A 120,103-nucleotide genomic window follows, 5' to 3' on the forward strand; every position below is an offset into this window, starting at 1 on the left:
TTTCCTCCCACATTCCAAAGACATGCATTTCAGGTGAATTGGCCGGTTCAAATTGTCCATAGGTGTGACTGAGAGAGTGAGTTGTCTGTCCCCGTGTGCCCTGCGATTGGCTGGCAACCAGTTCAGGGTGTCCCCTGCCCACTGCCCGATGATTGCTGGGATGGGCTCCAGCACCCCCGCGACCCTACTGAGGATAAGCGGTGCAGCTGATGAGATGAGATGAGATGAGATGTCTAGTGGTGATATAACACACACTGTCCTTTGATATGTAAAATGGTTATTGGGTCACTTGTCATTATAACATAGAAATATTCAGATGTCATGGCATTGTGTGTTAGATTTAAATACCATGGATATATTCAAATATATTTAAAAATAAAAAATGTCACCTGGTTTTGTACTTGAAATGATTAAACTTAAGTTTATTTTTTAGATTTAAAAAAATTCATTTTGTCTACAATTTTTTAAGACAGTCCAATACAATCAAATATTATTTCGGTTGGGATTTTTTTCCCCCAACAATTATGACGGATCAATTAGACAATATCATTTGATCTCAAATATTATTTTAGATGGTAGTTACTCGAGGATTCATTGTCTCCTCGAAAGAAAAGCAGTTATTGTTGTTTACATTCACTCATACCCGAAATTAAAATTTTTAGATGATAGATGGCTTTTTAATGTTTGACGATCCTTGAAAGCTAGTTGCTAAGGTAGTTGATATATTTCATAGTATATTGTTCAGTCATGTTAAATACAGCGGCAACCTACAATTTCCCTTTGTGTACAAACTCAGTTATGAAAGAATCTAACTAGTTATAGTGAACTTTTTCTATACTTTTACAATGTGAGCAGGTTACAGACTGAAAGTCTGTTGTGTGGTCTTATGCAGATGACACCAACCGTTGACACATTTCCAATTTTATTTCCATTCAAATCCCTGACTTGGGAACAAAAAAAATATGTATATTATTACAGAGCGGCAAGGCTAAATATGTGACAATTTTAATGAGGAAAAATTTGCCACTTGTGAACATTTTTTTGGACAGTCGATTTTATACAAGACGGCAAGTTGTTGTGCACAGAATAACATCGCCACATTGGAATGTCAACTTTAAACAGGTTTCTCTGCAATTTCGAAAGGACCCAGCGTGACAACACCTCTCCATTCATATACTGAGAAAAGAAAAATACAACAGGTGTATCACCCATCCACATCATACATCTATTAGCGCGATTTGAATGCATACGTACCTTGTTTTTGATTAACCGATCGTCCCTTTCTTCCAGTCCAAGTAGTGGTTGAGGTGGAGGTCCAGCTAGTGCCTGTGGTTCCCCTCGCTTCAGAGGCGGTTGGATTCCACGAAACGGTTTGTTTGCCTGTTTGGCCGCCACCTGTATGGCCGCCGCCTGTATGGCCGCCGCCTGTATGGCCACCACCTGTGTGGCCGCCACCTGTGTGGCCGCCACCTGTGTGGCCGCCACCTGTGTGGCCGCCACCTGTGTGGCCGCCACCTGTGTGGCCGCCACCTGTGTGGCCACCACCTGTGTGGCCGCCACCTGTGTGGCCGCCACTGGTACTGCTATGCCAGGTGCTGCCTCCAGTATTGCTCCAGGAAGCCCCTGAACTGCCACTTCCGCCAGTGCCACTGGGGGTCCAAGAAACACCAGTTGTCTTGCCGACACCACCAGCAGCCCCTGAACTACCACTTCCGGTTGGATTCCACGAAACGGTTTGTTTGCCTGTTTGGCCGCCACCTGTATGACCTCCACCTGTATGACCTCCACCTGTATGGCCGCCACCTATATGGCCACCACCTGTATGGCCGCCACCTGTATGACCTCCACCTGTATGGCCGCCACCTGTATGGCCGCCACCTGTATGGCCGCCACCTGTATGGCCGCCACCTGTTACGCCACCGCTGGTACTGCTATGCCAGGTGCTGCCTCCAGTACTGCTCCAGGAAGCCCCTGAACTGCCACTTCCGCCAGTGCCACTGGGGCTCCAAGAAACACTAGTTGTCTTGCCGACACCACCACCAGTGCCTCCACCACCAGTTCCTCCACCACCAGTTACTCCACCACCAGTTCCTCCACCACCAGTTACTCCACCACCAGTTCCTCCACCACTAGTGCCTCCACCACCAGTACCTCCACCGCCGCCCCATTTGACACCCCCTGTTTGAGATCCACCTCCACCACCACCACCACCGGGGTTGTTCCAGCTACCGCCACCTGTGTGAGAGCCTCCTCCACCACCGGTGTTCCAGGTGCCGCCTCCGGTTTGAGAACCACCTCCGCCAACAGAGCTCCATTTGCCACCTCCTCCAACACCACCACCTCCAGGGTTGTTCCAGCTACCTCCTCCGGTTTGAGAACTGCCTCCGCCACCAGTGTTCCAGGTGCCGCCTCCGGTTTGAGAACCGCCTCCAGTTTGTGAACCACCTCCGGTTTGTGAACCACCTCCGCCAGCAGAGCTCCATTTTCCACCTCCTGTTTGAGATCCTCCTCCACCACCAGTGTTCCAGCTACCGCCTCCTGTTTGAGAGCTTCCTCCCCCACCAGTGTTCCAGCTACCGCCACCTGTTTGAGAGTCTCCTCCACCAACGGTGTTCCAGCTGCCGCCTCCGGTTTGAGAAGCAGTTCCACCACCAGTGTGCCATAGGCCGCCTCCTGTTTGAGAGCCACCTCCGCCTCCACCAACACTCCCGCCACCACCACCGGTGTTCCAGCTACCACCTCCTGTTTGAGAGCCACCTCCGCCTCCACCAACACTCCCGCCACCACCACTCCCGCCACCACCACCGGTGTTCCAGCTACCACCTCCTGTTTGAGAGCCACCTCCGCCTCCACCAACACTCCCGCCACCACCACCGGTGTTCCAGCTACCACCTCCTGTTGTAGAGCCACCTCCTGTTGTGGAGCCACCTCCAGGACCGGGACTCCAGACACTGCCTCCACCTGTATACTGTCCTCCGAGGGAATCACAGGTACCGCATGCAGAGTCCACGCCACTGGCTTCCCTCCAGCTGTGGAGGTACATAGGCAGTCAGTAGTGATCCTTGTGCAAGTATATCTAAAAAAGATTAAAACTGTATCATCAAATCATGAAACATCACACAGTCTAATGAAATGGGCCTGAGGATTTAGCTTTTGTCTGGAAGGCTGATTTGGCAGTTTCGTTAAAATTTATCTTAAATATATGGTGTGGCTCTTAGAAATATATATTTTGCTTTCAAGACACTGTGAGTCAAAAAGGTTCCTGAATCCTGTAGTAGTAGAACTCTGATATTATTCACTCTGAAAATAAAACTCTAAAATGAGATGGGCTTTTCTATTGTATCAGAGTTTTTGACAGTGTCATCTTGCTGATGACTCACCCATTCATAGCGTAGGAACAGGCTCTGTGGTCATTATCAATGTCATGGCCAGTCGATGTGGCTCTCAAGTTGCAGGTAATGTAAAGCTGTAGGAAGATGAAATGCCATTTTGAATGAATGGATGAAACTTTTTTCCAACATGAGAAAAAAAATGAACAAAACAACAAGTCAAAAAACAAAAATAATGTTAACGTAACATGTCCGAAAAGGACTAGGAAGAAGCATCCATCCATCCATCCATCAGTTATCTGCACCGTTTATCCTCAGTAGGGTCGCGGGGGTGCTGGAGCCCATCTGATCTATCTTCGGAACTGCTTGCCAGCCAATCTCAGAGACAGACCACTCACTTGCTAATTCACACCTAGGGATAATTTGGACCGGCCAATTAACCTGCATGCATGTTTTTGGAATGTGGGAGGAAACCGGAGGGCCCGGAGGAAACCCACGCAAGCACGGGGAGAACATGCAAACTCCACACAAGAAGGTTTGATCTCTTGACCTCAGAACTGTCCCGCACACGTGCTAACCACTGCGCTGCCTTGCTGCCCAGGAAGAAGCATATGCTTATTTAATCCTACCCCTTCGACTTCCTTAATAATTGTGTGTTATAGCTGGAGCTCATGTTTATATATACATATTTACATTAGTGTTCATTTTACCTGTGAAAAGTGATGGGTCTCGGGACTCGCATGCTCAAAAATCTATGGGTCCCAACAGAGATCTATGGGTCCCCAAAATTTTGTCTAATCGAGGTTGAAATTGTAAATCTGTGACAAATATATAATATAAGTCTATATATTCATTCACTTTTAATCATCAAATTATTAATTCATTTTCTGCATCAAATTATTGTTGGTAATATACCGATTAAAGGGATAACCACAAACCTGTCTTTTTTTGTTTTCTCCTTTTATACTTCCTTTTTTTCTTAACTTTTTAATACAACATAATTCGTAATATCAATCATTAAAGCAAGTGAGCCATTTGAGAGCCGGCTCTTTTTAATGAGTTGAGCCAAAAAAGCCGGTTCTCTAAAAAAAGACGGACTTCCTTTCACTACACAACTCGAACTCGTTTGACTTGATTGATTTGCCGTTTCGTGATAGTCGGTGTATACCCGTACCCATCATTGACAAATTTGCATTTTTCCGTACAGATTTTCTCGTACGTCGTACACGTCTTAAAATGCATAATAAACGTACTTTGTACGGCAAAAACGTACAGGTTGACAGGTATGAATTTCTCCGCCGTTTTCTGTGCCGGAATTATTATTGTTATCATTTTCTGCATTATGTTTCGACGAATTACTGACACTGATAAAATTACCAATTTTGTGTTGATTTTCACCGAATGCTAACTTTTTTTTCAGAGGCATACTTAACCTTCGCTCGACGACAAGCACCACAACATTGACGTAATCTCGAAGCAACAACATCTCGTTGGCCGAGATTGGCGTGCAGACGAAAACTCGAACCGCGAGACCAGAACAACAATGATGGATCTGCCCGACGAAAAGTTTGGAACGCAGTAAATCTTTGTTAAAAAAAAAGTAATCGAGTAATAATGACAATTTTGTGGCAAAAAGGTTGCGTCCCGGGGACGTACGTTGATTTGAGATTATGCATCCTCAGCAAAAATGATGCGTCTAGGACGCAGGGACGCGGGCAAACGAGAACACTGTTTACATAGGTTGATGTTACAAGACAATAGGGAAATAATATTGCTAATAATAATAAATCCTTTTTTTTCTTTTACACTTTGAGATATACAAAAAGGGGAATAAAAAAAACATACAAAAGAAAGTAACAAAAGATAGCACCGAAGGGGGAGTGAGTAGAAGACACACTCATTTGGTCCCACCATCTCTATAGTTACTTCTTCTTTATCATCATTAAAATCACCATCACTATTTTCACTGTCAACATCATCATCATCATTGCTGTGTCCATACATTTTCAGCAAACTATATATTAAGAGTATTTATTATAATAACAACAACTGTCATTGGTGCTCATGGTGACAACTGACAGTTTTATGGTTTGTGTTGACCATCATAAAAAGTATCTTTGAACCTGCTGCTACAGGCGCCCAAGGCAGCAGAACTATCCATTGCTAAGTGTCCTGATCTGTGCATTAAAGACAAAACATGGGAGCTTGAGCCAAAGGGGATGAGCGTCCAGCATTAAGCCCCCCACTTGTCTGCCCTAACTATGAGTTGTGCAGTTATGACTGATTTTGTGTTCTGAATAAGTTATTTCTATGTTAACATATCTCCATCTATTTACTTTTTGTTTAGTTTTCACAATCATCACTGACGTATTTATTTACCTCATTGTTTTGTTTATAAATATATATCTAGATTGCAATAAATTTGCATTATATAATGGTGACAGCAATATAATAACAAAAACAATGTTCAACAATAAGAATTGTCTTATAGTTGATAATTATAATAATCATTACAACAATAACACAAATAATACGCATGACAATACTTATATTAATAATAACAAGATAACAAGCTTAATTATTAGCTTGACCCATCTGTTCATCGTATAAGGCTTCTGCTCATGCATTATTTGGATACCGATGATAGTAATAATAATAACAATAATAGTGACAATAACAGTAATAATAATAATAATAATAATAATAATAATAATAATAATCACCATAATAATTCTATATACCACAGCCATATCCCCCTAGTGGGAGGTGTCAAGAGTCATTTCTGACTCTTTTTGGGAGATTGATTCAGAGGAGGGCATTCCCAGCCCCCTCGCTCAACCCAACTGAGGTGTTGGGAGTCATTAGGTGACCAAACCCCCCAATTCCAACCCCTAATGCTGAACGCCAAGCAGGGAGGCAATGAGTACCAATGTTGTAAGTCTTAGGTATGACTTGGTCGAGGCTTGAACCAGCAACCACCCAGTCTCGGAGCGGGCGCCCTACCATCTAGGCTACCGAGCATAATAATACAAATAATAAATAATACCAGAATAATTATTACTTTTACCCATCTATTAGCTCTGTAATCACTAAATAGCTTTTAGACACCAATCGTACTGACAATAATAGCAATAATAACAGTTAATAACAGTTAGGATGATAATAATAACCACAGTAGTATTAATAACAATAACAGGGTTAATTATTGGCTTAAACCATTTATCTACGGGGCGGCAGTAGCTCAGGAGGTAGAGCGCTCGTCTTGGGATCAAGGGATCCCAGTTCGAATCCCGGCTCGTCCGTGTTACATGTTGAAGTGTCCTTGGGTAAGACACTGAACCCCTGACACCCCCTAATAAGCAGGTTAGCGCCTTACATGGCTGTAAGGCCGCTATTGGGAAATGTGAAGCACAATGTAAAGCGCTTTGGGAAGTCATTGACTTGAATAGCGCTATATAAATGCAGATCATTTCATTTTTTCATTTCATTTCATTTCATTTACTATATAATGGTTCTAATCTCTAAATATCATTCAGACCCCATTTTCCTCCTCTCCGTACTTTGACTATATTGGGGTTTTTTTTGTATCTGGATTTTAACAGGTGGATATTTGGACATTGCTTTACTGATTTATTGTTCGTATTAATTTGTCTCATTGGACATTTTCTATTGTAGTCTGCACTGAATATTTCCAAAAATATATCAAAAGCAAAATCCACATCATCTGTACCATACAGTATAAAATATTCCAGCTTTATTTTACAGCATAGGCGAAGTGTCTTTGGGCAAGCCACTGAATCCCTAATGCCCCTTGCATGGCTGACGCTGCTATCAGTATGTTAGTGTGTGTGAATGGGTAAGTGTGAAGCACATTGTAAAGCGCTTTGGGAGGTCTTCATTGACTTGAAAAGCGCTATATAAATTTTGACCATTTACATTTTTTAAGTCTGCATTAAGTGATTTAATTGTCTCTTCAGTTTTTGTTTTTTTTAATTTTTGGTCTCCTCATAAATGTTTGCCTCTAAAAAAAATCCAGCCGGGCTCATATTTGGACATGCTCACCATCCCATTGTCGGCGCCCTGGAACCTGAAGGCTTCAAACTGGAACTGGAGCATGTTCTCTGCCGTGCGTGACATGAACCTAGAGTCTGCGCCTGTAACTCTTGCGTCGATTAAACATCTGCATGATGAAGAAATATAGTGACAAATATGTAAATATTAGTGAGTTCATGACTTGATTGATGGCAATACACACCAATGGGACTGTATGAATTACGTTTTATTTTTTCATTAAGAAAGTATTCTTCGAACTGGATTCCCATTCACTAAAACAAAATGCTATGGAGTAGTTTTTGTGACAAGAACTTATTCTGTTTCAATATGTTCAGTTGTGAAATTGTCAAATGTTCCTAAAATTACAAGTGCATATCTCCTGGACCACACTCCTAAACACTAGGAGGCAGTAAATAATACACACTGTTCCTTTAAATTTAACAATTTTATGACATTTGAGTGTTTAAAAATTTGAATAATTGCAGTGGGGGATGAGGGATCTAATTCTGTGAATGTGTATTTTTAAAATGAGAACAAAAACAGAAGCCATATTGTTAAAATGCATCGAGATTATTTTTGAGATTATCATATGAAAAGCAGTACTACCATGCTTAGATTTTTAATTCACATTTCATTGTGACAAAACATGTAAAATCTAGGAAGGGAAGGTTTTTCAGTGTGTTTGATTAATATTTAAAAAATATATCATTTTTTTCTCAGTTGAAAAGAAGCTTTTGTAAATAAATGCAAAAATAGTGATTTTAACACTTTACACTCTGCTGCGAGTTTCAAAAATTTGATTATTTTCAGGACATGACAACGGAAAAAAAATATTGTGATGAATTGTTTCCGTGTCAAGCAGCACTTTGGCAGGGATTATTTTACAATTTGAGCAGTCCCATTAGATGATTACTTCTTAAAAAATAGCATTGTACAGTAAACAAAACAAACACAATACAGCAGTTTGAGTGATTAGTTTCTTATTAAAAAGAAATAAAAAATAGATTTTTTTATAGGGTACATTGAGAGCCTTATTGGTTTATATAATATTTTTAGTAAAACTTATTTTATCTTGTTTTTTCATTCAAACAGATTGTTTTCGCTCCTGTTGTTGCGCTTGTGTCTAGATATAAAAGCGGAATGTAGTCTCTCACCCTTGATCAAGGAAGGTATATCTGGGACTGGAATTCATATCTGGCGAGAGAGTGGCGGTGCAGCTTTCCACAAATACTCGCAGGGGTACATGGTGGTATTGCCTGACGGAGGCTTCGATACGGACCATGTCTCCCAGGTAGTATTGGTAACGGGGTCTCTCGTGCATCCAGTCGTCTTGGAGGAGAGGTTAAATTTAACAGACATAGTTGTAGATAAGAAAAACAGAAGTTCTTACCGGTCCTCAGAGATAGAGAGAAGTACAAGAACTCCTCTGCAACTCTGACCGCAGAAAAGGGAATCCATTTTGGGTCCAGTGGGAGGCTGCTCACGTTGTGATGCCTAAAAGATTTAAACAGCGGTTGGCCAGTGCTGGGAATGTACTACATGTTATATTTTTTAGGACCAACAAAAATGTTTTTCCTTTTTATTTGTTCTTGATTCTGTATGAAAATATATATATATATATATATATATATATATATATATATATATATATATATATTTTTTATAGAATAGAATAGAATAGAATAGAATATACCTTTATTGTCATTGTTACAAAATGGGTTAACATATTGTGACAACGAAATTGGGCATGACACTCCAGTTTTACACATTCACAGTGAGGTATGAGCCAAGAAGATAAAGGAACAAAGGAAGATAAGGTTATAAAACAAGGGGGATAAGGCTATAGTTATAATTTACATGGTATTTACACAAGAAATGTCGGCATGTGGGATGTTACATACAGTGTTGTCGTGATACCATTGGTATCGTAAGGGTTGTGCAATATTGCATTTGGTGCAAAGTCATCATAGTGCAAAAAATAGTCAGCATATGCATTGGTGCACACATAGACATCATAGTGCAATTGTTATCATATGTTTTCTCACACGTAACTTGAACAGTAGTTCCAGATCAAAGACCGTACCTTGTGCCAGTGACTGGTAGGTTTTTTTTTTCTAACTCACTTACTAAAAGTCAGATATGATAGACTCAAGATAGCCTGTTGCTACAAACAAGATTAAGTTGCAGAAGGCTAAAGGCCAGTGGCGAATATCCTCCTGCCAACCTTTTTTCAGCAGCCACCAAAATGGCCTAGATCTGTTTTTTTGTTGTCGTGTGGCTTTCATATGTTTGTTGAAATACATTTTTGTGGCACATTATAGGCTCCTTGTTTTGTACATCGGCGCAGTGGTTGTTGCGTGAGCGGCACAGTTCTTTGGTCATGAGATTGAACCTCCTGTGTGGAGTTTGCATGTTCTCCCTGTGCTTGCGTGGTTTTCCTCCAGGTACTCCGGTTTCCTCCCACATTCCAAAAACATGCATGTTAGGTTAATTGGCTGGTCCAAATTGTCCCTAAGTGTGAATGAGCGAGTGAGTTGTCTGTCCCTGTGTGCCCTGGCTGGCAACCAGTTCAGGGTGTCCCCTGCCCACTGCCCGAGGATGGCTAGGATGGGCTCCGGCACCCAGATAATGGATGGATGGATGTTTTTATGTTTGTTTTTTTGAATAGTGTGTATTGCCATCTATATATATATATATATATATATATATATATATATATATATATATATATATATATATAGTGTTCATTTTACCTCTGAAAAGTGATGGGTGACTCGCATGCTCAAAAATCTATGGGTCCCAACAGAGTTCTATGGGTCCCCAAAATTTAGTGTTATCGAGCTTAAAATTGTTAATCGGCGACAAATATATAATATACAGGGAGTGCAGAATTATTAGGCAAATGAGTATTTTGACCACATCACCCTCTTTATGCATGTTGTCTTACTCCAAGCTGTATAGGCTCGAAAGCCTACTACCAATTAAGCATATCAGGTGATGTGCATCTCTGTAATGAGAAGGGGTGTGGTCTAATGACATCAACACCCTATATCAGGTGTGCATAATTATTAGGCAACTTCCTTTCCTTTGGCAAAATGGGTCAGAAGAGGGACTTGACAGGCTCTGAAAAGTCAAAAATAGTGAGATATCTTGCAGAGGGATGCAGCACTCTTAAAATTGCCAAGCTTCTGAAGCGTGATCATCGAACAATCAAGCGTTACATTCAAAATAGTCAACAGGGTCGCAAGAAGCGTGTAGAAAAACCAAGGCGCAAAATAACTGCCTGTGAACTGAGAAAAGTCAAGCGTACAACTGCCAAGATGCCACTTGCCACCAGTTTTGCCATATTTCAGAGCTGCAACATCACTGGAGTGCCCAAAAGCACAAGGTGTGCAATACTCAGAGACATGGCCAAGGTAAGAAAGGCTGAAAAACGACCACCACTGAACAAGACACACAAGCTGAAACGTCAAGACTGGGCCAAGAAAAATCTCAAGACGTATTTTTCTAAGGTTTTATGGACTGATGAAATGAGAGTGAGTCTTGATGGGCCAGATGGATGGGCCCGTGGCTGGATCGGTAAAGGGCATAGAGCTCCAGTCCGCCTCAGACGCCAGCAAGGTGGAGGTGGGGTACTGGTATGGGCTGGTATCATCAAAGATGAGCTTGTGGGGCCTTTTCGGGTTGAGGATGGACTCAAGCTCAACTCCCAGTCCTACTGCCAGTTTCTGGAAGACACCTTCTTCAAGCAGTGGTACAGGAAGAAGTCCGCATCCTTCAAGAAAAACATGATTTTCATGCAGGACAACGCTCCATCACACGCATCCAAGTACTCCACAGCGTGGCTGGCAAGAAAGGGTCTAAAAGAAGAAAAACTAATGACATGGCCTCCTTGTTCACCTGATCTGAACCCCATAGAGAACCTGTGGTCCCTCATCAAATGTGAGATTTACAAGGAGGGAAAACGGTACACCTCTCTGAACAGTGTCTGGGAGGCTGTGGTTGCTGCTGAAAGCAATGTTGAACGTGAACAGATCAAAGCACTGACAGAATCCATGGATGGCAGGCTTTTGAGTGTCCTTGCAAAGAAAGGTGGCTATATTGGTCACTGATTTGTTTTTGTTTTGTTTTTGAATGTCAGAAATGTATATATGTGAATGTTGAGCTGTTATATTGGTTTCCCTGATGAAAATAAATAATTGAAATGGGTATACATTTGTTTTTTGTTAAGTTGCCTAATAATTATGCACAGTAATAGTCACCTGCACACACAGATATCCTCCTAAAATAGCTAAAACTAAAAAAGCCCCACTCCAACTTCCAAAATATTCAGCTTTGATATTAATGAGACTTTTGGGTTCATTAAGAACATGGTTGTTGTTCAATAATAAAATTAATCCTCAAAAATACAACTTGCCTAATAATTCTGCACTCCCTGTAGATAGATAGATAGATAGATAGATACTTTACTGTAAATCTATATTTTCAGTCAGTTTTAATCATCACACTTAAGTGGTAATACAAAGCAGTTTTCACTTCAAGATTTTTCAGTTCACAAAAATATTGTACATTATGCAAAAAAATATTGCTGAAATATTAGTCTCTGTATTCATGCAGTTTTAATCATCACAGTTAATTGGTAATACAAAGCAGTTATCACTTCAGATTTTTCAGCTCATATATTCTTCGTAGTTTGCTGTCCCGCCACAATTGTAATGCGTTCTCAAGGTCGAATTGTTTTGTAAGAAGCACCTTCATAAGCTGGTGTTGTGTTGCGATATTGAGGCGGTTTCGCTTTTTTGGGAGGATGTCGTTTTGGACGCTGAAACCCCTCTCACAACCTGCAGTATGTTCGGCTGATGTCTTTGCAAGCTACGCCAACAGAATGAGATTTGGAAAATCATGTAGCCTCCATTATCATCCTCCTCATAGCGTAACCAGGGATATAATTTAGTCCATTTTGACAGAAAAGTCCTTTTCTTGCTAGGAGTATTCTTTTGTTTATTTTCTTTCGTCGAATCGTTCGCTTCAACGCACGGGTTTTTCCTGCCCCTGCTATCTTCTGAAGAATTTCTCCGCCGTTTTTTCGTGCCGCAATTATTGCCGTTGTTATCACTCTCTGCATTGTGTTTCGACTTATTACTGACACTGAAGAAATTACCAATTTTGCGTTGATTTGCCCTTGATACTAACTGTTTTTTCGGAGGCATACTTCTCTTTCACTCGACGACAAGCACCACAACAATGACGTAATCTCGAAGCAACAAGATCTCGTTTGCCGAGATCGGCAAAAATTCGAACCGCGAGACCGAAATAACAATGGCGGATCTGCCTGACGAAAGGTCTGGAGTGCGGTAAATCTTTGTTTAAAAAAAGGAATCGGGTAATAATGACAATTTTGTGTCAAAAAAGTTGCATATCGGGGACGAACGATGATTTGACACTATTCGTCCCCAGCAAAAATGATGCGTCTAGGACCCAGGCACGCGGGCAAAAGAGAACACTATATATATATATATATATATATATATATATATATATATATATATATATATATATATATATATATATATATATATATATATATATATATATATATATATATACAGATACAGGGTTGGGTAGGGTTACTTTAACTGGATTACTTTCAATTACTTTTGGATTACTCCAATACCAAATATGCTAATAAAAGACAAAAGAAACTAAATATGAATAAAATGATGACTCACAACACGTGGTAAGCTTTCTCTCCTGGGTTTGATCCCTTTGATCTCCGGCAAAACTAACATAAAATGCGACAGAAACAAAATGAAAATAAATCCAAACAGCTTGCCAACATCATTTTTGCCGTTCGGTGTATTCCGTTACTCCCCAAGCCTGCACAACATTTTGTAATTGTATTCATATTTAGTTTCTTTTGTCTTTTATTAGCATATTTGGTATTGGAGTAATCCAGAAGTAATTGAAAATAATCAAGTTAAAGTAACCCTACCCAACCCTGTATAAATATATATATATATATGCAAATTAGTAACTTTTTTTAAACTTGGGGGAAAAAAAAACGGGAAAAAAAACAACCTTTTGAAGATAAAACTATTCACTTTTGTAAAATTCTTAACAATCCTTAAAAAAGCTATGGAGGTTTCTTATTATGGGGAAAAAAAAATATTTTTCCCTACTGGCAGAAAATGTATTTTAGAACATTTCTTGGGAAAATCTAATGTTGGTAAAACATTAATAATCAAATGCTGAAATGAGCATCGATTATCTCATATGGCTTTTTTTTTTTTATTGGGAATATAAAAATATTAATCATATGGGAAGATATTTACCTGCTCTAATAGCAGATAACTTTGCTTAATCGAGGGTATCTTTTGTTTTTATTTCGGAATAATTTAAGATGGTTTATTTTAAGTTACTTCATGCCTTCTGGGTAGTGATTTTTGGGCAGCGCACAGACAAAAACCCAAAATAGCAAGCTTGGTAAATGAAAGTAAAAATAAGTCTTTTGTATTTTTCAGGGGTGTTCGGTAGCATATATTTTTCAGTCCTATACCAAGTACGGATACAGTTATCATACAATATTCCCTTTCAAATAAAAAAAGGTTGATATTTTTAAAGAATTGCCTTGAAATCCCAACATAATATTGCATTCAAATAATAGTGGTTTATTGTTCTTCTAATTTCCAGTTCCTGACTAAATTTCCAGTGGAGGGCAGCAAATACTGGGATCAGCACCAATACGCTTCCATTTTCTGTACGTTGACTGAAGATTAAAAAGTGTAGACATATCATAAAACAGACCAACAACTTTACAATATTTTTCAACGCGCGTAAAAGGTGTAGATTATATGTCTTACTTTAACCATTTTCATACAGTACAGACATCCATTATCTGTACCGCCTATTCTCAGTAGGGTCGCGGGGGTGCTGGAGCCCATCCCAGCTATCTTCGGACAGTGGGCAGGGGACACCCTGAACTGGTTGCCAGCCAGTCGCAAGGCACACAGGGACAGACAATTTGCTCACTCATTCACCCCTAGGGACAATTTAGACCGGCCAATTAACCTAACATGCATGTTTTTTGAATGTGGGAGGAAAGCGGAGTGCCCGGAGGAAACCCATGCAAGCACGGGGAGAACATGCAAACTCCACACGGGAGGTTCGATCTCATGACCCTAGAACAGTGCAGCACACGCGCTAACCACTGCGCCGCGGTGCTGCCCTACAGTACAGACATTTTTTTTTTTTTTTAAAACCTGCGTGGAAAAGTATGTCACCCACCAGCGCTCCCTCAAGCCCTTATTTCTCGAACCTGTTGTGTTCCACCCAAAACAACAGATGGAGGCAGTGGAAAATAAAGCATAAAAGGTTTTGTGAGCTCAGTTGGGCATTGTTAACACACACTTAATAGAGAAAACTTTCAACTTTTTAGGGACACTCTCAAACGACGCACCCCACACAATTCTTGAGTCATTTTTTATTTGAACCAGTTAAAATTCCCTTTAGGGCAGCACGGCGGCGCAGTGGTTAGCGCGTGTGCGGCACAGTTCTAAGGTCTTGGGAACCTCCTGTGTGGGTTCAATTCCAGCTACTGGACTTCCTGTGCGGAGTTTGCATGTTCTCCCCGTGCTTGCGTGGGTTTCCTCCGGGCACTCCGGTTTCCTCCCACATTCCAAAGACATGCATTTCAGGTGGATTGGCCGGTCCAAATTGTCCCTAGGTGTGAATGAACGAGCGAGTTGTCTGTCCCTGTGTGCCCTGCGATTGGCTGGCAACCAGTTCAGGGTGTCCCCTCCCCACTGCCCGATGATTGCTGGCATGGGCTCCAGCACCCCCGCGACCCTACTGAGGATAAGCGGTGCAGCTAATGAGATGAGATGAGAAAATTCCCTTTATGAATAATGCATCTGTTTTTATGAGGGGGAAAACAGGGTACCTTGAGTAATGACATTCCACAAAAACAGCAGCTTCGTTGGTCCTCATAACTGGGGTGCCGCCTAGCGTTGAAGGGTTATAGTTCAGACTGAAGGTGTAGACGAGGGATTGATCATTCGTCTGCAGAAGGGGGACAAATAAAACCGATCACGTGCAGGATGACGCTTCATTATGGGATATAAATCCAAGACGGTTTCTGTATAGTGCGCCCGTGGCTTACCCGTGACATGCTGTTGCACTCCTGCAGCTCAGACTCAAAAATCAGCACGTGAGCCTGAGTGTCTTCAGCCACAGGGGCACAAGTACCCAGTGTCATATCCCCGGGCTTGATGTACTGGCCTATTCCAAAGAAGTCCATCTGGACCTCCACGCGTGCTTGCCTCTCCCCGCATTCCACAGAGACAGTGGCAGCCGGGACTGGGTGTCTCAGCTCAAATTCGGTCACGGTCTCCAACTCAACTGTGGGCCCTTCGGGGTAGCTCCAAGTAAGCGGCCTCTCCAGTACATGTTTGGCCTGCTGCTGATCGTGAGGATTATGACCTGGTGTATGGAATCCGGAGCACAGGCCGCCAAACACGGCCAGTGCCACCAGGCACACAGCAGTGTGCTTCATCTTTGAGGACTCACAACAACCAGTGACCCCCACGGGATGCTGTAAGGACAAGATTCACGCTTGCCCTTTTTATAAGCAGGCCAGGTGTTTGCCCACCTTCTCCTAACATCACGTTGCACGGCTCCCATGACAGCTGATAAGGAAAAGTGTCAGCCAATCCAGTTTGAGTTGACCCCAGTTGTGTGGCGCTGTGTTTGGACTAGGATGCTGATCTTCACTCTGCTTTGAATTGAAATAGTGCCAACTCGTTGCATAACAAGATGAAAAGCTATACTGAGCCGATACAAGCCACACTCAATAGACAGTTGGGTAAAAATCAAGGTTTGGGTGTAACGGAATACATGTAACAGCATTACGTAATTAGGATACAAAAAAAAGTAATTTTATACCGTTACAGTTACAGAAAAAAAAGATGAAATCAAATCACAGGTACATTTAGTTAAATTTAGGATTATTGTTTTACTATATGTATAGAGTCAATATAAACCAATAGACAAATTGTGTCAGTCATAATAATTCGTTTGTCATAATTTCAATCACTGACACTTGAGAGACAGCTAGAGATGAGGTGCGCGCGTCATAGTAATGTGACTGTCTGTTGCACAGATTGTACAAACGACAAACACACACATTGTTTTGCAGGTAAAAGTACTTCTCTTTTTGTCTGTATTTTATTTTTCCTTCAATGTAGGACTTATTTTGTTGGAGTAACCATAACCTGCAGTTTTGTGAGGACAGCTCATTTGCTCCAAGTGATGCATTCAGTGATATAAAGTAAATATGATTGGTTGTCTTCTTTTGGTATTTTGCAGTTAATTTGTGTTCAAAATCACTACTCGATCGCTGAATTGTTTGATTGTGGGAATGTCTTACATAACCTAGTACTTCTGAATATTGTCAAAAGGTCTAGCATCCCCACTTCAAACAAGTAAAACTGGAACTTGGACACAAAACATCTCAGTGTGGGAAATTTAGAAAGTGAACATGTGTTTAAAACAATATTTGGTACTTAATGTGCTCTTAATGTGAACTAAAACATAGTATATCATGTCTGCCATGTAAGAACAAAGTTTTATTTTTTATACATTACTACGTGGGGCAGAACATCAGCACAGTGGTTAGCGCGTAAACGGCACAGTTCTGAGGTCCCGGGTTCAAACATTCCTGTGTGGAGTTTGCATGTTCTCCCCGTGCTTGCCTGGGTTTCCTCCGGGCATGCTCCAAAAACATGCATTTCAGGTTAATTGGCCGGTCCAAATTGTCCCTAGGTGTGAATGAGCAAGTGAGTTATCTGTCTCTGTGTGCCCTGCGACTGGCTGGCAACTGGTTAAGGGTGTCCCCTGCCCACTGCCCGAAGATAGCTGAGATGGGCTCCAGCGCCCTGCTACCCTATTGAGAATAAGCGGTGTAGATAATGGATGGATGGATGGATGGATGGACGTTACCACGTGGTAAAATATAAAGCACATCTTTGTAGGACTACAAGCAACTACCTGACCCTAATTTGTTTATTTATCTTCAACTAAATAGAGAACTTTTATCAAGATTATATTTATTTTGTCTTTTATTAGCATATTTGGTATTAAAGTAATCCAAAAGTAATCAAAAGCAATCAAGTTATATTACTGCAATATCATGGTATTTGGATTAATAATAATAATAATAATAATAATTTCCTTTGTATTGTCATTCTTTGTAACAATGTACACAGAACGAAATGTCGATACACCTGACCCGTTGTAGCGAGTCGATGCAGCCGCAGCCAGAGGGCGCCGCCATTATACCAATTATACTGATTACATTTTTCAACAGGTAACTAGTAACTTTATCTGATTCCATTTATTAAGTAACCCTCCCAATTCTAGTAATAATGCATCTAAGGAATTATTAAACGTGGGGTGGATCATTAAGGTGTCCTTAAAATGTTGAAGATTAAATATTTTCTCTATTTGGTATGTGTTAACAATGCTCAACAGAGTTCAAAGAGCCCATATGCTTTATTTTCCACTGCATCTATCACTTGTATCTTACTTTTATCAGAGCTGTTCGGGGCGGAACACATTAGATTTGCATAAAGGGGACTGAATGCTCGAGATTGACATCACGCTTGTCCCTGCGGGTTTTGTTTTATTTGAAAGTGTAACATTCCCTGGGTTGCCAGATTGTCTATGAAATTCACGTACTTGCACTTGCATCATGAATAAGCTAAGGCTGCAATTTTGACTATAATCCAAAGGATGGGGGTAGAGAGTAAAAAAGTTATTACCATTTTAGTACCAGGTTGTAATTATTGGAGAAATTATTGGAGAAATTCACAATGGCGCACCTTATGTTTTTAGAACGGGTCTGCGGGCTACTCAGGTGGTCTTGGGGGCTACCTGGTGCTCAGAGGCACTATGTTGGAGACCCCAGGTATACAGTAATCCCTCGCTATAATGCAGTGTACTTCTAACGGTTTCACTACTTTACCGATTTGCATTGTGAGTTCTGTATTCTGAATGGCTAGACAGTCTCCCCTCATATATTTATTTGATGGCACACCAGTTATTGACAAAAAAAAAAGTTGTATCCTGTACTTTAATTTGTTAAATGCTTGAGCCTGTAAAATCGTTTGTGCTTTGGTTCTAGGATATAAAAGAATATCTAAATGTATAAACAATTGTAAAAAAATAAAAGTTTCTACTTCATAGATTTTGCTCGTAAGAGGTGAATTAAATGAGGGGGGGAGATTGTTTATATATAAACGTGAGGATGACGACTGTGTGATACCTATCTTGTAATTGATCAATAAAGGTACAATTGTGTATGTAATCTTTTTTTTTCTTCATATAAACAAAATTGTACTGAGAATATAAACAAAATCATACTGAGAATGGCGGTCACCAAAAAGGTTATGTTGACAGTGGGTTAGGGCCACCTGCCCCATGCAGAGCATGTCAAACTCTGCCTTCTCTCTGCCAAAGTACATCTGTGCAATCGATGTTGGACCTCAGCACTATATCCGACCCATGAAAGTTGCAAAATAAGAACATACAAACAGCTTCCCTTGCCCTCAGTTTTGCAGAAAAACGGGAAGACTGTGGCAGCAACATGTCGGTACAGCTTATACTATTAGTTGTTTTTCAAAGTGATGCTCACCAAAAGAAAAAAAGAACTGTGCAACGGTGTGATAGAGACTGCATTTTATATTCTAAAGACAAGGTTGTCATAATGTACAATTTTGTAAAATGTGTTTATCCGTGCATGATAATAACACGTCAAATACTGACATAAGAAACTATTTTGGATGTTAGGTTCATTACAAACTAACCATTAAACACGAACTTAGTAGGTGCCCTTTAGATGACCGTCGTCCAATCGAAACCACCTGAAGTAATCTTGGATTGGCTCCAGTTATCTGAACTGTGTAACTACTGGATGATAGCTTTTGATAAAAAACAACACATTCCCAACCCATCTACGCCCAACGACACCATCTGATTTCAAGATGTGCCATAAAGGGCAGTGTTTGACAATTTTTTATAGGGACTTAATTCCCTGTGAAATATTTTTAAAGCAAATACCCTTTCAAATGCAAATGTTTTTTGAATTGGGAATCAAGAATTAAATATATGAATAAATAAATTCATACATTCTTGTTATGTTGTATATAGTATCCTTGATTTGTATTATTTAACTAGTTTTACATACATTAGTTTTGTAAACATTACATATGTCGGCCTGGAGGGGGATGGGCGCCACCAGGCTGTACTTACACCACGAGAAATGGTACCCCTACGACCTTAATTAATAAGGGATCCAACCAATTAACCAACCAAACATTACTTTAATAACATTCATTGATTGACTGATGTTTTTCCCCATCTGTTCATCAAAATAAAAGGTTACAATAAATTCAAAATCAACAACTCTATAAAACAATGAAACAGAAAGAATAAAAGGGCTGACGGGAAAAGGCCGGACGGGATTGTGGCCCCTTCCCCCTGACAATCTAAAACGTTTTCATAGTCATTCACTCAGTACAATAATTCATTCTTATGCTCCAGAAAAAAAAATATTCTGTTTATGTAAAAATGTTTTTTTTTCTCATTGTAAAAAGAAGTTAAATTCTGTATAAAAAAATTGTGGCTCATTATTTTTTCTTATTATACTTCAAAATAAAATGGAAAATGGGCACATTATCTTATTGTTAGTTTCCTTTATTTACCCAAACTAATCATGTAATTGTAAATATATGACTTTTAATTCATTCAAATATGAGCACTTCTTCTAGAATGTATTATAAAATTTTACATACCCCCTGAAGATCTTTCACTTATTCCCATTTGAGAATCACTGATCAAGTTATTCCAGGTAAATTGTCAAAATCCAATTGGTATTGACAAACCTTTGCTTTCCACTTCCATTAAGAAGATAAGAACATGTGTTTATTTTCTCAAAGCTTAGAAAACACAGCTAGGGTGACCAGAGTAGTCGTCGGTCATCCGGACCCGTCAAAGTTTTTATGATGTCACTCCTAAAATGAGTTGGCATTGTATTCATACAAAGCACTGTTGGCCAAAGATTGATGGCAGGTTGAAATTATTTCTCTCAATAACATTGGTGCCTTTTGAATGATCTGAACCAGAACTAAGTAGCTTTTGTCCCTTGTTTTTTTTCTATACAGCATCTCAAAGAAGCAAAGAGAAGAACTGTGGTGTCAGCATGACCCACAACTTATAAATTCCTCCAGTGTGTTTGTGCTGTGACACTTCACAATGAAGCTGACAGGTTTGCTCGCACTCGGCCTGCTGCTGAGCTGTGCGGCTCAAAGGTCCACCAAGCAGTGGTCACAGCATCCCTCCAACCCTATGGGAACAGACCAATCATGCGAGGTAGACACAAACCAAAAGATACGATGTGGCCCCGCCGGCATCTCCGCTTCCCAGTGTCAAGACATCAACTGCTGCTATGATGGCAACATGTGTTTCTATGGAAAGCATGGTAGGTCAAATAATTGTATCAAATTGCTTCCTATTTAGAAAAACATTTATTTGCCATTATTGTGTTTATTCATTAGAAAACTTGTCCTTGCTTACTGTTTTTGTGATTGGACCACAACAATAAAAGGTTAGATTTGGCGCTACCTAGTGGTAAAATTGTGACAAGGGAGCAGGTAATGTCAGCTGTGGGCTCTTCACACATGCATGTCTGCTATCGTCAGGGTTGGGTAGGGTACTTAACTTGATCACTTTCAATTACTTTTGGATTACTCAAATACCAAATATGCTAAAAAAAAGACAAAAGAACTAAATATGAATTAAATTACTAAATTTTGTGCAGGCTTGGGGAGTTACGGAATACATGGAACGGCAAAAATGATGTTGGCAAGCTGTTTGGATTTATTTTCATTTTGTTTCTGTCGCATTTCATGTTAATTTTGCCGGATATCAAAGAGATTAAAGCCAGGAGAGAAAGCTTACCACGTGTTGTGAGTCATAATTTTATTCATATTTAGTTTCTTTTGTCTTTTATTAACATATTTGCTATCGGAGTAATCCAAAAGTAATTAAAGTAATCAAGTTAAAGTAACCCTACCCAACCCTGGCTATCGTGTGGCAACTACACATGAGACATGAGATTTGAGAAACCAGACTGAAAAACTTTAACTATTGTTGGGACTATTATTTTGTTTCGCCTAGGGAACAGAAAATGGAAATGACTATTGTGGTGGAAGTCAGATTATAGAATGCATACTCGGCAACACTACAATTTTATGTGTATGTCTACCGTTTTTCTCTCTTTTAAGGTATACTGTGTAATAATTGACCACTAAATGTCACTCACTGTATTGTCTAATTAAAATAAAAAAACAGAGACAAATGACTGCAGCGTTGCAGCAAGTTGCCAAACAAGGCGACGACTACTAGGTATAGATCACGCTATGTAAAAGAAATCAAAAATTCTGTACCAATGACTATTTAAAAAAATAGCATTGGTATTACACTTCATGTATTTTTGCCTGTTATTCAAACTGAATAGTATTGTACCACTAGAAGTTACTAAATATTACACATTGCTCCTTTAAAATTGCCTACAGATTAAAAAAAAAAATCTGTAATGTTTTCAAATTAAACAAAAACCCGCAAAAATCTTGACCTGACACTAGTATCTTAGTGTACACCTGTTTTTTCTTGAAGAAAGGCTAAGTCTTTGCGCATTAATAAACAGCTTCACTGATCACGAGATTTCAGTTTTGGTAAAAGGTTTGCAACTTCCAGTTTTAACCATCCTGTTGTCCATGGGTCATAATGACTGGCCACTGTGTTGTTAGACTGGGGCAGAGATTTGTCTTCCAACAAGACAATGATTCAAAGCAAAAGCTACAATGGAATGGTTCATCAAAAAACATTTCAAGGTTTTAGAATTGCCAATTCAAAGTCCAGACTTCAATCCAATTAAGAATCTATGGAAAGAATTGAAAACCTCTGTTCACAAACGCTTTCCATCCAACCTTACTGAGCTCGAGCTGTTTTGCAAGGAGGAATGGGCAAAAATATCAGTTTCTCGATGTGTAAAACTGATAGAGACATACCCTAAGCGACTTACAGTTGTAATCGCAGCAAAAGGTGGGGCTACAAAGTATTAACTCAATGGGGCGGAATAATTTTGCACACCCACTTTTTTGTTTTTTATTTGTTAAAAAGTTTAAAATATCCAATAAAGTGTGTTCCACTTCATGATTTTGTCCCACTTGTTGTTTATTCTTCACAAGAAATTACAGTTTTATATATTTATGTTTGAAGTCTGAAATGTGGCAAAAGGTCACAAAGTTCAAGGGGGCCATATAGTTTCGCAAGCCACTGTGTATATGATATATACATATATATTTATTTTTAACATTAAATTTTCCTTGACTGGACCCAACATTAAAATAACGAAATTGTTGTTTTTATTCACATTCATATGTAAGCTGTATGAAAAAGTACGAAGATTGTCCTTTAAAATTAGGACAACAGGAAAGTTAAACAAGCACATGTTCTTTTTTATAATAATATTCTGGAAACTGATTGTGTTTCGAGCATGTGTGATAAAATCAATCTCATTTTTAATGTCAAAAGGTTGGCATGTATGACAATGTTTGTAAGATGTTCTATGAGTCTAGTCTAGGTGTCACCAAATGTTTTGAAGCTGAGAGCTAGTTACAATTTATGTTATTACTCCAGTATACTGATGTTGTTACTATGTTAATATTGTTTTATTACCAGGATTTACTCATTAGAAGTAGGGTCAACTACTAAAACATCAACCTTAGTTTTCAATATGTTATATTATGGGCTCAGAATTTTGAAAGAATTGATTACGTTTTTTAAATATTTATGATTATTTATGGTAGTTAAAAAATCTAAGAAAATCACAATGACAAATCAATTAGGAGGTTTTTTCAGACCCAGTCCATCAGATACTGAGCTGTTGCCAGCAAGCACCACGCTAATAATCCACTGAATTTTGATCAATATTGTGTCAGTAGAATATGAGTTAAGCCATTTTGAAAGTTGATGCTGAGGATTGTCGATATTAGCAGAGTTCATCAGACCAATGCTAGTTCAACTCGGAAATAACTCTGTCTCATCAGCCCTTGCCATCAACTCTAAAAATGTCCGCCTAATTTTCTACACACAACATAAAATGCCGTGTTTAGAGTGGTGAGGGGCCCATGCAACATAAGTTGCACATTTTTAGAGGTGGGGTGTATCGTATGAGGTGTCCTTAAAAAAAATGAAAGTTAAATATTTTCTCCATTAAGTATATGTAAATGGGCAGCACGGCGGTGCAGTAGTTAGCGCGTGTGCGGCACAGTTCTGAGGTCATGAGTTCGAACCTGTGTGGGGTTTGCATGTTCTTCCCGTGCTTGCGTCGGTTTCCTCCGGGCACTCCAATTTCCTCCCACATCCCAAAAACATGTATGTCAGGTTAATTGGCCGGTCCAAATTGTCCCTAGGTGTGAACTAGAGAGTGAGATGTCACTCTCCCTGTTGCCCTGTGACTGGATGGCAACCAGTTCAGGGTGTCCCCTGCCCACTGCCCGAAGATAGTTGGGATGGGCTGCAGCACCCCTGTGACCCTTCTGAGGATAAGCAGTGCAGATAATGGATGGATGGATGGATGATGATGAAGTATATGTAAACAATACCCAACTGAGTTCAAAGTGCCCTTATGCTTTTTTTCCTCTGTGCCTATCTGCTCTAATTTTTTGGGGAAAACACATTAAGTAGGAAGAATGGAGGTGGTGGGAATGCTGGAGAGTGACATGATGCGGCAGTAGATCAGGAGGTAGAGCGATCGTTTTAGGATAAAGGGATCCCAGTTCGAATCCCGGCTTGTCCGTGTTACATGTCGAAGTGTCCTTGGGTAAGACGCTGAACCCCCAATACGCAGGTTAGCGCCTTACATGGCTGCACAGATCACGGCCGCTATTGGGAAATGTGAAGCACAATGTAAAGCGCTTTGGGAAGTCATTGACTTGAAAAGCGCTATATAAATGCAGATTTCATTTCATTTCATGCTCATTCCCGCAGGTTTTTTTTTTGTCTGTTTCTATTTGTTGTGTAGCATGAAAATGGGTGAAAAGGACCCTTCTTCGAGTAAAGTCCAACCGCCTACCCAAAGCCCAAAAAAATAGAAAAAGGAGAGTTTATTTGAGTGTGTCTAAGAAATGCACTTACTGGCTTGTGCATCATGAGCATGCTGAGAGAGACTGCAATGATGACTGGAGCCAGGAGATGGCGGCAATGAGTAAAAAAGTTCAAAATTCTGTAGCTTCTTTAAAGGCAAATCCAACACTTTCTAATTTGGATTAGTTGGTTAGGTCAAATTGCATTTTTACTATGCTACGTGAGTGTAATGCATCAGCACAAGAGCTACAGACAATCAACACAATGAAAGTATGCATGCAAGAGCTGCTGTAAGCCTTCGCTCACAGGCCAAATCCCCCAAAATGGAAACTTTCATATGGGGTTTTGGGGTTTTTAAGGGTTATTGTTCTATCTTCGTTATTCATTATCCATTATCCGTTTTCGGGCAGTTCATAATACGCTACAAAGCCTAAGAGCCGGGACACTTACTCTCAGCCAAAAGGCCAAGCTAAGGTCCTAGCCCTAAAGCCTTGCTGCGATCATTGCGAATGCACCGTTCCCGGAGGTACTGCAATACCGGGCCGATGCGTGGAGTGGACAGAGCAAGCTCTTATTCCATCTCCGGAATGCAAAAATCAAAAGGCCAAGCGGCCAAGTTAAGGTCCTAGCAGGCAGTTAGGCTACGATACTGCCATGCACAAAGCATTGATCGGGACGGCTATTTCTAACAGCTATGTTACAGGTCAGTGTAGAACTTAAGGGTACATCTAAGTGTGTTGATAATATTTCTGCATTCTTATTTTGTGTTCAGTGACCCTCCAATGTACTAAAGATGGCCAGATAATTGTGGTGATCAGTCGATATTGCACCTTACCGCCTGTCGACTTGGAATCCCTGTCATTCAGCTTCAATGAACCAGGGTGCGGCCCAGTCGACAGCACATCGGCCTTTGCCATCTATCAGTTTCCCGTCTCTGCGTGTGGTACTTTCATCACGGTGAGACCATTCCCACTTAAATTAGAATTTAAGAGCAAAATCGAGTGTAATGCTTAAAACCTTTTGTAGGAGGAACCAGGTGCTATCCTCTATGAGAATACCATGTCTGCTGCCTATGAAGCCGCTGTTGGACCCTATGGAGCAATCCTCAGGGATGGCCGATTTGAGTATGTGCTTATCCATCTTATTTGGGCGAACTAAGTATCAGTAGACTGTAATGATTTAATTTGCAGGTCATTTACAGGGAGATTAACCATTTTTAAGGGGGAATAGTGTTGCCTGCAACCAAGTGTAAATTCACACTGTCCGAAACACCCTCACGTACAGCTATGACCAAGTTGTTTTGACATTTAGTGATTAAGGTTTTCAGAAAGTTTCATGGGCAACAAACTAGCAATTGCAGGATCATGACTTGTGCTTCTAGCCCTTGGTGCCATTGTTTTGAAATAAAGTGTCATACCAATTTCATCTACATAATCATTGACAACAAATTGATCATTTATTTTGTAAAAAAAAATGTAGAATACAAATAACTGAATTCTGACATGCTGTGTCTGTAAGATATGACAAGATGACATCGCTACTGCCCAAAATACATGCACACTATTATTGCAGAGCTCAGTTTTGCAGACGTGATGCTGTAGATAACAGTTCAGTTTGTGGACAGTTATCTTATTTGGATGCACAGGTTATGCCACTGATGCTGTCTGCTGTCCATCTCACAGCTGTATTTTCTGTGATGTCAATAGCGTGCTGTAGTTCTGAAGCCTTTAAATAGTCTGATGTTTTAGTAGACTAATCTTTTGTAATTTGTCTAATTATATTAACCACAGGGCTGTGAATACACTATCTGTTCCTGATAGATTGGTTATTTTCCATATTCCTAAAATGCATAAACTGCACTTAGATATCATGGTCACTCACTCATTTCCAGACTACTTAACTGGACAAATTAAGTTTGATGTCCAAAGCCCCCTATAGTGACTTATGTGTTCCAGTTGAATTGGGGAAAAAACAAAACAAAAACAGATTTTTACGGGTTATGTTGCAATGTGTAGATAATAACATACATAATTTGAAACCAAACTTTGTGTGCTTCTGAACCGATGTCTTACTGCAAAAGTGTGACAAAAGATGTTATAAATATAGAGGATTATATTTTTTCTGGGGCGCTTGTTTCAAGAACTCAAAAGTGGAAGAGCATAATAGTTCCAGAGGACAAACAGTGATGCTCCTCCTCAGGGGTAAAGTTCTCACACAGATCATTTGAACCTGAATTTATAGAGCCAGATTCCCTCCTAATAAAATAAAAGTGAAAATATGTTGAGTGCCACTGTCAATGACGATACACAGTTTTAGAATATGAAATACAGCAGATATTTTTTTGTTGTTTCTATTCAGTTCTCAATGTATTGAGAATTTAAATATAATTACCGAAATACATAAATTCAAAATGAGTTTCTGAAAGTACTTTTCAGCAAATACATTTATATATACGGTGAAGTACTTTGGCGCCAATCAGTTACAAGTTTTTGGAAATTCTTTATTACATTTTAGTTAATGGTGTCCGCGTTACCTCTTTCTGTATTTTTTCTCAGGCTAGCCGTACAGTGCAGATATGCCGGCACTTCCGTTGAAGCTACTGTTCTCACGGTTGAAAAGGTTCCTCCACCCCTTCCAGTAGCAGCTCCTGGACCCTTAAATGTGGATCTCAGGCTGGGTAACGGTAAACGAACAGTCAAAGGTCGACTGCATGGTGAGTTCAAGACTGCGTCATTCTTAACGGCTTCGGAATACATAATGAACTCACCATCCTTGCCTACACAGAGGAAGTGGTCTTCAACTACTTCTACGCCGACAGTGATTTCCCTGTCACAAAGGAGCTTATGCAGCCCGTGTACGTGGAAGTTCGGATGCTCGGGAGGACTGACCCGAACTTATTCTTGACTCTTGACCGATGCTGGGCCACAGTGGGTTCCTATCCTCACAGCATGCCTCAATGGGATTTGGTGGTTCATGGGTAAGAGTAAGTGCCACTCTGACTGTACTTGATATTTTTAAGTGTTGAAAATGGACATCTAATCTTACCCTCTGATCTCAGGTGCCCATACGCAGAAGACCCCTACAAGACGAAACTGGTGCAGATCGATGCCTCATCGGGGCTTCAGTTCCCCAGCCACCATCGGCGCTTTTTCTTCAGGATGTTCTCTTTTTTATCCACCTCAGCAATTGATACTAGCAAGGGAGCAGCTGGCAAGGGAGGAGTTCAACAAGAGGGCAAACCTCTTGCACAAAAGGTATGTCAACTATGTAGAATATGGACGCTTTTTCCTTGAACATTTGTATAATTTGTAGTTTTAACGTTATTACTAAAATTATTTCTTTGTGTATGACGCGCATTTTTTTTAACCTAAAAACAAGTACTTGAAACTTCCGTGCGTGTTATACACAAGGTTTTACAATAGTATATTACTGCATTAGAGCAATAATTGATCAGTCAAAAAATATTGCTGACCACAATCGCAAAACATTGGATGCAAAGGGAATCAAACCCGGGTCGTGGAGGTGAGAGCGCCCCATACTTACCACTAAACCACCAGTGATATCGATGAAATAAAAGGCATTCGATTTTATCTCATTATCACACTATTTTTAGTCACGGGACCAGAGACGAATGGTAGAGAATGGGGAAAACAGAAAGTCCTCCTAAAAGATATAAATAAACGCAAAAAAGCATTACAAGGGAAACAAATTTTTGGGCGTATGTGATGATGAATCAGACTTTGAAGGACAATAAATAAATACATCCAAAATAAAAAAAACTGTATATTTCTTCACCGGCCATTTACAATTTATTATTCCATGGTTGCCCAGGTATATATCCATTGTGACACCACAGTGTGCAAGCCCCATCAAGGAAACAACTGTGAGCCTCAGTGCAACAGGAGGAGTAAGTATCAGGCACACTTGGTTTTTAACTGCATTTAATTAAACCATTGACAATCTGCATCTTACTTTGTTGCAGAGCGAGACCTTGGTGGTACCCAAAAAACCACGGGGGATTCTGACAGAGCTTTGGTTAGCAGTTTGGAGATTCAATTTGTTGATCCAAACTTAAAATGATGATTTACCTCACGTTGGATTTACATGAAACAAATGCTGGTCATAAAATGAAATGTTAGCGTTGAGAATAAACTCAGAAGTTACTGAGGGTGTTGTGTGAGAGTTTGTTTATTTTCAAGTTACAGTACACACAGGGAGGTTTTTAAACCCTGGCACTACGCGTATAACTTTCCTGATAGATAACTTGGAAATAGTTATGTATTTTTTCCTGATATACAGGTATTGAAGTTGGCATATTAAAAAGGAGCATATTGAATCAAAATGCCATCATTAATTGCCCCCACAAAAAGCTATTATTCTAGAATAGTTCCAATAAAATTGTTTGACAGTGTTAATACATAACATATTAAAGGGCTGAAATCTATAGATGCGTGACATGGTGGCTGTCCAGGGAATTTTTCCAGATTTAGTGATCTGTCACTCGATAATCGTAGACAGGTGGTGAATACGGCCAAACTGACTACTTGCCTGTTTGACCTGCTTCTAGATTTCCTGATTAAAGGTCTTTTTGGGGTCCATGGACCTTCAGTTCTAAATATTATAAACATATCACTCTCCTCATGTGTAGGTCCAGCGGCTTTTGAGTCCGCTGCTATTAAACCTACACTGAAATGACCCAACCTTGATCCAGAAAGCTTATGTAATTATAGACTTGTGTCAAACCTACCGTTTCTTTCTTAAGTACTTGAAAAAGTTGTGGCACAGCAGCTGAATGATTTTATATCTGAGAACAATCTTTTTGAATCAATGCAATCAGGATTCAGGGCTAACCACTCTATTGAGACAGCCCTGATTAAGGTAACCAATGATCTTCTACCAGCAATGGACTCCAGTGCTTCAACACTCTTGCTGCTGCTGGACCTTAGTGCTGCCTTTGACACTGTGGACCATAATATCTTACTAGAACGGTTGGAAAAATGGATTGGTCTCTCAGGAACCGTCCTCCTATGGTTCAGATCCTACCCCTCAGATAGGACGCACTGTGTAAAATATGGTGAAATTACATCTTAGCCCTTTAGTGGTACCTGTGGTGTTCCGCAGGGTTCAGTACTTGGCCCCCTTCTTTTCAGCATTTACATGCTTCCATTAGGTGATATTATTCGCAAGTATAATATCAGTTTACATTGCAATGCAGATGACACTCAACTATATCTTCAGATGGAGGAATCTGCCACTCTAAACTGTGGAAATGTGGAGGCCTGCCTCACTGAGATAAAAGAATGGATGTCACTCAACTTCTTGCGCCTAACTCTGAAAAGACCGAAATGTTAGTTATTGGTCCATCTAAATGCCGTGACTTGTTCTCAAAAACTGCTCTGAACATTGACAAATGTAATATCACCAAGAGTGACTCAGTCAAAAATTTAGGGGTCATCTTTGACCTCGATCTGTCCCTTCAAACACACGTAGAGAATATTAGTAGAACAGGTTTCTTCCATCTTCGCAACATTGCTAAAATTCATCCTATGCTGTCTCAGTCAGTTGCGGAGATTATAATTCACGCGTTTGTTACTTCCCGTCTCGATTACTGTAATGCACTACTCTCCGGTCTCCCAAAGTCCAAAATCAAGAGCCTTCAGCCGGTACAAAATGCTGCAGCGAGGCTTTTAACTAAGACAAGAAAGTTTGATCACATTACTCGGATTTTAGCTAGCCTGCATTGGCTCCCTGTTAGCTTAAGCTTTAAGGTTCTGTTGGTATTATACAAAATCATGCATGGACTTGCTCCCTCATATCATTCAGATTTAATTTCCCCCTATGTTCCGATCCGGAGCCTTCGCTCTGAAAACGCTGGTCAACTAGAGATCCCAAGAGCCAAGAAGAGATCCGAAGGTTCGAGAGCGTTCTCCATCCGGGCCCCGGTGCTGTGGAATGCTCCTCCACCTGAGATTCGATCTTCAAACTCAGTGGAAATGTTTAAATCTAAGCTTAAAACACACTTCTACTGTACAGCATATGAATAACCTATATTTTATGTTGATAATATCTGTGTATTATTTGCCCTCATGTAGGTTTTAGATTAAGGGATGGTGTCATAATATTCTGTAGTTTGCAATAGGCTTTGATCTGTGCAGCCCTTTGATACTCTTTGTGATTAAGGGCTATACAAATAAACATGACTTGACTTGACATGACATCCTAATAAAGTTGAAATAGAAATTAATACCTCTATCATTGAGACTTTCTACTGCCTGGCTGCCCGCGTGTTACACAATGCATGCATTCTGAGTCAGAAGACCAGCACCCAGACCTGATGTATGCTGTAATTTGGAAGCCTACTCTATTGACCAGATAATTGAAATGGGAGGCTTTGGCAGCGCTGTCCTGGACTTTTTGCACAACTTCAGTTGTTACTTATGTTTAGTGTTCATGTTGGCTATGTTTTGACTATCGGCACCCAAGCAAAATCTGTTGCAATCTGGCCAGGAAGGAGGATTACCTCATGTGTGAGCCCTTCTAATGGTTTTCTTAATTTTTGTTCATGCTGGGTTTTTTATTAGCTTTTCCTTGCCCTCATGTAAGTTTTATATCAGCAGATGTTGTAATTGTAGCCTGTGCAGCCCTTTGAGACTCTCTGTGATCAAGATATATCCCAAATAAATTGACTTGACTTAAAATAGTGTTGTAACTGGGTGGAAACATTTGTTAGCCTGGAAAAAGATGGGTGCCATCACACTGTACTTGCCCAAGACACATCACAGGAAATGATGCCCCTACAACCCAAATGGTTAAGGGATCCAGGCAACCAACCAACCAATTAAGGGCTATACAAATAAACATGACTTGACTTCCTAAAAAAGTCAAAATGGAAATTAATACCTCTATCATTGAGAATTTTAGCCCTGCCTAATGATGTGGTTCTGTTTGTCGGGTGGGACAAGATATCTGTGGAAGATATTGAATTATTAGTGTAGTCAAGTACATAGATGGTCATTTCCAAAAGTTGAAGTTTTACATAGGACTGTCACAAGAAAAAAAAAATCTAGAATACTTTTATATTCAATTTTACATTTTTGAGTCTTGTCCCTTATGTACTAGGAAATAAAATAAAAAAATAAAAATATATCGATAGAGACAGATAGACAGAGATAGATAGATAGATAGATAGATAGATAGATAGATAGATAGATAGATAGATAGATAGATAGATAGATAGATAGATAGATAGATAGATAGATAGATAGATAGATAGATAGATGGATAGATAGATAGATGGATAGAGAAAGTTTATCATTATCGAACATGCATACATAACAAAAACATGTATACAGAAATAAATGTCTGTTTGACCTCACAGTTTTTTGTAATCATACACATTTGAATATGTAGTAATGAATTGGGTTCTTTCAAAAATGGATACAACACGAAAGTGCTAACGTGTAGAAGGAACAAGCCAGTAGGAGGATCATAGTACATCCGCTACTGTCCCTATTTCTGCGGATAAGCCTCCCTCGGGCCCCTTTACTCAATTGGTTAGTCTGTGCTTTGCCATAATAACATTTATTTATATTACTATTCATTTTGTTTTTATTGTGTTTTAACTACTGTTGTGTGTCTGTGCATTTGGTGGTTTGCGTTGTTTCATGGGGATAAAAGAGGGGATTTTATTCTTTCATTGTTTATTGAATGTTTTAATAAGGCACTTTGAATGGCAACTTATTGTCTGAAAAGTCCCTTAAAAATAAATTCGACTTGATTTTGAAAATATAAGGATCATATGCTGTAGAAAATAAAAATAGCACTTTATCGTATGGTGCAAAGAGAAACATCTAAAATAGGCGTGGGTAATACTGATGTTCACGATACAATACAATGTTTAGTACAATAGAGCAGTAGTGCAGATGAGAATAGATGTGCAAATGAGTTGCTAGTTATTACTACAAGTGAAGTGCAGATATAGTAGCTGGGTATTAATCACTGTAATCCCAAAATTAACTGCCTTAACTTATTGCCCTATATTATTAGTATAAATAGAAGTTCAATGTATGCTCATGCGTGTGTTTAAAATGCAGAAACGCACTTGACGACTATTCTACATTGGCTAATGACGTATGATTTGCAATGACAACATCAGAAGTGTTAGCTAAACGCCCAACGTAATTTCACCAGTTCAATTCCAGACTTCTTCTCCAAAGTTCCATAAGAAAGTCAGCAAAAGGACTTACCTTTTGCAACTTTTTCGTTGTTTTGACATTATTAAAAAAGCCGGCTAGTCGCGTCGAGTGACGTCAGTCATTTCGGATGATTAATGATGACGTCACATGTCGTCACACTCGTAGGGGGGTAAATTTTTCAAACATTCGGCCCTCGAATTTGCAGACAAGGGTGACGCGTTCAAACGAGAGCAAGGTGACAAAATGAGGAATTAGAATGGATTGTTTTGTCTTCGTTTAACGTTTGCATTCATGAAGCCAATCGGGGTGTCAAGATTTTTGCTGTAAATGTTTTTTTTTTTTTTTTTTCAATTTTTAAGCCAATATGTTTGAACCCCCGGAGACTCTCTTGAGATACGAAACACCAATTTTAATCAGTAAAACCACCGATAAAAAGTGTACAAAGGTGAGTTTGAATATTATATTTATGTGCAAATTTGTATATTAAAATAAAAAATGGCATATATATATAAATTATATTATATGCTTGAATATTAATGACTTGAATATTATAGACTTATTTGTGCAAGGAGATACTAGTTTCACATGCATTTTTAAACTAAAAACGTATCTTGTTATTAGTGTGTTATTATTATACTATTACCAGGTTAAAATCGTTAGAAGTAAGCCAGTCAACCACTAAAACATATGCCTTGTAAAAGGGTACTGACCAATTGACATATATATATATTTTTTTTTGGGCTATTTTTTAAAATAATTTGGGAATAAATGATTATGTAGATCAATCAATCAAAATGTATTAATATAGCACTCTTAAGGCAACGATTTGCAACTCAAAGCGCTAGCATTCCACACCTTACAACCAAGAATGCCAAATAGTTTAAAATACTATTTAAAAAGATAGTTAATAACATGAACTGAACAATGTTGGGTGGCACGGCAGCTGGGTGGCTTGCACTCAGACGCACGGTGCAGCGGTCCAGGGTTTAATTTAAGCTACCATAGCCTCCCTATGTGGAGTTTGCATGTTCTCCCCGTGTCTACGTGCGTGGAACTCCTCCGGGCAACACGGCTTCCTCTCACATTCCGAAAACATGCATGTGAGGTTGATTGGCTGGTCCAAATTGTCCCTAGGTGTGAATGACTGAGTTAATTGTATGTCTGTGTGTGCCCTGCGACTGGCTGGCAACCAGTTCAGGGTATCCCCTGCCCACTGCCCGAAAATGGCTGGGATGGGCTCCAGCACCCCCACGGCCCTACTAAGCGGCACAGAAAATGGATGGGTGAACAATGTTTTGTCATCTTTTGAAAGATTTTGTTTTGTCAAAAAGCTAACTTTTAAGTCTTGTTTTTTTTGGGTGTAAGCTAGCAGTTGATTGGTTTATCTTGGTCAAATGACACATTTATTCAGGGAGTGCTATGCTTGTTGGCCATCATTTTCTAAAAAGACTGCTCCTTTGTCTACTAAAACTAATAAGTTTTTCTATTTGATGTTTAAGCGCTGTAGAATGCTTTTTTGTGTGACCTTTTAAACTATTTTGTTTACTCAAAAAGGCGTACCTTAAAATATAATTGCTTTGTCTAAGCTAGTAGTTTGGAACCTGACACCCTCTGCTGCCTGCACAGTCCTTAAATACCAGTTTTTTGATTAGAGTCGTGTGCAAGTGATGAGAAAGGGTCACTTTTAAAGGTATGGTTGAAATAATTTTTTTTGAAAATTAGATTTTCGGTGGGGAATAATTTTTGTAAAAAATTAAACTTTGGAAAGACTTTTTTTCACATGATGACTGGTAAGCATGCCCGCCTCACAGTTGGGATGTCACAGGTTTGATTCCTAGGCCTTTATTAATTTTTCTTCAGGCGCTGTGGTTTCTTCCCAAATTCCAAAAAACATGCATGGCAGGTTGATTTGTGACTCCAAATCGCATCGTAGGTATGAATGTGTGTGAAAGTTTGAATCCCTGGGATTGGCTGGCAATCAGTCCAGAGTGTCCCCTGCCCACTACACGGAGTCAGCTGGGATGAGTTCCAGCAGCCCCGTTTCACTAAATGAATAAATGAATAAAACAACTCATGTTGTATGTTCTAAAATAATTTCGCAAATACTTTTAATGAATGCTCTTAACAGGGGGGGCGTCCTTTTAAAGTAAGCAACCAACCACATGCGGACTCCCCCGTCCCTCCTCCTCCTAAAGCCAAATCTTCTGCAGCCGAAGCCCCAAGGCAGCAAAATGATGACATACTCAACCTCATCTTTCCACCCAGGTACCGTGTATTTACGTGTATTCTGTGCCAGGTCACTCCACTTCTTAAAACCTCATTTCTGTTTCATTTTATCATGCCAGGGAATGGATGGAAGGAAACCAGTTGTGGGTCCAGCAGGTTTCCAGCGCTCCATGCACTCGAGCGGACGTGGTGAACCTCGAGGAGCAACTGGACAGGAAGCTGCAGCAAAGAAGGGCCATAGAGACTGGAATATGCCCGGTCCGAAGAGAGCTTTATACCCAGTGCTTTGGTATGGAAGCCATGCTGTAAAGTTTGCATGTCCATGCTTTGCATTGATGAATTCCTCGAAAGTTATGAAATAATTATATCAGTGTCCAATGTTCAATTCATACGCTTTACTTCATCTATAAAACGAAATGTCATAATTTTAGTTTCCCACTTTGTGTAGATGAACTGATTAGGCAGGTTACCATCAACTGTGCCGAGAGGGGTCACTTGCTGTTGCGGGTCCGAGATGAGATCCAAATGACCATCGCCGCTTACCAGACTTTCTACGAGAGCAGCGTAGTATTTGGCATGCGGAAAGCTCTTCAGGCCGAACAGGACAAAGTGGACATGGAGAAAAGAGTGAGTGGCATTTTGTCTTTGGCCTTCAAGTAATCCTGTCATCTTCATTGTGAATGGTGAAATAGTGCGATGATTAAAAAAAAAGGATTATGGTTATTCCTCTGGGTAATGGCACTACAAGGGGAACTTGAGAGTTCAAAATAAGTGACAGCGATGGAAGTCGATGGTTCTTTTCCACCCACGCTGCAAGAAAACATTTGTATGTCATTAGGAGATACAGTAAACACAGTCCCTTTCAAGGCAGTGCATCAATTGAAAAAGACCTGTAAAGACTTAAATCATGTTTAGCTCATCTGCCTCAATTGAGCACAACCACTTGTTGGGGTTGACTAAACCAGCTTATAATAGCAGATAAATAATATGTGTAACCGCGGTGTACCTGTCCCACTAAAGATCCACATTCACGCTGGACTGGATGATGAGGTTTTTATTACAGTTGCTGCAAATGAATGAGTCACAGTTTCCCTGCTGGCTTTGATCTCTTTGATCTCGTTGACAGCTCGCTGTTAGACTGCCAGCAAACCATATCAAAGAGCTTTCTTTTCAGTTTACATAAAATACATTTTAGAATATCAACCATCACAATACATGTTTACATCCATTTTAACAAGATACTTTTAACAAGAGATCGTATAGTGGCTTTTTAACGTTTACAATGAATTCAACATATTTTTCTTTAGTCTGAATTTCAACCAACATCATCCTTTTTATATATCAGATTCAGATTCAGATCTACTTTATTGTCATTCTAGTACACGTGTATACAGAACGAAATGTCGATACATCTGACCCGCACAGTTTCCTCGAATGTACAGATATAAGTAAAAGTTGTATTGTATTATGGCTACGTATAGTATTTTACCATAGTGCCGATAGTGCAAGAGGAGTAGCTAACCAGATGTGCAAAATGGGCAGTCAGGTTAACAAGTCAGGTAAACAGTAACATTAACACTGTAACAATAACGCTGTAAGTACAATATATATGAGAAAAGAGAAATAATAACAATAATGAGTATAAAAACGGGTACAATTTACCTGCAAATGAATGAGTCACAACACGTGGTAAGCTTCTCTGCTGGCTTTGATCTCTTTGACCTCTATAAGGGGAATTAGCATTTTAGCACAACATGCAACGTTAGGCAAAGCTAACATAAAAGGCGACAGAAACAAAACGAAAATAAATCCAAACAGCTTGCCAACATCAATCACATTACTGTGCATGTTGAGAGATTTGTCAGCTGTGGTTTTAATGTTTAAAATTAACTTTTTGCGGAGCACCAAAAGATCGTGTCTTACCTTTGACCGCTCGCTGTTAGACTGCCAACAAACCCCGTCACATGTCAAAAGCCAAACCAAACCTTACCCCATACCAGCAGGTGGCACTGTTGGACTCATCATTGCAGGACACTTACACATAAACTATACAACATATTTCAGCAGGAATTTCAATGAAACAAAAGTTATTATTACACCCGTTACATATGTAAGTTATTTCAACAGAACCCTGTTTTTGTACTTATTTTGTTTGGTAAAATGAAAACAATCTTGAAAATGAGCAAAATGTCCATCATATATTACCTATGAATGTATTTTTATGGGGTAACGGTAATATTTTTTTTTTTTTTTGAGAAAAATGATCTGTAAATGCCAGAGAGCATATACTTTCCTCCTTTTCTAAAATATGTTTTTATCAATACTGGAAAAATCAGATACACCACAACCTAAACAATATGTCCTGAAATACAAATATCCATTAAAAAAAATCAAATCATTGACAAGTTACTTAAAAATTTAAAGAATGCAAATGTTTATGTTTATTTTTCTTATTATACTAAGGGAAAGTAAACATTTTAAAATTGAAAAAAAAAAAAACGCTACGACTGGCTGGCAACTAGTTCCCCTGCCCACTACCCGAAGATAGCTGGGATGGGGTCCAGCACCTCCGCAAGGATAAGCGGCGTAGACAATGGATGGATGGATTACACTACTTCCCAGTTTGTTTGTTTGCAAAATATATGAGGTATTTTTTAAGATTAATTCCATTACCCTAATCTTTAGACGTCATCACTCCCTATACCACATACAGTGCCAATACTATTAGTATGTAAAATTCACTTCTGCAAAAAAACCGACTGATATTTCAGGAAAATTCCAGAACAGTGATTTCCATTATATTGCATTCATTTAATGGCAATTTTCCATTACTTAAATTTTGCAACCCTGCTTGTTAAATGGCAGCTGATCCAAATTTGTTTTTGTTTTTTTAAGGCAGGTATCATCACAATTGACAGATCCAGAACAAATGGTAGACCCAATCGCGTAATGTTTTTCACAAGTTTATTGAAATATAGAGGAAAGGCAACACCAGCGATCTGGTGCTCGCTGGGTGGGGAAGCAAGCTGCTCACAGGATCGGAGTGTGTTCCGAATGCAGAAGTGGATCTTCCGGAGCGAGAGATCGTAGCGTAGTGAGACGGAAAAACAGGTCGTTAGCCGGGACAGGAGATCAGAATGTGGTCGGGGTCAGAAATGGGTCGTTAGCCGGGACAGGAGATCAAAACATGGTCGGGGTCAAAAAACGGGTTGTAGCAGGAGACAAACGGGGAAATCAGGAACGGATGAGTGGTAAACGGGTGACAAAACGGGACCGACGGGAATCAGAGTCAAAAATGCTTGCCTTGTCAAAACAGAGGTTTGATGACGGACAACAGGCGAGTGAAAAGACAGAGCTTAAGTAGGACGGGGAACCAATCAGGAAGCCCGCAGCGGCTGGCGCCAAACGAGCGGGAACAGGTGAATGTAATGAGTAATCATGACAACATTACCTTGAAATGGTACTGACAGTCCACTATTCTTTTGCACAATATACATTGGACAAGGTCCATGGTAGATAATGGGTGAGGTGGTTATTCGAATGAAAAAAAGCTGTGGTCGACAGGGAGTAATGAAAATGAAATGAAAATGTCTGGAAACACTAAAATAGTTGGTGTTTCCTCCTTAATTTGAGCTCCAACCAAGTGTTGGGATTGATTTAAACAGCCTTCTGATAAAAAAAAAATGAAATTTCGATTTCTTCAATTTGATTCGATTTTTCATGTTGACGATTGTTCTAAGATTGCCGAACTGGAGCAGGAGAAAGAACATCTTCAAAAAGAGTTACGTGATGAAAAGGCCAAATGCGACGCGATTGAGAAGACGGAAGAGGAAAAGCACGAAGTTCAAGAAAAGAAGTACACTGAGCAGATTCAGTTCCTCAAGAGGACCAACCAGCAGCTCAAGGTGATGATGTGTCACAAGCGTTTTCAAATTGATGATGTGACAGTTAAGACGTATCGTAACCGGCATTGTTTTTATTTCTGTCCCTTTTAGGCTCAGCTGGAGGGAGTTGTGACGCCAAAGTAACTGTCTAGTAGCTATTTCACTATGGAGTATGTCAAGTTTTTGTTTGGTTTTAATTGAATGTAACTTGGGTTACGATTAAATATTCAGTGTCTTTTTTAAAGAACAAATTAGAAGTGGGCAATTATTTATGCCCTGATAATCATTATTTCAATAAGTTTTACGTAGGCCTCAATGGTGCCTTGAAAATCACAAATTTGTGCAAGTGTGTACCTGATGCTCACAAAACCTAGGCACATTAAACTTGTTGGACATTTTCAAAAAAGGAGACATGGAAAAAAATCTCAAGACTCATTCCTGAAATTGTGTAATAAGTCAGCGTTTTTTATTTAGGAACCTTTTGTTAAATGAGATTTTCCCTGGACCTTTGGAATGAGCCCCAATAAAAATGACATCAGGAAAATTGTATATTTTAAAGGTTTTTTTAGGATAGGGGATTTTGACAAACCCTGGTTTCAAAGTTTGAAGTCGATTTCAAAAGTCTTCCATGAAAAAAGAACCCAAAATGGTATGTCTCAAAGACTAGTTTGACAGATTCATGCTAAATATGGAAACTGGGTACGAAAATTCAAATTCAGGGACATGTACATTTACTCAGTTTCCCCAATAGATCCCTAATTACAAAAAGTGGTAAATTCCAAATGTCTAATGGTAATCTTCCTGAGTAAGGCTTCCAAACCTTTATTTTGAAAAGCTGCGTAAATCAAATAAAATGCCACTATGAGTTATTTTCCCAATGAACATTTCAAGGGCTCCTCGTCCCCTTTAAAACATACTTACAATATTACAGCCTCCTGAGCTGAAGTTGAAAATATATATCGTACCTTAATGTGTGTTGCCAATAATGTTATATTTTATGCAAAATTACAACTGTAAAACTCTGTAAAACAAGAGAATCATGTTTTAGCAACTTTTGAATCCAAGATTCCTTAGGCGTGTCCTGAAAACAAAGGGTAGAGCCTCACACACCCATTAAAATATTCATCTCTCTTTTTCTTTTCAAAAAAACTTTTGAGGATAGTTTGGGGTTTTATTTTCACTCCAAGAATGGCTGAATCTAGTGACTCTCCAATGCTTGCTTCTGACAACCTTGAGGTCCCAGCCTTAACCTGGTTGTGTATTACCAACGAAGCCGGTTCCATCTCAGAAAATGCAGGTGATTTGTCTGCTTTGTTCGTTAAAAATGTTACTCCTGGCAGTAAGTTTGAATTTATTCATTTTTTCCCAAAAGTAAAAGAAGGCAAGAACATTTTTAGAGTGCGAAGAAATTTACACTTCCGATTATAAATGATTGTTATTAGCTGAAGTGATTAAAGGGACAGCATGTATAATTTGGCGCTTCTTAGTGGTGACAAAAAACGCCTAATTCATTATATATATATATATAGAGAGAGAGAGAGAGAGAGAGAGAGAGAGAGAGAGAGAGAGAGAGAGAGAGAGAGAGAGAGAGAGAGAGAGAGAGAGAGAGAGAGAGAGAGAGAGAGAGAGAGAGAGAGAGAGAGAGAGAGAGAGAGAGAGAGAGAGAGAGAGAGAGAGATCTTTTTTTTGAACACACTGCTATTTTGCTATTTCTCCCCCTTAGAAATCATGGAGGGGTCTGAAATTTTCATCGTAGGTGAATGTCCACTGTGAGAGAGATAAACTAAAAACAAAAATCCAGAAGAAATCACAATGCATGGTATTTTAATAATTTATTTGTGTGCTACAGCTGCAAATAAGTATTTGAAAACTTTAGATGTAGAAAACACTTAATTAATTATTATTTAGACTGAATAGAATGAAATCCAGTGAAGTAAAATTCTTTGTTTGGATGGAATAGAACAAATCCAGTAAAGTTAAGCACTCTGCGGGAGATTTCTGTGGATGTCCACTGAATTAATCCTGCACCGGCCAAAACTCACAATAATGCACATCAAGATTTGATTTATTTGGGATATTATTATATGAATTATATCTTGATTTTTATTCACGTTTCAAAAGTGAACAATCGCTATCGTCACTGGTGCGTTTATTATCCATTGAATTTCCCGCAAGTGTTCAGAAGCCTGTTGGTGACGTCAAACAGTGCCACCCATCCCAACCAATCAGCTTGTTTTGTACCCCGGAAATCCTCTCCAATTGGACAGATGTATCCACACACATGTTCAGTCACGCGGCATTCAGCGTGCTCTAGTAATGGGAATTTCGTCTCTCTTTTGTGAACCAGCTTTTTTAGCTCCTCTCACTAAAAAGAGCCGCTCTTTCCGCTCCTTGTTAGATTGTTTTTGTTGCTTTAATCCGTATCATACAAAGTATTATGCAACATAATACAAAGCTGACACAAAATGAGGGAAATAAAGGGAAAAAGGCATAAAAAAACATTCTTTTTTTTGTTTTTTTGGGTAGGGTTAGTTGGGTTAGGGTTAGGCGCTTGGTTACTTTTTGTCCGTTCTTTGGACAATTTTCTGTTTTTTACTCAGGTTTTGTGTTCGTTTGTTGCTTATATTCGGGCCATATTTCAGTTGTTTCCATTTTTTTTTTTTTTTTGGGTCAACTTTTGTTTTTTGGGGGTTAAATTCTCCTTTTTTTGTTCTGTTTATATTTAGTCAGTTTTTTTGTCAGTTTCTTGTCATATTTTTGTGGTACCCTGGGCAATTTTTGTTGATTTTGTTTTTGGTCGTCGTTATTTTGATCATTTCTTGATGTACATTGGTTTCTTTTCTTGTGAATATTCAGTTTTTTGGCCAATTTTCGTTGGTTTTTTGGTCGCTTCGTGTCCTATTCTGTTGGTCAAATTTTGGGGTTTTTTGGGGGTTGTTATATTCAAGACAATTTTTTATTTTTTTCCTGTTCGTTCTTTACCTGTTTTTTGTCAGTTTCCTGTTAGATCTTTGTAGTATCCTGGTCATTTTTTTGTAGATTTTCTTTTGGTTGTCCTTTTTTTTTTATCATTTCTCTTTGTACTTTGGTTGTTTTCTGGTCAATGTTCTGTTTTATTGACAATTTACAGTTTTCTTTGGGTCACTTGTTGTAGTATTGGGTTTGTCAACATTTGGGGGTTTTTTGGTCAATTTTTGTTCCTTTTTGGACAATCTTTATTTTTATTTTTTTGTATTGTTTAATTTTCATTTGTTTTTGTGTCCGCTTCTTGTCATTAATTTTTATTGATATTTTTTGGGGGGCGGTTGTCATTTTTTTATCATTTCTTGTTGTACTTTGCTTGTTTTCTGTTCAACGTTCAGTTTAATGGACAATTTGGGGTTTTGGTCGTATTTTGGTCATTTTTCTCGTCATTTAAACAAAAAAATATATAGTCAACAACATGGAATCCCCTTAAAAATTGCATATCTACCAATGACCAATCACAAGGGGGAAAATGGCGTCTCGAAGGGAACCGGCTCCCGTTGATCACTTCCTAGAGCTGGCTCATAAAGCCGTTACGTTCGCGACCGACTCATCACTTACTGCTTGCCTAAGGGGGCGTCGTGGTAACAGTGGGTGACGATAAGTATGATACTTTAACCCATGCGATTAACTAGATACTCGTGTATTCGGTTAGCGGCCATTGCCGGTGTGTTTAGTCCGTCTCCAATCTTTTGTCCCTCTCCCCGACCTTTCGTCCGCCCTTGTTTTCCCCGACTCTCAATCCGGAAACTCACGATGGAGCCCCAGTGCAACGCAAGCGGCGACCCGTTCCTGTTGGGCGAGAAAAAGCCGACCAGTTACGATTTGCTTATCCTAGCCCACGAGAGGACCTCGAGAACCCCGAGTCCCCTTTTGAGTGGCAACGGCGACGACGACTCCGAGGCAGAGTCCTTCAAGGGCGGCAGGACCGAAGAAGTGGACCGGGACACCAAGGAAAGGGCGTTCGCGTGGTGCCGAGATTTCCTGTCCGGAGCGTGGAAGTCCATCCGAATCGTGGACTTTCAAATCGGCATCGTCAGGTCACTACCGAGTCGCACCAGTTCTTGTTTTGTGCCTTCTAAAGCATTTTTTGTTTATTAATCACAATAATAGTTCAATATTACTAATACAATTTACCATTTAAAGTACATTATTTTTTCTTTTCGATTATATTAACATACCTGTCAACCTCAGCTGATGACTCCCCGTATTAAGCGAAAAAAAATCCAAACACGAAGCACCCATTTACTCACAGCAAGACAAACTTATTCAACAGACTATTTGTGTATTAGAAGTAGATTTTAATAACCAAATACATGCTTGATCTACATACCTGTCTGTCAACCTTCACGGCTCCATGCCCGTACAAAGTGTCGTATTTTCCCCTACAAAATACAAAAAAATCGTACACGGTTTTTTCCCGTAATCTAATTTAATAAAAAAGCTAAATATTTCCTCCCCAAACATCCATCCATCCATTATCTGCACAGCTTATCCTCAGAAGTGTCGCGGGGGTGCTGGAGCCCAACCCAGCTATCTTCGGGCAATGGGCAGGGGACACCCTGAACTGGTTGCCGGCCAGTCGCAGGGCACACGGGGACAGACAATTCGCTCGCTCATTCACACATATGGACAATTTCGACCGTCCAATTAACCTAACATGTATGTTTTTTGGAATGTGCGAGGAAACCGGAGTGCCCGGAGGAAACCCTCGCAAGCAAAGGGAGAACATGTAAACTCCACACTGGAGGTTCGATTTCATGACCTCAGAATTGCGTCGCCGTGCTGCTCCCTCCCCAAACATTCGGATAAATTCTTCCTTTGAGGATTTATTAAATATGTGTAAAGATCCCTACTGTAGAACAGCACTGAGAAAAGAAAACTCTTACTTTTCCTATTATAGAGAAGCATGGTTTTGATTCCTCTATGTCAAATATTGTCTCACTTCTTGTCATTTTCATGACTTGATTATGCCGTTGTACTTCTTGGTCTATTTCTTAAGATACTCACCAACTTTGGAAGATGTACATCTACTAGTTGTATCTCTCATTTTAGGTGCTGATTCTGCCCAATGTCCACATTCAGGCTAGTAAGCATGGAAAATAACCAATGCACATGCAATATTTTGTGGACAAAGAAAATAAAATAAAATTTTAAAAAAAGTCATAATTACTTAAAGTAGGCTTTTAACCATATCCATCCATTATCTGCACCGCTTATCCTCAGTAGGGTGGCGGGGTTCTGGAGCCCATCCTAGCCATCCTCGGGCAGTGGGCTGGGGACACCCTGAACTGGTTGCCAGCCAGTCACAGGGCACACAGACAACTCACTCTCTAATTCACAGGGGACAATTTGGACCGGCCAATTAACCTGACATACATGTTTTTGGAATGTGGGAGGGAACCGGAGTGCCCGGAGGAAACCGACACAAGCACGGGAAGAACATGCAAACTCTCATGACCTCAGAACTGTGCCGCACACGCGCTAACCACTGAGCTGCCGTGCTGCCCAGGTCAGCAATCAGATTTTCTAATTTTCCATCTCTGACTATTGTTAGGGATGTCCATATTGTGTTTTTTTTCCCCTGACCGATACCGATATGATACACAAATCTTGGATAGTCATCGATACTAATACTAGATGGCGATACCAGTTGTACCTAACATTCCCTTTCTTATTCACAAAATGACTGTTAATTTTGGAAACAACCTTTAACCCTAGAATATAATTTTCCCTAATCTTTCTTTAAAGGGACAGTGTGTAATATTAAAAAAAAACTTTCATTCAGTAAAAAAAACATTGATTTAAATACTAAGCAAAAATACATGAACTATCTTACCTATGTTAATTTTTATGATATATCGCTGAAAAGTTGAATCCCTACCTAGAAGTTGCCGCCATGTTTGTCTGGCATCTTGCTGCTATGCTGTGCTCTTGGCACTGCTTTTCGTTAGTATTAGACAAGACAGTGCTGTATATTGGTCATATTTTACACACAGGGGCTTTAATGGCAATTTCTTTGATTTCAGGGTCCGGATTGTAAAACAATATCTGGGAGGGAGGTTTATAGTAATATCGGTTGCCAAAGTTGGTAGCTATATCTTTATAGGAGGCCATTGATAAGATAACTGTTATCAGTACACGCTAGCTATTTAACAATATATTAACTAACCATCAAGGTCTGTTTATATGTTATCTTCCCGATGTATTGGGATTGAACAAAATTGAAATTCAAATCTTCAATTTTCATATCTAATGAAATCGGTTGCTCAGATCCTTGATCTGTTCGACACAGGCTTCGATTAGCCCCCGTTTGCTGCAAGTCTGATGTTAGGGATAGTCATAAATTAATGTTGTGGGATGTGTTGTTCTTTTCCAGTGGCGGGCTGAGTAATCTGCTGTACTTGTGCAGCCTGCCTGACCACGTGGAAAGTGTGGGCGGAGAGCCTCGTCAAGTGCTACTCAGAGTCTATGGTGCCATCCTCCAAGGCGTGGACTCACTGGTGTTGGAAAGTGTCATGTTCGCCATCCTCGCGGAGCGTACTTTAGGACCCAAACTCTACGGCATCTTCCCAGAAGGACGCTTGGAGCAATATCTTCCGGTAAGACACGTTGACTATATCTTAAATTTTGTGTAGGAAATTCAACAAGTTTCATTTTCCAAACTGTGCATTCACTTTATTTCACATCATTATGTTTTAATCTTTTTGGTAAATGACATTTTCTTGATTTGGTCTATATTTATGCAGTCAAATTCGGCATTGGCTAGCAGACATAACATGAACGTACCTAATCACAGCTTGGCAGTTATTTTAATGCTCAAATATATTTTTCATTTATTCATATTTTTTGTGGTGCACCTTCAACAGTTATAAGAATCAAACACTTAAAAAGCATACCAATTACATAAGTTGCCAGGCCGCAATTGTACAAGCAGATTTGGTAAAGGTAACCAAGTCAATAGGCAGACAGTAAAACTGGCTTAAAACAACCAACTTGTTTTTCATCTGGTGACTCGCTTGTCACTCACTATGTCAGGCAAATTATTTTAAAAGGGGAAAATGTACTCATCTAAAATGGCATATTGCTTCTGTGGAATAAACGGTAATTCACCCAGAGGTGGGTAGAGTAGACCAAAATTTTACTCAAGTAAAAGTACTCTTACTTCAGAATTACATTACTCAAGTAATTGTAGTCATCCAAATACTTACCTGAGTAAAAGTAAAATAGTACTTGGTGAAAAAATTACTCAAGTACTGTAACTACGTCGTATTCATTGATTTTTTTTTTTAAACAACCAATCAAATCATCACATTATCAAAGTCCACCCCAATCAACAAAAAATAAATTGATTTAAAAGTAGATTAAAATAATCAACATCAATTTAAGTGCTTTAATAAACAATAAATTAAAAATAATATCAATCAAACGGATAAACTAAGCACATGTAGCACCAAGTAGCACATTTAAAGCCCCAATACTGAACAGACATTGCAAATTGTAGCTGGTGTTTGGCACCCTTTTTAAGGGGAACATGCTTTTGATGTGAGGCCAGGGTGCTCCCCCTCTTCTGTCTTTTCATAGTCAGTATTGCTAAGCGACATTCTTAATCTGTTTTATCCGTAAACAACTTTCCCCCACGCTGAAGTTGGTTATGGTCATGTGACAAGGCTGCTACGTTTTATTGGTTAAATATGGTAGCCCCTACAAGAGGTCTCCGTCAAAATAAATGTGCCTTAGCAGAGACAGACGCATACTTACGTGGAGGGGATTACTGTTTTTTTATTCACAAATTTAGTCAAGTAAAAGTATAGGGATTTTAAAATACTCCTCGATGTACAAAATTTCCCAAAACTTACTCAAGAAAATGCAACTGAGTAATTGTACTCTGTTACTTACCTACCTGTTTTGTTTTGAGTTTTCTTCATGGATAGCCTATTTGCCTTATGCTGTAGGCTGAAAATTACATCACTTTTCCCCGCCTCCACTCATGATCAATCATGACTCAGTTTCAGAAAACTCATGATCCATGATCAATACCTGAGCGTTGAGCAAGTCCAAAGTCATCTTAACTTGACATTAAGTAGCAGAAATGCTGTCTAAAGGGTCATTTAGAATTGATTATTTTTTTTCTATTTAGTTATTATTCCAGTAACGCAATATTCATCAGATTATGGATTATAGTGTTTAGACGTTAGGGGCCATATTATTGTACAAACATTTTCAACCAATAAAAGGGATAATAAAACTGATGCTAAAATCTTAAACGTTTGAAGCCATAAGTTTCATTTACTGTGATTTTAAAAGGTAGGTTTTGTCTGCACAAGAGGCTCCAGACACCACCGAGAATACTTTGGATGTTTCTTATTGTTGTCTTTTCAAATTGCAGAACACCCGCATGCGAACGGACCAGCTGTCAGATGCTGACATCTCTGCTGAGATTGCCACAAAGTTGGCCCGTTTCCACAAAATGGTTATGCCCTTTAACAAAGAACCCACTTGGCTGTTTGGGACCATTAATAAGTAAGTCTAAAACTTGCTCTTTTTTGCTTCATTGACACTGAGCAAAGGAAACGTTCGCTGGCTTTTCACCGCCTAGTAGTTTTGTACCATTAAATTGTATATTTTTACAGCAAAACTCTTCTGACTGTAAAATAAGAGTTACAACATTACAATCAAGTGTCAGACGCTATGCTCTTGCTTATAGCTAAAGTTATAGGATTTAATGTTAATTTTGGAAATTGGATGCGGATTGAAATCCTTTCACGAATAAGAGACATGCATAGATGAATTTCTTCTTTTACAAAACACACTTTACACTCACATTAACTGCACTCATTTCAGGCGCATGTCATGGGAAATGCGGATGCTTTGTTGCGACACTCAAAATTAATTATTTTAACTATTGGAATTTGGAGGAATAAATGTATTGCTTGAAATACCCTCTTTGCTTTAGGTGTGAACGTAACATTGTCATGTTACCCGTGCTTCAATAATTATGTCACACTGCTTCCATTAGATACATGGATCAAGTGATGACGTTGACTTTCACACGAGATACGCATATCAAGAAGTACAAGAAGCTGATGAAGCTCAACCTTCCAAAAGAGCTCCAAAAGCTTCGGTAAGTGGACCTTTCTGCCTTTCAATGACAAAACTACGTACCTGTATAAGATAATTTCCTAGAATTATGAAATAAAGAAAATGTATCGAGTAAGTTGTAATTGACTAAAATAGTGAATGTTTTGTTATCCAATTCAACTTAAAAGTAAAATAAAGACCCAGAGTACAAATGAATAAATATTTGGATGGCAAAAATAAATTACTTCCAACTTTTTTTTGATATGAATGAATTTACTGCAATTCCAGCCGGGGTACCTCACCAAAGTCAAAGAAGTGTTTTTCTCCTGTTTTCGGTTGAACTACATCTAGTCATCCAATAATAATAATAATAATAATTTCCTTGTATTGTCATTCTGTGTAACAATGTACACAGAACGAAATGTCGATGGCACCTGACCCGTTGTAGCGAGCCGATGCAGCCGCAGCCAACAGAGGGCGCCGCCGACCACTTTTTAAGTCTTAGGAATGACTCGGCCGGGGCGCGAACCACCGACCTCCCAGTCTCAAAGCGGGCGCCTTACCATCTAGGCTACTGAGCTACCCTGCGTCCATTTGAATATTGCCTTAGAAACAGTAAACAAAATTAAAAACCGTTTCGTCAATTACTCCAACTCAAACCACAATATTCTATTAAAAGCTGCTTTGGAGATGTAAATTTAATTACATCCAATAAAATGTCATCGATGGTTTGTTGTTGCACTGGGAATTTTATAATAAGCAGCCTGTCTCACACTTGAGCCGATTAAGCCACACTAATTCTTTCAATGTCAATATTTTATTGCTCATGAAAGTGTTCTGTCTAAAGGAGATAATGTGCAAACCCTTATATAATTATAGTACTTGATTATTGATCTAATTGTCAATATTGTAATGATCGTAGAGTGCTCATAACACTTTTTATCTGACACAGATAAGGGGGAAACAATTACATCATTATATTTCATCAGAAACTGCAGCTGACCTTTGTCCTAGTGCCTTGGAGTACATGATCCTGTTGGCACACTTAGCACGTGTGTCCCTTATCAAACACAAAGATGCCGATTATGCTGTATTGCATGTCGATTAAGTGTTATATCATATATGTCATATAATTCACAAGGAGTCCTTATGGTAATACGCAAACACACGCGTGCACATCCATGCAGAATTGTGAAGACGAAAACGGCAAAGTCAACTTGCTCGTCTTGCATTCCAAGAAAAGCATGCCAACCAACTGCATGCCTCATTTAAAGTTGCGTGTTTATCCATGGTAAGAATCAGCCAATGAAAATCAGGTCTCAAATGGCACACGGACTCACTAAGAGACATTTAAGACTTAAAAAGTCAAGTCAAGTCAAGTCAAGTCATTTTTATTTGTATAGCCCTGTATCACGAAGAGTCTCAAAGGGCTTCACAGATTGTTACACTATATTACACAAACTATTTTCAACCGACAAGAGGAGTAGGTTATTCATATGCAATGGAGTAGAAGTGAGTTTTAAGTTTAGATTTAAACATTTCCACTGAGGTTGCAGATCGAATCTCAGGGGGAAGAGCATTCCACAGCACCGGTGCCCGGATGGAGAACGCTCTCGAACCAGCAGAAGACTTTTTTGCTCTCGGGATCATCAGAAGACCAGCACTCTCAGATCGTAGGCTTCGGACCGGGACATAGTGGCAGATCAGATCTGAAAGATAAGAGGGAGCAAGTCCATGTATGATTTTGTACAATACTAAGAGAACTTTGAAGTCACATCTTTGGCTAACTGGGAGCCAATGCAGGTTAGCCAAAATCGGTGTTATGTGATCGTACTTTTTTGTCCTGGTTAAGAGCCTCGCTGCGGCATTTTGTACTAGCTGAAGAGACTTGATTCTGGACTTCGGGAGACCGGAGAGTAGTGCATTGCAGTAATCGAGACGGGAGGTAACAAATGCATGAATTATTGTTTCCGCATCAGACTGAGACAGTATTGAACGGATTTTAGCAATGTTGCGAAGATGGAAGAAGGCAGTTCTAGTAATTTGCTTTACATGCATCTCAAAGGATAGATCAGGGTCAAATATGACACCTAAATTTTTAACTGAGTCACTCTGTGTGATGTGACATTTGTCAATGTTCACAGCAGTTTTTGAGAATAAATCCCGGCATTTAGAAGGACCAATGACTAACATTTCAGTCTTTTCAGAGTTAAGACGCAAGAAATTGAGTGACATCCACTCTTTTATCTCAGTGAGACAGGCCTCCAAATTTCCACAGTTTAGTGTGGAAGATTCCTCCAACGGAAGATATAGTTGAGTGTCGTCTGCATAGCAATGGAAGCTGATATTGTACTTGCGAATAATATCACCTAATGGAAGCATGTAAATGTTGAAAAGTAGGGGGCCGAGCACTGAACCCTGCGGAACACCGCAGGTAACATTAAAGGGCTCAGATGTCGTTTCACCATATTTAACACAGTGCGTCCTATCTGAGAGGTAGGATTTGAACCACGAGAGGACAGCTCCTGAGAGACCAATCCATTTTTCCAACCGTTCTAGTAGGATATTGTGGCGCACTGTGTCAAAAGCAGCACTAAGATCCAGCAGCAGCAAAAGTGATGAAGCGCCAGAATCCATTGACATTAGGAGATCATTTGTTACCTTGATCAGAGCTGTCTCAGTAGAGTGGTTAGCCCTGAATCCTGATTGCATGGATTCAAAAAGGTTATTCTCGGATATGAAAGCATTCAGCTGCTGTGCCACTACTCTTTCGAGTACTTTAGAGAGGAAAGGTAGGTTTGACACAGGTCTGTAATTACTTAATATTTCTGGATCAAGGTTGGGTCGTTTCAGTGTGGGTTTAATAACGGCGGACTTAAAAGCTGCTGGAACTACACCTGAGGAGAGTGATGTATTTATAATATTTAGAACTGAAGGCCCAAGGACGCTAAAAAGACTTTTAATAAGTGAACCTGGGAGCGGGTCGAACTGGCAAGTTGTCGGTTTGGCCGCATTCACCACTTGTTTGAGATCATCAAGTGACAGTTCACTAAAACCGGCCATTTTCCCAGGGCAGCCACCCTGTCGTGCATCTGTAAATTTCAGTCCTTTAATACGTGTGGTACTAACAATATCTTTTGCAATTTCTTCCTGTATGCATTGAATCTTCTTAGTGAAGAAGACCATTAACTCCTGAGCAGAGTGTGTCGAACTGTCTGCGATAGGCTGTTGCCTTGTAAGCGATGCTACAGTGTCAAAAAGGGCTTTGGGGTTGTTCTTTTGAGACGCAATCACCTTCGAAAGGTAGGCCGATTTTGCAGAGGCAAGGGCCGCTTTATACTTTAACAAGCTGTCACACCAGGTTTGATGGAAAACCTCAAGCTTGGTAGCGCGCCATTTTCTCTCCCATTTCCTGCATTCTTTTTTAAGGGTTCTAGTTTCATCAGTAAACCAAGGTGTGCGTCTTTTAGGACGTGATTTTAGTTTTATGGGCGCTATTGAATCCAGCACACTAGTCAGGGTGGTATTGAACTCATTCATGAGTGAGTCAATCGAGCCATTGTATTTAGGAAAGGACGCAACTGCTCCAGGAAGGAGTTCAAAGAGCTCAGAAACTGTGCCAGTGCTTATATTGCGTCCGCTAAATCCCTCATCTTTATTAACTCTACATTTAGTTAGCACCTCAAATGTCACTAAATAATGATCAGAGATAACAGTAGTACACGGTAGCACCATAATGTTTGAGGTTAAAACTCCTCGAGTCAGAATCAAGTCTAGCGTGTTCCCATTTTTATGGGTTGGCAAGTCAACCAGTTGAGTAAAACCAAATGCATCAATTAGAGAACTAAACGCAATAGTAAGTGAACTGTGTGGGGAGTTCATATGAATGTTAAAGTCTCCCATAATTATAATTTTGTCTGCATAGGTTACTAGTTCAGACAAAAGTTCAGCAAATTCGTCTAAGAAAGTTGTGTATGGCCCAGGTGCACGATAGATAGTTATTACATCAATTGACAATTGAGGGGACCGCATCACAAGAGCCTCAAACGTTTTGTAATTATTAGAGGTACGTGTATTAAATTTGAGCGATTTTTCAGAGATTAGCGCAACACCACCACCTCTTTTCAGCGTGCGTGCTATATGACTACTCTCGTAGTCTGGGGGAGAGGCATAATTTAGCGCTAAGTGCTCATCCGGGCGTAACCACGTTTCACAAAGACCCATACAGTTAAGTTTATAATCACGAATAATGTTATCAACAAGTAAAGCTTTTGGAGCAAGCGATCTAATATTTAACAGACCAAATTTCAGTTTTGCTGAATCATTTGACTTAGCTGAACTCTTTGTAGTCTTTGTCGAGATCTTCAAAAGCTCCCGGCGTTGTGGCCGTTCGTGAGCGCTGAGTTTAAAGCGTCGGTTGTCCGGCGAGGAATGAATGGTGGAATTAGTTACATCCTCGCGTCCATCCTCGCGTCCATCTTGCTGCTTGGACTTCACACGCTTCACACATCTACCTGCACGGCAACCACGTTTCTGTTTTCTTTCTTTACGGGGCCGCCGCCGTCGTTTATTAAGAGGAATAGCTGTCCACAAGGATGCCGGGTCTCTTTGAAGTTCGCTCGGTATATCATAGGCGTTATAAAAAGTGCCCGAAAAGTCGAAATTTAGACGCCCACCCAACCGAATAAGTTCGTCCCTACTGTAAGTGTTTTTGGCCACACATGTGTCCAAAAGTGAAAGCAAAAAAGACAAGAGAACGGCAATAAATAGAAGATTAGCTGGACGAGCCGCAAGCATGTATCCATGCGCCGCCATGTTGGATTCTCTTGTGTCAAAAGTGGTCGGCGGCGCTCTCTGTTGGCTGCGGCTGCATCGGCTCGCTACAACGGGTCAGGTGCAATCGACATTTCGTTCTGTGTACATTGTTACACAGAATGACAATACAAGGAAATTATTATTATTATTATTATTAAGACTTCTACTTCTGGGTCTGTCAGTAAGAAGCATTGAATACACAATGTAAGCTAAAAGAAGGTTGTGTTTTATAATAGTACTTGTCTAAATTCATAATTCTGGATGATGTTTGAGCAAAAAGTGGAGTGTCAATACTATTCCGGTTTTGTCTATTTTTATTGCCAATTTTCTTAATGATTTTTTTTTTCATAAATGTGCTTTACACCTTCTTGTAGATTTTCGTTTTTTCTTTCACCAAAACGCTTAATTTTTCCTGATTGATTAGAACAATCATGAGCAGATTATTTGTTAAAATTAAAAATGAAGTTTTGTCAATTTTACACTGTCCCAACTTCTATATTCACATACTTTGTTTTAGGGAATTGACACACTAGTGCACTTATGTCTAAGTCGAGGCCCGTGGGCCACACCCGGCCTCAGATGGTTTGCTTTGGCCCCTGGCATGATCTTGATTCGTTATTGTTTATACACCAGGAATCGTTGTGTATTTCTTTTTACTGAACATTTCCTTGGACTTTATTTTATTGTAGTACAGACGCTCGCCTACTTGCAAACATTCGTCTTACAAAAAAACGGTAGATACGAAAAAATGTTTTTGGGATGTCGAAAAATATCTGGACATTGCTGTAAGTTGGATTTTGTATTGTGTGCACCTTTATCCGAGTAGAGGACAGTACTGTGGTCCTTCTTTCTGCCATGAGAGGTCACTTAGCATCCACCTCGAAGAAGAAATCTGGCTTCGACTTCCTAGTTCGTGTGTATACACACTGCACTGTATCTCTTGCACTATAATAACTTTGACATTTTGATTGTTTAATATCTCGTGCATTCATTCAATATGCTCGGTGTAAAGAAGAGGTGAGCAGTTTCTTTTGAAATGAAAGTGGAATAAGAAAGCTTGATGCGGTTGAGAAAATGGTTGGATCATTTTTTTCGTCCACCTTTTACCTCGGAGGAGGAAGCCCCCTAACTCTTCCAGAAGTAAGTTATATTTAACGTTATTTATCTTTATAGTCTGTCAACAGATCTTATAGCTTAACTTTTGGTATGCGGGAGTAGAGGCATCGCACACATGCACACTCTCATTTGCTTTGCAGCACTTCAGACATTTTACTAACAACTTTTGCATCACATTGACATATTTTAACAGACATCATGGCTAGCCTCGAAGATGTTTAACGGAAATTAGTATTTTTCATTGAAGCACATTTAAGCAGTGTCTCCAAACAGAGAATAAGAGGAAACCACAAAAGTTCTGAACACAGCGTGGTCAGTACCATCCCTAATTTTAAACCGTCTCTTGCGCATCTTGCAGAAACAGGAAAAAGCCAAACAGGATAAGGCCTCTTTTGGTGCAATTTTTTTAGTCATTATGGTATAACTGAACATGAGTAAGTGTAGGTAACTAATACACGAGTAAATGTATTAAAAATAGAAAAATAGTTGACGATAGACACTCCAAATAAACTGGGAACTCCCATGTGTGCCCCTAAATGCCAAGAAAAAGAAGTGTCACAAAACAAATGTATATTTCTGATGGGGGGAAAAGTGTGTTTTGTGTTGGGTAATAAGAATGAATAGGATGGGTATTGGAACTAATTTCATTTAAAAGGTTAGAATATTACTATTCGTTGATGGTTACATCTGACAAAAATATCTAACATATTTGACACACATTTGTTCTGCTTTTTTACCCCCCACATAGTAACTTACTAGCAGCCACACCATCGCCCGTGGTCTTCTGCCATAATGATGTCCAAGAAGGTAAGCAATACATTCTGAAACACTCTCTCCACTAATGTGAACTTCTGGGTGCAAACAGTTTATTTCATCAATATTCAGTATGGTCATGTATCTCTTAGTGGTGGAAAATGACCATGTGCAATTCCTTACTTTTAAAAATAGTTATTGTCTTCTGTTCTTTTTGTTTTGTTTTTCAAAAACAAGTGTTTCTGTATCACATAAATTACAAAGTAAGGACATTTTTGCCACTTATTTGGTCTGTGCAGGTAATGTTCTAATGCTGCACAAAGGGGACCAAACCAGAACAGACCGACTGATGCTCATCGACTTTGAGTACAGCAGTTACAACTACAGGTGAAGTTACTTTTGAAATAAAGTGTTGTGTATGTACAGACAAGTGTCTTTTTTTAATGTTTTATTTCTTAAATTAATTACATTAAATATAATTTAGGGGTTTTGATTTCGGGAACCATTTCTGCGAGTGGATGTACGACTACACCTACGACCAGTGGCCTTTCTACAAAGCCACACCTGAGGATTATCCAAGCAAAGAACAACAGGTTGGTAGATATTTTGTCTTTGGTTAATTGTGTACACAAAGCATCGCTTATTGCCATTAAGGTGCCATTTTTGGCACATATGAGGGTATCAGTTACACTAATTCCTCATTCTGTTTTAAAGATTGGTTTTGCCAATTGTAGCTCTTCTCACAGAGGCCTGAAAATGAAACTTAACAAGCCTCAAAACTGCATACTATATGTGGAGGTGACGACAAAAATTATATTTGTTAGAAAATATGGTACCTTTTTGTTCTAAATTTTCCGCCATATAAGGCGCACTGGATTATAAGGCGCACCCCCAAACATTTACTTACTTCAAAAAAATCTGCCAAAAAGAGTCTGCATTGATGGACATTGCTTATTGCTAGCTGTCTGTTGAGGCCCATAATTCCCGTTTACAAATGGAGACTAGTAAAATATTTTTCTATAGACCACAAATGTCAAACAGGCGGCCCGCGGGCCAGATCAGGCCCGTTAAGGGATTGAATCCGGCCCGCGAGACAACACTCAGAGAAGCGCAAGAGAAAAACAAGCTGCAGGTTGAAATATGTCCACTTGATGTTGCCAAAGCCAGGTGCCTCTCACAAAGACACTGTACTTGTATTTCTCTCTCTTTCTTTTCCACCCCTCTTCTCCCACTCTGTCTCTCTCTTTCACTCTGTGTCTCTTTTTCTCTTCCTTTGTTGCTCTTTGTCTCTTTCTCTCTGTGTATTTTAACCTATTTTGCTCTAACTTCCTTTTTTCCTTTTCTCTCTTCTCTTTCTCTCTTCATACCCTTCGGGCTTTCTTTTCTCTATTCTCTCCTTCTGTCTTTCTATTTCTCTTTGGATTTCTTTCTTCCTCTCCCTTTCTTTTCCCCCTCTCATGACTTTTTATCTTTTTGTTTCTCACGCTCTCTCCCTCTCTCTTTTTCCTTCTTTGTCCCGCCCTCTCTCCTTTTCCCTCCCTCTTTCTCTTATTTCTTTATCTCTTTTTCTTTCTCTTTAATCTACTAGTCCGGCCCCCGACAGAATGTTTGTTCTATCGTGTGGACCCCCCCAGTTAAAATGAGTTTGACACCCCTGCTATAGACCATAGATCAACATAACTTGTGATATACATGTTTTTCGGCAAATTGCCGAAATGACCCACCTCCATTACCTCTGAATACCTAGCCAATATTAACCGGTTCAAATGATGATTGACACATTGGTCAGGAAATGAAACGCTAGTATATATATCCCAGCATGCACTGCGCACTAATTCAACAGGGGGAAATCGTCTGCTTACCGTAGTTGCAAGACCTGTTGCGACTCACTATAAGGCGCACCATATTATAAGGCGCATGGTCAGCTTTTGAAAAAATGAAAGCTTTTTGGTGCGTAAAATACGGTAATTGAAAGCATCCAAGAGAAAATACACATTTTGATAATTGTTTTGAAATCTTCCCCCTACACAGCTTCATTTCATTCGCAGTTATCTGTCTGAACACAGTGAATACTGTGATCCAAGTGTGGACCAGAAGCAGATGGAGGAGGACATTTTTATTGAAGCTAATAGGTAAATAGCTCTATTATAATTGTACTGTATAATACAACAGGATGACAATCATTGCATCATTGCTTTTCTGCAGGTATGCATTAGCATCACACTTCCTGTGGGGCCTATGGTCCATCATTCAAGCGAAACTCTCCAAGATTGAGTTTGGCTATATGGTAAGCATGGACGCTTCAATACATTTGTAAAAATACAAGAAAATACAGTGGAACCTCGGTTTCTTGACCATAATCCGACTCAGAACCCTGTTCGAAAACCGATTTGTTCAATCACCAAAATCGTTTTTCTCATAAAAAGTAATGTAAATCGTTTTAATCCGTTCCAACACCCTGAATGTTTACCATGAATGTTTAACGTAAACATGAAGCTAACCCAGGCTAATCGTACGTTCGCGTTATCGTAATCTTCCGTACAAAAGATTACGCCAACATGAACGTGTAAAAATAAAAAAAGGATAAAGAAAATAATTATTAATAGTATTTCTTACCTTTGTGGTGCTCAGCAGAAGACGCAGGTTGACTGTGGGGAGAGGGATGAAGGAGGAAGGAAAATTATTGTTTGGAAGGATGTTCTTTTCTCTTAAAATACCAATCTAATGACACTTGCTTCTGCCTTCTTTTTAGCACTTTTCTAAAGTGACTCATGAAAGTGTCATTAAAGTCATCGTACTATCTACCTACACCTATATTAAAAGCGAAAACAAAAAGAAGCAAGTGCGCACGTGATAACAGTTGGTCATGAGGGGTGGGGGCACGATCTACACTTGTACGCCGCTCAGCATCGCACTCGCGCATTACCGGCGTTCGAACTCCGATTTTTTGACCGAACAGCGAAGCAAGATTTTCTCGAAATTTTTGGTCGAACACCGATTTGTTCGAACTGAGAGGCGTTCGAAAACCGAGGTTCCACTGTAAAATGATGTGAGATCATCACGAGGAATTTGAAATGTATGCCTATAGGACAGTATAGTGTAGCCAATCTATGAAGATTTGATGATTTAACACGGAAGACTGTTGCAATCAACCTGCAGTAAATGTTTCCTATATGATTTTTGTGCAGGACTACGCCAATGTCCGCTTTGATGCTTACTTCAAGCAAAAGAAGCTCTTCTCCTGAAGCCCTCCTTGCGTTAATCCAAACAACTATACATTTAAAAGATTCCTGAATGTCGTGCTTCTGTCAAGAACAGTCTGATTTCTAAATTTCAAATCAAAACAATACGAGCCGCAATCTAAGCAAGTTCTACAAATCCATTTTCTTATTTTGAGCTACCCCCCTACTCCACCCATCTATAATTTTGGGGGGGAGGATGCACTATTCTATCGCGGACCACTTTTTGAAATGACTTTTTTTGTCCTTTTATTGCTAAAAAGGCACTTGCATTATTATTTTGACTACCTCTCTTGCTCTTATGAGTTATGATCCGTCCACGTAAGTTGAAGAGGCAAATGCCTATTACACTCTACAGCATACTTGAAATGAATTGTGTTCAGTAATAGGGTGATAACTCACTTTGAAGCAGGATGTTTAGAAATGCTGTGAAAACGAGTAAATGCCTTGCAACGTTATCATTTTTGAAAAAAGAAAGTTAGTGTACTTATAATTAAGTGTTAATAGAGACCCTTTTCAAGAAATGGTCAGAAAATTACAACAAAGTGTAATTACAAGGGGGTACGCATCTTGGCAAGAAATATATTTGCAAACCATAAAGAAGCAATATTAATCTTGGCTCCACCTCCCTTCCCAAAAATGTTTACAAGTATAATGTTATAAATTTCAATCAGAAACAGTATTTTTTTGCAAATGAAAGGCAACTTTTCTGACTATTTTATTTTAGTCTAGTGCATTTATTTTAGTTTTTAGTTTGTATTATCTGGGGTTTTGGGGTTTTTAAGGGTTATTGTTCTATCTTCGTTATTCATTATCCGTTATCGGTCAGTTCATAATACGCTACAAAGCCTAGGAGCCGGGACACTTACTCTCAGCCAAAAGGCCAAGCTAAGGTCCTAGCCCTAAAGCCTTGCTGCGATCATTGCGAATGCACCGTTCCCGGAGGTACTGCAATACCGGGCCGATGCGTGGAGTGGACAGAGCAAGCTCTTATTCCATCTCCGGATTGCAAAAATCAAAGATCATGGTAAAGGCCAAGCTAAGGACCTAGCATCAAAGCCTTGCTACCCAAAGATAGCAAAGAATAAGGAGGCTGTGCAGCCACACATGCCGACGCTATCAGAATCTCACGGTCAGCTTTGTGACTTCATTATTTTATTTAAATGAGCATAGAATGCTACAATTATATTGCTTTTACTTAATACCACTTTAAAGATTTTCAACTACTGGTTGTATAAGTTCAATATGTACAAAAATGATCAGTACTACACTACATATTGGAAAGAATATGTCATGGTTAAATTAGCTAAGATTAATGACAAAACTTGAATGTTCACATCATAAGAAGATGACTCACAAGTAAAGACGTCTTGCATCATTTTTTTTTCAAGCATAGCAAACTACACTGAGTCGCTTAAAGATATTTCTAGTGTTTGTCATGCATCTTGTGTATGGTTAGTTGTAACCAAAAAATGCTACCATCCATCTTTTGGAGATTAAACAATGTTTTGCTATTCGATTTATTTAAATGCATATATCAGATACTGTTCTTTGTTTTTATTTGTTTGCATTACTACTGTTGGTTCTATTGGTACTTATAATTTAATAAACTTGAATCTTTGCAATTTTGGTGTCCGATTTTTTTATATTTGAACTACAGGGCGGCACGGTGTTTGACAGGTTAGCACATCCGCCTCACACTGCAGAAGTCACGGGTTTGGTTCCAGCTACCAACCTCCTTCTGCGTTGTTTGCGTTTTTTCCCTATGCCTGTATGAGTTTTCTCCTTGATTCCAAAAAACATGCATGGTCCCAATTTTCCTTTGGTGTGATGTATGTGTGAATGGTCGTAAGTCTCTGTGCCCTGTGATTCGCTGGTAAACAGCCCCACTGTCCAATGTCAACTGGGAGGGGCTCCAGCACACCTGTGACCATAGCGTAGATAAGCGGATTGGAAAATGAATGTGTCCTGCGTATCGATAAATCCAAAAACGCAGGTCTGACTCGCCTTGTTTGACTTTAACATTTATAGAGCAAATAAGCCCAGCACAAAATTGACCTTACCTTTTTTTATTTCGGGTAGCTCGCTTTGGAATGGACTGAACGACGGTGCCCCCTTTTGGACAGTTCCTGAACGTAGCAAATTATCATGTACCATAATGAAATCTGATAACAAATTATGTAATTATGCGTTTTGTAGGGACATTCTCAAGTACAGAACATTACACAAATTTCTCACTTCTTTGGCTTTCTAACAAGTTTAGCAACCTCAATTACCATCATCCAATCCTGGTGGTCTCAGATATCTGACACCACGCCCATAGAGGGATGATCTGGTCAAGCGTCTGGTCCACATAAAAAGAGAATCTGATCGATAGCTCGCCCCCTTATCTACTGCATCGCATGTCAGCCATGCCAAGTGGCCTTGCGGGCCAGCCTTGAATTTAGCACGTGGGCCACACATTGAGACCATACAGAGCACGAGACCAAATCTATCCGCAACAAGTAAGAGGACAGTTTCAGATTTAACACCATGTTTGCTGGTTCTTGGGAATAAGCGCTTTCTCTGTACAAGGGAATCGCCCGAAATCGACTAGCATTATAGCAGGCAACTTTCATTTTGTGCTAGTAACTACCAGCGGACGAAAACTTCTATAATCTCAGGTGTTTTCCCATCCCCTTTTTTTCCTATCATTAATTCTCTGTTTTAATAAATATTGTGTGCTATTTTAATCAGCCTGGTTCATTGAATCAATTTTCTTGGGATTAGTAATTCATATGAGAACTCAAAGAACTTAAAAAATATGTTACGTTATTACTTTATCAGTGAAGGAAATTATACCATCCTTCAGAGAAAAAAAAGATTTATGGTGAAGCACCCGCAACATCTAGAGGCAAGTTTGTTTACTGATTGCAGTAAAGAATAATTTGTTTGATTCCTAAAGATTTTCAAAATTGAAGCTAGAAAAAATCCCTACACTTTGAATTGCCCCAATTATCCTTATGTTGGTAAATATATAGCTATAAAATATTTACTCAAAAGTTATTTGTTAGTGAAACATGTTTAATACTCTGTCCACTCCACGCATCGGCCCGGTATTGCAGTACCTCCGGGAACGGTGCATTCGCAATGATCGCAGCAAGGCTTTAGGGCTAGGACCTTAGCTTGGCCTTTTGGCTGAGAGTAAGTGTCCCGGCTCCTAGGCTTTGTAGCGTATTATGAACTGACCGATAACGGATAATGGATAATGAATAACGAAGATAGATCAATAACCCTTAAAAACCCCAAAACCCCACTCTTCCTGTCTTTGCCAGATTTTATGGCGTGACAGTGGTTTAAAATGCAGGCAGGACCCAAGTGCATATGGGGCTGTGTTCAGCACTTATGTGGTTTCTTCATACTGTTCTGTTAAGTGACAGTTCAAGCATTGTGCTTGTCAAGGATTGTTTTTGTTCAGTTACATCATAATGCCTCGACTAGCTTCCCGATAAGGGGCTTCATCCTGTTTGGCCTTTTCCTGTTTTTGCAATTTGTGCATGAGTCTGTTTTTTTTTTAGCTCATTTGTGCTTTCCCCGTATTGTTGGTTTTGGACATTGCTCAAATGTGCTTATATGAAAAATACTATTTCCTGTTAAACATCTGCAAGGTTGGATGTGACGTAAATATGTGAATATGTTTTTATTTTAAAAGATATAATTTTTCTGCTTGTATTATTACTGAAAATACAGAAAATAATTCTTAAAATGGGCAAAAAAATCTTGTGTTGACAAGTTTTGCTAATTATAATTAATTTCTCTATTTTACTTAAAAATAGATTGAACAAAAATTGATACACTATTTAAAATGCTAATTAAAAAAAAGTTATAAATATATTTTAAATGAAAATAGGGTAAAGTAATTCATAGGTTTGCAGTGGATTGCCACATTTGGTGAAGATAATAAAACGGATGGATGGTAATCAATTAGCCCTGTTTAACTGTCAATAAAAATCGTATTTAGCAATCAAATATTTGTGTATTTGCTATTCAGCAAAAAGGCATTGTTCCACGCTGCCTTACTTACGAACGAGATTGTAAGTTGAATTTGTTCGTAAGTTGCTTGAGTGCTATATTTTGCATGTTTAAGGCTTTTTCAATTAACCTGTATTGTTTCGTACTAAAATAGACATTTCATAAAATAATGTGCTTATAGTCGACTATGGCAATTTTTGACGGCCTTTACGGAGACTAACTTTGAATGTCATAATAAAATTTCAAACTCACACTAGTAATTGCCGATCTTTACCGATCAAACATTCATCAATGGTTTATATTCATCCCACGTGAGACATACAATGATTGTTAATTATTATTAAAGTGTCATGTTGACTATTAACTATTAGATGTATTTCTCTACCCACGTTTTGTTGGTTATCGAATAGTAAATCCCATAATGCATTGCGGTCGACGAGTTTTCTTGTATGTTTTGAAGCCTTGAAAACATGTGCAAAAGAGTTGCGTTACGAAACAAGTGATGATGCATTTAAACCTTCCATTGGGGTGTCTTAGTACCTTTGTTTCACGTGCCGTTGGAAAGACCGTCTTTGTGGGTGGTTGGGTGGACGATGATGTGGTTTCTGGTTTATTTAATTAATTAGCTTTGCGCAGTGGCAGTATCATAGCCCATGAGGTTTAACCAAGGCTGTAAAGCTAGGACCTTATCTTTGCCTTTAGCTAGGACCTTATCTTTGCTTTTGAATGATCTTTGATTTTTGCAACTCGGAGATGGCATAGGAGCTTGCTCTGTCCACTCCACGCAACGGCCCGGTATTGCAGTACCTCCGGGAACGGTGCATTCGCAATGATCGCGGCAAGGCTTGAGGGCCAGGACCTTAGCTTGGCCTTTTGGCTGAGAGTAAGTGTCCCGGCTCCTAGGCTTTGTAGCGTATTATGAACTGACCGATAACGGATAATGGATAATGATTTATGAACAAGCTAAATAACCCTTAAAACCCCTAAACCCCCCCCCCCCCCCCTAAACCGAGGCGTGATTATTGCTAGTTGAAAACTTTACCCAATACCCCGCCTTGACGACTTGTAAAAAGTCGGCAATGGCAATTTTTGACGGTCTCTACGGAGACAATTTTCACTGTAATAATAATCCTTCAAATATCTACTGCTTTATTCGCACTGTCAGGCGTTAAAGGGCGCACCCCTAAACGGTGTCCTTTCACAACACGTCTCCACTCCTTACTATCACCAACAAGAGCTCTACCTTCCATTATAATTAGACCTCTTTCCTGCAGTGCACTCATAACACCATCCATCCACGTCAATCCCAGTCTTCCTCTTGGTCTCCTTCCAATTACTTCTGCTCTGTAGATCCTCTTCAACATTCGCTCCTCATCCATCCTCTCCATGTGTCCAAACCAACCCAGTACTGTCATCAACACGCTTGCTCAGTTCCACGACTACTCCAGTTCTGTCTCTCACAATTTCATTTCTGAATCTATCCAATCTTGTCACTCCTAACATAGTCCTCAAACACTTCATCTCAAAAACATTCAATTTCCTTCTTAAATCTGCGTTCACTAGTTTGTACTCATCCTACGTCAGACATATTGCGTCAATTGATTATCTTTAAATTGGCTTGTTGACTAGTACTCACTGTTATATCAATAATAACGTAAGTATACCAGGTACTCCTAATTTAAATGATCAACTAGTCATTAGAGAGGCTTGTACTCATCCTAAGTGAGAGATATTGTGACTGTTGATTATCTTTAAATTGGCTTGTTGACTAGTACTCACTGTTATATCAATAATAACGTAAGTATACCAGGTACTCCTAAGATGAATAAAGTGAGGTTTAACTTACTTTCGGAAGATGGGCTTCAAGAGTTAGGCGCCTTCCTCCTCCGTGGTAAAAAGTGGCCAAAAAAAGCGATCCAACCATTTTCTCAACCGCATAAATCTTTCTTATTCCACTTTCATTTTTAAAGAAACTGCTCGCCTCTTCTTCACACTTTACACCAACCATATTAAATGGATGCATAAGATATTGAACAATAAAAATGTCAAAGTTCTTAGCGCACAAGAGACACAGTACGCTTATGTTTACACACGAACTAGGAAGTAGAAGCCGGATTTCTTCTTCAGGGTGGATGCTGGGTAATCTCTCAGAGCGCCAAGCGGCGGAAAGAAGCACTACAGTACTGTCCTGTACTTGGTAAAAGGTGCACACTATACAAAATCTAACTTATAGCAATATCCGAATATTTTTCGACATCCCGAACAAAATGTTCGTATGTACCGTTGCTCGTAACTCGAATGTTCGGAAGTAGGGGAGCGTCTGTACAGCAAATACGGTCATCCACAGCTAAATACTGTATTAATTTACAAAGGGTAAACTGAGCAATTCTGGAGAAAACAATAGTGTTAGCAGAATATTTCATGAAGCAAAAAGTCACATCAATTGTTAGAATCATTATTACGATACCTTCCCTTAATTCTTACCATCGGTAGCCTGTTTTGGGTATGTTTCACCCCATCATGGAAGTTGATTAACTGAAACTAGAAAGCTGTTCAGCAAAGGCCCATTTTTATAAATATGATTTTTTTTTCCCTAGGAAGGAGTGCTTCCATATTTGTAAATTACAATCAGGGTTGGGTAGGGTTACTTTAACTTGATTAAAGACACTAAATACAATTACTAAATTTTGTGCAGGCTTGGGGAGTAACGGAATACATGGAACGGCAAAAATGATGTTGGCAAGCTGTTTGGATTTGTTTTCATTTTGTTTCTGTCGCATTTTATGTTAGTTTTGCCGGAGATCAAAGAGATCAAAGCCAGGAGAGAAAGCTTACCACGCGTTGTGAGTCATAATTTTATTCATATTTAGTTTCTTTTGTCTTTTATTAGCATTTTTGGTATCGGAGTAATCCAAAAGTGATTGAAAGTAAACAAGTTAAAGTAATCCTACCCAACCCTGGTTACAATACTGATGAGATTATAGGATACGACCAAATAAGTGTTGGTTGTAGAATTATTTTCGTCATCTGTGGCTAGATGAGCAAAATCTCTCATCTCTCATCAGCTGCACCGCTTATCCTCAGTAGGGTCGCGGGGATGCTGGAGCCCATCCCAGCAATCATCGGGCAATGGGCAGGGGACACCCTGGACTGGTTGCCAGCCAATCGCAGTAGATGAGCAAAATACTTTTCACAAGTTGCTTGGAATGAGATTTTATTGGTTAAGTTTTACTTACATCAATTAAGTATTTTTGGTTAATGGCTGTATTCCCTCCAATTATTTTAGGAGTATTAAGTCATCAGATAAGTGGACAATGCCGTCCGCCTCACGTGCGTGAATCAAACTTTAGTGTCCGTTTGTCTTTGTTGTTCTGGATAGATAGAAAACGTTTTTCTTTGCATAACTCTATTTCTTGACCTTCGACACCCTAACCGAAGCGATATAGAATGGAATTTACTTTTATTGTCATTCTTTGTAACCATGCACACAGAACGAAATGTCGATACACCTGTCCCGTACAGTTAAACTGTAACGAGCCGATGAGGCCGCAGTCAAACAGGGCGCCGCCATTTTAGACCCAACTGCTGTGTTGGGAGTCATTAGGTGACCAAATCCCCCAATTCCAACCCTTAATGCCGAGCGCCAAGCAGGGAGGCAATAAGTACCAATGTTGTAAGTCTAAGGTATGACTCGGCTGAGGCTTGAACCAGAGACCTCCCAGTCTCGGAGGGGCGCCCTACCATCTAGGCTACCGAGCTGGTAATTGATATTATCTGCATTTATATAGCGCTTTTCAGGTCAAGACTTCCCAAAGCGCTTTACAGTATGGTTCACATTTCCCAATAGCAGCCGTGCAGCCATGTAAGGCGCTAACCTGCTTATTGGGGGCATTAGGGGTTCAGTGTCTTACCCAAGGACACTTCGACATGTGACACGGAGGAGCCGGGATTCGAACTGCAATCTCTGGCGATCCCTCTACCTCCTGAGCCACTGCCGATATGTGAAGCGTTTTGATATTGTGTCTATGTATTGCCTTATTTTCCAATTACAGTGGATTTCATATTTTCCACAAATGAGTCACTAAATCATTTTCCAAATGATTCATCCATCCAGTAGGTAGTGCAGTAATGTGGACACTGCACTGATACTTGCTTACATTCCTAAAGTCTGTCAAGTGAAGCACACTGGAGGCTCAAGTATCAAGTGCCAAATATAGACCAGAATGAATCAGCTCACACCAGTCACGACAAACAGGGAAGTTCGGACAACACGATACACTGAAAGGGCAAAACGTAGTTCCTTTACTTTTCAGTCATCATTTTCCATCTGAAATGAACCTAAGAGATTATTTCGAGAATTTGTTTGCGTGGATAAGCGTGTGGTTGAAATATGTTCTTGGAAGACTTAGCAGTGTTTTTCCCAGAATTGGTTCTTTGAGAAGAGGTGTCCCCCAGCGGAGCGAATCACACCGTGACGACACAGATGAATGGAAAAACAACAGTGCACTTCGCACGTATGACCTGGGCAAAGGAAGTGTGGTCACGGTACAAACCAGTACGCACACATTCCGCGTGAGTAGGGTAAACGATCACATTTGTTTATGTTTTTATTTCCTACGGTTGCAAAAAAATTGTGGCATGGGTGGATTATAAACAGACGTAATCCAGGATGAGACATTCAAAACAAACTAGTTGGTGCATTTTATAAAAATAAGGGATGTTAATTTTTTTTATTTTTCAGGCTGATATCAGTACACCCCAACACCAAGTGCGAATACCATTAGTTCGTTCGATAGTTACATATTTTATGTTATTTTTTTAATATTGCTGAGTATTTTGGACACTGGCAAAGGAGATTGTGTAGAATCGGTTCGTTATTTCGACTATTATTCCCCAATGTTCTTCATTGTTTGGAATACTATGCACTGTTTACATTATTGTCACTCTCGACCAATAATGTTGCTATTCTTTGATACCCACACCCTTTAAGGTAGATCTGCTTCAGGAACCTAGGAGACTTAATTAGAAGGGATCGGGGGAAGGAAGACCTCTAGATCAGAATTTTCATAGCTTGAGAATTTGTGTCCGGTCCAGTCTTAGAAAATCATTGCTGCCTTCTTTCTTTATTTTGATTATCTACCAAACTATGAAATTAGAAATGTTTCTTTTTAAATTACATATTTTGTTTATAACATGCAATATAGTTCATTAAAAAAAGTGCATCTGGTATTCAAGGGCACAAAACTACCATTTTTTAAAATCAGCTTTTTAATAACTTTCTTTTAATCTATTTTTTTGCAGTCTGGAACTGCAAGCACAATAGAAAAAGTACATGTAAAATTCTGGAAAAAAATAAAAATGACCGTAAAAAAATGAATAAAATCTCCCAAAATAACCTGGAAGATATTACCAGAAAATACTGTTGTTTTTGGTCTTTAGTATTATTTTTTAAACGCATTGAACTGTGCTGGCTGTTATCAGTATTGATAGCTGTCGCAAGTACAAATACTCTGAAAATGTACCAAGGAGGGATGGGCTTCACCAGGCTGTATATTGCCCAAGACACACCACAGGAAATGGTGCCCCTACCACTCCAGTGGTTAAGGGATCCAACCAACCAACACTGATAGTTGACCTACTAGACTCAGAGACAGTTTCTTCCCCACAGCCATTACCACCCTAAACAGACACCGCACAAAAAAACTGAAAACTGTTGCAAAAAACTACCCCACACGAATGTAAAATGGTACTCACGTACATGCTGTCTGCACTATGTTTGTTCACTGCTCAAAACAGACACAGCACAAAAAAAAAACTGAAAACTTGTGCCAACACTACCTCATACGAATATAATGGTACTAATGTCTATGTTCTTGCACATGTCGACTGCACTACGTTTACTGCTCACCTTGCACAATGTCTGACCATTTCCTTTTTTCTGCACTATGTTGTCTATGTTTGCACCAATGCATATGCTGACTATTTTTTTGCACTATGATGACTTTGCACCAAATGCAATATTGCACAACCCTTACAATACCAACGGTATCACGACAACACTGTATGTAACATCCCACATGCCGTCATTTCTTGTGTAAATACCATGTAAATTATAACTATAGCCTTATCCCCCTTGTTTTATAACCTTATCTTCTCTGTTCCTTTATCTTCTTGGCTCATACCTCACTGTGAATGTGTAAAACTGGAGTGTCATGCCCAATTTCGTTGTCACAATATGTTAACCCATTTTGTAACAATGACAATAAAGGTATATTCTATTCTATTCTATTCTAAGCCTGCATACCCAATAGCTGTTATCTGTCCTCGCCTCCCCTTCAAAACTTTCTCAAAGACGAGTGCAAAATGATAGTGACAGGAAAGCTCATGAGTCTGTTGCTGGTGGTTGAAAGTAACATTCACAATTTCTTTTCCTGTTTACCATATAAGTTACATATCATTGTGTGCCCCAAAAATATAACCTCAACCGCTTAACGTCCAAGCAGGCCAACTTGGGGAGGCTTTCCGAGTGCAGCGAGTACTTTCGTGCCTTGGCCCAGTCCAGGATGAGGGAGGCTTCCGAGAACCTGGTCCACCTAGAACATGTATCGTCATCTGTTTTTCGCCGTTTGCTGGAGTTTTACTTCCACCACACTTTTGAGGCACCTAAGGAAGAGGAGCTAGGGCTGCACATACAGGTAGGCGTCGGTTTATAAAGTTGTTTAGAATCAATATTTGTCCATGTTGCACTTGCAAAGATTTCCCATTTTCATTAAGTTTCAGTCAGCAGTACTTAATAAACTGCACCCTACCCCAGTTTTTTTTACAATTCATATTAGCTTAAATCGTCTTTATCTGTCAATGGTAGGGAATGGGTTAATTCTGATGCATGATTGTTTTATTTTAAGCACTGTAAATTAGCAGTTATGTTATGGTTTTTATTACAGAATATTCCGAGCACAAACAAGGCCAATGGTTGTAAAATCAGAAGTGCGCAGTCAAAATGGCTGACAGTTTCCTTTAAACTGGGAGGGCGGGGCTTGACAAAAACAAAACCTAAAGTAGAGAGGTATTGCAAAATGCTACCTTACAATGGCCATTTGTCTAAACTGGTTCTGGCAAGTATAGATTTTTTTTTTTGGTTTGAACAAATTTATTGACACTAAAAACAGAAAACAATCATGACAATCTCAACAGCAATTAAGCACATTCACAATATTATATTCCAATATTACGTTTTTAACAGCAAACACAAAGTGAGGTTTGAACAAACCTTCTCGAAAATCCAACATATTCACAATTTCATTATATAACATCTTTGTTAGTGTCAATAGATCCGTCCAGGCCAAAGTCGATTGTCCTCGGTCTGAACAAATCCACTGACACCAACAGCAGCAAAACACAGCCATCAAGCATATTCACAATTTTTTTATATTTGACAATATGACGTGACGATATGACGTTTTAACATTTTTTCCTGACATTTCCAACATCAATTAAACAATTTCAGAGTTATTTTCTTTTAACAGTAGTTAACCAGCGTGTAAAAGGCAATACTATTGTGCAAGGGCATAGCTCTGCCATCCCACCCTCCCAAGCAGCATTCTTCCAGTCCTCTGTGTGGGTCCTTTCCCTTCTGCGTGGGTCCTCTCCCTTCTGGGTTCCACAACCCAGGCCGTTGCTGCCGGGACTCCCACAGTGTAGCTCCGGCTCCCCCCTCCGGGTGGGTGCAGACAATGTTCAAGGCCAACCTCTGATTTTGGAATAAAACTGTACTGAGACTATCCATCCATCCATTATCTGCAACGCTTATCCTCAGTAGGGTCACGGGGGTGCTGGGGCCAATCCCAGCCATCTTCGGGCAGTGGGCAGGGGACGACCTGAACTGGTTGCCAGCCAGTCGCAGGGCTCACAGAACCGGACAACTCACTCGTTCATTCACACCTAGGGACAATTTGGACCGGCCAATTAACCTGACATGCATGTTTTTGGGATGTGGGAGGAAACCGGAGTGCCCGGAGTAAACCCACACAAGCACAGGGAGAACATAAAAACTCCACACAGGAAGGTTCAATCTCATGACCTCAGAACTGTGCAGACGCACTAATCACTCAGCCTTTGGCAGAATAATAACTAAATTAAAAGTGTATCAAGAAGTCAAATAATTATAAATAATGAAGTTGATTATTAATGACTAAATAAATGGAAAAAGTAATAATAGACTGAAGTATTAGAGATGTTATGAATGAAAAAAATCATACTGTTGGATTAGGCCTCTCGGATATTAAATAGAATACTTAAGCTCAGCATTTAGGTTGCTGTGACCTGTCCTTGCTGGACGTGTCTAAAACCACTCTTGCACACATTCTCTAGTTTGAACCAGTTTAGACCCATCGGTCTTACATTGGCACGATGGTAAGGCTGAGTCACCCCACCTCCTCTGTAGGTGGGCGGCTACGACAGTATAAGACTAGACAATATTTTAGATGAGACGGACTTCTTCTGCGTCATGTTAAAAAGGGTTCCATAGCTGTGTATTCAGTCTTTGTGCCAGCCAGTAAATAATAAAATAATTTTATACAGTCTATACAGTATTTTTTCTAGTATAGTAAGCATTTAATATAAAGGAACCAGGCTGAGGTTTAGGCCAAACCTTGCAATACAATGATTACTATAAATGCAGTGACCTATTTCAATTTTCCCTTAACGTCTACAGCTGTCAGTGGCGGTGAAGGAATTATTTGTAAAACAAATTAAACGAACAAGAAAACAGGCAAACATGATGTGTTTTGTTGGTGGAGGTCAGCAGCTACCTCCTGGCCAAGGCTTTCCTCTCACGGTGTCTGTCCGTGCTAAGTGATGAACTGAAGCCTGAGAGGTGTTTGTACTACTTGAATCTGGCTCGAGAGATCTGCTGCGTTGAACTGAAGAGCACTGTGTGCGCTTATCTCAGCAAGAACCTGCTGGAGCTGCCTCACATCATCAGGTATCAGAGCTCCTCATTTTGAGATCTTTTGTGACCCTTAACCCCCTTTTGCAACCCTCCTTATAATGAAGGTCTCTCAGCAACCAAGAAAAAGAGGAGCTCATCTTGCTGAGGACACAAGGAAATCCCCGTCTCTGTAGTCTTCGGAAGGAGAACCTGATGTCCTGGAAAGATCCGGAGACGGAACGTGCCCGGCACGTTTTCACCGACGAGAACGGAACGTGGCGTACTATGGCGGTGTTCCCATTCCGGGCAGACAAGTGGTGCTTCACAGCCGTGGTGCTGTATAACTACTTGTACATCATGGGAGGCTACAGAACCCTTGTGAAGAAGCGATGGAACTTCAAAATAGCCTCGTATAGGTACAATCCTTTGACTCGGGAATGGAAAGCTGTGGCTCCACTTATTAAGGTAAGATGAAAAAAGTTGTTTAGCTGCTTTGGTTGGTTAAGATAAATGATAATCACTATGACCTTGATTCTACATTGAACCATGCAATAAGTCCAAACGTTTTGAACTAAAGAAATTCCGTTTGGTTGGCTTTGTTATGGTGATCATCAGCACAGAAGGCACTTCAGCGCAGTAGCCTGCCAGGGTCGCATCTACGCAGTAGGCGGTTGGTACCTGGACTCCCTGGTCAGTCCGGACTCCTGCACGGCTTTGTTCACAGCTGTGGAGTGCTACGATCCATGGGAGGACACATGGAGGTTTGTCAGTCAAAATAATGCTAGGACATTGCCATAAAAATGTAAAATGGATGGAAGGGTATTTCATGCTATGCTGTTCTAAGCTTCAGAGCACTACGTAAAAGTCAAGGATTACCTTGATGCGTTATTGTATCATACACCAGGAATAAATGTGTATTTGTTTTCACTGTACGTGAAATTGCCTTGCACTTTATTTTATTTTAGTCAAGTAAAGGATAGAAAGAAAATGATGGTGCCTTAATAATATTGGCTTCTTTCATTTGATGTTCATGAAATGGGGACTAGGCAGCACGGCGGCGCGGTGGTTAGCGCGTGTGCGGTACAGTTCTGGGGTCAAATCCAGCTACCAACCTCTCTGTGTGGAGTTTGCATGTTCTCCCCGTGCTTGTGTAACAACCTTCAATCATGCGCGACACAAGGTTTCACAGTCACTCGGTTTATTGCCTGCATTCAGTAAACAAAACAATACAAAAGTCAGGGCATCTGTTCATGACTGCAATAATCTTCAGCGCGATGCAAATTAGCTGAAGCTACGGCAAGCAGACAACATGCGAGCACATTAATAGTGAAACTTTAATAATAACAATGAACATAACTCCCACGTACCTGCATTCAGTAAACAAAACAATACAAAAGTCAGGGCATCTGTACACGACTGCAATAATCTAAAACATTAAAGATACAAAAAACGGGTCATCACTCAACAGGCTGCACCTTGTGGCGTGTTTGCATCAAAACATGTTGCATCATCGTTTCAAGCTGTATTACTTTACTTCTTATTTAGTGTTTTTTTAATATACATCATTTAGCACAACTTATATATCTTTATATACAAAAATAATTTGTGAAAGCAGCTCCTATATCTAGCAAAATGTGCATTTTTTTATCCAACTGATATTGGGCACAACTTACCTTCAGCGCGATGCAAATTAGCTGAAGCTACGGCAAGCGCTGAAGCCCATAAAGTGCCAAACGAAAAAGACAGTCGCAGACGCCCATGACTTAACAATTGAATGAGGTACCGGAATATTAACAGTAATACAACAAAAACACAGATGTTGTGAGAATTCAAAATCACATTAAAAACAATGAAATTTCAACTCTGTTACACTTGCGTGGGTTTCCTCCGGGCACTCCGGTGTCCTCCCACATTCCAAAAACATGCATGTCAGGTTAATTGGCCGGTCAAAATTGTCCCGAGGTGTGAATGAGCGAGCGAATTGTCTGTCCCTGTGTGCCCTGCGACTGGCTGGCAACCAGTTCAGGGTGTCCCCTGCCCACTGCCCGGAGATGGCTGGGATGGGCTCCAGCACCCCCGCGACCCTACTGAGGATAAGCGCTGCAGATAATGGATAGATGGATGGGTAATGAGGACTTTAAATATCAAGGAATTTTGTCTTGTGTGCCTGTTGAAAATGAAAGATTGACTAACAGAGCCTTAAGAAAATATTGCTTTATTCATCTGATCATATGGGAATATATAGGTTAAACTGATTTTTACTAATAATTTTATAACAAAATGACCAGGGGTCTTCAAGTAGCTAAAATACCAATTGTTCTGATTTTGAAAAGAAAACATGAAATACTACCGCCCTCTGGCTTCAGAAAGTTGCCATACATAATTATTTAAGTCACTGCCCGACTTCATGTGCTATCCACATGTGTAAAGTACGTGAAAAAATATATGTATGGGTGTGGGTTTATCCTTTAACTACTTAAGTCGTAGGGGCACCATTTCCTGTGGGGTGTCTTGGGCAAGTACAGCCTGGGGGCGCCCATGCCTCAACTCCTATCTTATTTTTCCTCTTATTTTGGAATGTTGTTCCTGCTAAATGTCATAGCACTAGTTTTTAATCACACAGTTGTTCTGATGCACTTACAACCCAGGCATTAGTCCAAGCCCTACCTTGTAAATATGTTAACATATGTTTCACTATTTATCCTAACATTCTTTTTATCTTATTTTTCATCTTTTAAGTCTTCATTACGTCCTTGAGTGGTGCGTTTTATCTTGCTGGGCACAATGCTTTTTGGGGAGACAATTCTCATTCTAATATATTGTACTTTATCATATTTGTATCATATACAAGTAAATATGTATTTGTGTGTGTGTGTTTATGCAGAATTTTATAATCTTATTTGTTTTCATGCATGCAATTTTAACTTGTTTCAGGTTTGTCTCGTCGCTCCCACTCACGGATTTTCAGTTTACTGTTTCGCTTTCTCACGACGTGCCTCTGGCCACCAGTTTCGGACACTGTCTCTATGTCCTCGGCAGCATCCAGAGGACTGGAGAGAAACTGTTGCTCCAGTACGACACCAGGCAAGGTAGGAGCTCATAAATGGAAGAAAATGGCAAAATTGACCCTAATATTTTTGACTGGTAATACCTGGCAGATTCATGGAGTGAGTTGCTTCCCACGCTCACCAGGGCAGACGCAGACCTTCCAGCTCTGTATTCCCTTTTGGGTGCTTCTGACGAGTTAATAGTAATTGGAGGGAACAACTTGCACAATGTGGTCACGTCATTTGGCGTCCAGTCACAAAAATGGGGAAAGGTAAGGTCTCACTTGTATGGGGCAAAGTCTGGGCCATAATTCAGGATTGGCTCTCACACTTACACCTGAAATACTCTCATACGTAAGAGTGAACGGAAATGCATTTGAAAAGCGTACACACATACTGGTCAACTATTTGGTTTCATAAAATTTAGTCAAAAACACTCCCTTACACCACATGGTCTCACAAACAAATGCCATAAGCTTACACACAAGCTGGTGAAATGTTTTACCTTTCTTTTTGAAAGCAAACATGTTACCAGTGTGGGTAAAAGCATTTGAAACTGATAATGAGTACATTTCAGCATCATATTTGCATGCATCTCAGTACTGTGAGCGAACATGTCTCACTTAAGTGAATGAGCGCTTATGGCCTGTGGGAAAGCTTTTGACATGTGTTTATGAGACCATTAGAGTACAGCATGTGAGCGATTTTATGAAAGAAATGTTTGACCAGAGGGCGGCACAGCGGACAGGTGCTTAGTGTGCAGCCCCATGGTGCGGAGGTCCAGGGATCGATTCCAGCTACTGCAGGGTTTGCATGTTCTCCCCGTGCCTGTTTAAGTTTCTTCCGGGCCCTCCGGTTTCCTCTCACATTCCCAAAAACTTGCATGTCAGGTTAATTGGCCGGTCCAAATTGTCCATAGGTGTGAATGAACGAGTGAGTTGTCTGTCTCTGTGTTCCCTGCGACCGGCTGGCAACCAGTTCAGCATGTCCCCTGCCCACTGCCCGAAGACAGCTGGATTGGGCTCCAGCACCCCAGCGACCCTACTGGGGATAAGCGGTGCAGATAATGGATGGATGGAGGGATGGATGTTTGACCAGTATGTTTGAAAGCATTTGGCCAATATGAGTGTTTTGAAGTGTGTTCCCTTTCACTCTTATGTACGAGAGCATTCTCATGCATTTTCATTCATGTTGTTGCAATGATAAACCTGGATACGATGACTCATTTGTTCATTGGTTTGCACAACATACAATTTTTAACTTGATTTAATCCTCTTCTATACTGTTACTATAAAACGAACAAATGTAAGATTTTCAATATACCCGTGTGTAGTGATGTGCATTGAAGTTGGTTGTCCTACATCCATTTTAATGAAAAGCCCATGAAACAAGAATAAATTACTGGGTGGCATGACTTGCCGTTAGCTTGCTAATACTATCACCACTTCTATTGTTTGGTGTGCACCCAATAAAAATCCTTGGTGTTACTATTGCCCTCTTCCAAGAGGCAAGAGAATTGCGTGCCTTACTGTGCCTGTAGATGCTCAGCAGTCATATGTACTTCTCCTTTTGAATAAAAACATCCTTTTTTTTTAAAAAAAGTGCACGATGATTATGACGTCCAGACAAGCTTGGGCAATGACCATGATTCCAAGCACCAGCAATATTTTACAGTCCTTAACTCAGTGGTGTCAAACTCAATTTAACTCGGGGGCCACACGATAGAACAAACTTTCTGTCGAGGGCCGGACTAGTAGATTAAAGAGAAAGAAAAAGCGAGATAAAGAAATAAGAGAAAGAGGGAGGGAAAAGGAGAGAGGGCGGGACAAAGAAAGAAAAAGAGAGAGAGGGAGAGAGCGTGAGAAACAAAAGATGAAAAGTCGTGAGAGACGGGGAAAAGAAATTGAGAGGAAGAAAGAAATAGAAACAGAAAGACAGAAGGGGAGAAAAGAGAAAAAACAGTGCGAAGGGTATGAAGAGAGAAAGAGAAAAAGGAAAAAAGGAAGGTAGGGCAAAAGAGGTTAAAAGACACAGAGAGAGAAAAAGACAAAGGGCAACAAAGAGAAAAAGAGAGACACAGAGAGTGAAAGAGACAGAGTGGGAGAAAAGGGGTGGAAAAGAAAGAAAGAGAGAGAGAGAGAGAGAGAGAGAGAGAGAGAGAGAGAGAGAGAGAGAGAGAGAGAGAGAGAGAGAGAGAGAGAGAGAGAGAGAGAGAGAGAGAGAGAGAGAGAGAGAGAGAGAGAGAGAGAGAGAGAGAGAGAGAGAAAGAAATACAAGTCCAGTGTCTTAGTGAGAAGCACCTGGCTTTGGCAACATCAAGTTGACATGGTTTGAACAAATTTATTGACACTAAAAACAGAAAACAATCATGACAATCTCAACAGCAATTAAGCACATTCACAATATTATATTCCAATATTACGTTTTTAACAGCAAACACAAAGTGAGGTTTGAACAAACCTTCTCGAAAATCAAACATATTCACAATTTCATTATATAACATCTTTGTTAGTGTCAATAGATCCGTCCAGGCCAAAGTCGATTGTCCTCGGTCTGAACAAATCCACTGACACCAACAGCAGCAAAACACAGCCATCAAGCATATTCACAATTTTTTTATATTTGACAATATGACGTGACGATATGACGTTTTAACATTTTTTCCTGACATTTTCAACATCAATTAAACAATTTCAGAGTTATTTTCTTTTAACAGTAGTTAACCAGCGTATAAAAGGCAATACTATTGTGCAAGGGCATAGCTCTGCCATCCCACCCTCCCAAGCAGCATTCTTCCAGTCCTCTGCGTGGGTCCTCTCCCTTCTGGGTTCCACAACCCAGGCCGTTGCTGCCGGGACTCCCACAGTGTAGCTCCGGCTCCCCCCTCCGGGTGGGTGCAGACGAGTCTTCTTTATGGCTGCGTCCTAGGCCCGCCGGCCGCAGATTGTATGGTATCTGCAGCCATTTGGAGCACAGTCACAGGGGGGATCTGCCTACACCTCCATACCAGCAGGTTTCTGGGGGTCCAGATGGCGTCCTTGATGGCGGCGAGAGTGAGCCAGTCCCTGGCAAAGTCGTTCCGAGGCCTCCTCGACCGACTCACCCCGTAAAGCACGTACTGTGCATCAGGGACCTCTCCTGCTGGCAAATCCGGGAACTTTCCTAGTTGTTCGGCCATTGTTATTTCAACCTGCAGCTCATTTTTCTCTTGCGCTTCTCTGAGTGATGTCTCGCAGGCCGGATTCAATCCCTTAGCGGGCCTGATCTGGCCCGCGGGCTGCCTGCTTGACACATGTGCCTTGACTGTTTTGAGCCTGCCCCCATTTTAAATAGTACAAAAACCGAGTATTGTCATCAAATATTAAATTGGTTTTAAAAATTCAAACAATGCATGACATTGTGTTCTGTCATATGGCTAGCTCATGCACATCTGACCACCGGCCATTATCATTGAGGGCTAGCATCAAATTTGTTCTCTGATTTGTCGTAAAAAAAACCCAATCCAGTCTGTACACCCCATTTGAGACTTCTTGTGATTAAGGGCCATACAAATAAACATGACTTGACTTGACTGTAGAAATGTAATCCTCTTTTATGGGAAAAAGGTCCATGCGTTGAAAGAAAAGAATATTGGATTTCTATTGTTTGGGAATGAAATCATAATTGTTGTTTTCACTATCACCCTCTGCCACGAAGCAAAAAACTTGCATGGCTAGCTCTGAATATGCAGACACCCACCACAGTAGTACATTGATTACTAATTGTATTAATAATATTCATAATATTATGTAAAAATATTTTGTTTTTCAATTTCTTCAGTTCTGGGTCTTAAGTCAATTATGATTCCTAATATGATTTTTTTGTGGTGTCATCAAGAGTCCATTAGACTAATTGTATAGTATTTTTGAAAAAATAAATTTTGATTTTTCATTTCATCTTACCGCGATGCCTTCATTTCCTTTTTTCAGGTGCACAGTGTGCAGAAAATGGCATTTGCAGGGCAAGGGGCGCTTTTGGGATCGCAGGTCGTGATACCGACTGTTGAGCACAACAGTGTGGTGAAGATGGACTTGCAGACGCTCTCTATGAAGGTCCTCACTCCTCTGCCCATCTCTGTCTGCTATGAAGCTGTGTTTTATCTTCATTTCTGATATTGCACCTATGCTCAAGGTGTCATATTGGTCGTTTTTGTAATACACATTCTGGGACTGATGATGTTGTAAATCTGGAGGTCGCTGGTTCGCGCCTCGGCCGAGTCATACCGAAGACTTATAACATTGGTAAAATGGCGGCGCCCTCTGTTGGCTGCGGCTGCATCGGCTCGCTACAACGGGTCAGGTGTATCGACATTTCGTTCTGTGTACATTGTTACAAAGAATGACAATACAAAGGATATTATTATTATTATTATTATTATTAAATCACAAAATGGCCAAGAGTCAAAAAGATGCTTCATGTTACAAGTAACAGCAGTGATTTAAAAAAAATACTGTATTTACTGCGCAACAGGATTCACAGGATTATAAGGCACTACCCTCAATAATGATAGTCTTGTCTCATATATTTTTTATATATGTATTTTGGGGGTACCTCTAGCAGTAAGATGGCAGACAATCAGGTCAGCTCCCTCTAGGGGAAGCTCGTGGTATGTAAAATAGATGGCAGTTAGTATGATACTTCAGGTATTCTTGCTTGTTATTAAAATCTGTACTGTTTTTTATGTGATTACATTGTTTTATTATAATGTTGTTGGGTTTTTTATTACAAAACTTGTACTAGAAACGGAGCTTCAAGCATGTTTTTGAGTCAATGGATGCCAAGTGGAAGTTCACATGTTCATTCGCCTGCCAAAACAGCAATAATTTGCCCTTGCAAATGTAGTCTGATTATTCAGTTCTATTTTTTTGTCTGTTTTTGTTTGGCTTAGAAGGGTTTTTGTTTTTTAGACCTATGGTTTATTTTGTGATTATTGTGTATGCGTGTGTGTGCATTCATGGTCTTTGATATAAATCATCATAGAAGCGTCAGCATTTCAGCGTATTTTTTTACTTCTAGCTGACTCAAGTAGTTCGGAAACCAGCAGAGGTGAAAAGCAAATGTAGCAGTGGGATATCAGACTCCATTCTCATTAACTATGCATTTTGGTATTTTTCTTGAAGCTGTTATCTTCAGATATCGGTATCAGCATTAGTTAGGACTGATTTTAACAACACTGATTTGTTTTTGCCAGAACCTATGAATGCACTTGATTTGACGGACTCGTAACGGGTCAAAAAATATCTACCATAACAGAACGTGATGAGTTTGTTGTTGCTTTTCAAAACTGTTCCTATTGTTTTCCTATTGTGTTATGTTGAAGGCGAAGAGGACATTCTGATATCTCGTTGCGTGTTCTTTTACTGGACCAGACCGAGTAGGCCGACTTTGAAAAAATAGAGGTGTAGAACAATGCAGTTGAGGACATTTATTACAACGTTTCAAAATAAAGACAAATTCAGAGTGCATTTGTTTTCCAATCGGTGGGAAGCACATCTCCCACCAAGAAAGGCATCCAAATTTGTTTTGGCCCCTCTCTTAAAGGAGAAAGGCGTGGATTATGCAAAACGTAAAAATGAAACCCTAACAAACTCTCCTAAAAACTCACAACCTAAAAGAAGGGATCTCAATTGAACAAGAGAACTTTGTTAAAACTGCAATCAGCTGTATTTTGAAGGTTGTTTGATAAGATAAGGCTGACACATCGGAAGACCTTTGCTGGGAAAGTACTGATACTGTCACGGAGCGGGAAACAGGAAAGGACCCATTCGTGGAGACGTACTCACAATTTATTGGGGGAAGAGGAGGAGGGCGCACAATCGATCCGGGAATCGATGGTCGCAGAAGTGGATTAGAAATCCACTCAACAGAAAAGAATGTCCAAAAACAAAACAGGATCAAATGCGGGCAGATTCACGGAACTAGGCATTTAACAGGATTTACCAGAAGTCTCACATAAGTCTCACAGGGTGTAACCAAGTTTAACAAAGCTTAACAAGTATAAACAAACGCTCCAGCAACGCACCCTTCAAAGGAACGTGTTTAAATACTGTTCAGAAGCAATCAGTCAATGCGACTCAGCCGGTGTCCATGGGCGGGGCCAACTGGGCGTCGTGGCAACCACGACAGAATCCGGCGCTACCCGGCTGGAACCAACTGGGCGCCATGGCAACCGCGCCAGACATGACAGATACGAAAGAATACAGCAAGTAAATACTTCACTCAAATATGTGGATATACATAAATGCGATTACACCGACTAAATAAGTCGTGTTATTATTGAAGTAATGCTGTGATTGTTAAATAATAAACTTAATATTTTGGTTTGAACAAATTAATTGACACTTTTAACAGCAAATAAACAATGTGAGGTTTGAACAATTTTTCTCGACACTTAACAGCAATCAAGCATATTCACATTTCGTTATATCATTTTCTAACAATATGACGTTTGAACAATTTTTGTCGACATTTTTAACAGCAATTAAACACATTCACAATTTCATTATATCATATTCCAACAATATGAGGTTTTATCGACACTTTTAAAAGCAATTAAATACATTCACAATTTCATTATATATTTTTTTGGTTTGAACAAATGTATTGACACTAATGACATCAAGCAAATAATGTGAAGTTTTAACAACCCTTCTTGACAATCTTAACAGCAATCAAGCATATTTACAATTTCAATACATAACATCTTTGTCAGTTTCAATAGATCCGTCCAGTCCAAAATCGATTGTTTTTTGCTCTGAACAAATCCACCGACACCAACAGCAGCAAAACAAACACGACAATCTCAACATCAAACGAGCTGGAAAACTCATGCTATTGTGACAACATACTCAGCGACCTATTTTAATAATCTAACAATGTCAACATTTGTCAAATGGTCTTTAGAGCATCATAAAGTCAGTTTAACATCATATTCGTCACATGCAGTGTTGTCATCCTGGTGTTTGCATTGTGTCTTTTTTGTCATCAAAGTGATTTCCTGCCAGGTTGGTTAAAAAGCAAACAGAGCAATGACTGATGTAGTTTCGCAGAAGCAACTGACATAAAAAGCTCCGTTGCTAGGTGCACAGGAGGTAAGAGCGCAATTCAATAATTTCTTAAATACTTCATTGCGATTTTTTTCCTTCAAAGGCTTAAATCTTTTGGTACTTTAATGTCGTACTTGAACATCTTTAAGAAACGCCTTTTTATATTCAAGTCCTTATTATACACTGATACTTTTCCCATCAAAAGTGTCTATTTTTATGACTCTTTCAAGTCCATTCTCCGTTTTTAATTCGTGTTACATAGAATAATTCACAAGGTTTCTTTCATGTTTCAGAAGACTTGGAATATATATATATATATATATATATATATATATATATATATATATATATATATATATATATATATATATATATAATTATAATTATTATTAAATTATCTTTTTCAAATATTTCTCTTCATTAAATATATTGAACTATATTATTCCAGAAATTTCTAATATTTGATTTTTGATGATCCATTTTGGTATACCTTTTCTATGTTTTTTATGAAAATGATTTAGTAAAACTATTGGCATTTATCCAATGTCTGAATAGTTGTAATAATTTGAAAAAATAAAATCCTAAATTATAATGTGCTTGAAACAATTTGTCTTCTTAGTTGATCCTTTAGGTATTTTTGAAATATTTATTTTTAGCTTGTGCTTTAATGATTTCATTTTTCTTTCTTTTTTTAAATTTTGAGATTCCTACTTAATTTATTATATTTTAAAGATGCCCTCTGTAAAATGTATTTATTTAGTTTTTTTTTTTAACCATTTTACCATTTAATTTCCCAGTTCAGCATTTAGTTCTTGTCATAGTAACTAGTAATCCCCCCACCAATTTTATTGCTTTTTTGAGTGATGTCTTTTGGTCAAATGTATTTTTAATTTATTAAATTTAGGTAAAAAAAAAATCAAAATACCTACTCCCAGTTTTGTGATAAAATATTATTGTCATATTTCCCCCCCAAAAAGTAATTTTCCTTAATTGCCGAATTAAGTTTAACCAGTAAGATGTGTTTTCAATATTTATCGCTTTAATTTGCAATATGTCTTTCTTTTCAAAATGTGTTTTTGTAGTTTTAATTTACACATATTTGTTGTTAGGCTCTTTCTCACTTGGGTTATCATATTTAAAAAATGTTTTTGTCACGATCTGATGGTAGTGATGATGAATCCATGCGGGGGAGGCAGGGGTTCTCAAAAATAGGACGGTATTTATTAATGAAAATCAACACCTAAGTCCCCAACAAGTGGGCATGAAAGCAACAGACAAAATGCCCAAACTAGAGGATAGAAATAAAAAAACAAATTTGACAAAGTTCAAAATAGAAACAACCGAAACTGGAAACGAAAACTGCAAGGAACAAAGAAACAAACCCGGCGTAAAGGAGAAAATGACACAGAGGATGATAGAAAAACTTCAAATGACCTGACAGACTATGCTGATCAAAAATGTCCTTTTCAAAGGGATCCGGATGATTGGGCACAATATATAATAGATAATTGGACACACCTGTGTCCAGTTCAAAACGCCAGTTGTGCCCTCTAGTGGTGGGATGTATGCCCAACCCTAATTATCTTCTAAATGTGTTTTCATTTCGTTTATAGAAGTTATTCATTTTCAACATTAAAACTTGTGTATTGTTTCATGACAGTTTGTATTATTTAGTGACTTCTAGTGATAACAAAAACTTCATAGAAACAATTAACAATCATCATTAAATAAAAAGCCAAAAGATATTGACTTTCATGCAACCGCTTTTTTTTTTTTTAAACTAGTGAGTCAATACATTTGTACTTATTAATCATGACATGAGGTTCACCTGGAGGGAGCTGACAAGATTGCCCGCCATCTTGCAGCTAAAAGTATCCCCAAGAGCTTTGTGAAGGCTGTGTGAAAGAATCAAAAGGAAAATTGCCACTGTTTGGTCCCTTTGAGTCTCCGAGATTGTATTGCTTCTTGTGCTTTGTGGCACCCGTTTTCAGCTGCACAACACAATACATCGACATCTAGTAGTCACTGGTCAAATGTGTGTCTATTTAAACCAGGGGTCTCCAACATTGTGCCCGCGGGCAGACGGTAGCCTCTTAAGCATACTAAAGTTGCCTGCGGACTGGTTCTGAAAATAGCTCAGCCGTAATGGGTCATAGTTTTTTTTCTTAGAAATTTGATTTCTACCTGTCATGAGAAATCATTGATATGATCAGTGTCTTTCAAAACAATGTTTTATTGATTGACTTTTAATTCTACTTCTTATAATGTCAACCCTGTAATAACATGATAATAACATTGTGATAACAATATGCCTAGATAAATAGATAGATACTTTATTCATCCCCACAGGGATATTCACACTTCAATCAGCATCCCAGCGCTGGAGAACAAAACAATAATAAAGCAAAAAAATAATACAATACACAAATAGCCAATGTGACGTGTTGATACCCAATGTAGCGTGTTAAATAGAGTATTTAGATAGTGCTACACAGAATACACACTGCAATAAAAATACGGTAATATGCAATGTAGGGGGTGTGGTTTAATGTCGGCCTTTACTCCGCCGGGTGGAGTTAAAGAGCCTAATGGCATGAGGAAGAAAAGATCTCCTCAGCTTGTCCGTGGTACAAGACTGTGACAGCAGTCCGTCGCTGAAGCTGCTCTTCTGTCTGGAGATAATGCTTTCTAGCGGATGTGATGAATCGTCCATGATTGACCGCAGTTTTTCCAGTGCCCGTCTCTCAGCTACTGTTGTCAGGCTGTCCAGCTGTGTGCTCTGTGCCCACAACAGAGCTCGCTTTCCTCACCAGTTTTTTGAGACGAGAGGCATCCTTCTTCTTGACGCTGCCTCCCCAACACGCTGCCGCATAGAAGAGGGCGCTTGCCACAACAGTCTCATAATAATAATAACTAATAACATATGCTGCAATTTCAGAAATGCATATCAAACTGGTAGCCCTTGGCGATAATCAGTAACAATAAAATAGCTGTCAGGTTAAAAAAAGGTCTGCAACCCCTGCTTTGAACGCTCTTTCCTTAGAGAATACAATGTTTAATCATACCTATTGTTTACTTTTGCGCAGAGCAGGCTTCAGTGGCTACACACGAAAAGCGGTAACTGGCTTTGCACGGTGTCCTGTTACAGGTCACAGAGGGGAAAAAAGAGTGAGTGTTGTTGGGCTCAAGGGAGAGAGAGAGTTTGCAGCTGTGTCTCGCCACCTGAGAGAAGAAGCCCTTGAAGGGCACACAGCTGAGCACCACCGAGGACACACAACTTCATTGCAAAACTCCACACAGTCTTTCTCCTCCACAGTCCAGCCCAGGTAAATTCAAACGCTACACATTTTTCCTGCGTGTCCTCACATGATGTAACTTGTCTTATCAAAAACACTGTTTACTGTCTTCCTCAATATCAGATCGTTATATGTTTGACATTAACCCCATGTGTGTATTGCATTTCAGTAAGCGTTGTGCTATATCTGGCCCTTGAACTTTCACCCAGTCTGTAGCCGTGTGACGTGGAAAAAGTTGTTTCTCGCCATCATCCGGGCCCGTCATGCTATGCGACACACGTCAATATTATTGCCGGGCCACGTGTGCGCGCTTTGCTCGTAGAATGGAAAAGCAAAAAGGTGGCTTTCCCGAGAGATCATCAAGGTCATGCTTGAGAACAGGAATGCTTTTTATCAAGAAGGCTCTGTAACAGCAGTATTGGGCACAATATTGAAAAATAGTAATTAGTTCTTACTTAATTCAAAATGCAACTCAGTGACCCCTTACTGACACTAAATATAGCACTTTACTCTGAAAGTAACTATCTATTCATGGATAACCGATAGCAGTAAGTCAAGTCATATTTATTTGTTTAGCCCACAAGATCACAAGAAGTCTCAAAGGGCTGCACAGACCACATACTAAATGCTGAGTCATCTTTTTTTTAGCATTTTTCACATCTAGGGTAACATACTTAACTCCCTGTAAAACATGGTGTTGATATTTATTGTCATTCTCGTCTAGAATAGTGGAATGTCTTTCTGGGGAAAATGCTTAATCAGAGGTAACCTACCTGACTTCCTGCTAAAGATGCTGGTCATGCGGAGCAAAAAGGGCGGCCGAAACAACAGCTAGCGACTCTTTAGTGGCTATTTCTGATAGCATTGCCAAATCATTTCTTCATTATTATGCAACCCTATCTCAAAAGACTGTAGAAAAGGGTCTCAATTATTTCATACAATAATAAAAATGATAAAAGAAGTAGAAGAAAATGTTTACACCACCTTGTGAAAGCAGTGAACCCTTCATATTTCTTGGCTCCTTCAATACTTCCATTGGAAATATTCTGGTTTTTAATTTTTTAAAAAAAATCTATATTTCTAAATACTTGTTTATTCTGTTCATATCCTTAGCTGTTATTCATTATTCACTGTTACTGCTGTAACAAAAGAAATTTCCCCATTGAACAAACAAGGAATTATCTTATTTTATCTTATCTTATCCTATTGAAAGCTTGCTAACCAACACTTAGCGGAGACACACTATATCCATTTGTCTCTGGGCTTCAAACCCTTTGAAGATCTCCTTCTACATTTCTCGGCACTTTTCGGGATGTTTCGTTTATTTCTCCAGGCATAGTGTGTAACAAAAATAATTTTGCAAATAAAAAGACCAAAATTTGAGGAGAAAGAAGTGATTTCACGCTCGTGGTCACAGTTTTTTATTTTTATTCCAGAGAGAAAATGGTGGAAGTAAGAAAAGGACTGTTTCAAATACAGTCCAAATACCAATTCAAACGACACAAAATGATAACAACATCCTTTGAGTGTGACACTTTAAATCGAGCGACATAAAAATGACGAATTGTTTGGTCAATAGTAATAAGGAGCCATGGCCGAAGCCCATCAGGCGGTGGGCTTCCAGTTCACCGTGCGTCCAGATAGTGTGGACTTCAAATTGAGCCAAGAAGTCCTCACCAACATCTGCCTGGCTGGATTGACCGTGTGGAAGAAGAGAGCCATACAGTTCAAGGTAACCTTACATATACTGTAGTACCTAAACCGAATGTCAAAAGTATTGCATCTGAAATTAATTGGATATTTCATTTTTCAAGCAAAAGATAAATGGTTGTCAGAAAAAATCTCTTTCAATGTACAGACGTCTAAAAAAATGTAGTAGAACTCTCTGATGTTTGGTTACTACCCAACACTAACTAAGATGTCCAAAACAAAACACAAGTGCCTAAAATGTCTAATGACGCGAAATATTATCGTTTCTTTTCTTAGTTATGTCTCACACTGCTGAATAAAAAAGCACACTTAAAACTAGAGCACATACTTAAAGGGACAATGTGTATTATTTGATCACTAGATGTCACTGCATTGAGTAGTGTACCGGTAATTGAAAACGCATGCTACAAAGCACAAGGAAGAATACAGTTGATGGCGATTGAAAAGGGTCAAACTGCGCCATTTTTCTGGGTGACGTCTGCGGAAGGAGAGGTGAAGAGTTCCCCATCCCCCAATTTGCCTGTATCACATGTTTTTGGATCATGAAACCATTGAAGATGGCGATTTCAAAGCCGAGCAAATACAGTAATTACTACTTTTTGAAAAAAAAAAAAACAGGAACGAGAGCTGGGTCTTCCATTTGCTTGTCATCGTTTCTCGTAGGTTAAAGGAAACTCCACCGACCTGACATTGACTCCGATGATTTGGAAAGAGAAATGTATCATTTTTGATGGATAACTTCCACTGCTGTTTAATTCGGATGCATGAATTGTGGACTTCAATTGTGTATGCGAAAGTCGAAATATTGTGTGTCTGTTATCAATATTGTTAGGTATATGTACTGTCAACCTTTAGTTTTCCCCCTGTAATGTATCATTTGAATAATTTTGGCTAAATCATGGACTTGTCACAAGCTAGAAACGGAGACAGGACACAGTAGCGTTTGTTTTTACTCAGTTTTATTGAGAAAGAGAGCAGTGCTTGCTTCCACGATCCGATGATCGTCGGACATGGGGAGCTGATGGCAGGAACGCAGAAGTGGCACTACCGTGTCGAGCGAGGAAAGTCGTGGCCGGCCGTAAACCTGGTCGATAGCCGGGACGGGGGAGCAAGGGCGGTAACGAGTCCAGAAAAAAGGTCGGCAACAAGTATCAGGCAGGAAACAGGGCAAAACAGGTCGATGGCCGGGACGGAAGAGCAGGGCAGAGTCGGGTCCAGAAACAGGTCGGCAACAGGTATCAGGCAGGAGAAAACAGGGCAGGAGATTGTCGGAAGGTACAGAGCTTGCCTAGCTGAAAGTGTAGGTTCGCAGGACGGTCTGACAGCTTCCTCTTGGAAGCCGGGGGTTTAAAAAGAGTCAGGAAACCAATCAGCGACCAGGGCTGTTGGCGCCAACGGGGCATTCGCAGGTGCCCCGAATCAGCAATCATGACAGGACTGAATTCTCCTGAACAAACCATCCGCCATGCAAAAAAAACAAAAAAAGGACAAGCTGCACCATAAAGCCGCAGTGTTTAAAATGTTAAAAAAAAAAGAAGCGGCCAACTCTGAAATTTACAGTACATAATTTATCCAACCCCTGCTGAATAAGAAGTCACGACAAACGCAAATATGTACACATACTGTGGTTGTGTGTAGTAATCAATTGAAATGTTGTCATTTTGTTGTTGTCATCCAGAATGGCGTGTTAGCCGGCGTATACCCGGCCAGTCCGTCCAGTTGGCTGATCGTGGTCATCGTCATGATGAGCGGCTTGTACACAGGCTTCGACCCTTCGCAGGGAATCATACATGTCATTCAGGAAAAACTGCCGCTCAGGTCAGAAATCCCTTCCGTACTTCTGATTCTGTCGACCTTTTTTGGTGGGTGTACATATAAAAGTGGCCGTCTAACAAGTACAGTGTTGGGTCTTTTACGAGTAGAGGGTATCTATCAGAGCAGATGGGCGCGGTCCTGAGCGCCGTGGTATTTGCCAGCATGCTGTGGCTCTTCCTCATCTACCTGCTCAGGTACACCCTCAAGGCGCTGCTTTCCTACCACGGTTGGATCTTCGAATCTCACGGCAAGATGAGCACGTCCACCAAAATTTGGCTGGTGCGTACAAAAGTGACCCGTTGTTTGGATTTTTACAAATATTTTTTTTCCTCTCAGAGTTTGGTGAAGATGTTTTCAGGACGCAGGCCTCTCCTTTACAGCTTCCAGGCCTCCTTACCCCGACTGCCTGTGCCCAGGGTGGAAGACACCATTCGCAGGGTGTGTATTTCTTAGAAATTCTAAATCATTTTTGTGTTACAAAAGAAAAGAGGCCTAAAATTGGACAGGTTTATATTTTGATTGATCAGGCAATCATTCTTAATATTTAGGATGCACAGAATTTTCAGCACTGTAATTTTTTTTGCTGAAAATGACCGAAAGTGCATTTTTAGCAATCTTGGACTATTTTCCACAGTCTGGTTCCCATGGTTGCCAGGTGGTCTAGAAATAATAGGGCTCACACTAACGTTTTTATGGCGTAGTAGTAAATAGGTGCTCTTTTTTTGTAATCACTCCTATATTCTCCTTCTTGGTCTGTAAACACGAAACGTAAACAACTTGCAATAGTGCTGAAAATGGTTTAACGTGTTCAGGGGCAACGGTGGAGTTGGTGTTCTGCAGGTAAATGCTTGAAATTCGGTGCGGCTCGTACAAAGACAAAATTGAGTTTGCTTCTTAAATTTGAGCATGTGGCTTTTAATCAAGAGCACTCTGTCGTCTGGAATTTGCGGCAATAACCGTGACAATTTGTATTCAGTACCTGGAGTCGGTGCGTCCTCTGCTGGACGACAAGCAATACAAGCAAATGGAAATCCTGGCCAATGGCTTTAAAGAGACAAAGGCGTCTCAGCTACAGAGATACTTGATCCTCAAATCCTGGTGGGCAAACAATTATGTGAGTATGCCGCGGCTAGTTCTAACTTTGGATGGTGCCGCTTGTATTTTTATCAACACTTTTACATACCATGTCTTGCAGGTAAGCGACTGGTGGGAGGAGTTTATCTACCTGAGAGGCCGTGGACCAATTATGGTTAACAGTAACTTCTATATTATGGTAATGTGGAGAACGCAATCACACCATGCTACTGACAAATTAGCGATCTAATCATACAATATCATTTTATAGTGTTAGAAAGACAGAAAGGCTAGGTGGAGCATATTACAAGAAGTTTTTATAATGTAAATAGTGTCAGTATATATTTGGGTTATTCCTGTCTATTTTGTGTTTAATCTGATTTCAGTGTATGATAAATTTATAATATTACAATACAATTCTTTATTTCCTGACAATGTCATAAATCATGTATTTATTATTATTCAGTTGAAATATTGTTATTGTTTTGTTGTGTTTGTTAATGCTTATCTTGGTGAAAACTCAAACATTTTAGAACATTATAAAAAAAGTAGGTTAATAATAAAAGGCTTGCAAAATTTCTGTTGATTTGTATTGAAACCAGAATGTATGACATTTTTGCTTTTTACAATTGGATAACAGAAAATAGAGAATCACAATAATCGTTTTTTTCTGAGGGAGTTCTGTGTAATGCGTTCCGATATTTTACACTGTATCATTTACTTCTATATTTTAACACAAATTTGAATTGAAAACAGACAGGAACATTATTCCAGAATAAACAAACTAAAACATCAAATAACCTAAAAATAAAAATGTCTCCTGTCCAAACTATACATATTCAAGTTATGAAAAAAGGAAATGTTTTTTTCTTTGGGATTTTGTTTAGTGAAAAACATCTGCTGGATCTTTATATTCTTCTTTAAATCTTCAATTTTCTGCATCTTCTGCTTTGCGTTCAAGCTTTCCAGCTTATACTGACTGATGTTTTGTCTGGCAGTGCCGTTTTACATTATATCCCTTAATTATGGCCACATTAGCACGTTGGTTTACTGGCTATGTTAGTAAACATATAGTACCACGTCCATCAGTTTGGAAAGGCTCCTTTTTCAGAATCAACTTTTCTTTTGGGCATTTTGAGGGTTTAGCACCCAGGTAATCAGCAGCAACAGAAGCGTCACCCTGCTTTCCTCCGTTTAGCCTTCCGTTATGTCGCGATAGAAACATGTCACCGGGCGTCACGTCTCTGCTTCTTGACACTAAAGACTGACTATTAATGCAATTATCGGTCTTATTTTTCAATTGACCAACATATTGTTTGTCAGTAGATAGTTATAAAAGTTGCCGAGCTCGTCATGATACAGCTAACTCGATTGAAGCGGGAAGGTGTCCGAGAAGTCTAGTAGCGGCAGCAGAAGCGCTGCATTGTGGGATCTGTAGTTTCTTATCTGCCGGGCCATTATAATAGATGTATATGAAATGATTTAACAGGCCGGATTTAATGATACACCGAGCCCCTATCTTGACACGTATGCACTACACCATTCAGCAACATCTAGTGGTCAAACAATATACACAGTCCTTTTGAGGCAATTGTGTTTTTTGCAATTGCTAATTTTTCCTTATGATTTTTCATAGGACTTGCTGTACGTAACGCCAACTCACCGGCAGGCGGCGCGCGCAGGCAACATCGTCCACGCCATGCTACAGTATCGACGCAAACTGGAGCGTGGTGAACTTGCGCCGGTAATGACCCGTAACAAACAACAAATAATAATTGAAAATAACAACATAAGAAGCATTTCCCTTCAACTTTTTGACCGCCCAGCTGAGAGCTTTGGGGACGGTCCCTATGTGCTCCGCTCAGATGGAGAGGATGTTCAACACGACCCGCATCCCAGGCATCGAAACAGGTACCAGCTCTTTCCTTATACTCTGCTATTCACACAAGAGCTTTGTGTGTTTGGGTAAATTACATTTTTATAAAGAAATAGTTGTGTGTCACTGTGTCTCAGAAGCATGATGAAAGTTGTTAAATCAGGAAAAAGTGCTATGCCTCATTCTTTAGAGTGTTTGTGAACAAATAAGCTGCGCGCGCATTGTTAAGATAGAACGGCAAATTTCATGTCAGTTCATCCCACCCTTTTTAAGTGATAGTACAGATAAAAGGCATTGAAAACCTCAAAACAGATCAAAAGTGCTTGACGTGAAATTAAATTACGGTATTATCTTAATAAATAAGATGAATGATGGAAAATAGCAATTGAAAAAAATACTTCATGATTTTTTAAAATATTTTTTTAGGAAGCGTGGATCTACTTGCACCAAAACAAAGATTATCAATTTTTTACCATGTCATCACACTGATAACATAATTGCTTAAATCATGTTTAGGATTTTTAAAATGAAATGCTTATCTTAAGAGAAAATTGCCTAAATCAAGTTCCTGAGTTAGGCAAAAATCCTCTTTGTTTCGTTAGCTTCAATGTGATTGTTTGACAGACTTAGGCATTTTTGCAGATGGTGCAACTTTCTATGGGAAGTTGATTTTGGCAAAAACCTCAATTGGGCCCTCAAAAGTGAGTTATGCACTTATGCTATTAGTGTGATGATATATTATCCGTATATTTTGACTGTCTTCGTTGGGCAGCAATTGTTGGCCCCCAGGCAGTAATTTGCCCACTGGTTGTGTAACTAAAACAAAAAGTGCTTTACTGCTATCTGATGGCCTAAATAAGAAACTCCAGATTATTGTCAATGATTTGTTACGGTTGGAAGCCCCGTTTGATACTGGACTGATGGGGCCACCAGGCTGTACTTGGCCAAGACACACCACAGGAAAATGGTGCTTCTAAGACCCTAGTGGTTAAGGAATCCAAACAAAAAAACAAACACATTTGCCATTAAGGGAATCAATCATGAATATTTGTATTGCTTTTTGAGAAGAAGGTAAAGAATAAATAAATATGTCAGTCTCTAAAAGTTTTTGGGAACATTGGCAAATAATATTTTTATATCGCTTTTATTAATTACCCATTTCATCTATCGTTTATATGTCAGTTCTTTGCCATTTTTATTGATTTAATGTGTCATCTTTGGTGCCGAATTCTAATGGACTGGTATTTTTTTACTGTATTAAATTCTATATATTCTAACATATTAATTTGTTGTCCACATTCCTACTGACTACTGAGAAATTTACCTCCCAGGAGATAATTTAAGGTCATGGTTAATAAGTCATCATTTAAATGAAAGTATAACTTGGTGTGTGCAGATCATGTGCAGCACCTGAGCGACAGGAAGCACGTGGTGGTTTACCACAAGGGTCGCTTCTTCCAAGTTTGGCTGTACACGGGGGGACGACACCTCTTACCCAGCGAGCTAGAGACCCAGTTTAGTAGGATCCTCAATGATACCTCCGAGCCCCAGCCCGGCGAGCTCAAACTTGCAGCGCTTACTGCAGGAAACAGGTGAAAACTTTGTAACATTTACAAAACCACGGTGTGATAGTGATTGTAAAAGTACTGTTACTTCAGGATAAAATTACTCAAGTAGAAGCAAAAGTAGTCATCCAAATACTTACTTTAGTAAAACTAAAAAAGTACTTGATAAAAAAATTACCCAAGCACTGAATAACTGTAGCAACGTCATAGTTATTGATTTTTTTAGAAACAACCAATCAGATCATCAAATTATTAAATTCCATCCAATCAACAAAAAATACATTTTATTTGAAAGTAGATTAAAATAATCAATGTAATTTCAAGTGCTTTAATAAACAATAAAATAAAAATAGTATCAAATCCAGGGTTGGGTGGGGTTACTTTAACTGGATTACTTTCAATTACTTTTGGATTACTCCAATACCAAATATGCTAATAAAACACAAAAGAGCCTAAATATGAATAAAATTATGGCTCACAACACGTGGTAAGCTTTCTCTCCTGGCTTTGATCTCTTTGATCTCCGGCAAAACTAACATAAAATGCGACAGAAACAAAATGAAAATAAATCCAAACAGCTTGCCAACATAATTTTTGCTGTTCCTCATATTCCGGTACTCCCCAAGCCTGCACAAAATTTAGTAATTTTATTCGTATTTAGTTTCTTTTGTCTTTTATTAGCATATTTGGTATTGGAGTAATCCAAAAGTAATTGAAAGTAATCCAGTTAAAGTAACCCTACCCAACCCTGATCAAATCAATAAAGTACATGTAGCACCAAGTAGCACATTTAAACCCCAATACTTATCTTAACAGGCTCTGCAAGCAGAACAACAAGCTAGCCCTTAAACTCAAACAAAGGAGACATTGCATACTGTAGCTGGTGCTGTGCACCCTTTTTAAGGGGAACATGCTTCTGATGTGAGGCCAGGGGTGCTCCTCCTCGTCTGGGTTTTCATAGTGCATAAGCGATATTTTTTATCTGTTACATCCGTAAACTATATTCCCCCCGCTAAAGTTGAATATAGTCATGTGACGAGGCTGCTATGTTGAATTGGTTAAACATGGTAGAGCCTGGCGAAGTTCTGCGGCAACATAAACGTGCCTTAGCGGAGACAGACACATGCGTACTAAGGGGCCGGTCACACAGCCGTTTGCGGCTGAATCACGGCTAAAATTTTGCGTTTTTTTTTTGCCCGTGGTTGCCCGGGATGGTTTAAGGGTTATTGGTCTACCTTCTTTAATCATTATCCATTATCGATCAGTTCATAATACGCTTCAAAGCTTAGGAGCCGGGACTCGTACTCTCAGCCAAAAGGCCAAGCTAAGGTTCTAGCATTAAAGCCTTGCTGCAATCATTGCGAATGCACCGAAAGATTTATTCGAAATGAAGAGAAACTACGCTGACGGGGATCCCTGTTCACCCCCTTGACGTCACGAGCACAACTGACGTGTGCTCTGCATTCGCACTGTTAATACACGGAGAATGGCGTTTGACTGTCACACGCGTAACACGCTAATTTCACGTAATAACACCGCGATACAGGCGCAGAACATGCTATTACCATGCTCCGCCCACGATTACCCGCTGAAATTTCCCGTCCTACCCATGTGTAAGCACGCCCTGGCCGCGGCCAGAGCACGTCGTTCAGCGTCATTTCCGCGTCATTACCTCGTGTTGACCACGTGCGCAGCACGCGGTTTAACACGTGCTCAAACTTTTGAGCAGCTCAAAAGTTTTGAACGCGGCCAACCACGTGAAAATTTCCGACCGCGAGTAAAGCACTGCTCTATCTCGTGTATATGGCGGTCTCAAAACGTCCAACAGCGCCCAACGGCATCTGCTTCACGGCCAGATATTTCTGGCCGTTGTTCAGCCTCAATACGCTCGTTAAAGGCTGTGTACCCGCGCTCTAAAGAATTGAGCAGCGCAAAACCCTTTCTCGCTGCCACCCGCGCGCATATTTCCGACCTCGTGTCAAGCACCGCTGTATCTCGTCTTAATGGCGAACTCAATGCGTCTAATAGCGTCCGCCTCAAAGGCAGAAATTTCTGGCCGTGATGCAGCCGCAAATGTCTGTGTGACCGGCCCCTTACATTGAGGGGATTTATCAAGTAATGAAGTAACGACTTCAATGTTGCCTAATGTAGCAGAGTAAAAGTACAGTTATTTCTTCACAAATGTACTCAAGTAAAAGTAAAAGTATAGGGATTTAGATAAATACTCCTAGAAGTACAACATTTCTCAAAACATACTCAAGTCAATGTAACTGAGTTAATGTACTCCGTTACTACCCACCTCTCATGAGATGTATCGAAGGCCACAGGTAAATCCTAAATGTCACGACCTCCACTAGGGTCACCTGGGCTCAGACTCGAATGAAATACTTCAGCCAAGGAGTAAACAGAGCGTCATTGGAAGCGGTGGAGTCGGCCGCCTTCTTCCTGACGTTGGATGATGAGCCGCACGGTTACGACGCCAAAAACAATTCTCTGGATCGCTACGCCAAGTCTCTGCTGCACGGGAAGTGCTACGACAGGTAAAAAAAAAGCATCCTGGGTTATTTCTTCGCAGTGGCGGGCCGTGCATTTCACACCTAGGCTTTCGGTAGGCTAAATCAATCCACCCTCAATAACTATCTTATGGCGATAAAACATTTATTGCAACTACAGCTGCCACACATATGAAACGCATCGATAATAGCCTTATAAAATTGCAATATTATTTAGGAGTTTAGCCGCATCTTACTGACTAAAAATCTGTTGTATTTGTGCAAAAATCAATCCTCTTCTTTCTTCAAGAATATTTCAATTGCTCTCATTATTATTTAATTATTATTCCTCGCGTTTCATTTCGATGAAGAAGTTCTTTTCTATCGCCATGGATAGAGATTTAGCTTGGGCTGAAAGTCGAGCCCATCCTATTATATTTCTGGCATAAATATTTATTTTATGGATGAAAATGTCCGTTCAACAAAGGCAATGGGCACAGGTATTTATTTTTGTGTTTTTTTGTTGTGAAACTTCCGTTGTTGGAAGTCAAAGAATTTGAAATTCTCTGTGCATAATTTGAGTCTGTTGAATAAAGAACAGACAGGTAACTGTGTTATCGGAACTTAATATTCACTGCACCATATAAATAGTAAACAATATGATAAAATAACAACCAGCAAAATCCAATATGAAGTGAGTTCAATAAATTAAATGGAAAAAAATTAAAAACGAAACAAAAGAAAAATACCAAAACTAAAGGAAAAACAGAGACAAAACAAAAAAAAGAATAAACTTATTTTCTAATAAACAAATTAACACTGAAAAACACATGAAATAATATTAAAATATTTATACACCAACGAAAAAGATAAGATACAAAGCAATTTTGACCTTTTTTGTGCTCAAAAAGTTTAAAGCAAACAACACAGAATCCCCCCAAAATGGGTATTGACCAATCATAAGAGAAAAAACAGCTGTCGATTGGGGAGTAGCCGGCTTCTATGTTCACTTTCAAGAGCCGGCTCATAGAGACCTTTTGTTCACAAACGAGACAAGTTGGTCGTGAATCAGCCCACATTCGCCTTTTCTTTCAGCACACTACTAAGTACTATAATCGTATTCGCTATCTAAACATATGATAGTTGCTATTTTGAATGGTGACATGATCCAAAAAGCAACACGGACGGGAGCGGAAAACTGCACCCCTAAAAATGTTCTGCAGCTTTAGACCCTAAGTAGATAGATAGATAGATAGATAGATACTTTATTCATCCCCTAAGTAACGGTAACGGCGTTGTAACAGAGTAAAAAATAATGAGTTAGATTATTCCGTTACTGAAAAAAAGAATGCAGTTGCATACCAACGTTATTCATAACAATATAGTCACACTGATGTTATGTCTCACAGCCTTCAGGAGTTTTGGTGAAGGCCTCTCGGCAGATTACTGACCCTAGCAACAATTAATGGCTAAAATGCGATTGTTTAAATGCTTAAATATGACAGAACACATCAGGAAGCAATGAAATGAAGCCGGCAGACAATTTTTGAATATCCCTCAGACCATCCGTTTTCTGCGCCGCTTATCCTCACGAGGGTTGCGGGGGTGCTAGAGCCCAACCCAGCTGTCTTTGGGTAGTAGGCAGGGGACACCTTGAAATGGTCGAAATATTTAGTAAGTATCCATGAACAAAATAGAATAACATCACATCATTCAGATACTTTATAGACATGCAGGGAAGGCCTTGATGACCCACCATTAGTTCTTTGGTGTCAAAATACAATAGATATTTAATAATTGAATAAAGGTTTCTATGTCGTGGGTTTTGACTACCGCAGGACCTTTTGGAACGCAACTCCTGCGTAAAACGAGGGATTACTGAAAAATTATATAATCATTAAAATGTGCCTTTTATATGGCAACGAGAAGTATCTCCTCTCCTCATAAAATTACCATAATGACTTCATTTCCATTTTCTCTCAGGTGGTTTGACAAATCGTTCACCCTAGTATCCTATCCGAACGGCAATTTGGGCATAAACGCTGAACACTCGTGGGCCGACGCGCCAATCATGGGGCACATGTGGGAGGTAACTCGCCTTTTTCTGAACACCAGGCATTCTTCTCGTTGCGCTTGCATACTTCTGATTCTTACGTGTTCACAGTACGTCCTTGCCACAGACTGCTTCCACCTGGGTTACACGGAGGAGGGCCACTGCAAAGGGGACGTCAACAAAGGTCTTCCAACTCCCTCTCGGCTGCAGTGGCTCATTCCTGAAGAAGTAGGCTACAACTATTGCTATTAGTAAGCATGCAAATGGAAAATGAAAAATCAGCTGAAAGTCCTTTCTTTTGCTTAGTGCCAAAAGGTGATCGAGAGGTCCTATTTGTCGGCAAAAAAGATAGCGGATGATGTGGACTTCCTGGCTTACCTGTTTAGTGCCTTTGGCAAAGGCCTGATTAAAAAGTGCAGGACCAGCCCAGACGCTTTTATTCAGTTGGCACTGCAACTGGCGCAATTTCGGGTACGTTGACCCAATTCCATACCTGTCAACCTCCACGGCTCCATGCCCTTACAAAATGTTGTATTTTCCCTTACAAAATACCAAATAATCTTTCACCATATTTTTTTTTTCAAACGTGTTTATAAATGTAGTTTAACATGTTATATTGTACATGTGTTTCTTTATATCATATGTATTGTTAATTAACATTTTGTTGTGAGATACTGAGTTGCTCGACATGAATGAGGTTTATTTATTATTTTATAGTCGGTGTATACCGGATGGTACCCATAATTGACAAATTAGCGTTTTTCCGTACAGATTTTCTTGTACGTCATAAATGTCTTAAAATGCATAACAAACGTACTTTGTTCGTACAGGTTGACATGTATGCTATTCATCTGGAAAATTGATTTTGTTATCATTTGCCCTTTTTGCAATCGCAGAAAAAAGACTAGTGAATGGATTCAATTTGATTCCCTAGGGATTTTTGATAATTCCATTTGATAAATAACCTAGCAGAAAATTTAATAAATATTAATTTCTATATACTAGTTATTAATTGTGCAATTTTTTGCAACAGCAAAAATACTTTTAAAGCTGACTGTTTTCAGCGTATTCTTTTATTTACCTTAGTATACATATTATATCAAAATCAAACTAAGTTTGAATATATTTGTAAACAGTTTCAAAGAAATGTTCATTCTTTTGCCAGACGTATTGAGGAAGTCAAACTTTTCTTATTAGATTATTTTTAGTAAAAAGAAATTTGGTTTAATTGTATTTAATCTATCTATCTATCTATCTAAAAAGATCCATGGAAAATCATTTGTCAATAAGTAAATTAAAAAATGAAATATTAGGGACTACTTTCAAAATTGTCATTCAGGAGATAATACGCTTAGAACAATATTGAGACTAAATTTCAAGGAAATTGCAAAATACGTCATTAATTTGCCTTTTAAGGTTATATATTGTCAATAAATTAGCAAAAAGACCTATTCAGGGTTTTATGATTGATAATTAATTATCAGGAAAACCAATTTGAGCTGAATTTCTGTATTAAATGTACTTGTTTCAGTATTTATTTTAAAAAGTTGAAACATTCTGTACAGTACAAAACATCAAATCTCCCTCACACGGGGCACCAATTAGTCCTGTGTCTACATGAAATAAAATTATGAGCTCCATCTCCTCCATTTATTGACTGAATCAAGATTATGTGGTTTGGTTTGGTTTGGATCCTGTAGGGGATATTGTTAATATTTTTTCAGCAAAAAGATCTGTTCAGGGTTTTGTATTTCGACATCAATTTATATTTAGTAGACACAAATTTGTGATTTGTTTTTTAATGCACTGGTATGAGTATCGATCTGAAAAATCAGTATCAACTGTAAATTATGGAAAAAAAAACAATCTCCCTCATACGGGGCATCAGTGTGTTACATATTTTCGTCTCGTGTCTACCCAAGAGAAAATGAGCTCCAGCTCCTCCATTTATTGATTGATTATTTTCAGTTCCGCCTTCTAATATTTTTGTCTTGATTGTGATATCTAGGACCAAGGAGAGTTCTGTTTGACATATGAATCTTCCATGACGCGCATGTTCAGAGAAGGTCGCACGGAAACGGTGCGTTCGTGCACCGCCGAGGCCGTCGCTTTCGTCAGAGCCATGGAAGACCGACAGGCCACAGTAAGAAGGACCAATAATTGTGATCATTGTAAACAGTGGTTTAAATAGGGAAAACAGTGCAAATGGGCCACCAATTATGATCATTTTGTATAAAGTGTGAGATATTTTGGGGAAAATACAAATAAGAAATCTCAAATAGACAACTTTTCCCCCCAAAAAAACCTTGTGATTCAGGTACACAAAATTTTGAGTCCTTTTGTTTAAATTTTTCTTGTTTTCAATTTATTTCATGATTTACTTTTCGTAAGTACATTAAAAAAAAGACTAACTCTGACCAATGACATGCCATCTCCCATATCAGATTATTTTATATATTATCTTGAAATATGTTCCTTTTTTAGTGAATGTGAAGCATTACAATAAACTTTATTTTTAGAGTACACTCAAAATTTAAAGGGATAGTATGTACTATATAGCGCCTCCAAGTGGTTATAAAAACTTCATTCACTAAAAAAACAAACAAAAAAAAAATGTAGCAAAAATACATGAACTATCACGTAAACATGCACTGTTTAAAAAATATGTGTTGGTCGAGAAATTAGCATTTGTTTTACATGAGCCTCACAGTTTTGGTCACTTTGAGTCTCAGTAGTTTTTATTATTTCTTGTGCTTTTTAGCACTCGGTTTTGGTTGAACTACGCAAATACAGCAGAATCTAGTGGTCAATTAATGCTCGCTTCCCTTGTAAGGAACACTATGTCATCAATGAATATGTGGAATATAATGGAAGAATAATACATTTTTAATGTTTTCATATGTACGTCATCAAATGAATCAAATGATAAAATATTTCAACCTCGTATCAGACAAGAAATCATTTTGTGTCTTCGTTTTTGCAACAGAACGCGGAAAGGTTGGCGCTGTTCCGGAAAGCGGCCGACAAGCATCAGAACATGTACCGCTTGGCCATGACCGGTTCGGGGATCGACCGACACCTCTTCTGTCTTTACATCGTGTCCAAATACCTGGCCCTGGACTCTCCTTTCCTGAAGCGGGTAAGAACATGCCCATCGTATGGAGTCGCGCTAATGATGGCTAACAGGTCCCCTCTCTCGTAGGTTCTTTCGGAGCCGTGGAAGTTGTCTACCAGTCAGACTCCCCAACAGCAGCTGAATTTGGTAGACATCAATAAGTTTCCCAAATATGTTAGTGCTGGAGGCGGATTCGGCCCTGTGAGTAATTGTTTTTTGTTTTAATTGTATTTAAATAATTAGGATCGTCAAAGCATATTTCATTGAAAGAGGACAGATTTTTTTTTTATCCTTCACATCTTCGAATAAACAACCAGGTTGCGAGATGAAACGGGTACAATCAAGCCCTGAAATGAACAGTTTGATACAATACAATTAATAAAACCGAATATTCTGGGCTTGCGAGTACAGAACAAGGCTGCAATGGTTACAAAATGGATGTGCTTTTAAAATGGCACACAGAAGGAACACAGTAGTTAGTGGAATATTCCCAATGCACCATCTACACACCAGTCTTTCATCTGAATTCTGCGGGTGGTTTGATAGGGCTCAAAGTAAATCAAAACACCACTTCGAACAGTGTACAGCCTGTCTAACAATTACATGAGTGGATATTTTGAGGCGACAAATTAATAAAGCAAGAATTAAATACATTTCAATATATGAATAATCATAAGGTGCATTCATTGCAGTAAATAGTAATCAAAATATTTACATGATGATTTAAAAAAATTAAAAACACAAAATTATGACAATGTACTGCGAGAAATTTCAGTATTGCAACAGCGTTGACCTGTTTTACCTGACTAAGGTTTGGTTTTTAGGGTTATTAATGAATTTAGAAAGTGACATGAATAATAATTACCGGTACTTTTTGCTTATAGGTGGCCGATGACGGTTACGGCGTGTCATACATCATTGTTGGAGAAGACCTCATCACATTCCACATCTCTTCCAAGTTCTCTTGCCCTGACACGGTACATATGTGATATGATTCAGTGCAATCACAACAAAATTGTTTTCTTTTTTATATTAATAATAATCATTTCTCCGGTGCAGGACTCCCGCAGGTTCGGCGATCACATCAACAAAGCCATGACGGACATTAAAACACTTTTCCAAGCCACAAACGACAAAAAGAACGCAAACGAGGCACAGACGCCGATCAACAGTGGAAAAAAGTGCATGTAGCAAATTTGTGTATGTAAATGTTGGCGATTTGAGGCGATGATGTCATAGTGCAAATCCCAGCCACTCATTCCACTCTCACCTTCTATGCTCCTGTAAGTTATTGCTCTGTATATTGCGCTTTTGTGTGTAGAAGACATGATGTAAATAAACCATCCACCAATATTGGGACTAATGCAGTACAAAGGAACACAATTAATTTAATCGGCAACAAGTTATTAATAAAACTTTGTAACTCAACTGTCGTAACTACCGGACTTGGTGCGTTACTATGCTACCTTGTAAATAGTGTTCTCTGGTTGATGAATTCTCTTGCTTCACTTACATAGCACACAGATCCCACAAATCGGATCAGTTAACTCTTAAGAGTTTACATTTACCTACAAAATACGACTGAATAGTTATGGTGGCGACGTCTCGAGCAGAGTACGAGGATGCTGAATTTATCCACAAATATATTCTCCCTATTACTCCTTGAGCTTTGTAGCACTTGTTTTCGTTTGCACTATACCAGTGGTTCTCAACTGGTCTGACCTCAGGACCCACCGTTCCACACTAACGACAAGCTGCTACCCAAATCCAGAAAATAATTTCACTTGTCGAACATATTGAATAAAAGGTTTGTGCAGTAAGAATCAGAGATAGTAAAATAAAAACAATGACTATCAAAATCCCAAACGACTTTAAGTACTGTATATACTATCATATAAGCCTACATTGCAAACAAGTAACCACCTAAAACTGCTTTAAATTAGCCCCATACTTAAATAAATTCAGAATAATAAGGGCTAGCTACCTAACGTAGGTACCGGTAATCAGTCCTTTATGTAGTTAATAAAGATCATTACACAGGTAAAGTTAAAAATATTATATTTTAAACTATTTACTGTACTTTCCAGCAGGGCTTCAATGGCACACACGTACTTTGCTTTGTTCTTCTTCGACTTGATCGTTTTCAATAATTACTTCTCGTTATCACTATTTTCTTAGGACCCATTAATATGGGCAGAAAATGGAAATAAAACCAACAAAATCCCAATAAAATGAGATTATCCGCTCCAAATACAGGTAGAAGAGATCGAGCAGTGCATTATCGTATATTGTTAAGGAGTGTCAATAAGTGTCTTAGCTTTGTTTTGTCTAGAAAAAGGCCTTGATCTACTAAAAATGGGTCAGCGACCTACTTTTAGGTCCCGACCCACTAGTTAAACACTGTACTAAACAATACAACATTAAGTAATCAAATAGTAGTGTCCTAATGATATTTTTTATCATGGCCAGTTCCATATATGATTTCACTGCTTTAGCTCTAGTATTTGTGGTGTATTTTTGTATGCAGCATTACGCTAACAATACCACTATTATTAGCTTTTGCCAACCCGTTTGGGCTTGCTCTGACAAAAGTGGCCAATATTTATAATTGTACTAAAAGACAACAGAATATAGTAATTGAGTATTTCTTTATTCTTGCGGGATCAATACAAAAAGTCAAGTGAATTAAAAAAAAACATTCTGCCAACACTTTTCTTTCAAGGCATCAGTTACAGCAAAGAACGTCATGACTGTACAAAAGTGGACAAACTAAACCAGCGCAAGAACGAAACGGGGGCGCTTGCTAGTTGGATGTGAGCAAAGTTCCGTAACAAAACATCAGAAGTTTGCGTCTGTCATCTTTTCTCAGAAAAAAAAATAAAACCCACACAAAAAGCAACATGATGACCAACTTTCTATGTCGAGTTTGAGGTGGTGCAATGCCACTAGGGGCTACTAGGGAACGCTGTTTTTACACTTCAGTCCAGAACGCAGACTCCTAAAATGGTTTTGTGGTTGTGTTTGAAAAGGGGATTACGAAGTCGCGCCGGGCGTAGGGTTGACGGTCTGCGCGTTGGTTTGCGGCGCGACTTCGATGATCCGCGGTTTGTCGATGATGCGTGCCGTGCGGTTGCCCTTCTCCACAATGCCGATGATCCAGGCCTGGTGGCCTTCGCCGTACTTGGGCGACTTGATCTCGGCGCAGAAACGTGCTGCCTGCTCGCGTGGCAGACAAATGAGCAGCCCTCCTGCAATCGAAGCAGAAAAAAATTATGTTTTCATGTTCAACAACAATTCTCATTGACAATTTTATTTACATCTAGCCTATGTCATCACCACATCCCCACAGGATGTCTGCTAATTGTAGCTCAGGAGGTAGAGCACTCGTCTTGGGATCAAGGGATCCCAGTTCGAATCCTGGCTTGTCCGTGTTACATGTCGAAGTGTCCTTGGGTAAGACACTGAACCCCTAACCCCCAATAAGCAGGTTAGCGTCTTACATGGCTGCAATACAAGGCTGCTATTGGGAAATGTGAAGCACACTGTAAAGCGCTTTGGGAAGTCATTGACTTGAAAAGCGCTATATAAATGCAGATCATTTCATAAATGCAGATCATTAACCTGAAACAAAAGGGGAGGAGTAGTTCGACTTTGAAAAGAGCGAGGGAGGATTTGCATGTTGAGTTGTGGTTTTAGAGTTACAATTTACAAAAAATAACATTCCATGCAGTTGCGTGTATGTATGCACCAATAAACAATTTAAGGAACATAATTTTTCTGCAATTCTTCAATGGCTGCAAGCCATTAAAAGAACAGACAGACACTTTTAGGGAAATTTGCACTTCCAGCAGTATCCTTTTGTTGTATATTAACAGATTAACAGGATGGCCTCGTGGTGCCGTGTTGTAGTTTAGCCACAGCGGAGTGGAAGACTTCACACGCTAGTCCAAAAGTTTGACGTCCCTGCAGCAGATGGAAATCTTTGTTCCCAGGGTTACACCACCCCGTGTTCACGTAGATAGCGAGTCCACCTCCTCTCCGCTTCCCGCAGGCTTTTGTGACTATACATAATTAGAAATCTATGCAATTGCAGTGTCCATTTCATATCTGGTAATTTATCACGGCCGTCTAGTATAGATTTTTGTGAATTCCGAATGCCATTGTAAATAGGATAAGTGTCGGGGGATGCTAACTGTTTTCTACCAATGCTTAGTATATACTGTGTGAAGTGTTCTGCTGGTTCGAGAGTGTTCTCCATCCGGGCACTGGTGCTGTGGAATGCTCTTCCCCCTGAGATCCGATCTGCAACCTCAGTGGAAATGTTTAAATCTAAACTTAAAACTCACTTCTACTCCATAGCATATGAATAACCTACTCTTCTCGTCGGCTGAAAAATAGTCTGTGTAATATAGTGTAATAATCTGTGAAGCCCTTTGAGACTCTTTGTGATTTAGGGCTATACAAATAAAAATTACTTGACTTGACTACTGTAAAATATACTTTAAGTTTGCTACTACTGGTGCTTGCTTGAATATATTTTATTATGATAATTATAACAATATTTTAAACATAAGTAAATGTATTAATTGTATATATTTAATAATCATACATGATTACATGTTGAAAGGTGTTATCTAGAGGCGGCAGTGGCTCAAGAGGTAGAGCGCTCGTCTTGGGATCAAGAGATCGCAGTTCGAATCCCGGCTTCTCCGTGTTACATGTCGAAGTGTCCTTGGGTAAGACACTGAACCCCTAATACCCCCAATAAGCAGGTTAGCGCCTCACATGGCTGCACGGCTATTGGGAAATGTGAAGCACAATGTAAAGCGCTTTAGGAAGTCATGACATGAAAAGCGCAGTATAAATGCAGATCATTTCATTTTCATTTCATTTTCATCTGTAAATTCAAAATATTCTACTTCTGGCTGAAATCATTATTGCAACCTCTGTTAAGCTGCTTCTATGGTGTGTGCACATATGTGTCTCTCTTAGACACACTTAAATAAACTCTTTTTTGATATTTTTGGGGGGATTGGGTTGGTATTTGTACTGTGCTTGAAACAGTTCTTTTCTTACTTTCACGATTTTTAGTCTACAATTAAGAGGAAACCTAGAGCACACGCATGAAATCACTCTCGTACCCCCGCCTCTTGTCCTCCGGCCTCAGTGGGCGGAACACCGAAAATTAAAGTAAGAAAAAGCATATAGGCGCTGTGGAAAAAAATCAATAGAAGCTCTTTGAACTCATTTGGGCATTGTTGGCACATACTCGATCGAGAATATTTAATTTTTACTTTTCAAGGACAGCTGACACCTAGCATTTAATGATATTTATTGATCAATTGTCGTTAATTATTACTATTGATCCCACCAACACAAACTTTGTATTTAAGGTGGGTACAAGCAAAGGAATGTCAATTCTTCTACAGTTTTACTTATGTGTGAACTAAGATAATGTAAATTTGAACTGGTCATCTGTGCCGATTTTCCTCCTTATATCGTAAATTCCGAACTAGAAGTCACTCCTTTTTTTCTTTATTTTAAACGAGGGCTGGGCATTTCCCGTGATTGATCTTAAGCTCTCACATACATTGCGAACATTACAAAGTGATAAAGGAGACCAAGTATTGCTACTACTATATAAGATATATAATAAGAACCTAGTTACTAACAAAGGATAAATACCTTATAATCATCATTACAGTTGATAATGTCCAAAACTATGACACGACAGGCTGTATTCAGTTTTTGACCCGATAGGAGTATTGTTTCTATCTGATAGGACCTGACAATTAGTCACCTGCTGCCAAACTAAAATATTAAATCAGCCAACACTACATGATAGAATGATTCAAAGCATTTATGCATAATGTTTATGGAGGAATAGCAATTCTTGGTTTTCTCTATCACTTTGTCATGCATGCAAGGGATGGGAAAGCTTAACGTTCAGTGGCATAGCTAAGCATGTGCACAGGCGGTTGTGATTGTACGGGCTACTGAATTTAACTAAGTACAGTACATTGAGTTTTGTTATGAGAATGTTTTGGTCACACTCCTGACTGCGCATGTTCATGCCAATTAATTCATATTGACTGTTGCATAACATTTGACCACAAGAGGGCACTGTATTTTCTCAGGGTTCTTACAACTTAAGGAAAGTTGATTTTTTTAGGACTTTTGTAATGCCTTCTAAAATCAGATTGAACTAACAAAACAAAAACAAATATTTCTTTTAACTCGACTGAAATCTGAAAGGCTCGACTGAAATAACATCACCGTTTTGATTGTTCTGTTATTGTGGTCACGCGATGATGCGACGTAAGTAAATTGGCGAATTAAAAAAAAAAAAAAGACAATTGATAAATGTTACAAAATCTTGTTGGTTCAAACAAATATCAATCTTATTAATGTTTCTATAACATTTTTAAGACTTTTGAAAATTGGATTTTGAGACATTTTAATGCCATCGAAGGCCTTATTTTTAGAATAATACAATTACTTTTCTTTTAAGACTTTAAGGATCCTCGGGAACCCTGTGTATAATCCCAACAAAAAACTGTACCAAAAAAACACAATGTATCAACATGCCAGACAAACATGGCAGCGACTACTTAGCGTGGATTCTGCTAAGGAAATACAAATTTTCCGACCTATGAATATTTATAAAAATTAAGATAGGTATGATAGTTCATTTATTTTTGGCAATTATCCAAGGAAATGTTTTTTTTTTCTGAATGAAGGTTTATAAACCACTAGGGGGCACAAAATATAACACACTGTGCAATTAAGATTGACAGCCGCGGACACACTCCATTCATAAGTGTCTTAATCTCAGCACAATGTGTTACTTTTCTGTACTAGACATTTCCCCGCTGTGCACCTTGTACAAAAACAAAGTTGCGTTACTTTTAAATCCGCGCCTGCGGTCCTTAATCAGTCAAAAATTCACGGTAGATACAAATAATTGCAAACCTGATGTCTCGGGGCAGGTGCCGTGCATAAGGCCAAACATGTTCCCGCAGGCTTTGGACACGGCGGCCATCTTGGCCAGCACAGGGAGATTGTGAATGACGAAGGACACTTCACTGCGCTGTTGCTTGGCCAGTGTCTGAGCGTGTCCCAGGATGCCAAAGCCCGTGATGTCGGTGGCCGCATGGGCGTTGAACGTGTGCATGAGGCTGGCCGCTGCCCGCCACAAAACAACTCTTAGATGCTATCGAAAACCATTTCCATATTTCTCCAGTAAAGTGAAGTTTGGCTAACTACGTTGAATCTATTCCCCTACCTGTCCTGTTGAGGCGAGCCATGTTCATCATGGCTTCGTGGTAAGCCATCTCAACGTCTTCCTGCGTGACCACCAGCTTGATCTTATTCCACTTCTCCGGCTGCGGGGCAAAATGATACCGTCAGCGGTTTTAGCGCCTTCATTTATAAACAGGCTTGGGTTCTTTTCTCCAATTTTCTGCGACGTACGATATCGAGCCACTGGTGCACGGCCACGGCTACTTGCGTTCCCAACGGCTTGGTGAGCACCAGCACATCTCCCGGCACGGCGTTGTCTGGCCTGCAGAGGATCGGCAACACATTTTTTGCAATGCAATTTTAAACGGCTTAATCAAAGAAAATAGATGAAATATTTCCCTGTAGTACATCATCAGCAGATGGTTAGTATACTAAAAGAACCTACCGATATGAATGAATGGTACAGTTAATCAGCTGATCAGTGAAAATAAAGCCAGGGTACTACCTAACTGCACACTGCAGAAATTGGGCATTTTCCTGCGATACACTAGACAATGTCTCACCGCACACTAGTTAAAAAAATAAAAACGTTACTCCCACATATAAAACATGCTGTTAATGCAAGTGTACAGTAAAAAAAGTGGACTGATATTTCTGTCAGTTAAGCCATTGGCAGCAAGACTTAACCAGAATCTCTGCGAGCAGGGTTCCTAACAGCTTACGGCTGGTTAAATTTGAGATGTTTGAAGACTTTTTTAATGGCTTTTGATATCAAGTTAAAGACCAAATAAAAAAAAAGGGAAAAAAAAAAAGAAAAACACAATTGAAACAGACAAGACAAAAAAAACACATATTTCTTGCACACAATACTTCGTGTCTCGTACACATTACCTACCACAGTTTTTAGCCACTTCTCTTTAAACATACACTTTCCCATGGTTCAAAGTACAGACGCTGCCCTACTTACGAACAAGATAGATTCCGAACGATCGTTCATAAGTTGAATTTGTTCGTAAGTTGCTTCAGTGCTATATTTTGTATGTTTAAGGTTTGTATAAGAAAACTATAATTTTGTACAAAAAAAATAAACATTTCATAAAATACTATGACCTATAAAGATAAATAAAGTAAAGTTGAACTTGCTTTTGGAAGTGTTAGGCGATCTCCTTCTCTGTGGTAAAAAGTGGACAAAAAAAAAGCGATAGAACCATTTTCTCAACCGCATCAAGCTTTCTTATTCCACTTTCATTTCAAAAGAAACGGCTCGCCTCTTCTTTACACTTTACACCAACCATATTGAATGGATATACGAGATATTAAACAATAAAAATGTCAGAGTTCTAAGCATACTAGAGATTACAGTGCAGTGTGTTTACACACGAAATAGGAAGGAGAAGCCAGATTTCTTCTTCGGGGTGGATGCTGGCTGACCTCTCACAGCGCCACACGCCGGTAGCGGCTTAAAGAAGCACTACAGTACTGTCCTGTACTCGAAAAAAAGGTGCACACAATTCAAAATCTAACTTACAGCAATGTCCGTATATTTTTTGACATCCCCATAAAAATGTTCGTATCTACCGTTTTGCGCCAGTTGAATGGTCCTAAGTAGGGGAGCGTCTGTAAATGTCTCTGTCCGAGAATACTATGTGTTTTGTGGGTAGACCTAAGAAATGTGTCTGCTCTGAAAGGCCTGAGTGAAAACACATCACCATTTTGCAAAGCAAGCAAATTGGTGAATTATTTAAAATAAAGAGATTTGACAAATGTTACTAAATCTTTTTTGTTCAAACAAATATACATTTTATAAATGTGTTTCTATTTTTAAGACTTTCAAAAATTGGATTTAAGACATTTAAATGCCTTATTTTTAGAATAATACGTTCAATGCCTTTTTTAAACTTTTCAAGAATTCGCCGGAACCCTTCGAGGGAAAAACTCACATGATGAACTCATTGGGCTGGCACACGGTGGTAGCGACGCCACCCAAGACAACCCAGGGATTGAGAACCGTCTGGCCTCCCGTGACGGACGTGCCCGCCTCCTCCGCCGCATCTTTGAAGCCTTGCATGATGAGCGGCATGACTTTGTCCCTCTCCTGCCATTGGGCACATCCAAGTAAGCGGCATACCTGCGAACGCGCTCATAGGCGCCCCCTCCAGACGACTCGGCTCGCTCACCTTCTCTGACATTTTGTTGCTGACGCCCAGCAGCATCAACATGTTGTCGCATTCTGTCACGCCCATGGCGTAAAGGTCGCTCAGGACGTTCGCACAGGCCACGCGACCCTGGCAAAGAGCAGACATTTGTGTTTTATTTGCACTTGAACGTTTCATTTTTCGGATGTGCTTAACCTCAAATTTACATTTAAAACCGTAAGTCACCAGATTCAAAATTGAGCATCAGATTCCTACCATCATGTAGGGGTCGTCTACTATGGGGTATATGTAATCTGTGGTCTGGACTAGGGAAAGGCCTCCGTGTCGTAGCGGGATGACGCAGGTGTCCATGCCGATGCCTGGAAAATACAAAGACGTTATAGACATAGTTACGCAACATATCTATGTGAATATATATAATAAAAAAAAATGTGCTCGCGGTCCCTTCTCAAGGTTTTCATTTTCCTCATGTTGAGGTTTTTGAGTTTTTCCTTGCCCTCATGTAGGTTTTAGATCAGGGGATGGTGTAATAATAGTGTTGTTTGCAATAATCTGTGGTCTGTGCAGCCCTTTGAGACTCCGTGAATAAGGGCTATACAAATAAACATGACTTGACTTCATGTATGAGGAATAAGTCGACAAAAACGAGAACATCATTTAAATCCTGGTTGAACCAAAATGTTAAGGGTTTAAAAAAGGTTTTCCAAGTTTTATTTACACCCTTGTTTGAAACCTTGTGATAGGTCATGATCAAAATGCATTTTTAAACTGTATTTTGTTTTTAATTTTCATTCGGCAAACGAGTATATTAGATATAATCATTACATATTTTGTACTATAATTGAAATAATGCTATGTATTCTGTAACATTGTTGATTTTTTTCCTGAAATGTTGAGTGCATAAAAAAATACATGTATAATTATGATGGATTATATTCACTTTAATTAAAAAAAAGAAATGTATTTTTTACACTATAAGAGTTTTTTAGGATGATGTATTATTGCAATATAGTTACCATGTTGCATCACATGTAATTATGATAAAATAGTTAATTTTAATTGTTTCTACTAGTAACAAAAGAATACTCTGGCTGACTTTACTTTGATTTCAATTTTTTGGGGGACATTACAGCATAGCTCCCCAAAACAATATTGCCTTCCCCAAAAGGTTTAGTTCATAAAAGCTGGAGTGACCTAATCGAGGCATGACGGCACCCAGGAACTGTTCATCTTCTTGGTAATGGTTTTCTTGGAAGTTTTCTAAAAGCTTCTGCAAAACCTCTTGGGGCACCTGTGAAAATAAAAAAGGCTTATTAACTCCTGTGCCCAAGTTATTAACGGTTGGATTGATTCAGACATAGCACTACTGAAGACCTAGGTGTGAAATGCACGGCCCACTACTAGATGGTTGAATTGAAAAAATGTTTTTTAAGACAAAAAAAATAAAAAATAAGAAGCAATATCCGCCAGTTATTATTCATTATTGGATCCGTTTTGAGAAGTATTGTCAAGGGATGGTGACTCCATGATGATCCCAATGTTCTCAGTCTTTGGCAAAAGATCAATCAAAAAGTCTTAATGATTGGGCAATATCAATGTTATTATCTCTCGACCCCAGGTGTGAATATGGCAGGCGTCAGCATGGGATAAAAACATGTGGATTTTGCTTCATAAGTCATCAATACAATTATTATAATGAAAACATTTTATTGAAACTGATAATAGCTCATGCATACTATTATCTTTTTAGAAATCAGTTGTTTTGACCTCTAACTTAATATGTACAGTGAAGATTGAGAAACTATCAAACCTTGCAGCCAGTTCCCTTGAGCTCTGCATAGCGCGTGAGCCGGAAATTTTTGTCCAGCTCATAGCTCTCGGGATTGAAGGACTCCCTCACCGACATGTCTGAAGATAGACTGTTTACCACACACAGAAAAAAACACACGAGAAAAACAACGTTAAAAGTCGAAAATCTGGAAGATGGACGTGAAAGCACAAGCTGAAAATAAGGATTAAAAAAATGAGAACTTATGATGTATGTCAAAATGCAGTATTCATTTTTTGAAGGGAATGTCTGCATCTCAAATCATCTAATGCCACTCACAGATATAGACAACAAAAATCCTCGCCAATGAGGCTGGCGATGAAGGAGTTAAATGCAGTTGTTTTTGTGTGCTTTCTTTTACCTTTTATGTGGTCAATATTCAATTCCAGGGCAAAAATGTTTTGACATATTATATAATATTATACAAAACATGTTTTGATTTAGCAAAGTAGAGAAATAAAACAGAGAACTAGCATTATTGTGAGACTAATACATAGACACATTCTCTCTAAATGCAGTCATTCTTTGTAATTCTTAAAAACCTGGAAATGATTTAATATTGAAATATAAACAATATAATAGTGATTTAATCTACTTCATTAAAAAAAGGTAATGTTTTGTGCATTTTAGTTCCCCAAGGACTTGAGGACACGACAGCAAGCATGTGAGATTCTTAAAACAATCCATGTTAAAATATTGGAAATAAATGTCAATATTTCCGGAAAGTATATACAGTATATATACAAATAGTATATACATAAAATAGATAGATAAATACACACACACAGCAAAGCGGCTGAGTGCTTAGCGCGTCCGCGGCACTGTTCTGAGGTCTTGGGTTCAAATTCAGCTACCAGCCCTCCTGTGCAGAGTTTGCATGTACTGCTTATGCTTGTGTCGGTTCCCTCAGGGCACTCCGGGTTTATCCCACATTCCAAAAACATGCATGTCAGTGTAATTGGCCGGTCCAAATTGTCCCTAGGTGTAAATGAGCGAGTGAGTTGTCTGTGTGCCCTGTGATTCGCTTGCAACCAGTTCTCTTCCCACTGCCCGAAGACAAATGGGATGGGCTCCAGCACTCTCGCAACCCTACTGATAAGCGATGCAGATAATGGATGGATAAATATGTATATATATTACATACACAGTTATACATATACAGATATTTACTAGGCTCTCTAAGGAAGACTTCTAATGGTTATATTAATTGTAGGCTACACACAAAAAAATGTGAGGGGGTGTTGGCAGTTATCTTTGCCGATTTTATGAGATTTTTTTTAAATGATATGCTTAGAAATGTTCCCAAATTTACAAAAAAAAAGTTTAAATTAAGAAAAACAACTATATACTATTTAAAACGAACAAAATTAATTTACTTTACAAGGAATGTTATTTATATTATAGCACGTTTTCCTTAATTCAAGTACACTTTCTAAAGTGTATTATTTTTTTGTAGTACTTCTTCCATGTACTGTACACAGAGAAGTGGAACTACATGGGTTATTACATCAGCTCAAGAGTTTCCAGTGTTTAAGATATGATTGAGTGAACTTTTTAATGATATGTTCACATTATCCCCTTTCCTTCCCAAAATAATTCTGCGTTAATTCGGGCTACTTTGCTGAAAATACAGTAGTGTATTGTTAAAGGGGAACATCACTGAAGAAAGGATGAGAGCAACGGACTTTTCCATTCATGCCAGTTTTTACAGATGGAGTAGAAAATGCATACCTGTCAACCTGTACGGTTTTGCCATCCAAAGTACGTTTATTATGCATTTTAAGACGGGTATGACGTACGAGAAAATCTGTACAGAAAAACGCAAATTTGTCAATTATGGGTACCATCCGGTATACACCGACAATCACGAAACGGCAATTCAATCAAGTCAAATGAGTTCGCTGCGGAAGCCTCTATCTCTGTATCGTTTTTTTTTTCATTGCAAACGAAGCGAGCGGTTTGATGTAGTGAAAGGAAGGCCGTCTCTTTTTAGAGAACCGGCTTTTTTGGCTCAACTCATTAAAGTGAGTCGGCTCTCAAACGGCTCTCTTGCTTTGATGCATTATATTACGAATTATTATGTTGTATAGAGAAAAAAAAGGAAGTGTAAAATGAGAAAATGAAAAAAAAGACAGGTTTGTGGTTATCCCTTTAATTAGTATATTACCAACAATAATTTAATGCAGAAAATCAATGAATAATTTTAATAAGAAAATGTATTATTCTACTTAATTAAATTTGCATGTATTTTTTCCTTCAACAGTGAACGTCCAAGCTACTTAATTTTAGAACTTTTTTTAATAATAAACCTCATCAATCATCAACTCAGGATCTCACAACAAAATGTTAATTAACAATATGTATGATGTTACGAAACACATTCACAATACAACAGGTTAAACTACATAAATAAACACGTTTGAAAAAAATATATAGTGCAAGATTATTTTGTATTTTGTAAGGGAAAATACGAGTTTGTAAGGGCATGGAGCCGTGGAGCTTGACAGGTATGAAAATGTATTTTCCTTACAAGCATTCTGCGTAATTGCATTTGCAAATATTAATAATATTAACCCTAATAATAAATAAACGCGATGAAATAGAATCGCCAGATGAGTTTTAAACCAAAGAGAGAAAGCGTTCAGGAAGCTAAATGATGCAGTTCATTCAAACCCTTAATAGGCGAGATACCGCTCCGGTAAAATTTCCTTAAAAAACCTCTATAATTGTAGCTTGAACTAGACAGTTTGAGCATTTATAAGTGCATTTTATAGTTTATTATGCATTTGAGTGCACAGTCCCACATGTATTGATGCTACCTCTAGTTAGCCTAGCCGCCGACTAGAGCAAGTGATGTGCGCATTGTGTGCATTCCATGTAGCTCAATTTCAAAAGCAGAAGCAAACAAAAGCTCAATATTTAAAGAACATTTTATGAATCAAACTGCACAACTTTAATTATGCACAATGAACCGAGCACGCTGCACACAAAATAAGAAAAAGTTTAAAAGTTGCCACTAAAGCGCCGCATAAAAATGTCGGCGGTGGAAAAAATTAACCCTTTGCTGTCCAACGCCATGCGACATGCGCCACATCTCTTCGCTCCCCGGAAAATTTGGCAACCGGCGTGCGATTAGCGCGACGCCGGTAAGGAAGTCGCGCCCTACGGATGTTTACGAAAACCACGTTTACAATTTGAGAGGCAAAGCGGAGTTTTATTCCCGTCATGTTTCCCCTTTAATTGAAACGTCCGGTTCATCCTTACCAGAGTCAAGTCAGCGCCAGATCCCGACACAAGAGCGGGGACAGCAGCCGTTCGTAGCGGGCCTTCATTTAGGCGCCTTCGGATGTTGCCTGATTGCAAATGTCAAACATTTGGTTGTTTTGGACTACATTCCCAAGAAATTGTACTCGTGTGTACGAATATTAAATTATGTGTTGTTATTAAAAGTATAAGCATTAGAACCAATTGATATTGAGAAGATATCTGTCCTAAATAAGGGAAAGGAGATGATTGCGACCGTCGGGGGTCCTTTGTCTTCACCGTAGCTGCTGCAACATCCCCTTTAACAAGACTTTGAGTCTGGCAACCCAATCTGTACAATGGGGTGTACCTTTAATTTGGCGTTTCCCTCCAAATGAACCTTCCGTTTTTCACTCATTCGTGCAAACATTTACACTTCGAGAGTTAAAACAGGAATTTGGGACTATTTAATTTCTCCACGAGACAAAAAAGCACATTTAAAGGTACACAAGGCGATGAGTTGTCATGTTTATTTGTATAGCCCTTAATCACAAAGAGTCTCAAAGGTCTGCGCAGGTTATTGTAAACCACAGACTATTATTACAGACTATTATTGCACCATCCCCTGATATAAAACCTACATGAGGGCAAGGAAAAACTCAAAAACCTCGACATGAGGAAACCTTGAGAAGGGACCGCACATGTGGTAATCCCCCTGCCAGGATGACCAGGCTGCAATGGATGTTGCAATAACAAATAATACACAGATATTGTCAACAAAAAAATATAGGTTATTCATATGCTATAGAGTAGAAGTGTGTTTTAAGCTTAGATTTAAACACTTCCACTTTCTGGAGGAACAGCATTCCACAGCACCGGTGCCCGGATGGAGAACTCTCTCGAACCTGCGGAGCTCTTCTTGGCTCTTGGGATCACTAGTAGACCAGCGCTTTCAGAATGAAGGCTCCGGACCGGAACATAGGGGGGAATCACCGGTAAATCTGAAAGATATGAGGGAGCAAGTCCATGCATGATTTTGTATAATACCAAGAGAACCTCAAAATCACATCTTGAGCTAACAGGGAGCCAATGCAGGTTAGCTAAAATCGGGGTAATGTGCACATATATTTACACGTTGGTTGGTTGGATCCCTTAACCACTGGGGTGTCAGGGGCACCATTTCCTGTGGTGTGTCTTGGGCAGGTACCGCCTGGTGGCGCCCAACCCTTTCCAGGCTGACATGTCCAAAACTGATAAGTGGAGCAGGGGTAAAAGCTACTACGGAGCACGGCTCCATGCCCTTACAAACTGTCGTATTTTCCCTTACAAAATACAAAATAATCTTACACCATTTTTTTCAAACGTGTTTATTTATGTGGTTTAACATGTTCTATTGTGTTTCGTTGTATCATATATATTGTTAATTAACATTTTGTTGTGAGATACTTAGTTGCTCGACATGAATGAGGTTTATTATAAAAAAAGTTTAAAAATTAAGTAGCTTGGACTTTCACTGTAGAAGGAAAAAATTCATGCAAATAAAATTAAGTAGAATAATACATTTTCAAGTCAAGTCAAATTTATTTACATAGCCCTTAATCACAAACATTTCTCAAAGGACTGCACAGGATTACAATGACACAATTACCTGATCTTAAACCAACATCTTATTAAATTATGAATTCATTTTCTGCATTAAATTATTGTGGGTAATACACTGATTAAAGGGATAACCACAAACCTGTCTTCTTTTTCATGTTCTCCTTTTATGCTTCATTTTTTTCTTAACTTCTTTATACAACATAATAATTCGTAATATAATGCATCAAAGCAAGTAAACCGTTTGAGAGCCGGCTCTCTTTAATGAGTTGAGCAGAAAAAGCCTGTTCTTTAAAAAGAGACGGACTTCCTTTCTCTACACAACTACCACAGGAAATTTTTTAAGACCACATGTATTTCAAATTTACTCAATCAACCTCGCCTGTTGTTTTCATATCAGAATGACTTACTGCGTTTTAATTCAGGTTCGGCCATTGCGACTTGATGATTGTATCTAAAGAAAATTCAAAACTATTTTCTAATGTAGGCCTACTGCTCTGCTTTCGCTTTGTTCACGTGTGATCGGAATGATGCATGATGGGAAATCCCCAGGCGGCAGACGCAAGCGTACAGTAGCCTCAAACCGCTCCCTTCGTTTGCAACAAAAAAAAACGATACCGAGATAGAGGCTTCCGCGGCGAACTTGTTTGACTTGATTGATTTGCCGTTTCGTGATAGTCGGTGTATGGTACCGATCATTGACAAATTTGCGTTTTTCCGTACGGATTTTCTCGTACGTCGTACACGTCTTAAAATGCATAATAAACGTACTTTGTACGGCAAAACCGTACAGGTTGACAGGTATGACAAATAGAAATAAAAAATAAAAAAAACTGCTGGGACGAGCATGATGTGCATTTCCATTTAGGCTGTCTGAAAAAAGGTATTATCATGGTCCATAAAATAAGGACGACATGCATATTAAAGGAATACATTACCATTTTGCGGTAGAGGCAGCCTGGCCATGACATATAATATAACGCCCATAAACAAACAGTGCAGCTCAACATCTGCATAGCTGACTTTTACCCAATATCTTTGGGTTTATGAATATGTACAGATTATTGAATTTTATTGAATGCAGACAAAAGTAAGGTAATGAGTTGTTCAGGAGGTGGTGAAATAGTTGGTTTAGAGATTTTGTTGAATCGTGTTAAGTTCTTGGAGGTAGATGGTTTTAAGTATTTGGGTTTGAATGTGGCAGCAGGTGGTGGGACCTGAAGAAGAGGGTGAGTGAAGGGTGCAAGGCAATGTGTGTGCAGAACAGATATCTGCGAATAGATGCAAAGCGAGGATTGTATAAAGGCATGGTCGTAACAACATTGTTGTGTGGCCCAGAGGCGCGGGGTTCTACTGTTAACAAGCGTAATATGATTGTCTTTTAAATGAGATGTTTGCGTAGTATGTGTGCAGTGACACGACTGGATGGGTTAAGGAATGAGAAAGTAAGGAGAAAAACTGGTGTGGTGAGAGAGCCTGCTGAGAGGGTTGCTGAAATTGTTCTGAGATGGTTTAAACACATATGAAGAATGGATGAAGGATGTTTAACTAAAAGGGTATGTAGTGCTGAATGGATGCTGCTGGAAATGTGAATTTCCCTTAGGGGATGAATAAAGTATCTATCTATCTATCTATCTATCTATCTATCTATCTATCTATCTATCTATCTAGTGCAAAGGTGGTAGAATTGAGAGGAAGGCCCAAATATGGTTGGATGCATGGGGTGAAACACTCTGGATGTCATCTCATCTCATCTCATCAGCCGTACCGCTTATCCTCATTAGGGTCGCGGGGGGGGCTGGAGCCCATCCCAGCCATCTCCGGGCATTGGGCAGGGGAAGCCCTGAACTGGTTGCCAGTCAATCGCAGGGCACACAGGGACAGACAACGCATTCGCTCATTCACACCTAGGGACAATTTGGACCGACCAATTCACCTGAAATGCATGTTTTTGGAACGTGGGAGGAAACCGGAGTGCCCGGAGGAAACCCACGCAAGCACGGGGAGAACATACAAACTCCGCACAGGAAGTCTGGAGCTGGATTTGAACCCACGACAGGTTCCCATGACATGAACTGTGCCGCACAAGCGCTAACCACTGCGCCGCCGTGCTGCCACTCTGGATGTGAGGTCTGTTAATTTATTGGATTCAAGGGTGTTTGCTAGGGATAGATGTGAGTGGCGAAAGATAGTTAAGAATGACTCATATCGACACACATGACGCGGAGGGGGTAAACCAGTGTATGCTGTCAGGCTTCTGCTGATGAAGGGTTGCATGAAACGGCAACTCCACCCTTATTGTTTTATAGGCTTCTTTTTTAGTGTAGGGTTGGGAAGAGCGAAGGGGAATGAATGTTTGGTGAATATGAGCGTATTCTTTACTCTAGCCACTTTCCACAAGGGGGCTTCGGTAGACTGTTTGATTGAGTGATTTAAACGATATCGAGTAGCATTGTGGGGCAGCATGGCGGCGCAGTGGTAAGCGCGTGTGCGGCACAGTTCTGAGGTTGTGAGATCAAACCTCCTGTGTGGAGTTTGCATGTTCTCCTCATGCTTGCATGGGTTTCCTCCGGGCACTCCGGTTTCCTCCCACATTCCAAAAACATGCATGTCAGGTTAATTGGCCGGTCCAAATTGTCCCTAGGTGTGAATGAGCGAGTGAGTTGTCCGTCTCTGTGTGCCCTGCGGCTGGCTGGCAACCAGTTCAGGGTGTCCACTGCCCGAAGATCGCTGGGATGGGCTCCAGCACCCCAGGGACCCTACTGAGGATAAGCGGTGCAGATAATGGATGGATGGATGGAGTAGCATTGTTGGGAAGTTTAAGTCAGCCAAGCCACATATTTCGACCAAAATCCCCCAGAACACAGTTGTATGCCGCTTACTCAAACGAAACAAATTTGAGATACTATCTAATTTTCAGGTATTTTTATCGGGCCTCTTGGATTCATATTTTCTCTCACCCGTTACACACGCCTACTGAAGTATGCTGCGTTATTGTGGATGTTCAGATTTTTCTGTGCTGCTGTGTACGTTCCTGTATTTCTAGGTCAGTGGTGCACAGTCTGGTGTTTTTCAAATATTGCAATTTTTTTTAGTTTGAACAATTTTTATTGACACTTTTAACAGCAAATAAACAATCAGGGATGTGATTTGACCAAAGTGAAATTATCTGAAAATTAGCGGGGGGGGGGGGGGGGGGGGGGGTGATTGCTAGCTGGGGGGGGGGGAAACCAGGTAGGACCAGGGCAGTAAAAAGTACAATAAGTATAGGCCCTACAGTAAAGTGTTGGTGTAATGTACACATGAAAATCTATTATTGTAATTGTTAAATATTTATGGCCATTTTTATTACGTTATAATATTTTCGAAAAAAATGGGAAAACTGTCAAATAAATTTGAAAAGTTTACCACCTACCTCAAAATTCACGACTCTATCAGCAACTGGTACAGGTTGTTGGGGTGGATCACGTCTCTTTATTACCGCTTCCGATTGTGATGTCAATAAGGGATGGAGGCCGTAAAGTTTTGGAGTTTTCGTTTGGGCACCGAAACTTCCAGCGATGGAATAATTTGTCGTTCTTGACTGGAGTTCTTTCACGTGTTTTTTGCTCTTTGCGTGACTTTCAAGAGCTTTGAAACCTCTCCCACCATAGTCGATGGTATCATGACACCAAATGCAAAGTGCTTTCCCGGCACGATCGATCTTCCGAATAAAGTCATTGAACAAATTCGTCACAGTCTTCTTTCCAACATTCGTAGATAATTCCTTCTCCAACCAGTCCCATCGAAACTTGTTTTTTACAATCTTATCAATTTCTTTAGCTCGCGGAGCATCTTTGCGTTCGATCACGGACATCTTTCTTTAAACACCCGGCAAAAACGTGTGAGAAATGAACAATGGCACACTCCTATAACAAGCGCGTTTATTGGTCAACACGAGACTTCAACCAATCGCAAGTACGTTTCATTTCAGTTACGGAAACACTCAAATGGCATGCTGTCGAGACGAAATCGTTTTTTTTTACCAATTAAAACACCGGAAATTTT

General features: G+C 39.4%; 6 protein-coding genes and 5 pseudogenes across 8 annotated transcripts; 7 read left to right on the top strand and 4 right to left on the bottom strand.

Moving 5' to 3' along the window:
* Positions 1 to 905: 905 nt before the first annotated feature.
* LOC148362468 (uncharacterized) lies at positions 906 to 16,011 on the bottom strand. Its single transcript, XM_088339898.1, has 8 exons — positions 15,541 to 16,011; positions 15,322 to 15,440; positions 8,773 to 8,876; positions 8,537 to 8,711; positions 7,392 to 7,509; positions 3,381 to 3,466; positions 1,255 to 3,029; positions 906 to 1,176 (listed from the first exon to the last, which is right to left on the bottom strand). The coding sequence occupies exons 1-8, from the start codon at positions 15,931 to 15,933 to the stop codon at positions 1,115 to 1,117; spliced, it is 2,832 nt and encodes a 943-aa protein (XP_088196024.1). The 5' UTR covers positions 15,934 to 16,011; the 3' UTR covers positions 906 to 1,114.
* Positions 16,012 to 20,690: 4,679 nt separating this feature from the next.
* Positions 20,691 to 28,701, top strand: LOC148362469 (zona pellucida sperm-binding protein 4-like; annotated as a pseudogene).
* Positions 25,092 to 25,208, bottom strand: LOC148362470 (U2 spliceosomal RNA; annotated as a pseudogene).
* A 4,226-nt stretch (positions 28,702 to 32,927) lies between the features above and the next one.
* Positions 32,928 to 39,439, top strand: LOC148362471 (axonemal dynein light intermediate polypeptide 1-like). The gene is made up of 6 exons (XM_088339900.1): positions 32,928 to 33,227; positions 34,911 to 35,047; positions 35,128 to 35,297; positions 35,457 to 35,635; positions 38,749 to 38,913; positions 39,004 to 39,439. Exons 1-6 carry the CDS (start codon positions 33,147 to 33,149, stop codon positions 39,034 to 39,036), a joined length of 765 nt encoding a protein of 254 aa, XP_088196026.1. The 5' UTR covers positions 32,928 to 33,146; the 3' UTR covers positions 39,037 to 39,439.
* A 3,026-nt stretch (positions 39,440 to 42,465) lies between these two features.
* chkb (choline kinase beta) lies at positions 42,466 to 59,545 on the top strand. Its single transcript, XM_088339899.1, has 10 exons — positions 42,466 to 42,956; positions 45,296 to 45,518; positions 47,306 to 47,439; positions 47,936 to 48,040; positions 54,677 to 54,735; positions 54,981 to 55,068; positions 55,166 to 55,274; positions 56,713 to 56,813; positions 56,887 to 56,968; positions 57,870 to 59,545. Exons 1-10 carry the CDS (start codon positions 42,538 to 42,540, stop codon positions 57,924 to 57,926), a joined length of 1,377 nt encoding a protein of 458 aa, XP_088196025.1. The 5' UTR covers positions 42,466 to 42,537; the 3' UTR covers positions 57,927 to 59,545.
* LOC148362473 (U2 spliceosomal RNA) lies at positions 58,844 to 59,006 on the bottom strand (annotated as a pseudogene).
* A 3,069-nt stretch (positions 59,546 to 62,614) lies between the features above and the next one.
* On the top strand, positions 62,615 to 62,760 carry LOC148362474 (U2 spliceosomal RNA; annotated as a pseudogene).
* A 121-nt stretch (positions 62,761 to 62,881) lies between these two features.
* LOC148362475 (U4 spliceosomal RNA) lies at positions 62,882 to 63,039 on the top strand (annotated as a pseudogene).
* A 3,190-nt stretch (positions 63,040 to 66,229) lies between these two features.
* Positions 66,230 to 78,725, top strand: LOC148362476 (kelch repeat and BTB domain-containing protein 11). Its single transcript, XM_088339284.1, has 8 exons — positions 66,230 to 66,503; positions 68,435 to 68,626; positions 70,730 to 70,914; positions 70,986 to 71,325; positions 71,476 to 71,621; positions 73,795 to 73,949; positions 74,019 to 74,179; positions 77,876 to 78,725. The coding sequence occupies exons 1-8, from the start codon at positions 66,264 to 66,266 to the stop codon at positions 78,056 to 78,058; spliced, it is 1,602 nt and encodes a 533-aa protein (XP_088195410.1). The 5' UTR covers positions 66,230 to 66,263; the 3' UTR covers positions 78,059 to 78,725.
* A 2,177-nt stretch (positions 78,726 to 80,902) lies between these two features.
* cpt1b (carnitine palmitoyltransferase 1B (muscle)) lies at positions 80,903 to 101,429 on the top strand. 3 transcript variants are annotated; one of them, XM_088339902.1, is made up of 20 exons: positions 80,903 to 81,037; positions 84,141 to 84,318; positions 85,868 to 86,020; positions 87,677 to 87,816; positions 87,921 to 88,092; positions 88,150 to 88,251; positions 88,790 to 88,927; positions 89,009 to 89,086; positions 90,524 to 90,631; positions 90,714 to 90,798; positions 92,160 to 92,355; positions 94,686 to 94,868; positions 96,804 to 96,909; positions 96,985 to 97,101; positions 97,180 to 97,344; positions 98,882 to 99,016; positions 99,860 to 100,012; positions 100,076 to 100,189; positions 100,873 to 100,965; positions 101,048 to 101,429. In XM_088339902.1, exons 3-20 carry the CDS (start codon positions 85,880 to 85,882, stop codon positions 101,177 to 101,179), a joined length of 2,358 nt encoding a protein of 785 aa, XP_088196028.1. In that variant the 5' UTR covers positions 80,903 to 81,037; positions 84,141 to 84,318; positions 85,868 to 85,879; the 3' UTR covers positions 101,180 to 101,429. The 3 variants fall into 3 exon arrangements, with proteins under 3 accessions (XP_088196028.1, XP_088196027.1, XP_088196030.1); XM_088339901.1 differs by having other exon boundaries at positions 87,921 to 88,251; XM_088339904.1 differs by having other exon boundaries at positions 87,921 to 88,251; positions 101,059 to 101,429.
* Positions 101,430 to 102,617: 1,188 nt separating this feature from the next.
* On the bottom strand, positions 102,618 to 114,759 carry sephs1 (selenophosphate synthetase 1). The gene is made up of 10 exons (XM_088339905.1): positions 114,479 to 114,759; positions 111,197 to 111,305; positions 110,581 to 110,677; positions 109,642 to 109,745; positions 109,408 to 109,515; positions 109,171 to 109,325; positions 107,462 to 107,552; positions 107,274 to 107,373; positions 106,961 to 107,173; positions 102,618 to 103,236 (listed from the first exon to the last, which is right to left on the bottom strand). The coding sequence occupies exons 2-10, from the start codon at positions 111,290 to 111,292 to the stop codon at positions 103,022 to 103,024; spliced, it is 1,179 nt and encodes a 392-aa protein (XP_088196031.1). The 5' UTR covers positions 111,293 to 111,305; positions 114,479 to 114,759; the 3' UTR covers positions 102,618 to 103,021.
* Positions 114,760 to 120,103: the final 5,344 nt, after the last annotated feature.

This window comes from Urocampus carinirostris, chromosome 7 (assembly GCF_059441175.1).
Source record: "Urocampus carinirostris isolate Australia breed hairy pipefish chromosome 7, RoL_Ucar_1.0, whole genome shotgun sequence".
In the NCBI taxonomy this organism is placed as follows: Eukaryota; Metazoa; Chordata; class Actinopteri; order Syngnathiformes; family Syngnathidae; genus Urocampus; species Urocampus carinirostris.

What these genes read in the sequence shown, in the direction of transcription:
- LOC148362468 (XM_088339898.1), bottom strand. Translation starts at nt 15,933, where the DNA reads ATGAAGCACACTGCTGTGTGCCTGGTGGCACTGGCCGTGTTTGGCGGC. An exon ending in AGTGCAACAGCATGTCACGG is followed by an intron (nt 15,441 to 15,540) that starts GTAAGCCACGGG and finishes CCCCTTCTGCAG; the next exon opens with ACGAATGATCAATCCCTCGT. An exon ending in TATACCTTCCTTGATCAAGG is followed by an intron (nt 7,510 to 8,536) that starts GTGAGAGACTAC and finishes TTCATCATGCAG; the next exon opens with ATGTTTAATCGACGCAAGAG.
- LOC148362471 (XM_088339900.1), top strand. Translation starts at nt 33,147, where the DNA reads ATGTTTGAACCCCCGGAGACTCTCTTGAGATACGAAACACCAATTTTA. An exon ending in CCGATAAAAAGTGTACAAAG is followed by an intron (nt 33,228 to 34,910) that starts GTGAGTTTGAAT and finishes TGCTCTTAACAG; the next exon opens with GGGGGGCGTCCTTTTAAAGT. An exon ending in GGACCAACCAGCAGCTCAAG is followed by an intron (nt 38,914 to 39,003) that starts GTGATGATGTGT and finishes TGTCCCTTTTAG; the next exon opens with GCTCAGCTGGAGGGAGTTGT.
- chkb (XM_088339899.1), top strand. Translation starts at nt 42,538, where the DNA reads ATGCGATTAACTAGATACTCGTGTATTCGGTTAGCGGCCATTGCCGGT. An exon ending in AAAGAGCTCCAAAAGCTTCG is followed by an intron (nt 48,041 to 54,676) that starts GTAAGTGGACCT and finishes CCCCCCACATAG; the next exon opens with TAACTTACTAGCAGCCACAC. An exon ending in ATTTTTATTGAAGCTAATAG is followed by an intron (nt 56,814 to 56,886) that starts GTAAATAGCTCT and finishes GCTTTTCTGCAG; the next exon opens with GTATGCATTAGCATCACACT.
- LOC148362476 (XM_088339284.1), top strand. Translation starts at nt 66,264, where the DNA reads ATGAACCTAAGAGATTATTTCGAGAATTTGTTTGCGTGGATAAGCGTG. An exon ending in AGCTAGGGCTGCACATACAG is followed by an intron (nt 68,627 to 70,729) that starts GTAGGCGTCGGT and finishes TTGTTGGTGGAG; the next exon opens with GTCAGCAGCTACCTCCTGGC. An exon ending in GAGCTGCCTCACATCATCAG is followed by an intron (nt 70,915 to 70,985) that starts GTATCAGAGCTC and finishes CTTATAATGAAG; the next exon opens with GTCTCTCAGCAACCAAGAAA.
- cpt1b (XM_088339901.1), top strand. Translation starts at nt 85,880, where the DNA reads ATGGCCGAAGCCCATCAGGCGGTGGGCTTCCAGTTCACCGTGCGTCCA. An exon ending in AGCGTGGTGAACTTGCGCCG is followed by an intron (nt 90,632 to 90,713) that starts GTAATGACCCGT and finishes TTGACCGCCCAG; the next exon opens with CTGAGAGCTTTGGGGACGGT. An exon ending in TGCAACTGGCGCAATTTCGG is followed by an intron (nt 97,345 to 98,881) that starts GTACGTTGACCC and finishes TGTGATATCTAG; the next exon opens with GACCAAGGAGAGTTCTGTTT.
- sephs1 (XM_088339905.1), bottom strand. Translation starts at nt 111,292, where the DNA reads ATGTCGGTGAGGGAGTCCTTCAATCCCGAGAGCTATGAGCTGGACAAA. An exon ending in CAGCCCAATGAGTTCATCAT is followed by an intron (nt 107,553 to 109,170) that starts GTGAGTTTTTCC and finishes GATCCTCTGCAG; the next exon opens with GCCAGACAACGCCGTGCCGG. An exon ending in TGCACCAGTGGCTCGATATC is followed by an intron (nt 107,374 to 107,461) that starts GTACGTCGCAGA and finishes TTTGCCCCGCAG; the next exon opens with CCGGAGAAGTGGAATAAGAT.